The following is a 144,179-nucleotide window of genomic DNA, read 5'->3' as shown; positions in this document are numbered from 1 at the left end:
GCACTAACTGCTCTTACTGAGGATCCTAGTTCAGTTCCCAGCGTCCACATGGTGGCTCACAACTGTCTAACTCCAGTTCCAGAGGATCCAGTGCACTTCTGGCTTCAGTGGGCACCGCATGGTGTGCACATACATGCATTCAGGCAGAAACCACTCATATACATAAAATACATGTATTCCCTTCTCTTCTTCAGATGCAGACTTGTAAGCCATGAGGTAGAGTAAAGCAAGCACACGCCTTTGTGTCTAATGCAGTTCCTGCCCTGGAGCTTCTCCAACATCCATTCCTTCCCATTATTCCTCTCTGCTCTACCAGACAGCTCAGGAAGACCAGAGACCCATCATGGAATAACAGTAGAAAAGCACAAGGTGTGACCCCTGCATGTTTCCTGGCTTCTGACGAACAGCAATGCCCACAGTTATGTCTTCAGGGATGGACCCCTGACTCTGAGGCTCCCCTGCTCTTATTGGCTACCTTCCAGAACAGAGTAATAACTCTACAGGTGAGTCCTACCCAGAGTGCTGGGCCCCCAAAACGAGGGACAGATTTGTCACCGTGAGGAAGAAGTGCCTTCAGATAGGCTCAGAGACCGATAACCTCAGGCAGTGAGCCTTCAGTGGGTCACATATGTCTGTGCCAGACCAGAGACTGTGGTTACTGATACCAGGCCATGTGCCTGCCTCTTTCCATGACCCCGTGAGAACGTTGGAAGAGCCATGGAGTGTCCCCGCCTGTCCCTCTAACATCTACAGCGATGGCTGAAGAGAAAATTCCCTACATTCAAAGGAACGATGTTCATAGCCCTTGCCAGTTGCCCATGGCACGTAGCCCCTCCATTCCCACCTTGGGCCTTGACCACCACACTTGTCTTTTCCTGGGGAGGCTCCTCAGGCTAAATGTGAGCAAACAGTCTAATTTCCAGCTCACTTGCCCTGCGTTGCTGTAAGATCCACAAGCCTTGCTGTGAGTCGATCATCTAACTTTGGGGAGTTCTTTTTAACCATGGTAAAAGTCCACTAACAAAAGTTACCACGTGGCCTGTTTGTAGATGCCTCATTCAGGACTGCTGTTGCCCGAGGGGACCTTGGACGTTGCCCTACCTCAAAGCCTGGTATCCATATCAGGCTTTAATTTTTTAAAATATCAGTTACACATGTGACAAGAGAACAAAGAAAGACAAGACCACAACTCAGGAATCAGTGATCTAATGAAGGACAGGCCCCTGTGTGCCCCACATAAAGGGGCACACACATCCGTTAGGGACACTCAGGACCACGCGGTGAGGTCAGTAGCAACTACAGAGGCCATTGTCGGTGGCTTGTTTGTCTCCCTTCAATTTGAGAGCTCCAAATACTGCAATGGCAGGTGGATACCACCATGCCCAACTTCAGAATCCATCCTTGGAGAGATTTATTCTTCCTTGACCATCACTGCTGACCTATTCAAAGGGAGAAAAAACACTTATGAAATTATGTTTCTATTTCATTCTGTTGCTGTCTCTCAGGTAGTGTCAAATGTCCCAGGATTGCTAGCTTCTGCACAGCATAGGCCAGAGTCAGAAGCTCACATGAGCAGAGAAGTCCCAGGTTCTCGTCTCTACACTGATTCATCCGAGAGACTTGTAGCTTTGGAGCCGTGCAGCAGTTCTGGATTCTTTCCCTAAGCCAAGCCCCAAACAGCTATGCTCATTCTCACGGTGAGCAATTGGTGCTTTGCATGGAGAAATCCACAAAGTCAGAGCTGGAGAGACAGCAAAGTTGGAAGTCCTTACCCTGAAAGAGTGAGAGCCTGGCCTCAGTGCCCAGAACCCATGAGAGAACTCCAGGTGTGGTGTTGCCTGGTTGTAATGCCAGTGCTGCAGAGACAGAGACAGGAGGATGGAAGCCTGGGGCTTTCTGGGCAACCATCATAGCCTACTTACTGAATTCTAGACCAATGAGATTCCTTGACTCAAAAATAAAACATAGAAAGGATTGTTCCTGAGGATGAACATCTCCATAAGTGCGTGTGTGTCTACACACACCTTCATACACACACACACACATAAACACACACACACACACAGAGACACACATGAGCATGTGCTTGCACACACGCACACAGATACACACAGGCAGATACACACATGAGCATTATGTGCTTGCAAACATGCACATACAGATACACACCTGAGTGTGTGCTTGCACACAAGAAGATGCGCACACACACACACACACACACACACACACATGCAGATACACATAATGGTCAAACCAGGCAGCAATATCACTTACGAGGGAGAATGAGATGGGCTAGCCTGCCTCATTCTAGTCAGGCAGCCTAGCCCTCAGTTCTGACTATGAAGCCCCAGCAGAGGCTTGACTGGCAGCACCAAACCTTCAAAGTAGGGTCGCAAACCTTAAAATTCACAATCCCACTGCCCAAGGCTCTTCTCACGGCCTGGTTCTGTAGAATACTTGGGGTCTCTATGCCACCGCTCTACCCAGACAGTGGGAGGTTGGACAATCCAGGCATTCAGACTGTGCCAGCAGTTGTCCTCTTGGATGACTCTTGGTCACATTCACCAGATCCCAGAGAAGACCCCAGCAACAGTGTCCTTTCTTCCCCATCGCAACCACAGTAAGACAGAAACCCCTATCCCTGTACATTTCTGCAGGGTTACATGGTGTGTCCCGTGGCTACATTAACTGACCCCTCCTTCTGGGGAGGCTGGGACACGGCACCCTCCCCTGGCTGTGCAATCCCTCCATCTTTCATCAAAGGCTACAGAGAAGCCACCCTCCACCCTGAGCTGGGGAGCTGGAGGCAATTACCTGTGATTGATAGCAGTAAATATGAAACCACATGTACCTCATCCGGGAGGCATGGGATCAGAGGCGCATTGTTAGTGGAGGAGATGAACGGAACTCAAGATAACCTTGGCAAATTAGACATATGTTAGCATGGATCCTTGTCAGCAAGCAGGTTACAAATTACAGGCATAATGTAGGTCCATAAACTCTTCTAATGAACTGAATGGCAGAGGTAATCCAGTGCGGAGCATACCGCTTGACCTTCCTCAGAAGTGAGCCCTGGGGCCCCTAGCAGGCCGGCAGCTGATGCGTTGTGAAGTGGTCGCTAATACTTCCTCGGAGAGCTTGTGCCACAAGAGGCAAACGGCCCGCTTCTTGGTCCTTTCTGCATTTTTAGGAAACCAAAGGGCCCATGTGGAATTCTGTTATTTCATAGTTTTCGAGGGCCTGCCCCAGGACATGATCATCATTAACGTTCTTCTCTCTCTGTCACCCTGCTGACCCTGCCAGTGCATGGCTGCCCGAGCTCCTGGGGGCTGTGCATTTCAAGGTGGTTACTGGGCAGCATGGAGGGTGTGTGTGTGTGTGTGTGTGTGTGTGTGTGTGTGTGTCTGTGTGTGTGTGTCTGTGTGTGTTGGGGGGCTATAGCCAAAGGCTCTGTAGCCTAAACCAGGAATGGAGCTGTTATTGCACACATGAGCACTACCCATGGTAGCACACCATGACAGTGAAGTGAGTCTACAAGCAAATGTAAGGTGCAAGAAATAACTCCAATGCTTCCCGGCCCTTTCTGACAGAGGAAGGGCACAGTGGCCATCGGAACGATCCCCCCGACTTCACTACACACCCTAGTGTACTTGTGTGCAGGAACTGGCAACTCTTCGTTACCCAAAAGCCAACTTTAAATTCAAATGGGGACACTGAAGGTAGCATGCCCTTCTGTGAACTACGTTGACATTCTTTGGTTCTTATTCAAATGCAGGCAAAGCGAGCAGAGTATGTGCCAGAGCCAACGAGTATATAATTGTCACATGACACAGGCATAGCTGCCGGTACCAGGGTTAGAACTCGAGACGTTTGCAAATCTACTGCCTTTGTGTGTTTCGGGTCTGCTAAGTCCGGGTGTAAATGGTAGCGTGGTGCACCTGTTTGCAGGCTGCTGCAGCCCTCTCTGCCTGCTGAAGATCTGCAGCTCACGATTCCTGACAGACATTTGGCAGCTGCAGGTTTTACAAGGCAGATCCGAAAGACAATGTTCTCCGGTTACAGATGAAGGCGTTTAGAAAAATCACTGTTGAAACGAACCCCGGTGCTTCCTAGTCTAGTCTTAGGCCTTCCTAAGCCCTAAAGGAGACATCTTCTCAGTACCTTATGCTTAGGGAACGTGGAGAAAGAGGAGGAGGGAAGAATGCAAGACCTGGAGGAAGGACACTACAGCCCCTAGAATTCTTAGAAGCATAGGGGAGGGAAGTTGAGAGGTCAGGCCAGGGACCAAGACCATGGCTCAAAGGATAAAGTGTTTGCTGTAAGCAAGAAGACCAACGTTTGATCCCCCAAACCCATGTAAAAGTCCTGTGCACGTAGGTAACTTCAACGCCGGAGGGTCTGGAAGAGGCAGATCTCTGGAGCTCAGTTGGCCAGACAGCCTAGCAAATCAGTGAGCTCCTGGTTTAGAAGGAGACCTCGAGGAAGACATTCAACTTTAACTTCTGCCCCCATGTGCACACACGTGTGCATATACAGAAACACAGTGCAACCCCTCTACTCACTAAGCACAGCCCAAACTTATATTGGACCTTGACCTGTAATGTGGTTCACAGGCCACAGCCCCAAGACTCAAGTCCAGGGGACGTCAGGGTCCGTGCTCTCCTCTGAGCCAGCATTCCAGCATGCCAGGCAAGGGATGTCCATCAGGTGTCTCAAGGATCCTCTGCATTGGTCTTGCTAGCACAACTCAGGTGCTTCTCAGTGATAGACAAGGGGATTCATTTCTGATCATGGTTCCCCTGGCCTGAGGCAGGACCACAGGATCCAGACATCCACTTCCCAACAGACAACCTGTCTGTCTAACATCACTGAGCTCAAGACCACATTGAGTCATTGATTACTCCACAGGTGCCCAGAAGATGAAACTGGGCCCTCCTACAGGCCATCCTAGGCTATCCATGTCCTGACCACCCCACTGTGGCCACAGGAATACTTCCTTTGTCTCCTCCTACCTGCTGGCCCCTGGGGCATGGTCAAGCCAAAGCAGCTAGGATAGGAAGACCTTTTGGCACTCCAACTACATCTTGTCTCCTTAGCTCTTAGTGTTCCCCATATGTGACACCATCTATTGAGAGTGTCTCATGGGGCTCCTAACAGTAAGCCCTCGTGTCTAGGTGTGATGGTTTGAATATGCTAGTCCCAGGAAGTGGCACTATTAGAAGGTGTGGCCTTGTTGGAGGAAGTGTGTCACTGTGGGGTGGGCTTGGAGACCCTCCTCCTGGCTGCCTGAGGATGCTCAGTCTGTTCCTGGCTTCCTTCTGGTGAAGACGTAGAACTCTGAGCTCAAAGGGTCTTCCTATCCTAGCTGCTTTGGCTTGACCATGCCTCAGGGGTCAGCAGGTAGAAGGAGACAGAGGAAGTATTCCTGTGGCCACAGTGGAGTGGTCAGGACATGGATAGCCTAGGATGGCCTGTAGGAGGGCCCAGTTTCATCGTCCTGTACCATGCCTGCCTGGACGCTGCCATGCTCCTGCCTTGATGATAATGGCCTGAACCTCTTAACCTGTGAGCCAGCCCTAATTAAATGTTGTCCTTATAAGACTTGCCTTGGTCATGGTGTCTGTTCACAGCAGTAAGACCCTAACTAAGACACCAGGCCAAGCTGTCACCTTGAGCTTTCGTCTGCCATTGTGGTAGCACGTCACAGCCAGCTCTGCCATACTCTGTAGCTTGGATCCCTAACATGGCCGTATTACCAATACAACAGGCCCACGTGCCCTGTGCTTGTCTAGACCCAGGGAAGAGGAGCAACGGGACCCAAGGCTCTTTCACCCTCCTTACACAGGCGTATCAGGGGCAGCAGATTTCGTGGCTCAAAATAGCGACACGCTTCTGCCTCTCACAGCCCTGGACTCAGCTCCTGGTTCCAACCGGAGGTGGTGAGGGAGTCTTCGTTGCCAGGCTGAGCTGGGATGTGCAGCAGAGTACTTGCCATCCGTCAATCCTCACCACCACCCTCTGTCTGTCTAAAGGACAGAAGCGTTTGCTCCTTGCTGTGGTTCAGTCCATGTTTGTTTGCACCCTCGGTCTCTGCGGCCCTGTGTGCTGTGGACAGCAAGAACGTGGGCTGCTGCTTGGGCGAACAAAGTAGGAACGTTCTCTAGAGGTCTAGGGGATCTGGTCTCTGCCTGCCACTAGTACCGTGGGGACAAAGGCTGTAGCTGTTAACTAAGCATGCCCAGTGCTTCTCCGCTCTCAGATTCTCTCACTCAACCCCAGGAGGCTGTCTGCTGTGGCTTCTGGGGTGAGCCTGCAAGCTGGGGGAATCTGGAAGGTTCCAGGTGTTGACGACAAGTTTAAGGATGTGTCCACTGGCTTCTCAGAGAGCAACAGGGCAAGGGGATGGGAGTGGGATGGACAATGGGGGGCAGCTCAAGTGCTTGGAAAGGGGACCTTCCTCAGACCCTGCAGCACCTGCCACCTCCACAGGACACTTAGAACTCTTCAAGGTGGTGGGGTGACTCACACAGAGGAGGCTGAGAAACGCTCTGGACAAGTGGATTCATGCTGCTGGTAATCTGACTGCAGCCAGAATCTCACAGTACCAAGCGGCCTCCTCACACCCAGGATGGCACCAGGGATACCGGCAAGGCGTCTCAGGTAGTGCCTGGAGCCGCTAGTCCTCCCTCAGAATGAGACTCTAGGCAACATTCAGCTCACATCTGCCAAAGGTGAGGTTTCCTTGTCTGTTACCTTAGAGTTTGACGAGCGGTTTGAACAGCTCCTGAATTTCTAGCCATGTAGCGACTCCCCGTAAAGGACGACAAGTTGGTCCTTTCTTTCTTCCAAAGACTGCAGAAACAGTTAACCGCTCAGGGAAACCACAGCCCAGTCATGGAAGGCCACCTATGGCAGTAGATCTGAAGTATGAATAGCTCTGACGCTGTGTGTGTAGACATCACATGTCTCCATGCATGGCTTCCCGGGGGATCCCTCCCTCCCTCTGCGTGCAGAGATAGTCTGTGAGTCACTCCTCCAGCACGGAGAGCGAGGAGTGCCAGTGACACTCAGCAAGCATGGCCTATGCTTGCTTCGACTACCATCTTCTGTGTGCCCACCGCCATGCTGGATACTCGAAACACCAAAGTGTGCACTACTTGGAAACCAAGTTTGCCGTTGTATATCGGGGTTAAATTCCCACCTTAACTTTGAGGTGTTTTCAGGTATGTTGACTAGTGAACCAGGGAAAGGGAAAGGACCTGGGTGAAGGACAGTAGTGACTCCACTGGGGACATGGCTGGTGCGGTAGTGACTTTTCTGCTACTGTGATAAAACACCATAGCCGGAGCAACTCCTAAAATGAAGGGTTTGTTTAGACTTATGGTGCCAGGGGGATAAGAGGTCATCATCGCAGTAGGAAGTGTGGTAGCAGGCACACATGATTGGCTGAAACAGCTGGGAGCGCACAGCTTGAGCCAAAAGTAGGCTTACACACACACACACACACACACACACACACACACACACACTGGAGAGAGAGAGAGAAACACACACACACACACACACTGGAGAGAGAGAGAGAGTGAGAGAGAAAGAGAGAGAGAGAACCGTACACACACACACACACACACACACACACACACACACACACACTGGAGAGAGAGAGAACCATACACACACACACACACACACACACACAGGAGAGAGAGAACCATACACACACACACACACACACACACACTGGAGAGAGAGAGAGAACCATACACACACACACACACACACACACACACACACACACACTGGAGAGAGAGAAAGAGAGAGAGAGAGAGAGAGAGAGAGAGAGAGAGAGAACCATACACACACACACACACACACACACACACACACACACACACACACTGGAGAGAGAGAGAGAGAGAGAGAGAGAGAGAGAGAGAAAGAGAAAGAACCATACACACACACACACACACACACACACACACACACACACTGGAGAGAGAGAGAGAGAGAGAGAGAGAGAGAGAGAGAGAGAGACTTTTGAAGCTTCAAAGTCTGCTCCCCGCAAAGCCACGCTCCTAAGCCTCACAGGCAGCACCATGCCCTGGAGACCAAGTGTTCAAATGCCCGCAACATCTCATTCAAACCATCGCATCCAAAATCCGCATCTTTGGAGGGCAAGGGCTTGCCCCATGCCACATCGAGTTATAAATCAGCAGATGAATCGAGGGGTGCTCCAGATCTGTCCAGAAAATCCAGACTTCTGGGGACGTGCACAAGCAGCCCCAAAGCTGAAGCAACGACTCATTCACAACCTCCTCATGCACCAGCTTCCCAGAGCTGTCGAGCCCCTGTGTTCTGATGCCATTGTGCAAACATCCAGGGGTTTGGCTTTTAGCATAAGAGTCTCAAGGAAGAACCCACCAAGAGCATATGTATACCCATGAAGCCACAGAGCATCTATCTGTTAGATGCTTCCCCCATGGCCTGAGGATGGCTGTCTCTATGAAAGGGCACCAAGATGGACGCTTCATCAAAATACTCATTTTCCCCAGGGAATTAAAAACTTATTTCAGAAATCCATATCAGGAAGACCTCCGAAATGCACATTGCCCTGCCACTTCTGCTGATGTCCCTGTCACACAGGAGCAGGAGGACCCTGACTGTCCACCACAGCCCAGTGTGCAAGGCTTTCAGAAGAGTGAGATCTTCAAATGCTTTCAGATGGTTCACATCTGTGGGCAAGAGGACAGAGGCTCCCAAGAATACAAATAGACCAGACCTCTTTGTGGGTTTCATCAGCCATGACCGTGCACCCTGAGGCCTTCCTGGATGGGGCAGCAGGACCTCTAATGCATTCTGCATTCTTACATCAGCTAAAGAAGCAGCCAGCCTTAGCAGAAACCAGGGGCTGGGCTTCCAGAAGTAATAGCATTCAAAAGCCCAGCCAGGTAGGGTCAGGTCTGGTATAGTCCCATCTCTGCTGGTATCCAGCCTGGAGCTGCGGAGGAAAATGTTCCCAGGTTCTCAAGATCAGGGCTAGCCACTTGCAGTAGTCACCAAAGCCTAGTCAAAGAACAAGCCCCCCAGGCCTGAGATCTGTGTCAGGGACGTAGGATGAATGGCTAGGAGGACAGCAAAGCTCCACCTGGTGACCCCAGGACAAATGGGGAACAGCCCTGCATGGTCAGAACAGTAGCCTCAAGTAGTGATGACCAGGGGTCCACCGTCTGTGGCTCTGTCACAGGTCCCTAATGCCAAGGTCTCCCAGTGACAACAGGAGGAAAATATTCTTCCTTTGAGTCTGGTCTCTGTAGAAACTTACTCGGAGCCCAACATCATCCCCATTCCACCTCCAGCCCAGCTGGCCTTCCCTGGGTCACTTGGCAGGACATGAAGAAGCAAGTGACACTACACTCAAGAACCTTTTCTTGGGGCTGGGGATTTAGCTCAGTGGTAGAGCACTTACCTAGGAAGCGCAAGGCCCTGGGTTCGGTCCCCAGCTCCGAAAAAAAGAACCTTTTCTTACCTCACATCCCTTGAGGGTCTTGTTTCTGAACACCACCTGGGGGTGGTGTCTCACCAGACAAGAGGAACCATGAGAAGAAGTCTACATGAAAGTGTAGACCATGAGTTTTCAACCTGTGGGTCATGCCCCTCCCCCCACCCCATCCCCGGGAGTCACATATCAGATATTTATATCTACGGCTTATAACAGTAGCAAAATGACAGTTATGAGGTAGTGGCAAAAATAATGTTATGTTTGGGGGTCACCACAGCATGAGGAGCTGTATTGAAGAGGCACAGCACTAGGAAGGTTGGGGACCGCAGTAGAGAGTATGAAGAGGGACAGAGAGTGACCACCTCGTAGCCCTCGCTGTCAAGGCGCTGCTGAGGTATTCCTACAGGGTGGTCTCAGGACTGAGTACGGAGCCTGGCAACGGCCTACGCTCCCAGAGACTTTGGATGCCGTTCTCGGGCTCGAATCTGTGGCCTGAACGGGGTGCCCTCTGCCGTTCACAGGTAGATGTGGGGTGGGGAGCTGAATGCTTGTTGACATCTGTCCACAGGTCAGCAGTAGGTGAGGCGTCCTCAGAGGCACCACACTCTTCAGGCCAGCCCTGTACTGGGAGGTGGGGGAAGTGTCCCTGAACAGGTTTGAGAAGAAAGGAAAGGATAGGCAGCCAACACCCAGGCCTGTGAGGTTCCTGGTTGGGGGCAGCGCCAAGCCCTTTCCCTGCTAACTTGGCCCATGCTCACTGCTCTCCCCTCAGTGTTTGCCTCAGTGTTTGGGTCACTCTGACAAGACACCAGACTGGGACTACGTGAAGGAGCTACTGCTTGACATTCTGAAGACTGTAAAGTCAAGATCAAGGTCTTAGCAGATCCCATGTGCGTGGAGACGTAGTAGAAGGGCACAGGGGTCTCCCAAGTCACTTTACAGGGGCACTAACCTCTTACATGGGGCCCTATACCCAAATGCTCATCTGAAACAGATCGCTTTCTGGAGGCCCCGCAATGCCACTCCCCTGCTGTTGTGAGGATATGAACGGCTCCTCTTCCAGGGCTTCTGCTATTTCCTTTCTCTGCCAGGTAGGACTCCTACTGGTCCCTTCTTCCTCCATCTCTGGCTGGCTAGCTGGGGACAGTATGCATCTCTGGGGACCAGAGGAGCAATCCCCAGACCAGGGTCATAGCGTCCAGTTTCTTCAAAGCTAGCACAGCATCAGACAACTGCTAGACAGCACTAAGTCCCACCCCTGGAGCAGTGTTTCTCAACCTGTGCGTCGTGACCCCTTTGGGGGGTCAAATAACCCTTTCATGGGGCTCCCATATCAGATATACTGCATATCAGATATTTCCATCATAATTCATAAGAGCAGCAAAATTACAAATTACATTATGATGCATAGCAGTAACAGAGTTACAGTTAGGAAGTCGCAATGAATTAATTTTCTGGTTGCAGGGTCACTGTAACATGAGGAACAGTATTAAAGGGTCACCACACTGGGAAGGCTGGGAATCACTGGTCTAGATACTGGACCCCGAGAATAGTACATCATCATCCTGTGGGATTTGCACGGCAGAGGAAAACATCTAAAAAGAGCCTCAGGCAAAACTATGGTGGGATTTAATTCCTTTCACAGAAAAAAAAAAGATTTGAAAACTAAAAAAACAAAGCTTTAATCCAGTTTGCATTTCAGTGAGTTTATAGCCTTATATAATTTCTTTCTCTACGGATGGTATGGCAGAACCACACTGGCCATCTGCAAAGGACTCACACTTCACTTCAGAGCACTTGCCCAAGAAGAGTCAGACCCGTGTTCCACCCGATTCTAACACGAAGAATGACGGCACTTTGAAGACCCAAGTTAATTTTTCAATTGCATGCTATCACTCCAGATAAAGGTAGGTGAGGACATACAAGCAAAACTGCCTGGGCCTTTCCACTGTTAGATGAGGACCGCACACAGGGCCCCATGGCCTTGGGTTTCCTACAGCCTCAGCTTCTCAGGTCCTGCCCAGCTGTGCCCAGGAGCTAAGAGCTGGGCATGCACCCCAGGCTCTATGCCCAGCACCCAAGAGCTGGGCATGCACCCCAGGCTCTATGCCCAGCACCCAAGAGCTGGGCATGCACCCCAGGCTCTATGCCCAGCACCCAAGAGCTAGGCATGCACCCCTGACTCTATGCCCAGAAGCTAAGACCAGGGCATGCACCCCAGGCTCTATGCCCAGCACCCAAGTGTAGGGCATGCACCCCTGACTCTATGCCTGGCATCCAAGAGCTGGGCATGCACCCCGGGCTCTATGCTGAGGAGCTAAGAGCAGGGCATGGAAAACATTGACACTTGCCCTTGGTCTGTACCCTGATAAGCTTGGGCACCAGTGAGATCGCGAAATGAAATTAGCCTGGTGTTCTTCATCCCAGGGAGAGCCTTACAGCTCTACTGCTCTTGTCCTAATGGCTTCCTCACCGCAAAGCCATCTCCAAGACGTGGAATTAAATCTACTAGTGTAAATCGATGGAAAGGAAATCAAAACCAAAAGGCTGGGTTGTTTTTACCGCCCCGTACGAGAGAAGTTTGTATGGAGCCCCCTTGCTTACCTGGAGACATTCAGCATGGTCAGGCACACTCATGGTTAAAGGAGCCTTTGAGAGCAGAGGCTAAGATTGACTACAATGGAATTCCAGTTTAGTCTGCTCCCCTCCCAGAGGGACTAGATAGCAGAATGAGGACACAGTCTCACCGAGTGCTCAACCTCAAATGGAGATGCCGGAGTAGCGCCTGTCCCCAGCCACATACCTTTGTGTCTAGAAGCTTTAAATACCCAGAGCCCCAGAAAGACAGTCAAAAGGAATATGGAGGCTTAGAGTGGAGTGCTGCAATGTTAGGAGCCAGCCCATATCTGTGCACCATGTTCAGTAAGCCTGTGGGGGTCCCAGGGTCTTGGGTTACTCTCTGCTTTCCCATCACTTCAGACCTGCCCATCCTCCACAGCCCCGCCTCCAATGAAAGCCATTTCCTAAGTTAATTCATTCTGAACTAACCCATTATGAATTGCTAATCTTCCCCCGAAGCATGTAATTTCTCCCGTGTGTGTGTGTGTGTGTGTGTGTGTGTGTGTGTGTGTGTCTGTGTGTGTGTGTGTGTGTTTAAATGTGTGTGGGTACAAGCGTTCAGGTGCATGTGAATATCGAGACCCAGAGTTGATATCGAGTATCTTCTTCAGTTGCTCTGCACTTTATTGAGGTAAGATGTCTCACTGAGCCCAGAGTCCACTGACTCCATCTGGTCTACCTCTGCTTATCTAGTGTCCCACCTGGCCAGGATTTACACGGGTTACAGGGATCAGAACTGTAGTCCTCAAACTGACAAGACTGCTTTATCCACTGAGCCATATCCCCAGAAAGCACGTGATTCTTACGTGACCCCACACAACCATTTCAAGCAAACGGAGCAGTTTTAATGGTGAAACTTCAACCACTGGAGCCTATGAAAAAAGCCCGCTCTGAGTCTCTGTACTCCAAGGAGCTGTGTACTGTGTCGACATCTATGGTTGGTTCTGTGAACTGCAGAATCACCACTGAGCTTGCACTCTCAGGTCAGCAGGAACCAGGGCAGGCGGCCGCAAACCTTCCTGGTTACCTCCAGTGAGTCCTCCAGTCCCAAGGCTGCAGACTCCTGTCTGTCTGTCCTGTTGTGGGAATAGGAGTTCCCTGGATGCAGCAAGAACTGACGGGGGTTCTGGGTGTTGTTTCGGGAGGAAGAGAGCACAGGGCCCTTGTGCCATCCTGTGAGGTTAGCCAGCAGGTCCTACAAGGTTAGCCTCTGTTCACCATGAGGCATGATCAGCAGGCAGAACAAACTTTCCCAAGCTTCTCCATGGGACATTTGAGGAACTGGAAACAATCTTTGACCGATGGGAGAAAAGATTCTACCCTTTTCCTGTAACCTTGGAGTTGGGTAAAGTCACCCGAGGAGCAGAAAGGAGCTGGAGAAGGGATATGAAAGAAACCAATATGCCAGACAAGAAAGAAAGGATATGAAATATACATCTGTGTGTATGTGTGTGTGCACCTGTGACATGAATGAGTACATATGTGAGTGTGTACATATGTGCGCAACCATGTGTGCACACATGTGTATATATTACGAATGCATGCACATATATGCATATGCATTATGAATGTATGTGCCCATGCATGTGTGAATGCATATGCATATATGTACATGTATGTTCATGTGTGTACAGGTATGTTCAAGCATGTGCATGTACATATTATATGTATTGTGAACATCTGAGCCTGTGTATGTATGAATGCATGTGTCTGTCTGAATCTCTCTGTGTATGTGACAAATAGCTGTCCCTCTGTGTTTTGAAATGTAAGATGTTTTGAAAACTGTTCTTCCTCTGGGGGTTGGGATCTCTGTGCCTTGAGAACTTCAGCAACCTTGGCATCTCTCTCACAATGACTTCAGGAAGAAAGACACATCATGTGTAAGGTGGAGTGTGGTCTAAGTGTAACATCAAACTTTAGTCGAAGTTCCGGTCCGTCTGCTGGGCGAGGCTCGGCCTGCAGGGGACACATCTCGGCATTCCCTGCGTCCCCTTAGCCCCACACACTTGCAGCACCTTTGTTCTGAGTTTTAAAGAACCCTGACTAATTCACTTTAGCAGCAAGCTAATCCTACACTGTAAAGCTAAGTATAAAACAAGTGACGCTCTCAAAGGGGTGACAAAAATGAGCAGGGAGGGATCATTAAGTGCTCGTTAGCTGCATGTCGTCACGTTAACTACGGGGTGTAACACCAATTTTCTCTTCTTTGTCATTTGCCAACACTATCCCCCTTCATAGAGCAGTCTGGCAACGAGAGGCCCTCAGCAGCTGCTCGCCCTCCTCTGCCCTGTGGAGGCCCCTGAGCTTTGCCTCCATGGCCAGGAGCCCCAGGCAGGGAAGCCACGCCGGACCAGTCACTGTCAGATCTGCTTGTCCAGGGAAATTGTCACAGGTCGGGAGAAAGAAAACCCTCTAGGGCTTCTAAGCCACACTGTGGATCTGAATTCTTTTAAATATTCTTTGGGGGATAGAGAGGTGGCTCAGCAGCTAAGAACTGTTTGCTGTAAGCATCTGCGCTGGGCAGCCCACAGCCCTAGAGTTATCTGGAACTCCAGTTCCAAGACATCCGACCTGCTTCTGGCCTTTTTGGGGTCTTGATGTTTATGAACTCTTCCAGGCTCACATACATATACATAATGTCAAAAAAATTAAAATGTGCCACAGTAAGTGTGCATGTGTGTGTGTGTTCCTATGCCTGCAAGTGCACATATGTGTATGCATGCATATGTGCATGTGTGTGTATGTACGTGTGTGTGTGTGTGTGTGTGTGTGTGTGTGTGTGTAGGCCAAAGTTCAATATTGGATGTAAGGCCTTAGGCAACTTTTACTTTTGTTGTTTTGAGAAAGGGTCTTCAACTAGGGGCAAGGGTCGCCAACTAGAGCAGGCTGGCTGGCCAGCAAGTCCCAGGGAGCTGCCCTCTCTAATCTTACAATCCTCGAGATTGATTACAAGCTCCCACCGCCGCGCCCAGCTTCTTAAATGTGGTTCTGGTGGACAGAATTCAGGTCCCTTTGCTTGCAAAGCACTTTATCAGCTGAGCTATCTCCACAGCCTTCCACTCTTAATCCTTCATCACTATTAGTCCCAATAACTGGAGGCCTGGCATTCTGAGTCAATGTTGTAACCCGCAGAGGACATCTGAGGGGCTAGCGTGCTATGTCCTGTTTCCCACAGCTGTTGGGCTGGGGAGAGGGCTGAAGCTCTGTCAGCCAAAGCTCTGAGTGAGCACTTTACCATCAGCTGCTTGAACTCTGTCTGTCCTTCTCGTTAACGACGTTCCAAACACACACACACACACACACACACACACACACACACACACACACACACACACACACACAGCAAAACAAATCACAAAACTGACTGGGAAGATGGCTCAGTCAGCTAAGCCCTTGCAGCAAAAGCAGACAGACTGGAGTTCAGGTCCCCCAGTAGTAAAAGGCAGGGTCTATGGTCTCCACACAGAGAAGCTGGGATAAGAGGTTCTGGAGGTCTCTGGTCTGCCTGGCCAAAGCAGTGAGGTTCAGGTTTAGCAAGAGACCCTGTCTCATTAAAAGAAAGAGAGTAACTGAGAACACTTGGTGTCAGTTTCTGGCTTTCACATGTGTGTGTGAGCACGTGTGTGCATGCACATATATAAATACATACAAGAAAACTGAATTTAAGCTCTGCTAACTGAGCCTTTCTCTACAGTAATGCTCTACCACCAATCAGTTGTCTGAATAAAGATCTGTGTGTGTGCATATGTTCCTTTTGTGTTTGTGTACATGTGTGCGTGCACGTGTATGCTAAGCCAGAGCACAACCTCAGGTGGTTGTGTCATTCCTCAAGCCCTGTCCGCTTTTTTTCTTTGTTTCGAGTCAGCGCCTCTCACCAGAGAGGCCAGGATGGCTGGCCGGCGCACCCCAGCGGTCCCCCTGTCTCTGCCTCCTTCCTGGTGCTGAGATTGCAAGCGAGCCTGCACAGGCAGGGTTTGGTTTGCTGCTTTTAAGATGGGTTCTAAGAATGGAACTTGGATCTTCTTCGTGCAAAGCAAGCAGTTTACCAAAGAAGCCAAGTCCCCAGCCCCAGAGTGAGTGCCTCTGACAGGTTTTTATCTACTCTCATCTCCCTCCCTCCCAACTTTCCAGTGGTCACTAAATTTTCTCAACAGTGTCTTCCCTTTCAGCAGAAACACTCCATTGTGCGCTGCACACCCATGAGCTGTGCCCTGTGTTTTAGTGAAGGAAAGGCTGTGGTGACAGGCTTTGCGGCCTTGCGACCCACAGCTTAAATAAGGACACTCTGATGGCCACAGGGAACTATCACCACTCACCCTGGGATGTGTCCGGGTAGTGACTGCACTTAGTTTTGCTAAAATGTCTTTCTGACAGCATTATCGAATTCCTTATTTGAATTTTTAAAAAAAGCCAGTACTGGCTAGCACAGGTCTGACCACCGTGAACACGCCTGCTGGCTGCTGGGCTCCGTCTGAAGCAGTTCCCACCCTGGTGGCCCTGGGTGTCTGCCACAAGTCATGTTGGGTGGTGTTGAACTGGGGGAGAAACTGACCACCAATCCGATGTCCAGTGAGGTCAGCGAGAGCTCTGAGCCTGCCGGAAGCATACCCCATGAATGAGTGAGCAAATGCATGGAGTCAGAAAGGCTTTCCCTGCTCAGCAAACCATTCCCTGTTGCTTCCCCCTCGATGTTTCCATCACCAAGTACAGGAGTCCTTGGAACAGAGAGTATCATGGTTGACTGAGGTCACCACAACCTTATTACAGAGACCACGGGTTACTTAGCAATTCTGTGTGGACTCCCTTGTGAACCTTCCTGGAGGGAATAGGTTACTGGTTACAACCCCACAGTGACCCAGCGAGATAGAGCTGGTCCCTTCTTCCTGCTGCAACATCTCTGTGATGGCCCCACATCTCTAGGATCCTTCTGCAAGGCTCCAGAACTCTCACTCTGACACCATGCATCATCCAGGGAGCTCTATTTAAAGCTCTCTAAAGACAAAAGTGAAGACGACAATTATACAGGCTGCCGGGACCAGGGGAAGGAGCTCCAGAGAGAGAAACTCAGAGCCAGTAACAATGTAACACAAACAGCTCCGCAAATAACAGAGCAATTTCCAGCTAATAGGACAGAACACCTGAATCCATTCACATGCCTGATTAGACACCAACAACGCATACCCATAGAGGAAGATTATAAGTTGTAATATGTCTTCCCAGAAGCAGCGTCTTAACCACTGTTTGTATACTTCTCCAATTACATTCCTTTAATTCTTTCATTTAGAAAACAGTTTACATTATAATAGCCGGCGTCACTTCTGTTTTTAAAACAATTGGTTGCATGTATATTGCCAAATTATGGGTCTGTGGGATATTTTCATAAGTGAAAACAACACAAAAGAGCTTGGAGAAGGAACTTTGGTTGGGAGTCTGTGGCCTGAGGGCCTGCAACGTGAAGGGAACACCCATGCTTGGCAGCCCAGCACTCACAAAGGGGCACGGTGGAAGCAAAGAGACCCTGGGCTTTGGGCCTGCCTTGCCATAATCCTCTTCTGGCCAAGACCATGAGAATATACCAGAACCAACCTTGAGAAACAGGCCATCCGTGTCACCCAAGGTGAGAGGTGATGGCCAGAGTGCATGAGAATAGTTAAGTGAGCTTGGTTCAGATGCCCCACTGAGGCCCACTGAGGCAGAGCCTATAAGTTGAAGAGATGCCCGATGCTCTCAACGCAGTGAGCCTCTACACCACAGTGTTAAGGGGAAACAGTGGCTCGCCCAGAGAAACCGTGGAGTTTGGTTAAAGAAGACACTGAGACTCAGACTTAGCACCATGTCCAGACCATTCATTGGGATTCCTGAGCCCTGAAGTAAAGCAGGCAATCAACTACTCAGGAGCCTTGACCACAGTGAACATGGTCTGACTGGAGAGCCCCTACACTTGAGACGTCTCCCCCAGGAACACCCTTAAGCAGGAAGGAACTTCTGTTGGAGGGAAACTAAGGCAGAGGTCACTTGGCTTTTCTCCCATGGGTACCATGCAAAAAATGAACTTACGTAAGCTTTAGAATGCAGAGGGAAGCAGGAGGCAGGCTGGGATCCCCAGGAGCCATCGGTCTGCAAGGATGCTGGCCCCATGCCCACAGACCATGACCCGTAGTGGGAACCTGGATGTTTTCTAAACTGGCATCCTTCTGTATGCCTATTGCCTGAATCCCCCATAGTAAATACATATTAAATTCTTTATTAAAACAACATAATGCCCCCAAAGTACTGTCAGTGCTAAATGTCCGAAATAAAAATGACTATTTTCTTCCTTCTTTCAACTATTCTGAAGTCATATATTTCCAAAATGTTGTAGCAATATAGAAAACCTGTTTATTAAAAACAAAATAAGGACCATGGAGTAAGAGAAATGGCCAATGGTTAAGAGCACTGGGTGTTTGTACAGAGTATATGGGTTCAGTTCCCAGCACACACACAGTGGCTAATAACCATCTGTAACTCCAGTTCCAGGGGCTCTGGCACCTTATTCTATGGTGCGCGATCCCAGCATTTGGGAGACAGAAGCAGGAGGATCAGGAGTTCAAAGCCATTCTTGGCTACATACTGAGTTCAAGGTCAACTTCGCATACATGAGGACCTACCTCTAAGTTTTTAATTTTAATTATAAGGTTGTTTTTTAAAAAGAAATACCGGTATTTGCCCCTTTCTCCTGGAACCATCTCAGAAAATGCAGGGACCAGATGCCAGGGACTTGTGGCAGTCTCTGCACTGCACGGAGGGTGCAGCAGAGGCCGGCATCTACGTGTCCCAAGCCAGACATCTGTTAAAGTCTGCGTCCCATGAAACGGGTATCAAAGGATTAATTTTCTGACTTTCCTCCGATCTCGACACCTCTTAAAAACATCCACACAAAGGGTAGGACGTGTGGAGTTCTTGCTAAAGGGCAGCAAGGATCAGAGGAAAATTTGGAGGACCAGTCCTGAGATTTGAATCCCCCAAAAAGCAACCGCTGACCCTGACTGCCTTCTCCCCATGAACTTGGTGCCTCTGTAAGCAGACTGGCTCTGTGGCCCGAGCAGCTCACACACCCTCTCTGTGCAGCTCCCTCGAGTCTGGCTGAGCCTATGACTTGTCTGTCCGATGGATGTGCACGTGTGAGACAGGAAGGACTTGTCTTCTCAGCAGTGACCAAGCTCAGTGTACCGCCACAGGGCACGAGCCCGGCCGCAGCAGGTCAGCTGCAGGAAGCCACACTACACTGTTCATCCCTGCAGAGCTAACCCACAGTTCCAGTTACACATCAGTTGCTTTAGGGGACCAGGTTTTGGGTGACTTCTGGAGTGAACTGGGCCAGGTTTCCGGAGCTTCTTGAGCCATCCCTGAGCCTAACTCCTCATGGTCAACGTAGAGGGATCCACTCCCATACCAGGATCTGGCATCGGAGTCCCTAGTTATACAGGTAGCAAGTCACGACTGCACCGCTGACCAGGTTTGCCCTCTGGTCATGCCTGCCCTTGTCTCTAGTCATTTAACTGTCACAGCGAGGAGAGATGTGGCCATAGACCTAGACCCTATTCAGACCCTTCCTTAACTCATCGGGCTTAAGTCATGACATGTGTAAAGTCCCCAGGGCTCTGTGTCTCCCTGGATGTCTGAAGAGCTAGAATACACTTCTCCCTCTCTGAGGCTGATAACATACATCTACCAAGAAAGCCTCACACGCCATCAACTGCCTACGGCATCACACAGGGAAACAAAGCCCACACAGGGCAGGACCCCGGCTTGCTTCTTAACCATGTTCTCACAGGTCCACAACATAACACATCCACTCTAATGGTGAAGGAACCCAGGTTATGCCCCGTGATGATGTCACAGGACCCCCACATTCCACGTATCCAGGAGTCCAAGGCTAGGGAAACTGAAGCCCTTCCAGGGAGGGGCTCCTCCTGTAACTGGAGGACCATGGCAGCGAATAGGGGAGCAAGGACCTTCTTATCCGTTTTCCTGCTGTGCTGCTGGCAAGTCACTGAGCTACATCCAGTCAAGACAACTTCAGGTAGGTTCCGTGGGCAGAAACCTCCGGCCTGGAAGCCTCAGAGGGAGCGTTCTTCTTGTGCTCCCTTCCTTCGTTGGAACTCGGGGAGATGGAGAGAGGGGAAGGGCTCTCCACCTTTGAACACCTCTCATGCAGGAATGCCAGGGAGCAGCCACTTTCTGTTAGCCTAATGGAAATGTTCTAACTCTTCCCAAGGTAGAGGAAGAGAGCCACCAACCTCCATATGTCCCTCCTCCGTGTTTACAACTGCACGCTTTCGAACTTGTCGTCATACCTACATACATGTGTGTGCATCACAAACATGTAACATGTACACACACATAGACATGTACACATACACACATTGATACATGTACACACCAAGTGCTCAAGCATGTGCACGCACGCATGTGCGCACACGCACATACACACACACGTCCTTTTGTGTAATACTTAGCACGGTCCTGATGTCTCACTACTCTCTGTGAAGCAAATAAAGTATATTTTATGCCTGTTCTTGTCACCCTAACAACATCAACACTAATCCTTTAGTTCATTTAGTACCAGAGGAAGATACAGTATTCTTGGTGCTTGTTAATGATGGCCAGGTAGTCAGATGTGCTTGTGTGCCCCTTTAATCCCAGTACTGGGAGGCAGAGGGAGAGACGCAGAAGGCCAGAGAGGCAGAGGGGCAGAGAGAGAGGTAGAGAGGCAAAGAGGCAGAGGCAGATCTCTGGGTTGGACGCCAGCTAGGGCTAAATTAATCAGGGTAGATGCCACCATGGTGGTTCATATAGGGAGTGCGGTTCATGTCCCAGGAAGGACAAGAAAGCTCCACAGCCTAGGACCAGCCAGAGTGACAGAAGTTACTAGGAGGTCAAGCAATTCTTTGCTTGATGACTTAAGGGTGTTCTGTAGGCAGACTGGTGGTCAGTGGGGGAGGGGCCGTGTGGAATTGCAGGAGACCTGTCACTGCGGAGGGCTTCCTGGGGCATGACTCTGTGGAAGGCTAAAACAGAGTCTAGGTCAGGCAGGCTTAGTTAGAAAGACCTGGCCAGAAGCAGGCTGTGGAGCCCCTCCTCACCCTGTGCCTTTTGAACAGCGTGGTAGCTCTGTGATTCCCCCTAACGGGATTTGCGGTTGCACAGCCAGGGATGTAGCTAGGACAATTTCTAGGAAAGGAAAAGAGAAACAAAACAATATCTACTCCTTCTCCTCTTCTCCTTCTCCCTTTTCTCCCTTTCTTCGTTTCTCCCCCTTCTCTCCCTTTCCCTTTCTCTCCTCTCCTCCTTCTCTTCCTCCTCCTTGTCATTGTCCATGAAACTTGGGCTTCTCTGGTGTCCCCTTGAGAAACAAAAGAGAAAAAAAAGATGAACAAAACAATACCTACATGCACAGATGTTCAAATGCTTGAAATGAACCAGAACTAGAGCCTGGTGGTCCACACCTCTGATCTCAGCATTCGGGAGGCAGAGGCAGGAGGATCAGGAGATGCAGAGCCCTGTAGAAAGGATTCCTAGTGACCGGGCCAAAAGCTGCTCAGGCCAACAGTGAGGGTGGAAGTGGCCCCAGCAATAGTGTGAACATCCACCTTGGTCATGGCTGTGCCCGAGAAGTGCACACAAGTGACTCCGGGGTCCTGAGTTTCTCCTCCAGATGGCCCTTAGCGGTCATCAGACTTCAGTTGTCAGCAGTGCCAGGTCAGGAGAGAGAGAGAGAGAGAGAGAGAGAGAGAGAGAGAGAGAGAGAGAGAGAGAGAGAGAGAGAGAGAAAACAAAGGCAGCTGGGAGAGGAAGACTGCTCATGGGGGAACACCAGAGAAGTCCAAGTTTCATGGACAATGACAAGGAGGAGGAAGAGAAGGAGGAGAGGAGAGAAAGGGAAAGGGAGAGAAGGGGGAGAAAGGGAGAAAGGAGGAAAGGGGAAGGAGGAGGAGAAGAGGATAAGGAAGAGGAAGAGGAAGAGGAAGAAGTTTACCTCCAGGTCAGGAATGGAAATAGAGGGAGTTGGGGGGGATTAGAAATGGGAGAGGAACCTCAGCCAAATGCTAAAGTTTCCCATCAAGTCCTTATTTACAACCAAAGATCAGCAAAGTGATGCCACTCCTGACTATAAATTCCATCTCCCTGGCTTCTTCCTGCTCGTTTGCAGAAGGGCAGTGTGAGTTCAGACTTGACCCTGTGATCTGGGTGGGCTCTTCTGGTACTTGACATAGGGAATCCCAGATTTGGCTTCCCCAGACTTCTGGGAGGCTAAGTGCCACCAGCACTGGGCTCAGTACAAATCCTGGCGATGGGGATGAATTCCCCTCTTCTGTGAGGTTCCCAGACTACTGAGAAGTGTGACCTTTCCACTTGTCCACAAGATTGGGACCCACGGGAGCCAGGTGCCAGGTGGGATGGCCCAGGCCACAGTCTCATCACCAAATGTCTTCTTCAATTACTATCTGCTTTATTTTGTAAGAAAGGTTATTCTTACTGAACCTAGATCCCATTAAATTGACCAGACTACTTAGCAAGCCCACGGATCCTATTTCAAGTTCCTCCCAAGCTCTGGGGTTACAGACATGCGCCACCATATCCCATGTTTATGTGGGTCCTGGGGATTTGAACTCATGTTTCTTCAACAAGAACTTTGCCAACTGAGCTAGCTACCTGGCCCAAGAAGAATAGCAACGTGGGGCTGGACAGATGGCTCAGGAGTTAACATTGGCTGCTCTTCCAGAGTTCAATTCCCAGCACCCACACGAGACAGCTCACAACTGTCTGTAATCCGAGTCTCAGGGGATCTGGGACCCTCTTCACAGCCTTCCCTGGCACCAGATGTGTAAGGGGTTCATAGGCGTACGTGCAGAGAACACACACACACACACACACACACACACACACACACACACAAGGTACTTTAAAAATAAAAAGAATAACTTCTTATTGGACTTAGGTTAATAATACACGGCTGTAAAATAAATGTTGACAGAGATTCTAGTGGACCAGATGAAGAGAATATAATATAAACGCTTCTGGTTTTATTTGTAGAAGTGCAATTATAAAGGGCAGGAGAGATGGCTCAGCAGTCCATGTTTGCTGTTCCTTCACAGGAGCAGAAATTGGTTCCAAGCACCCATGTTGGGTGGCTCACAACCACCCAGAACTCTAGCAAACACCCTTTTCTGATTGTCACACACACACACACACACACACACACACACACACACAGAAGCTGGGCGTGGTGGCACAGATGTCATAGAATTCAGGAAGCAGAGGCAGATAGATCTCTGTGAGTTCAGAGCCAGCCTGGTCTACCTCATGAGCTTCAGAATAGCCACAGCTCTGGAGTGTGATCCTATCTCCAAAACCAAACAAAAAGGATGATTTCAAAGCTTCTCTGAGTTAGTGGACAACTGTCTTTGAACATGCAAAACAAGTACTAAAGCACTTCTAATGCTTCGGACAGACTCTCTGAAACCACCCTTGACCCGAGAGTATGGGGAGGTACTCGCCATGGTCTGTTCACTTCAGGGACCCATCTGTTTCTTCCTCTATCTGGAAAGGCACCCATTAAGCAATCTTGGTGCCATCAACAGTCTTATCCTAGTCTCTTGGTTAGAGTCCTGAGGGTCCTTGAAGAGAACCTTGGACTGTCGGTGACTGCCCCTGCTTTCAGGAAAGCATCGGAGCAAAGCAGGAATCGTCTGCAAAGAACCCAGGCTCCGTGGTGCCCTGCCACAAGCCCACCTTCCGCGGTCAGCAGGGCGAAGTGTCGTTCTCACGACCTACAATGTTTAATGTCAGTGAGTGCAATTGACGGTTGACCACACCGTGCAGGGACGGATCGTGGAGAGTAAAGACAGTGCAAATCCCCGGAAATCTCACACATCTCATGACACCTGACGTATCTTCACAGAGGGGTAATACAAAGGGTTCGGCACTGCTTACTCCACAGAGCCTCCCCTTGTGAGTTCACATAGCAAGTAAGCTAATTAGCTTAAGATCTGTCTTTCACGCGATGACAGAACGAATCCCTAGAGATTTTCCAAGGGGCCTCTGGGAAATTTCAAAGTTAGCTTGTGGTCAGGAAGGCTGCCTTTAGACTTTAATTTGAAGGTGTCAAAAAAAATGTCAGGAGCTTTGAAGACTTGACTGAGATCACAGGTTACTGCGAAACAGTGCTGTTACCCATCAAACCAATGACGAGATTTTCAAGGAAAATAGAGGAAATAAGATAGTTGTTAACGGCAAAAAATAACCAACCTTCGCTCTCAATACCGAGAGGGCTCTGCTTTCTTAAGTAATAAAAAGTTTGAAAAGACAACACGAAGCACAGGAAATTATTTTGGTAAGAACAGAGCCTTTGTCTACAGGGGAGGTTACTCAACAGGTAAAGAAAACACTTATAATCTCTTATTAAGAGGAGGCCAATAGTCCAAGGGGCTCTGTCCTTTGAGCGGAGAGAAGCAGGGGCCGTTCCACATGGCCGCACACCTGATACCGGAGCTCATTTCAAAACCTCACAATGGCCATCCATTTACACGGCCTGGCCATAGGAGATTAGATTTCTCTCTCTTTTTCCTCATAGACCCTTTACACCTTACCCTACCCATTTGGGCTTTTTGTTCCTTATTTTTTTCTCCTCTTTATTAAATAACTTTTAAACTATTTATGACAAAATGACTTTCTTCTTTTCCTAACAATGGCTGGTCCTTCCCGTCTCTCGGCTTCCCTTATCAAAAACTGACAACTTTCACTGAAGCCTGCTTGCAAAGTAAGTCTCTCCCTCCTAGGAGTCAGAGGAGGTTTAATCACATACATAAGTAGTGATTTCAATGGAGAACACTTAGAAGCTATGAATTATTGGTCCCATGTTGGCCCTTGGTGGCAGGCGTCCTGGATCTGGATCTCCATCTTACAGAAGCTTAGGACCCATTACTGTAGCATTTTACTGGGTGTGGGTGCCTCTGTGTGTGTGTGTGTGTGTGTGTGTGTGTGTGTGTGTGTGTGTGTGTGTGTGTGTGTATGCGCGCGCGTGCATGCACATGTATTCACAGGCGTGTGGAGCTCAGAGGACAGCCTCAGGGCTGTTGCCTTCCGTCTCATGTGGCCTGGAGCTTTATCATACAGGCCAAGCTGGCTCACGGACTGTTCAGAGTCTGCCTGTGTCTGCCTTTCCTCTCTCCATTGCTGGGGTTATAACCTCATGCTGCCATGCCTGGGTTTTTCCGTGGGCTCTAAGGGGACTTGAACTCAAGTCCTCATACCTGCAAGGGAAGCACTTTCCCAACTAATCCATCTCCCCGTGATTCTTAATGTGGCAGAAGCAGCGTGCTTATTAACAGACCCAAATATATTTAGTCTCTCTGTATGTAAGAGATAAGAGAGCCCGAGTGTAAATGTGAGCTTGTGCCTAACAGCGAGAGTCTCAATAGTTTGGATTATTTAGGAGTTCTACAAAAACCGTACTAATTGTGGTAGCATCAGGCTGGTTAGAAATCGTCTTTATGTAGCATCTTTCTTTTTCTAACACCCAGAGCCCAGACTGGGAAGTCTCAGATGTTCGCAGAGCGTCATCACAAGCCATAGAACTCAAAGAGTGTTGAGAGAGAGAGAGAGAGAGAGAGAGAGAGAGAGAGAGAGAGAGAGAGAGAGAGAGAGAGGCAGGCTTCACGAGTAGGAGGGAGCGCCAGTTTCTCAAGGCAGCATTGAGTTTCAGTGTCCTAACCATCGCTCTCTCTGTGACCGTGACAGCCTTTAGGGTTTCACTGTCCAAAGGCTGTCCTCCACCTTTGCTCGCTTGCTTTTCTCTACAGGATTTTTGTTAATATCCAAGATCGTGGGGTTGGGGATTTAGCTCAGTGGTAGAGCGCTTGCCTAGGAAGCGCAAGGCCCTGGGTTCGGTCCCCAGCTCCGAAAAAAAGAACCAAAAAAAAAAAAAATACCCAAGATCGTGACAGCCCCAAATGTTAACAGCCACAGTCAGCACTGGCCTGGACAGGATAGTCTAGCCTGCTTCAATATTTGTACAAGGGCAAGTGGTCTCCACAGTCCAACAATGGCGTGAATTATGTCAACATTTCTACTTTCCTGTTAGCTTCTGAAGAGCCAGGGCAGGGAGGGTTTAAGGTTGGCACAGGAGACCTGTCCTCGATGATGTGTCTGCTATCACCATGTGCCCATGCCTATGTGCAGCTGCCCAGGCTGAGAACACTCAGCAGGTATCCACTGAGGAGCTTGCAGCTGCTGCTGTTACTGCTGCCGCCGCCGCCGCCCCCACCTCCGTGGAGGGTCACTATCATTTCTTAAGTCTTATGACATCGACATCTTCTTCAGCTTGAGACCAGGCTGAGACCTGAGGTTTTTATAAGCCTGAGACCTGAGTGAAATCTGGGCGACTCTCAAGGTCCTCCCAGCTTGAGACCTGGTCATAGCCCAGTGTGACACTCAAGGTCCTCCCAGCTTGAGACCTGGTCATATCCCAGTGTGACACTCAAGGTCCTCGCAGCCTGAGACCTGGTCATAGCCCAGTGTGACACTCAAGGTCCTCCCAGCCTGAGACCTGGTCATATCCCAGTGTGACACTCAAGGTCCTCCCAGCCTGAGACCTGGTCATAGCCCAGTGTGACACTCAAGGTCCTCCCAGCCTGAGACCTGGTCATAGCCCAGTGTGACACTCAAGGTCCTCCCAGCCTGAGACCTGGTCATATCCCAGTGTGACACTCAAGGTCCTCCCAGCCTGAGACCTGGTCATATCCCAGTGTGACACTCAAGGTCCTTCCAGCTTGAGACCTGGTCATATCCCAGTGTGACACTCAAGGTCCTCCCAGCCTGAGACCTGGTCATAGCCCAGTGTGACACTCAAGGTCCTTCCAGCTTGAGACCTGGCCATAGCCCAGTGTGACACTCAAGGTCCTTCCAGCTTGAGACCTGGCCATAGCCTAGTATGATCCTCGGGGTCTTCTTGAGTTGAGGGGCCAATGAAAACAGTTTCCAGATTTCCCTGAGGATAACCCAGGTGACCTTATCTCATCCTAGAGGTGCTCCCGCTGCCTGTCAGGAGAGGAGCTGTGCCTGCCACAGTGTGGGTTGCTCACATGGAAGTCTTGGCCACTGAGAGGGACAGCAGTTCAAATGACCCTCACAGGGGAGACGAGTATCTACTCAATTAACCGAAGCGAACTTGGAATCCAAAAGTGAACTCCATGAAGCCAGAGTGTGCTGATGTGGTAACCGAGAGGACATCCGAGCGTCCTGACCCTCGTGGGCGCATGACTCTCCCAGGGAGGTGGCAACAGGAAAAGTACGGTAGAGCAGCTACACTTGACAATGCAAATGAACAGGCACAGACGACAGGAGCGTACACACCACGCATGTGCACACGGCTGACTCGCACAATGCTCCCATTGTGATTACGGGACAGACACGAGATGAAAAGAGTATTTTTAACAAAGTGCTGGCGCTGCGCAGCTGTACCCATTCGTAATGAACCATTAATGCCTCGCGCAAAGAGGAACTGTACTGTTTGTTTGGTTTACCAAGGTCAGCACACTGAGAAGCAATTGTCATCACCGCCGCAGACCTCCTTACATATTTCCCATTGTTCTGAGCTGTGCAGATGAACACATTGGGATGCAGATTGTCCATCATTAAAGCCTTTGAGAACAGCTTTGTCACTGGTTTAGCCGCAACTTTAGTTCTCCCAGACAGAGCTCTGTGCCTCAGAATGGAAAGGTACGGTCGCCCTGCCTGCCATCTTTGGGGGTCCCAGGACCTGGGACTGGGAGAAGAGGCCAACCTTGACCTCATACTAAGAGATGTACCAGACCAAGGGACATCACAGTCCCTCATAAAGAGAGGTCATGTCAGAAGGAGGGAGTAGTAGCGGATGCTACAGAGAAGAGGCCGGTCCTCAGAATTCCCATGGTGGCCAGATATAGACAAACCCCATCTGTCCAGCACACATCACCAATAAGAGCCCTGGCCCTGGAGACAACAGCCATCCAGAACCCTGGAGCCCACTCATCACAGACTCCACTCCTCACCTGCAGACACACCAGCCTGGAGGGCTCTGCTCATGCTGGAGGGATGAGGCAACCAGTCTCTGGTCTGCCCCATGGAACCCCGGGTAGCACAAGAATGTGCAGGGCCGCCCAGGGCTCTCAGAGAAAAACGTGCATGAGGTGTCTTCACACAGGACAAAACAAGTATTTGGGTGGCGACACGGGAAGCCTAAACCAGGGGCTGGGCAAGTGCTTCTCTTCACTGGTGCTGAGCTGGGCTTGGGCTGCTCCGGTGGTGGGGGTCTGAGGCTGGAGCTTCCTGGCCCCATCCAGACAGTGCCACCAGCCATGCAGGAGGCAAATCAAAGCTCCCCACAAAACAAACTGTGTGGCCCTCTTCCTTCTTTTGTCCCTGTGATTGAGCTGAGTTGTCCCTGATCATGGACACTGTCTTACGATCCTAGAGGTGATTCCAGTGACCAGGAAGGCAGGTTCTACTCAGAGTGCCAGGGGGAGTCCTGGTTTCCTCAAACACTGCTGCTCCATGGGTAACGCCTTTCCATCTTCCATTTGAGAAGCTCAGGTCCCAGAGGGTTTCCTCAGACACCATGGGAAGGAGCAGCACTCCTCGCTGGGTCCTCTCTGTAGACTAGTAGACTCTGTAGAGTACACACAAATCCGTTCACAGAGAGGTGGGTGAAAATGGAAGTCTTAAATTATAGATTGTTATCCTTTCTCCTCCTCCCCCAGGTCCAATCACTGAAGGCGTTTTCAACTCAACAACTGAAAACATACCTGAAACCTTAGGTAAGACTCCCCACATTGAACCTGGTGTGCGGAGAGAGAGTGAGTGGGTGCTTCTGCCCCCAGTAACCTGTCACCAATTGCAGACACTGGGGAGACGGGCTCGCTCTGAGGCGCCAGGGTTACATTCTCCTACTCTGGAGCTTAACTGCCAACACCAGGGTCAAAACTTCCCTACAGTGTGAGTACCACTGAGCTGACCAATGCTGTCCCTCTGAGATGGGGAACGAGTGTGTACAGGCAGCACCACCTTTTCTGGTATCCATATTGCAAAGAACATGAAAGGGGCACTAACTCAGCTACAGCCTATCTGAACCAGGCTCTAGACTGGGAAGGTTGCCCATGGACTCCAGGTAGCCAGCTCTCCAATGCTGCTCCTGGTCCAAAAGAAGCATTGTGATGCAGAGAGAGAGAGACTATTTCTAGATGCTGCTTGCTTAGCTCCTGCCGGGGTCCTGTACCATACAGGGTACGTTATAAAAGCCACAGGATAAACCTGCCCCAAAGACCATTACAGAAAGACCATTGGCAGTCAGAGATGTAAAGAAAGTCTTTGGAGATTATGTCTGACTGAGAAGAGAGTCGGATTAAGAGTGTGAGTTTGTTTTACAGCCAGGGGACACTTGTGTTAGAGGCGTAAGAGGAGAGGTCGAAAGAGCACAGTGAACAAAGTACAGCCACACCTAGGGAAAAGTAAGGGAAGGTGCCCACTCGTATTTGGGGACAGAGACGGGATAGAATGACAGCAAGGTAGGAAGGATAACCATAAACTATGTCTGGAGCCAAACTTTTCTGCGTGTTGTTTCGGACGGCGTATTTGTCAGCGCTCTGTCCCCATGAGGTAATAAACCCATGAAAAGGTTCCCCCGCCTCACACTCAGTTTATGGAGCTTCCATGCAATGACTTGTTAGCCTTGAGGCTTTGGGTCCTGTAAGGAAAGCACAGATGTCATAGGTGGACTGAGGCAAAACACCCAGGGGACACTAGGGGACACCAGGGCACACGCAGTGACCTACAAGCCCCTTAGCACAGCTTACCCAAAGATTCCATCACTTTGCAGTGGGGGTCACCCTGGGAACCAACCTTTTAACACAGGAGCTGTGATGGCCGCTCTTGATCGCCTGCTTAATTAGATTGAAGAGGCCTCTTGGATCTGAGTTTAGCACATCTCTAAACCCGTGAGGGAACTCCAAAACCAAGTGGATCCCAACTGCCGTGATCACTGAATGATTTAATCTACAGATGGATTCTAAACTTGAATGGGCTAGTAGGAAGGGCTAGAATTCTGAAAGGCAGGACTGGTTGAAGGAAATATGTCACTCTCATGTGACTTTGGGCACAGTATCTTGCCTTGTCCCCCTCTTGCTGATGCTACCTGATCTGCTTCCTTCTTGACCTGACACAAGTAACTCCCGTCAGGTGCTCCTAACCACCCTAAAATTTCGCATCACCAAAGGCTCAGAATCCAAGGTGTCAAGAGCTATAGATTGAAACTGCCCTCTTGAGTCAAGGTAGCATGTCCCAGGAAGAAAACCTAACATAGAAAGTTGTTATCAATGGCACGGGGTCATTGCTGCCTTGGTGCTATGATGCTTTAGGCTCTGGAACTGGTTTGTGTGGGGGAGGGACTGGAAAATCTTGAAGAGTTGAACTAGAGAAAGCTCAGGATGTAAGCTATATACCGGGCGAAATGAGCGATTCTGTCAGGAGCTCAGAATTCCAGGACAGAATAGGAATGTGGACAGTGGGGGCCAGGTGTGCTGGGTGGGTTTAAGCCAAATTGACACAAGCTAAAGGTATCTGAGAGAAGGGAACTCGATTAAAAAAAATGCCTCAGGGGGCTGGGGATTTAGCTCAGTGGTAGAGCGCTTACCTAGGAAGCGCAAGGCCCTGGGTTCGGTCCCCAGCTCCAAAAAAAAAAAAAAAAAAATGCCTCAGTAAGATCAGGCTGAAGGCAAGTCTCTAGGGAATTGTCTTAATTACTGATTGATGGGGAAGGGCCCAGCCCATTGTGGGTGGTGTCATCCGTAGCTAGTGGTCCTGAGTTCTATAAGAGAGCAGGCTGAGCAAGCCAGGAGAGCAAGCCAGCAAGCAGCACCCCTCCACGGCCTCTGAATCAGCTCCTGCCTCCAGGTTCCTGCCCTGTATGAGTTCCTATCTTGGGTTCCTTCAGTGATGGACTAAAATGTGGGAGTGTGAGCCAAGTGAACTCTCTTCCTCCTTGGGTTGCTTTTGGACACAGAGTTTCACCCCAGCAATAGTCACCCTAACCCAGATGCCAGGCTTGTGAAGTTTCATCTGGAAATGAAGACCCCATTACGAATTGTACTGAAGTCTGTTATCCTCACCAAAATCTTGCCTGTCTTTTGCTCACATCTTGCAGCTTTGTGGGAAACTGAATTACTGAGCTAATTAACCCAGCAGAGGAAATTGTAAGTCAGCCCCACTTTCAGGCTATGGCACAGAACTACTGCATGCTTTTGGACAGGTTTACAGTGAGAAACACGAGAAAGGGCAGGGCCAAAAGGCTTGAAAACTTCGCAGGTTGATGAGAAAACCTTGTGTGACGCTGTGGACAGGGAAAGCATCATTCTGAAGAGTCTGGCTATCAAAAAAGGGGCCAAGGAACTCCGATGTGCCGAGGACTGTGTAGGAGGTGGCCAGATCCATCCAACACTCAAGGCTTGAAAGGGTAAATGAGTTTGAGAAAACAATGTCCCTAGGTCATACAGCTCACTATGGGACTGCCCCTAGGGCACAGAGATCACTATCGGACTGTCTCTGGGGCACAGGACTCACTGTGGGGCTGGCTGAGAAACTGCTTTCCGGTATTCACTTCACAGTGCTCAGTCACCTAACCCTAACGTGCGAATGCTGTGAGGATCCAAGTGAACCCTATTGTTGTTCAAATTGGTAACGTAGCATGGCTTCATCTCCATGATGCTGGCTTTGTGGGTACACAGAATGCAAGAATTACAGTTTTGAGGGAGCTCCCAACCAGATTTCCAAAGAAAAGCCTGAGAAGGTGGGGCAGTGAGTCTCAGGGTCACATTTCATGAAAGAGGGCAAATCTGTGATTATAAACTTAAGTTGCAGTAGAGACCCGGGAACATGGGACATCTGCCAATAAGAGACAGAGGGAATGAGTACAGGTGACCCAAGAGAGAAGCCATGTGGGCTGCCAACAGCCAGGCCATAGGGACACAGCCATCCAAGCTCTTTTGATCTCAGGGAGCACTACTTGCCCCAGATGCCAGGGTGGATCTACAGAACTTAGAGTTCCGCTGTGGCCTTGTTTAGGGCATGTTGTCGTCTCTGCTGTTTGGCTGTGCTCCTGTTTCGCCTTTGGGAAGGGAAATGCTCATTCTGGGCCACTGCAAATGAAAGCAACTTACACATTTTTATGGAAACTCGGAGCTAAGAGCCGCCTTCAGCCTCCAAAGTCTTCCTGCTTGGACTTTAGAGCAACGCCGAGACTGTAAAGATTGCAGGGACTCACGAGGACAGACGGACGTATTTTATACTAGGAGACCGACAAGAACTTCTTACAGGTCAATGGTGGAATGCCGTGATTTAAGTAAATGTGTTTGGATGTGAAGTTGGCACGGGATTTGTTTGTCATGGGTAATCTTAACCGTCAGATTGACGGGTCGAGGCTGTTGAGAGAATTCCTTCCTTAGGCAGACAATGCCTTACCCTTCCTCATAAGGTTCCAACACAAACCGAAGCTGGACTCTACCAAAGTTCACCCAGAGGAGGAAAGGAGCTGAGTTGGCTTTTTATGGAACATGGGTGAGGGGTTCCTAGCAGAAGTCTCCAGTGGCCACAGAGCAGCACTGAGAAGTCTTCACCTGGGGTAGATGGTGGCTTCTACTACTCAGGTAGAACTAGCGTCAATGTACCTTATCATGGATATATATACATATATATATATATATAGATAGATATATATATGTATATATATATGATAGATAGGAAAGATAGATACATAGATAGATAGATAGGATATATATATATGATAGATAGGAAAGATAGATACATACATAGATAGATAGATAGATAGATAGATAGGAAAGATAGATGGATAGATATGATAGATAGATAGATAGATAGATAGATAGATAGATAGATAGATAGATAGGATAGATAGATAGGATAGATAGATAGGATAGATAGATAGGATAGATAGATAGGATAGATAGATAGGATAGATAGATAGATAGATAGATAGATAGATAGATAGATAGATAGATAGATAGTATATACTCTAGCATCTCCCCAGGTCTCCAGTGGCCATGTGCAATTACTGCAGAATTGCATGCAAGTGGCGAGAGGCGTGACTGGATACTGAGCTAAGACAGCAGTGGCTCTTGCCACCCCTCTTCCCATGAGGGAACATCAATAGTCAAGGCGCCCAACCAAGAGCCATTGCGAAGATGGTGGCTTGGTCAGATGTTTTGCTTGGAGGGTTGTATCCTACAAGGGACTAGGAGATTGGTGAGGCGCACCCCTGTGTGTTGTGAGGTGCATTCCCAGAGATGGTTAGACCATGAAGGACGTGTTACCAGGACTCCTTTCGTCTGCCAGTGGACTCCAAATTTGAATCGATTGTTGGGATGTGGTAGAACTGTGCTGCGTGCGGAAGGCGAGGCATGAAGTGGAGGGAGTAGGCTAAGGGATCTCCTTCCCAACTTCCTTCCTGGTGCTCTTCACTCTGCTTCCCAGAGCCATGATGTGAACAGCTCTGTGCATGCCTCGATGGACCAAAACCTCTGAAGTTGGGAACAAACTCTCTCCTTCCTCCCTTGAGTTGCTCCTAGGGTATTGGGTCACAGAGACAACAAATCTCACTAAACCATGAGTGTGGAGCCATTCAACATCCAGGTTACATCAGGGGCAAGACTTGGGAAATATCTAGACGGTGTCCACTTCCTGGAATGATTTAGGGAGGCAATGCTCAGCCCATCCAAGATGAGGTTCTCCGGAGAAGTCACTAATTCCTTGGGTTTCTGTTTTCTACCTACAGTGTTCATAGGCTGCGTGAAGTATAAACTGTGCCTAGGGACATGTGTCAATCCCCACCAGCTCTAACATGTCCTTATATGCTTTCTCAAGATGAAATTCTAGCCCAAGATATTTTGGAGCCAAGAACTTCAGCAATGTCTGCAACAACACCACGAACAAGATCGCCAACACAGACAACAGTACAAACCAAGGAACCAAGCAAGTATACCCCCTTTTACTGCTATAATGGCGTGGACTCCTAGACATCCAAGGTGTTGACTATATGACTGTATTTGAGCATTACTTGAACCAGCTATGGATAAATGAGACAAGCTGTGGTCTGAAGCCAAAGAAGGGGTCACCTCCAAAACACAGGTGGCTTGCTTCTCTCTAGGGTGATCTCTTGAGTTATATCCATGTTCATTTTGGGGTTCAGCTTGTGTAGAAACGCAGGCTTACAACAGGAACTAGATCATTAGTCCACACCATCTCACTGCATTTCCCTACAGCTCCTGAGGGGGCACAGCCCCTCTCCTACACCATAGACATGGTAAAACTAAGGTCCAGTATATGATGTACCCAAGACCAAGAAGAGCAGTGGATGTAGACAAAGTAGACACTTTGCAAAGCACAGCTCCACACACAAGATTATACAAACAGATGGTGTAATGGACAGTGGCCAGGAGAGATTTGGGTTAAGAAGTCCTCAGGCTCCATGGGAAATGCGTTCAAAGGCAGGAGGTCTCGCCACTTCTGGGATTGTTTTTTACATTCAGATGTGACTAGATTTTTAAGGGTTTGCTCCCTCCACATCTGCCTAGATATAAACCACTGGGCTGAAAGTGGCTGGATAATGTCTGGCTATTTAAATATTAATTTCCCAATGTACAATCTTCAAGTAGGACTTGAACACTCTGCCCAACTCTTCCAGCCCAACATTGTAAATTAGGGTTTAGCTCCCTGCCCCAAATGCTCACAAGTACGAAACAAGGAGATGCTTCATGGTTTTTTTCCCATCTTCTTCATCCAAGATGCTGGTATTGAAGAAAACTACCAAGAGGAAGCCTTTGAGAACTACCACGAGTTCCTGGAGAATTTAGAACACTCATCTAGGAAGAAGGCGAAAAGTGACAATAATGGTAAATGTGATCTAGTGTCTCCTCTGCTGAGATTAGAGTCACCAGCACCAGATACACTTACAGCCACCAGCATCAGATACACTTAGAAGTTACCAGCATCAGTCACACTTAAAGCTACCAGCATCAGATACACTTACAGCCACCAGCACCAGATACACTTACAGCCACCAGCACCAGATACACTTACAGCCACCAGCACCAGATACACTTAAAGCCACCAGCACCAGATACACTTACAGCCACCAGCACTAGATACACTTACAGCCGCCAGCATCAGATACACTTAGAAACTACCAGCACCAGTCACACTTAAAGCTACCAGCATCAGATACAGTTAGAGTCACCAGCATCAGATACACTTAGAGCTACCAGCATCAGATACATGTGACAGCAGCTTTACCTGAGTTAAGTAGCCCTGCCCTGAGGCTGAGCATCCCCCTCCCTGCCCCGTCTCTGCCCTCTACTCTGCCCTCCTCAACCAGCAGAAAAGTCTTCTCCCAGGTGTGTGAAAGCTAGGAGTCAAAGAGAGACCTTGCTACAGACTTCCAGCCAAGTCCCCTCTCCTCTTTGGAAAAAAGAGAGAGCAAGACTAAGGCTCTGGGAGACAAGAAAAGCCTCCTTCTAACAGAGGCAGTGCACACATGGCTCTGAGAAGCTTGGTGTCCAGGGACTGATAGAGCTCTTTTGCCCTAAATCTTAGTTTAGCTTATTTTAGATTAGATTAGATTAGATTAGGTTAGATTAGATTAGATTAGGGTTAAGATTAGAAAATGAACATGTGTAGAGTGTAGAACTTAAATGGGATAATCTGAAACGTGACTCACATACAGAACCAGACCAAGGCTCCAGAGCATCGTGGCCTCTGGCATGGGGCAGAGGAGGTCATCAATACATACCCCTGTGCCCACTCTACAGATCTGTCTGGGCCCTGGGTCCTGCATTTACCACCTGCTTCTCACATAGCTTCTCTAAGTCCTAGCCTCTGGTGTTCAGATGGATCTAAGTAATAGTTTCACAGTGTAAACACGAGCGTGATTGTATTTTAAAATGAGTGTTTAATTTCCTTGAGCTTGTTCACTTAGAGGTTTAAATAAATTGCCTGAAGGTTAGGTGTAGTGTTTGCCCAACAGCAATTCTTCTTTTACTTAATATCATTTAGCAATTAGGATTCGGATCAAGACAGAGGGCACTCCTTTCTTACTCAGGATCCTCACACAGTTACTCATGTTGGGCAGTAACGCCAACCACGCCTGATGATTACTCTCGCACAGAGTTATTTCTTCCTGTGTTGACCTCATCATCCTAGACTTGGCTTCAGGAGCCATTCCTGTTCCTCGTCCACTCCAAGACTCTTGAGGCTTCTCTGATGCCTCCTTGCCCCTGCCTAGCTTTTTGATAAGCTCCTTTTGCTAAGTCAGTACCCCTAGAAGACCAAGAGTGCTTACACTCCTTAGCAAGCCAAGCCAGGAGGCGCGCTGAGAGACTTGGCAAGCAGATGCAGCTACAGTGAATGGCCTGGAACTCAGGGATTTCCATACATTGGAAAGGTAGTCAGGGACAGCTGAGTCAAAAGATGAAGGCAGGGGGCCCGTGCAGTCTTCACACAGTAACTTCTTAACGCAGTTTCAGATAAAGCTCAGAAGGAGTGGAAGCATTTCAACCAACATCTTAAAACAAAAGCCCCTCAGTGTTTACCGGTAGGTGTAGCATTCTGAAAACATTCCCCGTTTTTTCCCGTGTTCTTCATTAAAGACAAAAGTGCAGTTGAGAATCTTCATGGCCACAGTTCTCAGAATAAGCTTGAGTCCATAGGAACTGTCCTTCCTGCCTGTCACTCAGGAGCGACATGGGAGGACAGCATGATGTGAGGCAACCAGCTCCTCACAGCCTCTCCTGTGGCAGGGGGGTGCGCCCTCCCACTCTCACAGGGAAGGGCCTCAGTTGCAATCCTGTCCTTAAGAAGGACTTTTTGTTTCCTATTTAAAGACCACTCTCCTATTGTTTTTGGAAATCTGCTCCTATTATTTGTCTTATACTGGTTAGTTTCTTGAGTTTTGCTTTTGTTTCTTTTGTTGTTTTTTTTTTTTGTCTTTAATTTCGAAGTGCGTTTTTAGTGGGTTTTATTTGACCCACCAAACCAACCAAGTCTGATTTGTTCACCTGCTGTGGATTTTTTTAACTTGTCAGTTGACTTTGTTTTTAAGATTTATTTTAGCTACATGTATGTGTGTTTTGCCTTCATGAGTTCATGTGTGGGAGCCCACAGGATCCAGAAGGCGGCAATAAATGCCCGGGACTGGAGCTCTAGGTGCTTGTGAGCTATGATGTGGGTGCTGGGAGCTAAATCTAGGTCTTCTGCAAGATCAGCAATAACTCTTAACTGCCGGGCCGTCTCTTCAGCCCCGATACGTTTACTTTTGATGATGTTCATGAATGTTTTTTAAGCAACCCCCCCAAAACAACAACAACAACAAAAACAATCCACCATTTTTGTGTGGTCATCATGGATAATATTTTGTTGTTTTTAATATAGCAGCAGACTGTATTTATATATTATAGACTATATTGTAGTACATCTACTTACAGATATAAATTAAGCTATATTTAGTCAAGAGAAGTTGCTGTTTTTCTGCTATATTCTTGTCACTTCCTTGGCCCATATGCTCTTTGTTTAGGAATTTATCTCTGAGTAGTGTGCTCTTAACTTCATCTCTTTCACCTATGGCCACATACGCATTGTAGCATGACTTACGCAAGCCCGTCCCGTCGCAGTTTGCAGACCCACACTTACAATATGTCGCATCCCCAGATGTGTGCATGCCCAGATGTGTGCCTGTTTTTTCTACCGTGCGCATGTCAATCGTTGAAGCCAGAGTTTCATTCAGGTCTTCAGTCCCTTGTTCTTCTGGGGTACATCCCTTGTTCTTCTGGGGTACACCCCTTGTTCTGGGGTATATCCCTACTTTTGGGGTACATCCCTTCTTTTGGAGTACATCACTTCTTCTGGAGCACATCCCTTCTTCTAGGGTACAGCCTTTCTTCTTCCCCCTTTTTTTTTTTTACTGATTGTTCTTGCATTTTTGGAGGGGTCTAATTTCCTGTTTTAAAAAAGCCTGTAAGATTACTGTAACTGCATTACTTTCTAGAGAATAATTGAGGAAAAAAATAGAACCTTTATGATATTGAATTGTTCTTTCCAAAAATACGTGTAGTCTCCCTATTTCTCAAGTTTGCCTTTGTATATTACAGGCGCACTTTTAGTTTTTTCTTTGTGTAGGGTTTTCAGGGTAAGTTTATTGATAAGTATGCAGTCTCCTTCATCTGTATATAAGGGAGAGGTCTTCTCTACTGTTTACTGTAGCTGACTTTCATCTGTAAAGGATTTTTTTTCTAATATCAAATCATCCTTGCATTCCTGGAATGAGCTGCACCCGATCACGTTCAACATTATCTTACAACAGATTGAATTTATCTTGCCAGTGATTTATTAGTATTTCTGAATCTAAAGGAACAAGTGACATTAGTCTGTGGGTTCTTAAATTCTGTATCTGGACAATATTGTTAATCGTCTTGGGATTTTTCCTTCTTCTTTCTTTCTTTTTTCCCTTTCCTTTTTTCTTTTTCTTTTTCCTTTTCTTTTTTTATGACTCTCTGGGAGCATTGAAAACATCTAGCTCCATCGGTCGGTGGTAGCACACACTTTTAGTCCCAGCACTTGGGAGGCAGAGGCAAGTGGATCTCTGGGAGTTTGAGGACAGCCTAGTCTAAAGAGTGGATTCCAGGACAACCAGGACTGTTACACAGAGAAACCCTGTCTTGAAACAAACATAAACCAAATAAAATAAATAAATAAGAAAATATCTGGTTCCGAGATTTATTAGAAAGGACTTAATCTGGCACCGTCTCCCGAGGTAGTTCTGGGATGACTTTATTTCCTTTAGAGAAATATTTCTTAGCCCAAGTGCAATTCCTAGTGGCCTGTACTTCCTTGGGAATTACCCACCATTCCTAGCTTTTCACCTGTGTCTTTGAAAAGTCTTTAGAGTGTCTCAAGACCTATGCCATCTCATTTGTCTTATTGTTTTTCTATTTTTACATCTTTGCATCTTTTGTTTTTCGTGCCCGACCTTTCTCCCCCTCCTTTGGTTATGACACAGTAGTTCGTCTCACTGGCTACTTCCCCAGCGGTCAGGGATTTGACACACTGACCCCGCTGTATCCTGATCTCACCGCTCTAGCATCCCTGATGCTTTCTTTGCTTATGGCTGCTCAGTCTTTGCTCTCCTGTTCTTTTTCAGGTTTCTAGGCTTGAGTGACTCTTTGATTAGCAGTAATTGTCTAACACCGTTCACTGTTTGATGAGCCCCACAGACCCTTCTTCATGCTTGCCCATCGCTTCTCAAACATTCTATCATGTTAGTTTGTGGCTCCCTTCCAACAGAAACTGGTTTCCCAGTAAAAATATCTAACTGCTTTAAAGCACCATGCGTAGCTCCATTATATCATGTTTGGGATGCATCGTTTGCAGCAGTGCTGCCATATGAAGTCCCTCGTAGCCGCCGAGCACATGATCCCACAGTTAAAAAGAAAACCTGTACCCTAATGTCACCACATACCCTAATGACACCACGTACCTAATGTCACCATGCACCCTAATGTCATCGTGTACCTAATGCCACCATGTTCCTAATGACACTGTGTGCCTAATGCCACCATGTTCCTAATGCCACCATGCACCCTAATGTCACCATGCACCCTAATGTCACCATGTACCCTAATGTCACCATGTACCCTAATGACAACATGCACCCTAATGCCACCATGTACCTAATGTCACCATGCACCCTAATGTCACCATGTACCCTAATGTCACCATGTACTCTAATGTCATCGTGCATGTTGCAGCTCCTACTTTATTGCTCAAATGTTTTGGTCCCTGCTCTCATATTTATCCACTGAATCTTCTCTGGGGAGTGATGATGGTTATCACGTCAGAAACGCCTTCTGCCTACACCTCCCTGCACTTCTGTAGATTTTACTTCCTAAGGGCACGATCTATTGTCCTACACATACACTCTCATGGGCGTTTTGTGATCGCTATGATTCCAGCTCTTAGTCCCGAAAAACAACTGTCTCAGTGCTTACGACTTTAGGGACTGCATTTTGCTTTCTCTGACATGAGATTTGCTCCCTCTACTCTCTGGTTGTCTTGGTTTGTCTGATACATTCTTGTTTGTTCTTCAACATTGTAATTAATTTGCTTTTTCCTTTGTTAAAATGCATATATGATGAAATTTGTCACTATAATCATTTTAACTGTACAGCTCAGTGGTATTACATACGTTCACAATGCACAAAATCACCATTGCCATCCCCACAGTTCTAGTTGTAGCCATTAAATAATACCCCCCTGTTCCCCTCCCCTATACCCCCTGGAATTACCAATCCGTGTTCCTATGAAGGTGTTTGGATAAGGGACTTGCATAGCTTTTGTCTGTTTTTGCAGTCTGCTTATTCCCCCATACAATGTTCTTACAGTGATCTGTGTTATACTAGACCACAGTCTTCTTCCTTTTCAGTGCCGAATGACTTGCAGGTCATATTTTCTATAAAATGTGTGATTTTTAGAATATTCAAAGAACTAAAACTTAACTTAAACAGTCCAATGCAAGATTAATGAAGGACTAGAATATACAGTTTTCCAAAGAAAATATACCAATAGATAGCAGCTATAAGCAAAGACACCACCACCATTAGTTACCAGGACATGGCAATCAGACGTGCAGTAACCTGGGGTGACATGAGAATGAGGCTCCATGTGCCATCACTGCCTCAGGATATGGAAGCTGCCCCGAGATGGACAAGGAGCTGGATATGGAAAAACAAACAAGCAAACAAAAAACATGGTGCTGTAGACAGCTGAATGGATGAGCAAAGCTGATGTGTCCACATCTGCCTTTCAACCACTGAGCATCTCTCTGAGTGTCTCTTTAGTGTACAGCATGTGCTTAGTTCTTACCCTCCAAGGAAACTGTTCTGAGGATTAAGGAACACGTCATTTCCATCAGGGCCGTGACTGATAACTGACTATGTTGAGTCTAAAAGAAGGCTGGCCAGTAAGAGACGAGAACCTGTGAACTGGGAAGGCATAAGGAGAGAAAGAGCCACACGTGCGTGATCCGGTTCTAAGACACCTTTGTCATGAAGACAATAAAACCAATCAATTAAATCACGAGCTTTTACTCACTTCAAGAGAAGTGGAGATGGAAAGACACACGGCTCCTGCTACACAGGCACTTTAATGTATCATTCAAACACCAAAGCAGGGAGGGGTAGGAAAAGAGAAGGAAAGGGGAGGGAAGGAAGTGGGAGGGAGAGCAGGAAGGAAGGAAGGAAGGAAGGAGAAGGACAGAGGGAGGAAGGGAGAATGGAGAAGGAAGGAGGAGGGAAGGAGGGAGGGAGGAAGGAAGGAGAGAGGGACAGAGAGAGACAGGAAAGAAGAGGGGAGGGAGAGAGGGAGAAAGGAGGGAAATGTGTAAAAGCAACAAACGTATGTCCCCGCAGCGCAGGGGAACAGCAGCAAACTGTCTTAAGAGGACATATGGGGCGACGTCACGGTGTGAAGGCGGGTAGTCATGAGTTACTGCTGTGTAGCAAGGGTATGGCCAACACTAAGGGTTCAAGGTGAGTCAGCAGAGATTAAATGGAATTTAAAAAATACTAATGCAGGGGAAAAGGAAGAGGAGAAGAGAATGACTAAGAACAAGAGGAGGAAGGAGAGAAAGGAAGAGGAAAGGAAGAAGAGAAAGGAGAGAAAGGAGAGGCAGGAGGAGAGGAAAAAGGAGAGGAAGGAGAGGAGAGAGGAAGAAGAGGAAGGGGAAGAAGGAGAAGGAGAGGAAAAAGAAGGAGAGGAAGAGGAATAATCATCACATCTGGACTGTTCTCTGACTTAAGAATCTCATTCTCACAGCAGCCGCGTGTGAGACAGTCGCCAGCACATGTATTGTTTCAGCCACAAAACCAGCAGCAAACAATTTAGAATAATTAAACACACACCCCAAACACTCTCTGGACACAACAGAAATAAATGAGAATCAACGGCGTGAAGAGACGTGGGGAAATTGCCTAAATATTTGCTGATTTACGCAGCGTGCTGCTCAGTGACCCGCTGAGCGATGAAGTCAAAAGGGGAATCTGGAAATATTTTTAATTGAATAAAAATAGGAAGGCTTGCTGAAACGTTGAGTGGAAATGTATTGCATCAAACGTTTGGACGGAGATGTTTAAAATCATTCATGCATGAGAGAAGGAGTGGAAACAGAAAATATGGAGGTCCCGCAATGCAGAAGACGGAGGAAACAGCGGCAGCCAGCTGAAATGTGGTCTCTCGTCGTGGTCCAAATGAGGCGTGGTCTCTCAGCACAGCCCAGATGAAGTGTGGTCTCTCAGCGTGACCCAGCTGAGGCGAGGGATCTCAGTGTGGTCTGAGGACAGTCTCTGTTGTGAGCCAGGCCTCGTCAGTGCTGGAGGAAGAGTAGGACTATGAGATGCAGAAGCCGGCTTGAGCACAGACACGGTAGGTGCGAGGACATACCCTAACAAGTATTCCCCAACCAAAGCAATAACACAAAGTTACCTCATGATGGCCCAGTGTAGCGGAGCAAGATCTCCCCGTTGATTCTATGCCACTGTTTCATTAATGACGTTCTCCTCATCCTTGGGCCTCAGAGGATTCAACCAACTGGGGACCAAAAATAAGCACCCAAAAGAATGTCGTCTGAACTGAACACACGTAGGCCCGCCCCTTCTCTGTCACAGCTGCCTCATCAGCACAGAAAAGTATTTGCACAGCATAATGTATCGGTGGTCATAAACCATCAGGGTGTGCTTCCAAGTATCGAGAGAATCGTCAGCGTACACACAATGCCACACGAGTATCTTTGAACCCGGGTACCAATGGGCATTCAGGAACCACTCTCCTGTAGAAACTGGGAGCAAATGTTCCACTGTCTTTCCCTCTGATCTAAGGCAAGACTTTACACCTCTTAAGCCATGACATTCCTTCCCTTTAGTCCAGAGAGACTGTGTGCTACATCTAGGGTGACGGGGTGCCCGAACCCTAGGGTCCTCTAGACTGCTTAGGGGAATGGCTGTGTTTCAAGTACAAGTGAAATGACAGAACCCACAGGGCTGATACATCCCCAGTGATCTGCAGGGCAGGAGGAAGTGTTAAAATGGGATGGAAACTGACCTTGTGTTCTACACCATCCTTCAAGAGGAAGGGTCGAAGAGGACTACAACTCCACCCGGAGTCTTCCTCGCTCCAGCGTTGGCTGTCACCGGCTTGTCTGCCTCCCACAGACAGATCGTGTCACACCTTGTAATTTTTAGAAAAAAAGCTAAACAGGAGTGAGGCAGCTCCCATGTTAGCTTGCTCCTTAAAAATTAAAAGAGCTGTCAGGTGGAACTCGGGGCCACGAAGATAGGAAAGATTCTGTTCAAACTTCCTATCAGTGCCTGCTACTCTGGGGTGTGAGTATCCTGTGAAAATGGCCTCCTAAGGGAGCTGGGAGCTCTTCCCTGCCTCCGGAGACCCTGACACAGCACGGGCTTGCTGACAGGCTAAGTGAATGAATAGCATTCACCCTGAGGGGCAGTTAGGGCTCCAGGGACTATGGGGTTAAAGGCCAGGCAGAGACACACACCTGTACGAATGTGACAAGGAAAGAAAGGTCCCTAGACTCACTGCCACCAAGGAGAGACAGCTCCACTCTGTGTCATGAGACCCCTGTGTCACCCCTGTGTCATCAGGAGCGCACAACCTTGTCTGAACAACCAGGAAGTGGCACACTGGGAGGAGGCAAGGCCCCAGTACCAACACAGACCCGGGAAGGCCTTCTTCCCTGTTCACTGAAGGTAAACACAGCAGGAACTGGAACAGACCGGCTCAGACAAGGAAACCCAACCGGTGGCAAGTGGTCTTGTCTTGAGATGCAAGGCAGGTGGTTTCCCCTAGCTCCACCCTCCAGCCTCCAAACTACCCAGGACGGCTCATAAAACCTACTTAGCTGGCTCCAACATGTACAAAGAAAGGCAAACACTGGTGGAATGTTTGTTTCAGTGGCAGGAGAGTGGATTTGGGCAAAGCATGGCTTTCTTACCCTGAATTGAACCCAAAGAGAGTGGGTTTGAGCCACTGAGATCCCGGGTATCCACCAGGTCTGGGAAGCTCTTGCAGAGTCACCTACAAAAGGTGACAACCACTGTCCTGGCACTGAAGTCAGGGCAGCCACCAACTTAGAGGGTCCACACTGTCCTCGTCTACACTGGAGGCCACTGGATTCCTGGGAGATTGTTCTGTGCTCTGCATTTAATCAAACATTAGATTTAACATGGCCTGCTTATCAGTCATGCCTGTGTTCCGGGGTAGTCCTAATAAATTTCCACATATCGCGTAGTTTAATTCATAGAAATACATTCTCTGTTATTCCCAGAGAATGAAGTCTGAAATGCCAGAATGGGTGGAAAGGTTGTCCTGTGGCCGTCCTTGATGTTCTGTGGCTTTGCGCACATCCCCTGATCTGTTTCCTTCCTCCTCCCCCAGCATTCTCCATGTGTGTCTGTGGCCAGATTTCCCATTTTCGTAAGGGTACAGTCACAATGGAGTAGGGCCAAACTTCTCCTCCAAGCCAGTGATTCTCAGCCTGTGGGTCACAACATCCTTGGGTTTGCACGTCAGAATATTATGATTCATAAAACAGTAGCAAAATTGCAGTTATAAACTAGAAACAAAACTTTACGGTTGACAGTCGGCACAACAGGAGGGACTGTGTTAAAGGGGAGGTTGAGAAGCAGTGGCCTAAGCCTTCATCCTAATCAATGTATCTTCAAAGAGATCCTGCATTTCCAAGAGGGCGCGTCATAGATTCCGGGTCAGCACCCACACTCTGCTACAACTGTGATTTTCCTCATTTTTCTCACAACGTTTTGGAGGTTGGTTTTTTTGTTTTGTTTTGTTTTGTTTTAACTGCTGATTTTGTTGCCATAGAATAAACTCAGGACTTCATTAATGCCGGTTCTGCCCTTGAACTGAAGTCTCAGCCTGGGTTTACAGTTTCTAAAGTTAAACAGAAAAAGCACCATGTTGTGCTTCTCCCTCAAGTATGATTACAGTGTGTGTGTGTGTGTGTGTGTGTGTGTGTGTGTGTGTGTGTGTGTGTGTTACATATATTTCTTTTTATTCCCACAGAAAAGAAGAGTTCAAAGGATGATGTGTATGAGAAACTGTCTGTTCTGGACAGAATGATTGAAAACCCAGGACAATCTGAAGGCAGCCTGGAGCTAACAGGCAAGTGGCCCCTCATCAGCCAGTCCCCTGCCTGGCTGAGCTGCAGTAAGAATGTCAGCTGCAACTGAGGCTCTCATATAAACTGGAGTATTATGGGGCTGTCTGAAGTCCAAGGGGTTCTAAGCCAAGTCATTGAGGGGCTCCCTCCATTCTCAGCCAAATCAAATGTGTGGTTCCCTCCTTTCCAAAAAACAGGAAGGCATGGTCCCAATCACTGTGCTTGATGACCTGTCCCTTCGTGACCAGGACATCTGTTGGGCCTGCTTCTCACTTGGGACGGACACCTCCCCTGGGAACTGAGTTCTGCTCCTCACCCTCACGTGGCGAGCCTTGCCCCATCCCACCCCTGTGGCTCTCTTTCCCATTTCCGGTGTGAACTGAGAGGAATGGACTTGGCAGTGGGACCGAGGTCTCAGCAAGAGCAGAAACCCTCACATAGGTTCAGCCTGGGTTTGAATCCCAGCTTGGCCATGATGAGGACCTCACACAGATCCTGGCATGTCCTGAGCTGTAGTTCTGGACACTCAATATGGTGCAACTTCGGCTCCCTCCTAGGGGTCAGGATGGAGTTGAGTGAGGTTGCAAGGTGTGAGCCTGGCTCCAGGGGAGTTCTCAGGACCCATCCTGCTGCTCCTGGGGGAGGGTCCCAGCTGCTAACAGCCAGAGAGAGGTGACGAGAGGTGACACACTTTACCAACACCATAGACCAACAGGCTCTCTTGGACTTGAGGTCATTTCCCAATGGACCTGAAGGGCTCTGTCCCTTGTGTCAATGTTTTCAGAGCTCATTGCGACAGCATGACTGTCATAGATCAGTGAGTGATGGCTAACTCTTTTCCTGGGAGGCCTGGGGGTTTTGATTCTGCTTTACTTTAATGAGCTGTTGACCCTGTGCAGGGTCTCAACGGTGACCCTCAGGGCCTTTGGAGGAACCTGATATCACCTCTAGCCCTTTCCCTATCATAACCGTCAGAGCTCCCCACAGGCCTTCCTCCATCCCCAAGCATCATCCCTGAAGAAGGATCCACAGGGCCCCAAACTCACAGGCTTCTGTCTGGAAGGTCCTTTCTTCCAGTGTGACTCAGGGGGCCACTCAAACTGGTTACTCTTGACCAAGGATAGGTGAGTGGCAGGCTGGGATCATGGCCACCTGGTCACTGTATGTCCCTGAGATTCTCATGGTGACCCCTAGAGAGTCTAAAGCCTCTGATGCTTTAAATGGAGACCCTTCCTGCCCAGAAATTCTTGCCCACTTGGGCCACACAGGAAAAGCTGGGCTGCTTGTTCTCAGCTTTGCTCAGGAGCCGAGGGGTGTGGGGCACAGAAATGACAAGAAAATCTCCTCTTTCCAAACAGAAAGCATCTTTTAGAAGAGGACCAAGCCCAGGAGGACAGCGTGGCACGGGCGTTCCTGAGCTTAAAAAGACAAGGAGCCACGGGAGAGCTCCACACCACCCACCCTTAGGGAATGAATGCACTCACTGATACCCATTCTTAAAAGAAAATTGCTTTTTCCACATAACCCTAAATTGAGTCCTTTAGGTGTTGAAGGGTATGGGTTCTGCAGGGTTCTGTCTCCTTTGTAAATCACCACAGATGGGATTAGTCCTACCACATCCTGGATTACATCTGTCTTCAAAAGGAGAAAGCCCTTTGGCTTCATCCATTTCCCCACAATGACACCAAAACCAGCGAAAAATGTGGCCTCGAGGTGTCATTAGGACTCAGCTGTGCTCAAGCGTCCACTGAGAGCTCCTCTGTGGGGCAACTGCATAGTGTTAAAAATTAAATTCACATGCAAAAGTGACGTGCACGAGCTGAGCTGGCTGCAGTCAGTCAGCACGGAGTGTGCCTCTGGGGTGAAAGCCTTCAGAGAATTTGGACCTGACCATACAGCACTCACGGGAGAAAGCGTCACAGTTATGGTGGCACTTATGGGCTCAGCTACCCTAGAGAAGAACTGCAGCTGGAGTGGCCCCTTGCAGCGCACCGCAGTCGGGGTGAGATGTTGAGAGAGATGATTGAAAATCATCATTGAAATTTACCACCTGGCCGAATAGGGCAGATTTTTTTTTTCACTCAGAGCATGGAAGGTGAGCTCGAGGTTGGATACGCAGCCAGCCGAGTCCATTACACAGGTTAGGGTTCAACACAGTTCAAATGCTAGCTGCTTGCTTGACACCAATAGAGGTGTGTCGAAGTTCACAGAGACACTCACCCCTCAGTTCTGCCAGTTTATCAAGGTTCCTAACCACCAATGAGTTTTTCTCTCCCTGGTGGATTTAAACCTTTATTGTTACACAATGTCCTCTTTATTGTTACACAGTGTCCTTTATCTGTGGAGCTCCATCTTGCCCTGCATCTAGGAATGTAACCCAGCCACAGTCCCTATCTATGTATCTATCTATGTATCTATGTACCTATGTATGTATCTATGTACCTATGTATCTATGTACCTATGTATCTATGTATCTATCTATCTATCTATCTATCTATCTATCTATCTATCTATCTATCAACCTGTATCTGTGTATCTATCCATCTATGTATCTATGTACCTATCTATGCATCTATCTTTCTATTTATCTGTATCTATGCATCTATCTCTGTATCTATGTATCTATGTATCTATGTATCTATCTATCTCTGTATCTATCTCTGTATCTATGTATCTATGTTTCTATTTATCTGTATCTATGCATCTATCTATCTATCTATCTATGCTAACGTTTTCTGGTTTTCTGTCTGTCACCCTCTCCTCTGTAGCCTATTCAAGGCGTAGCTTTTTAGGTGCTATGTAGAACCCCTTTGGCTTGGAACAGGACTATCCAACCCACTTCTGTTTAACAGGATCACATGCCGGATGTGCTTGTTTCGACAGCTTGTCATTTGTATCACACACTGGAATTTTCCTTTCATTCATCTCATTTTGATTAGGCAAACATTTCCTTCCCTTTCCCCCACATTACGTCGTTAATTACATATTTTGTCGGTATTTCGAAGGTTGTGTTAGAGAATATAATACGCATCCCTGAGTCACTGTGATCTAACAAACCTTCAAAATAACGATGAATACATAATTAACAATGCAAAGAAGGATATGCGCCAAGTGGAATAACTCCGTTTAATAACCTTCGTCGGTTTCTCATATTTTAGTAATGCATATACTTTAAATGCCAAAAATAGCAGTTTGTGTACTTGCTAGTCATGTAGCTCTTCCCACAGGCCTTCATTCCCCTTCGAGTCTACTACACACATTCAGTACATGTGAGTAGCATGTGAGTAGCATTCAGTGTGGTCCACCAGGAAAATTCTCAGCTTTAAATGTCTGGGAATGTTTGCTTTATCTTGTTTTATCACTTTCTGAATAATGACTCCACTGGGTGGAATCTAGTCGAGGATCCACAGTGGTTCCATCACTCCTGAAGCCCAGGGTTGCCCTCACACGCTGTGCTGTCACAGTGTGTCACAGACAAGTTAGAACACTGTGGCAGTTGGGGTCCTCTGCATTTTCACCCCATCCCATCAACATGATGAGCCTGCTGTGCCTACTGCCCTCCTCCTGCATGGGTGCGAACCAGATTTGGGCCTTGGTCTCTGGACTACTCACCTCCACTCAGGATGACCACTAGGGACTGAGTAAATACCCTAAGAGGACAGACAGGTCATGTGGCAGGAGTCACTTCACACACACACACACACTTTCTTTGGGGATCTTGGCACCTGGAATCCTGAGTGTGAACAAGCTTGAATCACATTGCTGCTCCTGCCGCTGCCCTGAGCCCCTGGGAAACTAGCAAGCCTCGGGAGGTAGGTCCAGTGTCAAGTGGGCATCAGTACGTTCCCCTCCTGAGGCTCGACCCTTCATGGCTTGTCTTTGTAAGACAGACAGACAGATAAATATTAGATTGATAGATGATAGCTGATAGCTGGTAGATGGATGATATACATTTATTACACAGTTTTCTGCTTTCAGCAGAATGACTAGACCAGTACAAACCCGTTCCCCATTCCAGAAATGGGATTCTATATTGGCCCTAGTAGCTCAGATAGTATTGACAAATAATGAAAGAAAAAAAATTCAAAGGAAAACTCCTGAGACCTGGCTATTTCCATTCCTAAGAAAGGGGCTGATGTAGGGAGGGGCTGGTGTAGGAGAGGGGCTTGTATAGGAGAGGGGCTTGTGTAGGGGAGGGGCTGATGTAGAGGAGGGGTTAACCTGGGGGGGGCTTGTGTAGGGGAGGGTCTGATGTAGGGGAGGAGCTTGTGTAGGGGAGGGTCTGATGTAGGGGAGGGGTTAACCTAGGGGTGGGGCTGATGTTGGGAGGGGCTGAGGAAGAGACTCCTTATAAGTGATATTCTTTTTAACCTGGCTCCCCTGAAGGGGAGCACTGAATTACTTCCTAAAGGGGAATAGATTTCCTTGGGTTCACTCACTGACTCCCCACCTTGGACTACAAGAACCAAGAGTTTCCTTGTCTAGCAGGCATTATTCTTCAAGCATCCTGAGACTGTGATGGCTGAAAGCTAGGCGAGATGTGCTGTAGTGCTTGCTCAGTGTTCCCGGGGGGGGGGGGCGGGGCGGGGGGTTGGGGGCAGAAGGAAAGGATGCATTACCAGAGCTGCTGCAGGCCAAGCTCACAACTGTGTTGGGGGGGACGCTGGCAATTCAGAGCAGGGAGGATCCTGTTTGACTTGGTTTGTTGTGAATTTGTCATTGACTACCTACATCCAAGAAAAGTGGAAGGCACCATGATAAGCAGAGGAAGAGTTTCTCCCTGCTCCGATGCAAAACAAGTGATTCCCAGGTACAGGAGATCAAAGGGCATGGTGCGATGTGTCGATGTGTCTGGATTTAGGTTTCTCCTTTAACTGTGTAAATGGATTTTAACTGGCTCAAAGCAACTGGTTGAGAACTCTGGATTACAAAGCAAAGCACAGATACTGTTTGATTTATTTACAATGTGTTCCATCCCCCAAACCACCCTTAATCGGGGAATAAGCTCCTTCCACACAGCACAGCTGACCAGCACAGGGCACAGCACTCAAAAGGTATACATCAGAGTCCCATGGTCCCTGTGCCCCTAGAGGGTTGTACTGTGTATTGCCAGCTAAGGAAAAATTCAAAACTCAGTATATAGTTCTTGCTGAACGTGTACCATAAACTCAAAATGTCATAAGTCCAAAGCCATCAATATGCAGGCATTTACTAATCAAAGTATCTTCCTGATGGTATGCAGACATGATTGCGATGGTGGGCCTGGGCTCCACTCCTGCCAGCACAGCCTTACTCAGGGCTTTGATGCACACACTCATTTGCCACAAGTGCACACAGAAATTTCTTGGCAACCCAAGTGTCCAAGGTGTATGGGCACCCACTTTGCCAGGTCTGTTTAGCATCATCGATGATTACAGGTCCGGGTGGGTTTGCAAGTCTTCATGGCTATGATGGTTAATCTCCATAACGTCTCGGGATCTAGAGTCACCATGGACACAGATCTCCGGGAATGTCTGTAGGGCGCTCCCAGAAAAGGCTCAACAGAAGAAGTAAGATTCACGTTAAACATGGCCAGCTCCAGCCCGTGGCACAGAGGAAGTGAACTCAATATCAGCACTCATCTCTCTCTCTGAATGTGATGTGGATGGTGTCTCACCACAACAGCAGGTTACACCAATGATTCCAGGAAGGGTGAGCATGCAGGTATCCATTGCGGGGCCTGGAAGGGGCAGCCTCTTTAACGAAGGCTGCTGCTTAGGATGGGTGAGTGCTGTGTCCCCATTCCCTCATCTGTTTGGGCTTCCCTATTGACCTGCACTGGAAACAGCTCCCCACAGAGTCAAATCCATCTGTGGGGCAGGGCGGGGATGGGAGGCGCCCTGCCCCTGGCTCTCACTGAAGTGCTCATGGCTTCTTTCTGGAAGGACTTTTCTCACTGTGTTCTCAGTGAAAAAAGTGAAAGCCTTCCCTCTTTCAGGGATAAAGGACATGGCCCAGGGGGCACCTTAGCCTGCCTGGCCACTGTCCCATTGAGGGCTTCTTTCATCTGGCTAAGCACACACCCTACACACACACACGGTGCAGGCACATACTCATGTGCACACTCCCTGCCCACACACTCTGAGCTTCGTGCATAAACAAACCCCTCAGTGCTCCCTTCTGTGATACATCCTGGACCTGCCCTCTCAGACTTCTCAGGAGGCCAGCGCTCACAAATCCTGTGTGATCTACATAAGGCCAGCTTTGGTGTGGCGCTGTCTCCTGCCCTCAGAGACATGCCCTGTTCAGGGCAAGGCTCAGGATAAGCTTTCTGAGCCAGAGATCATGTAAGGCTCTGCAGCTCAGCTCTGGGACAGGACATGAAGGTGAACGGGCCTGTGTCTGACGGGCTTTATTTCAGCCGACCGAGTTGAGGAGAAGCTGCAAGCGTAGCCAGCTCTACCAGAGTCCGGGAGCTTGCTCAGATAAAGGAAACGCCTAGATTTGCATGGGAACTTTAAGTTCCGTGACTTTCCTGAACACTTCAAATGTGTGGGTCCCCAGAACAAGTGTTTAAGTAATATGCAATTTTAATTTAAATCTAAGTGGCCAATTGGCCGCTTGCTCTCCAGCTGCTATGAACGGACAGTTGGGAGGCAGCTTTACCTAAGCCCACTAACCATGCTCCTAGGTTAATTGGCTGGCTGTGGAGAACTGAGATGTTCCAGGTTGGAGCCAAATTACCTTTCGTCTCCTGAAAAGTCCATTTCTGTGTCTGATTTAATATCCACGTGACTATTAGGCAAATCCTTTTGAAACATACTGACCTCTAACTTCTGCCAATTCAACAGATAATTGTGTCATCAGACAGCATCTGAGGCCTGTCACAGAAGCTTCCCCACCTTCACGTAACCCACGGTCTTGGTTAGGGTAAACTATCACTACAATAGAACATCATGACCAAAAGCAAGTTGGGGGCTGGGGGAAAGGGTTTATTTGGCTTACATTTCCATATCGATGTTCATCACTGAAGAAGTCAAGATAGGAACTCAAACAGGGCAGGAACCTGGAGGCAGGGGCTGATGCAGAGACCATGAGTGGTCTGCTGTCTACTGGATTGCCCCTCCTGGATTGCTCAGCCTGCTTTCTTATAGAACCACCAGCCTAGGGGGTGCCACCACCCACAATGGCCAGGGCCCTCACCCATGTAACATTAAGAAAATGCCCCCACAGGTTTGCCTACAACCCGATCTCATGGAGGCATTTTCTGAATTGAGGTTCCCTTCTCTCAGATGAATTTAGTTTTGAGTCAAGTGGATATAATACTAGCCAGCATGACTGGCCTCTTGTCAGCCTGGCACACAAACACATCAGTGGTAAACCACATTTCCTTTCTTGTTCATCCCCAAGATCACACACTCATAAAGAGTATCTGTAAAAACATTTTACAGATTTTTAAAGTCCCACTGCCTTACAAATTCAAACGCCTTAACGATGGTTAGCTCTTTTCAAATATCTAGACTCTTCTAAAAACAAAAGTCTCTGTGAAACTCCCAAATCTCTTTTAAAAGTTTGAGTCTCTCAACTGGGGGGCTCCTGTAAAATAAAAAAATAAATTACTTTAGGAGAGAACTAGGGGGCAGTCACAATCTGAACAAAGCAAAACCAAACTTCAACAGTGTAAATAATTCAATGTCCACTGTCTGGGATTCACTCATGATCTTCTGGGCTCCTCCAAAGGGCTTGGGTCACTTGTCTGACTCTGCCCTCTGTAACACACACAGATTGTCTTGTGGGCTCCAGCTGGCTCCACTCCACCACAGCTGCTCTTCTCGGCAGTCATCCCATGGTACTGGCATCTCCAAAATGCTGGGGTCTTCGGCTGCTAGTGGGCTACTCTTTCACCAGTAGCTTCTCCTGTGCTCTCTTCATAGCTCAAAGCCTCAACTTTTCTCAATGACCCCTAGAAATCCTGAGGCTTCAACTGACACTCCAGCTGCCCTTTTCACTAATGGCCTCTCCTAGCCTCTCACGGTGCCAAGCCTCAGCTGCTCTCCACAATCCCTTCATGCCTTCAAAACCAGTACCACAGTTGGCTGCCAGCATGAGGTACAACCTCGGCCACCTCCAGACCACAGCTTCTGCGTGCTGGCCCTGAGCAAACACTTGCCAGAAGATTTCACCTCAGCCACGCTGGTCTCTCCTTAATCACTGCCAGTTTCTCAGCTCCAACTGACCAGCACCTGTGTCCCAGTAAAGCACATGTTTTACTTGAGTGGTTCTGGACTCTTGTTAATCACAGCTGAGTCTTCAGGTCCAGCTGACCAGAACCACAGACTCCTCACAGAACAAACCTGGTAGAATCTTTACTTTCCCCAAAGCTTCCTAAACCAGTCCTCTGTAGTCTACAGTGCCCTCAACATTCCTGTCTTCCAAGCTCCTACAGAACAGCCACTGGCTTTTCTACCCCCAAGTTCCTTCTGCAATCCTCCCCCAAACTACGTGGTCAGGCCTGTCACAGCAGTATTTCACTGGTGCCAATTTCTGTCCTAGTTAGAGGTGTCTTGGGGAGGAACGGGTTTATATAGCATGTCCAGAGCCATGATCCATTGAGGGAAGCCAAGACAGGATCTCAATCAGGGCAGGACCCTGGAGGCAGGAACTGATGCAGAGACCAGGGAAGGGTGCTTCTCACTGGCTTGCTCCTCATGGCTTGTTCAGCCTCCTTTCTTATAGAACCCAGGACCACCAACTCAGGGGTGGTGCCACCCACAATGGCCTGGGTCTTCCCCATGGACCATGAAGAAAATGCCCCACAGGCTTGCCTCCAGCCCCATCTTAAATGGGGGCATTTTTCAGTCAAGGTTCCCTCCTCTCAGTCATCTTTAGCTTGTGCCAACTTGACATCAAATTCGCCAGCACACTTATTCTCAATACTTAAAATATTTTTAATTATCTGTATGCATTCATCTGTGGGTTTGTACATATGAGTTCAGTACACACAGAATCCCTGAGTGTTTGAGTGCAGTACATACGGTATTAAATTCTCTGGAGCTGAGGTTACAGAAATGTGAGTGTCACCCGATTGGGGTGCTGAGAACTGAACCCCAGTCCTCTGCCAGAGAGGCACACACCTTAACTACAGAACCAACTCCGCAATCCTCTTTGTTCTGCTGCTGCAAACATTTCATGAAACACTTACCATGTTGAAGCATGGGTACTGGGGTCTCCTGGCCCAGGGTCAGAATAAGCTCCCTCTCTGCCCTTTGTTAAAGTGGGGGCTTCACTTCCCATGTCCATGCTCCCCAGCACCTCTAAGCAGTTACTGTGCCCCACAGGGCCCCACGGCTCTCCTAGGACAAGTGTCATGGGTCCTATCCACTGCACCAGATGTTTTCCAGTGTGTCTCCTGTCCTTAGAATTCCTTGGACAGCAGAAGCAGCCACACTGCTTCCTGTGGAAGACAATTTTCATCTGGATCTCAAAGGCTAAAAGCGTCGGGCTGGCGAGATGGTTTAAAAATCCATCCGGCTGTTCAAAGTGGCTGACTACTTGTAAGAAGAGCTTTCTAGTTGAAGTTCCTCAGCTCCGTTACAGTCGTGGGGATGGAGTGTTACAGAGGGCGGTTCTCCTGTAACAACACCCCATAAGCAAACATGGGCCTCAGGGTGTGTCTGGGAGGGGACCTCGAGGCAGCCCCAGCTCCCTCACAGAGTGACCTACATGCCTAGCTGTCACGGTAACCTCCGAGCAGAGTTTGTCTTTCCTCAAGACTAGAGGTGACAGATGTGACTGTGGGAACCAATATAGAATGAAAAACAGAAGTGACACATTTAAAATATATTTGTAATAACTAATAGGAAAACTGGCGGGTGTCTTGTCAACTGCTGAGGCCGGCAGGTTCGACGTGGGGGACATGAACAGCCAGGCTCTGAGCTACAGTCACAGAAAGGAGACATCCCCTTCCTGAGGGTGACAGTCTTTCCCTCTGCTTGTCTAGTAATATTGTTAATTTGGGGACATCCAACTGGGATCCGAAAAAAAGAAAATACGTGGCTGCTTTGAGCTAGCCGTGCGGACACAGGAACCTTCACGTGGCCAGCTGCCCACAGCCCAGGTCACGGACTGGCACCTGAGACAAGCCAGCACTCTGCTTCTGATCCAGGCGCTGCCCTTGTCCAGGACCTCAACCACTGTCCTGCACTGCCTCCCCATGGATCCTCCAAAAACAGCAGCCACGTTGCCAGTCAGGGAGGTCGGATCTGGCAGGAGGCCACTAGAGGGCCACAGCTCACCTGGTCCTCTGGGTCCCACACTCCCACCTGAAGGCTTTTCATACCTGACAGGAGGCACAGGGTCTCCAGCACTCCTGCCCCTCAGCAGCTGTCAGGAGGACCTGTTGCTTCACATCCTGGCTCCCCAATCCTATCTCAGTGTGTCTGCACCAAAGTTCACAAGGGACACAGAACAGGCCGCAGCTGACCCTGAGAGACCTTTAAGGATTTAGGGCTTGTCTGGTTTGCAGATGGACCTGGTTTGAGACCTTCCCCATCCCATCCACAGAGACATGCTTTCATGGCGGGAGGGACGAGAATAACAGGGCTGCCCTGTGGTCGTCAGGTGCATCTAAGGGGTCAAGCCTGGGAGGAGTCACCAAGGATGTTCCCCTGACACCATCCGTCCAGCTCTGTACACACCACCAGATGGAACCATGAAAAGTGATGCCAACATGGCCTTCAAGAAGGAAAATGGTTGAAGAGCTGGGAGCAGAACAGGGAAGCTGGAAGGTAAGAGCTAGGTGTCACTGGATGACCTATAATGACATTTTCCCTGTCTGGGACAATGCCCCCCTTCATTACAGCATAAAATCTAACAGGGACTGTAGGACAGCCCCATGGTGGACACCAAGGCTTTAGTGACATCCTCAGTGTGTCTACTCACTGCTGGGGATGGGAGAGGGGGTGGGGGGACACTCTCCAGAACTCAGGGGTGCTGGACACCTGGACAGGGTCCTGGTGATCGGGTCCTCCCAGGGTAACCCTGACCCTGTGGACTGTCTCACAGGGAAATAGGCAATTCTGGTCTCATCCTGCCTGTCTGTGACCTTGGTGTTCTCTCTGCGAGGGTACCCAGAGCTGAGACAGCTCTGAGGTTTTGCTCTCTGGAAACATAGTGAACTAGCTGCCAGAGTTTCAGGGGTGCGGGCAGAGGAGGCTAGACTCCTCGTCACTCGGACAGAGGCACCCTGATAGTTTCAGGGTTGCAAGCAGAGGAGGTCAGACTCCTCACTCAAGCAGGAGGCAAAGGCACCCCGACCTCCTGATGCAGAGGACACCAGTTCTCTCTCTGAGTCAGCCTTAAGAATTAGAAGTCACCATCTCACTTTCTGAGCAACAGATGTGGCTGGACGGGGTGGGGGACATGCTCATAGGTCTGCTGGGCTGATCTGGGCACAAAGCCGAGGGGAGCCAGGTGCTCCATGTGCAATGTGGCATGAGCTGCAAGTGACCTCCATGATGAGATTGTGGCAGTGCCTGCAAGGACAACCTTGGGTCCTTCTACACTAAACATGTCTTCCTGGGCTGGGTACCTGCACATGCCCCTCACCCACTGCACTCCCAACACTTCCAGTTGTCCCTGCAGCCTGGGTCTGGGTGCCAGTTGAAAGCGGTAGCTGTCCCTGCACTGTTTAGTGGCAGACGGAGCAGCCGTGCAGAGGGCTCCTGGTCCGCACGGTATTTCTCACTGTCTGCGGCACACAGCAGGTGTATGAGGACGGCAACCTCTCGTTCTGATGACTCGTGAAGGCTTCCAGCCTCTGAAACCCCACATTGCAAGCCTTCCCCCATTCTGCCCCTGCCCAGCATCTCCTTGCATTTCTTGTCAAAGACACCCTGGTGTCTCTTCCCATTGCACTCCCTGGGGACTCAGGCCCCATTCCATCAACTTTCCCCACCTGTCACTGAGCACACGAGGACCTCCACGCAATTTCCACAGCTTCCATCAGAAGAGTTGGGTAGGGCACACTCTCACCTCCCCTAAGAAGGTCTGGGTAGTTTCTATCACATTTGAGTCTATGGCTGAAAGTCTGTAACTTCAAGGATCTTAACACGCAAAGTGAAAAAAAAAAATCGGCAAGTCACAGTAGATCCCCGCTGATGTGTTATCTATCACAAAAGCTGTTTCCCCCAGATTTGTCAACTTAGATACTTGTCAATGTGTTGCACAAACACAGCTCTGGCTGGTGTTGCAGTAAGGGGATGCCTGAGAGGACCATGCAGATTTTCTGCTGCCTCCAGATCCCACAGGCCACCGTGTGCTGTAGGGACTCTACCCTAACCCCGTGTGCACAGACCTCCAAAGACCCGGCACTGGCAGCAGAGTTCCATAGAAACTCTCTTTGCTCCGTTCTTTCTCCTCAGGGTCTGTTAATTTGAGCACCATCTTTCTCAGGAGGGTTTGCTCTGGGCCTATGACTCTGCGTCGCCCACCAGCTTGGCCCCCAAGCTCATCAGAGAGAGCAATTCCACGCCTCGTCAGACAGGAAAAAGACACGTGGCCAAGGTTTCAGCTTGGAGTTAAAGAAATGGGCAACTGTTTAAAACATGCTCCCCTCAACGGAGACATACAGCAAACATGCTCTCCTCACCGGAGACATACTGCTCACTGCTGTCTGCCATACAGAAGGTATCTGTGGGTGTGAGACCCCAGGAGCCGTGGAGGGAGCATCCCTGTCCATGGAGCCTGCACCTCCCCTCACCACCATTCAATACCCGATGGGGGCATTGACACAGCTCTTTGAGCCCTTGTTCTATTTTTAAACTCTCGATCTGTGCCTTCTCGGTTGGGTCTCATTCAGCTAAAACCCGCACTGTGTGCTCAGCTGAGCAAGGGTAAACATCCCCCAGGCTGTGGCAATGTGTTTGCACAGACCTCAATTACAAAATTAACAGGGCAGATTGTACTGTCTGTTGAGCCGAAGAGATGACAATAAAAACCTCTAATGAAGGGAGACATGAGAAATAAGACCTAAGGACAAATACTCAAAAGAATGGCCTGTTTATTTATCAAATCCGATTTACTAGCCAGCTGTGTGACTCCAGTTTAGAAACACCCCCCCCCCCAGAGAGAAAGGTCTCACTCCACTGCAGCAGAGCCCCAGCCTCAGTCAAAACAGGAGGGAGAGGAGAGGGAGGGCAAGGCAGAGACTGGACGAGGGCTGGGTCATACTGGCCCAGTGCAGAGCGTCACGTGAGGCCTGACAGCACTAGACAGGCCTGCCTGATGTATTCGTGGGGTCACAGGATTGGAGGGAACAGGACTGAGGCTCATCCTCTCTGGTGCACTGAAGTCAGGAAGCCTGGCTAAGAGAGCCATAGATTCCGCAGTCCCACTCCGCAGCCCTGTCCAGAACGCCTCTCAGACTCAAGTCACAGAGGAATGCACGTCAGGCAGGATTGGAAGGTACCCAGGAGCCTGACTCCCCACAACGGGGAGGACTGCAGGTCCAGCCCCAATGCAGAACCAGTGGCATGACGGGAGCACACGCCTGTGTCCCGGGTCCCTAGCTTCAGGCTGCTCCATGCTGGCATCTCAGGAGGACCCAACTGAACTAAGTGGATGTTCTAGAGCCATCCCAGAAGTTGGTCTCCTGAGTCCCTTCAGACTAGGCATCCACGCGGTCCTCTGAATCGCCTGATCACAGGGCGGCAGAGATCCTGATTCTCCAACTCTCCAGGACTCAGCCTCTGAGGGGGAGGCTGAGCACGGTGTCTGTAGACAAAGAACACGGTCTCTGAGCCTCAAGACCACAGCCTGTGGAGCCACAGAGCAGCAGGGAAGGCATAGGCTTGGCAAGGGGTTCTCGGAGGTGCCAGGCCGCTCTCTGCTTAGCAGGAAATTAATAAATGTGTGTAAACTACACCAAGAGCCCCTCTGAGCCCGCTGCAGTGAGGGTTTGAGATGAACTGTGGGGGAGCTGCCAGGTACTGACTGCTAAGGTGTCAGGGACAGGGGGCTGGCTCAGCAGGGACGTCCCCAGATGGACATCCCGTGAAGCCAGACAAACTGGTCTCCATCCCAAGTGTGGAGGCTCCATGGCAAATTTGGACACGAGACTGCTACTTAAACTGTACTATGTGCCTGTGTTCTCTATCCCATCCCGCGAATCCACGCGTCTATTCCTGTCTAGCATCATGGTATCTTGTCATGACTCCCCCCTTGGGGACAGACAGACCACTGTTGGAAGTTATGCCTGCAGGCTGCCAAGACTCACATTTGTAACAGTGTGGACAGCAGTCTTCACTGGACGGCTGACTCTCAGAACGCCTCAGCGTGGTAGCTCTTCTTCGTTCTCTACTCCAAGCCCAGACCCCAGTCTGGGAACCGACTCATCCTGGGGTCACCTGCTGCACTGCCACGCACTCCTGACCCCTCCCATTTGCTGTATAGACAACACTTCCAAATGCTCCCCCAAATGCCAGGTCAACATTTCCCAATTTCATCTCCAGGAAGAAACCCCAGCATGGCCTGGGTAGCCCAGTGGGTAGATCACCTTCGTGTTCTCCATGTTCTATGTCCACCACATAAAACCCAAAGGACATCCCTGCCCACTTCATCCTGCCTCAGGGACACCACCTGCAACCTCTGAGCCCTGCTGTGCTGCTTGGGGCGTATCCAGTCCTTTCCCAACCTGGAGTCCGGTCTGACTCCACAAACACAAAAACACAGGGTGGGCCCAAAAAGGTTCTCCTGTGCACGGAGGAAAAGACATGAATACCGGGTCCACCACCTCCTGTGGCTGTTCAGCCCTGCTCGGACGGAATGAATACACGCACATGTATGGGGCTGGGGACACGGGGCAAAATGAGCGACATCATACCAGGAGTCTTCGGAAAACAGGGGGATTGGAGAGGTGGCAATCTTGTGTGTATCTGGTGACAAGGAATGCAGCCATGGGTGACTTCAAGGTCTGCCCATCTATCGAGACCGCATTGAGCAAATCAGCACCGGTGCACAGGAGGGAGGTGTGTGCACATGCATATTCCTGCAGGGTCTAAATGACCCATTAGGCCCCAAATACATTCAGAGTCCTGCTGACCAAGGAGGTGGGGACTGGGACAGGTCTTTCCCAGTGTCCGGCCTGAGATTTCTCCCATCCCCTCAACTTCACCAAGAAAAAGGTCAGAACAAACATCGAAAGGGGAAGTATGCTGCTCTCAGAATGGCCCTTGTCTGTCCATCCACTCTGCCTATGGCAAACAAGCCACAGGGCAGACCCACGGTGGCACGAGCCACAAAAGCCTGCTGCCTGTTGCCTGCAGTCATGCAGCGGCCATCGTCTAAAACATAAGGAGAGACAGAAGGTAGGAGACTGTACTATTTAACGTATCTGAAACATTACCAATTCAATATAAAGGGGAGGAGTAATACCTTCCCCGGGGAAGACTCCCCACACTCCTGGCCCAACAGTTGTTGCCACAAGCTCCTGCAGTCCACCCCTCGAAGATGTCAGGGTTGGGACTCAGGCCAGTAGGCGACAGACCTTCATACCAATTTCATGGGCATCATGACTGCAGGCTTTGATGCGCTTTCCCCGAGAGACACATAGCGGGCACCGCCCCCCAAGCCTCCCTCATCGCCCTGGTAATCTGTCCGTCCCTCAAGGGGCTTCTGGGGAGATGTCAAGGAAGGGCTCCCTGCTCAGGTTACACAGCACAGGGAGGGGACCACGTGCTTCTGGATAGCCCCGGCTGAGACGTCTGCCCCTGTGGGACACAGAACCCCATCCTCCCAAGATCCCAAACTGACTGCTTTGAAAAATGTGAAGGCAGGGCTGGCACCCGGCTGCGGTCCTAGCTCCAGGGAGGCCCAGGCAGAAAGAAGGGCAGCGAGTTTGAGGTTGAGTACAGGAAAGCGTTTGTCGAGAGAACTGTTAGAACACTGCGCGCGCACACACACACACACACACACACACACACACACACACACACACACACACGCTATTGAACTAAAACAAACCCCCAGAGGACAAAGACGAAATTTTAAATCTTGTTAGCCGCCATCATTTCTTCCTTACAGGAAAACAAGAAGAGCGGGTTTAGTGGGAGCTATGAAGAGGCTTTCCTGTCAGACGCACTTGGATTAACACTGCAGCAGCGCATGGTGTGGACTGACTGATACATCAGGCCAGTGGGTTTTACTCCTTGGTTCTCATGACTGTGATGCCTCGGGGATGGGGGTGGGGTAACGGTTCCCCAGAAGGACAGAAGGCAGGCCAGAGGAGCCATGCCTCAGCGGCTATGCTCCAAACTCACCAGGTGTCCACCCACACCGCCAACTCTGCTGGGCCTGTGTTGAATTGGACCAGTAAATATATCTATGCTCTGGGGTAATGTGCTAAGCTATAAATTTTGACAAGTAGTGGCAGCTACCAAAACTCACTGCCTTGAGCGTTCTGAATGAGTTTTAAAATTGCATTTCTGTATTTCAGAAAAGGCAGAGACACACATCATCTTTATCAAAAAAAAAAAATCATAAAATTTTGTTTCCGGAAATCCATTTTCAGAATGTTTCTCATAGATGCGTGTCTGTCTTTTGAGAGGTGTTTTCTTCCCCGTTCACTGTCAAACCATCACTTGTAGCATCTACCCAGGGGAGGGGGATATGGTGTTTCCATGTTTTTCAAAATCTGCCCAGGGGCTTACTCACGGTGCCATCTGCTACACACATAAGACTGGTGGTTTCTTTTCTTCCACACTTAGATTCTGTGAGATGAAATGCCTGTTGCACAGCTGTCTCCTTGCCATGCCACCATGAGGTCGATGGCAGACCTGTTGCGTGCCCAGGAGAATGTCGAACACTCTCTCTGAGCCCGCACCTCCCTCTCTGTATGGTGAAGGTGTGTGTTCTTGTAGATCTTAGAGAGCAGCAGTCATTGGTAAACCCAGGTAGTGCATAGTCCGGCTGGGCCAGCCAGCCTCTCCCGACTCCTTGCCCCAAGGTTGCCTCTCAAGAGCAGGGCGTGGGGCTGTTATCGAGGACTGACCCCAGAGCAGCTGCGGCCAAGACAAAAGCAGTACTCATCACAGTCGAATGACACTGGAAATTCCTTATGGAAATAAACCACACACCAGAATTTCTGGAAGGTCTTGCAGTAGGGAAACTTGCTTCTAAGTTCTGATTTTATGATTTTTTTTTCTCTTGAGGTCTCATGTATCCCAAAGGTTTTCAAACTCCCTGTGTGGGAAAGGGTGACCATGAACTCCTGGTCTTCCAGCTGCTACCTACCACCTGCTGAGGTCACAGGCATGGGCCTCCACACCCAGCTTTGCATTTGTAAGGTTTTAAGGTAAAATTAAATTAAAGCTATGTACTAAAAACTCCTGGTCTTCATCATGTATTCACTACTGGAATACCAAGACTTCCCAGTGCCCTGGAACTTTAAACAGAGCTAGACGTGCAGTCAGCTGGTAGAAGGGACCAGTGTGCAGTAACGACTGCTTGTGCTCCATTGACATTCCAAGTGATATACACATTTCACAAGTTATAAACCACTCCCCACTGTAGTACAGTCGATCAAATTCCATCACTTTCCACCCACAAACCCAGCAAGTAGACAGTTTTTCCAGACTACTCATAAACCACGTGAAACACCTGAAAGATAATGGTTTTTAATTCTCTAAGTTATCACTTATGCAACATAAAAAAGGCATAATTATATGACTGGATAAGACATTTTTACAAAAAAAAAAGTTCCCTCCATCATCTGGTCAGTAGTATATAAATATTTACAATGAAAAAATAGGCAAGGAGAAGGGAAACCTTCAATATCCAAGCTGACTTCTTCCTAACACTTATCAGAACTTTGAAAATAAAACAGTCGGCCTGCTTGGTTCACATCCGCTCAGCTGGTGGTCTGTGGCTGGGCGAGCCGAGGAAACCTCCCTCCACATGGCTCCCGCTCTTTGAAATGTGATTTGAAGGGTAAAGTAAATATAAAAGTGTAAACTCTGGGAGGAAGTGACAACAGTGGGGGGCGACGCTTGGGGTGGATGTCCTCACGCAGGCTCGTGTTCTAAACACTGAAGCCAGGTAAACAGCCTGTGTATTTCTCAGAGACATGTTTCATTTAGTGTCATGATAACAAAAACTGTCTCTACAGAATGAGAAAGAATAGCGGTGACATTACCTTAGTTTATGAACACACCACTGACCTAGTTTTTTGTGGTAAGAAACAGTTTGTTGTTGTTGTTGTTTTTAACTGACAAATATAAATTACGTGGTGGAAGTAAGATGTTCCGACATATCACAGCGTCTTTCGACTACGAAGACTACATGGTAGGTAAGTGGCCTGTTGAACTCGGTGGTGTTACAGACACGCAAGTCCAGTGGATAACAAGACTTCTTCAGCGGACATGGTGCTGAACACTGTGGCCTGTGTGCAGACAGGAGGCTCCTGCAGCTCACACCAGCCTGAAGGTCCCGGCTTGAGTAAGCATCTACTAGCCCGTGCCAGCCTCACGTGTGGGAACTGCGCCGCCCCCTACTGCCCAGAGAAACCCGCAGCCTGGGTTCTCTGGCTTTGTAATGTTCATTGAAGTCCAATCTGAAGCTGAGAAACTGGAGACTTTCATCAGAGCTGGTTGTGAGCAACACCAGAAACTGCTGTACCACACCCTGGGATGAAAGCACAGGGAAGTCAGTCAGAACACTGCCCGCCCACACATAGCCCCTCAAGACACACTGGTACCAACAGGCCTCCAGCAGGAATGAGCATGGAGTCCAGGGTTCACAGGCCTGTGTTGCTCTCCTCAGATGCCGTCTGCACAGAGAGGTAAGCGGTGCACACATTCTGTGTCAAAGTAACTGACCACCTGACTTCCTCTGCACTCACACTGACCACCTGACTTCCTCTGCACTCACGCCGACCACCTGACTTCCTCTGCACTCGCACCGACCACCTGACTTCCTCTGCACTCAAGCCGACCACCTGACTTCCTCTGCACTCACACTGACCACCTGACCACCTGACTTCCTCTGCACTCACACCGACCACCTGACTTCCTCTGCACTCGCACCGACCACCTGACTTCCTCTGCACTCCCACGCTACAGGATTAAGCAGTCACGGATGCTAAGCACCCTTCTCTGTGGTGAACAGAAATCTCAGGGCTCCCCTGCTAATCTCGTTCATCTCACTGGCTGACTAATGTGTGCTCAGTCATCATCTAGTGGGGGAACAGACTCCAGACCACTGTGAAAAGCAGCCTTCCTGTAAGACATAAGTTCTGACAGATCGTGATTTAGTAAAGTACTCATGGCTCCGATCTCTCACTGCCCACACACTGCCTGCACCATCCAGGCAACGGTGCTCTGATGAGCATACGTCACAGGTCCCCAGTGCCTATCTCCCATCGAGGCTCTCTCATCCCAGGTGCACGGCTGCCCCGAGGAGAGCCCAGCACTAGGGCACCGCCCCCCAGGAACTCCATCCCTAGTGCTGCACATCCCCAAACCTCTGGACGAAAGCACTGGTCCCAGGAGACGACACCACGCCTCACACTTACTCACCTGGTAGAAGTGCGTCAGTATTCGCAACTGGGAACACATTTTTGGTATGGAGTCCTGGAATTCTCGGATCCTCTTGTTCTCTTCCTCTTCCTCTGCCGCAGTCACTCCCCACTGGCCCTGGTTGATTAGAAACAGCAAGTTTAACTGTTGGATGCCTCCTTGCTTCAGCACAATGTCACTGTGAGATCTTGTCTTTGTGGCTTCATGCATTGTGGTACAGTGGGCCCCGTGTCCCCCCACATGCCCTTACTCAATGGGCACAGAGGGACTTGTCAGTTCTGAGTGCTGACAGCCTGACTATCATAGTAACACCAGACAATCTTACTGGACCTCGCTTGTTGTTTCTGAGACATACATCTACTCTCGTTCTAAAAGGCCATTTTCAGTCAGACATGCATGTAGCCCACACCCACAATCCCATCTGAGGCATGAGAATGGTTAAGATGAGGCCAGACTGGGCTATCTACAGTGAGACCATATCTTAACGCCCTTTGCCCCTCCCCTCAAAAAGAATGTTCAGTGAGTGGTTCAGCCAGCCTGTATGGGAGTTACCAAGTTCTCTTTTCATCTGTGAACACAGCAAATCCCATTTACTAGATTTTCAGATCTGAGCCTTGGCATTCCTGGCATACACTCTGGTCTTGGGAACATGTTCCTTTTGCTAGGGCCTCTTACTTGCACGTTATATGAGTTGCCCATTGGTATTCAGAACTCAGACTTGTTCTTTCTGAGTCTCACTGGCCTCCTCAGGTGCTTCACAGTCTGGCGTGGCCCTGTTGGAGCTGTGGCCTCACGGGAGGGTCCCCAGCAGGGCCAACTGTACTTTCTGCAGTTCGCATCCCCACAGCACAGCTTCCTGCAGCCCACTCTGGGCACCCGCAGACCATCCGTGTCCCTCACAGACAGCACTGTACTTACATGCACTTAAGGAACTGACATGCTAGTCCTTCCCACTTTCTTACACGTGCACTTTCACCTCTTACTAGGCCTTAGACTAGTTCACAGCTTGTTTACCCACTCCCTCCGCAACCCAGGCCTGGCTGCTGAGGCCTCCAAGAACAAGGACCGTGTGGACATGGGCCAGGGACAATCCTATGATATTTCCGTAAGGATCTGGCTTCATTTTGCCACCACCACCTTGAGATCTTGACTGAAGCCGAATTGAAGATAATGAACTATTTGTTAGAAAAGTGTGTGGACAAGCTTCAAGTCTTTGACAAGGAAGTGCAGACAACAGAGCAGCTACAGGGATCAACACCATGAGAAACCTGGACATCTGCACTGGGACGTCAGGAAAATGTCTCCTCACGGTCAGCACACACAAGCTCAGAGAGCTGTGGTGCATGGTGGCGAGGCTGCACCTCTAAATGGTGGCTCTGTCTGTGTGCTGTTGGTCTTGAAAGTGTGAAAGACACAAGAAGGAAGGAGTGGTGGAGAGCAGCTGAGGTCAGGCACCGTGTGCAGTGTCGAGGTCCCCAGAGAGAAGCTTAAGCTGTGGTAGAGACCTAAAAGTGTTGGGGATGCCAGGATCACAGGACATGTGCTGGAGAAGCTTAGGGCTGAAGGAGTGGGGCTGTCTGAACCCTCTGGAGCCCAGGCAGTTTCACCATGAGCCCAATGCTGGACAGGACGGCAGGGTTTGGTTTGGCCACACTGGATGGGGATTTGGGTGATTATCCTCGCTGTGCCCTTGACTGTTTCACTTTAGAGCTGGATGTTTAACCTGTGCATTGTATGCCAGAAGTGTGCAAGTTCATTTAACCTGTTTAATCTGTGCATTGTATGCTAGAAGTGTGCAAGTTCATTTAATCTGTTTAATCTGTGCATTATATGCTAGAAGTGTGCAAGTTCATTTAATCTGTTTAATCTGTGCATTATATGCTAGAAGTGTGCAAGTTCATTTTGATCCTATAGGAGTTCACAGTTCAGTCTCTGGACCTCTAAAACATTGGAAAACTATAGAAACTTAAAATTGAACTGTATTTTACGTTATGAGAATAACATAAGACTTTGGGGAGAAGGGTAAATGGTGTGCTGGTTAATTTTATGTCAAACTGGCACAAGCGCTTGTGATCTGAGAGAAGGGAACCTCAACTGAGAAGGTGCCTCCAGAAGACAGTGCTGTAGTCAAGCCCGTGGTGCATTTTCTCAGTTAGCAATTGACAGGAGAGGGCCCAGCCCATTGCGGATGGTTCCATCCCTGGGCTGGTGGTGCTGAGTTCTACAAGAAAGCAGGCTGAGCAAGCCATGAGAAGTTCTCCTGTAAGCAGCGCCCTCCATGACCTCTGCGTCAGCTCCTGCCTCCTGGCTCTTGCCCTGAGTTCCTTTTGGTGACACAGTGATGTGGTAATGTAAGCCAAATAAGCCTCCAAGTTGCTTTTGGTCACACCAACTATGACAGAAAGGTGTGGCTTAAAGTAATGTGTCCATGTGTCGGGTGGACAAAGCAGGGAGTTGTAATGAGTCGTTCTAGTTATCAAATTGACAAACTGTGTGATCGCCTGGGTGTCAATGAAGACCGCCTAGACTCGGCTGGTCTACAGGCAAATCTGTGAGGGGTTTTCCTTCAGTGAGGTGGAAGGGCTCACCCTGGCTGTCAACAGCACCCTCTATTTGCTAGGTCCTGGCTGATGCACAGGAAACCATGCACTGAGCCCTGGGACACTCACGTTCTTCGCTCCCTCAAGCTTCTACCACTGTGACTTCACCACTGAGAAAGGAAGCTGGCCCTGTGAGCTGAAGCTAACCCCTTCCCCTGAGTTACTTTCATCAAAGTATTTTGATCCACAATTGGAAAGGAAACTGAAGAGCACCAGGACCACAGCGGGATGGGCCCAGGAGCCCTGCTGGAAGCAGCCATCTACGTTTCTTATCGGATGTGCAGGCTACATTGGTTTTTAGTGGCATTTCTTTTAAACTTTCATCCCAACTGCTACTGATACAAAGAAAACAGACTGTTGCATATTTGATTTACAGATACCCAAACAAACTCACTTTTACATTCCAATAATTCACCTCAAGGTTATTTTAAATTTTAACCCACAACCAACTTTTGCAAAAAAATCTGTTTTCTCTGTCCCGCTTCCCCCATGCTCACACTGGCGGGACCAGCAGTTCCCCCTCTCGCTCTCATCCTGCTCTCAGCTCTTCAGTGACAAGCAGACCTGCCATACAGCTCTTTAATTTGGAATTGATTAACTTTTCTTCTTTATTTTGCAAATGTGGGTTATGACAATTTTATTAGACCAATCAAAGAGTTCTGTATTCTTGGATAACTTTGAACATTCTGTAACCTGTTTCCATTTGGTACTTCAAGTAGTAAAAGTCTTGGAGTTTCACATTCATGTTCTGCTACACAGAGAGCAGCAGAAATGTAGCCAGTTAATCTGAGACGACAGGATAACGCTGCAGAATCACCACTACACAGGACAGGGTTATGTGGATTCGGAGCACACTTACTTGGCAGAGTAGATTCTCAGCAAAGTAGTACTAGTCACTGGATTTCACTTACGCAGCTGGTACTGCTTCCTGAGTCTTACTGAACAGGGGCGTGTACAGAAGTGTGGGCGTGAAAGGCAGCAGGAACTAAGTATGCTAATGCTAAAACCCGGAGTGTCAATGTATAAAATGTATTTCTTAAACTAAAAGAAGTAAAAGCCCTTCAATCCTAAATTTGAATTGGAAATATCATAATAACTGAAGGTTTTTGAGAAGAAACGTGGGAAGAGAGTGAAGAAGAGCCATGAATTGCAGAAGGAAGGCCTCTGGGACTGCCCCGCCAACAGCGGCATGACAGAGTGCGGAAGCCAGCCCTCGTGCGAGGCACTCAGGATGCTGAAGCCCTGCCGGGAGCCGGCTCCGCCTCTCACAGGTTCAGTGGACCCACACCTGAATGACTGCTGCACACTATTTCACCTTTTGAATTTAAGTTTTGCAGGTGGTTTCAGCTTTATAGCTCTCCCAGGCAACCACGCGTCTCCGAATGAAACACAGTGGATGACCTGCACTTGGTGTGTGGCTGTGTCCCTTCTGTGCTGACCGCTGACATCAGGTGAGACCGCCACTGTGCACACAACTAGCCACCATGCTAGTATCACAATGGCAAATCGTGTTTGTTTGTTTGTTTGGCTGGTTGGTTGGTTCTTTTAGGACAGGGTCTCACTATATACCTCTGGCTGACCTGGAACTCACTGTGTGGACCAGGCTGCCCTCAGACTGGGAGATCTACCTGCCTCTGCTTCCTGAGTGCTGGGGTTAAAGGTGTGCACCACCACTGTCTGCCTAGAACAACAGACTCTAGAGGCTGGTTTCAGTAGGTTATAATATACAGTAAGAACTTTCTAGAAGGGTGACAGTGAGGTCACACTGAGTATCATGATTACAAGTCACACCACAGATAACAACTGTCACCATAGAGACATAAATGATAGCTAGGGCAGAATCCTGGGCTTGTCAGTCACACACAGGCTGGGCATGGATCAGGAGCTCATGTGTGTGGAACCCCATGGCTCCTTAGGGTTACTCACAAACCTCTGCAGTCAAGAGCTATACCAGCAGCACCAAAAGGAGACACACTTCTGCTTCCAAACATCACGTTTTGGCGCCTGTGATGTGGCTGCTAGACACGGCTGCTCACATGGGCACTGTTACTGCGACAGGCTCAAAAGTAAAACCAACCTGACTGTGCCAACCACACAACTTGCCTTCCACTACCCCAAGAGCAGGTGCCCAGAGAGAGAGAGCAGAGACCCAGAGAGAGCAGAGGCCCAGAGAGAGCAGAGGCCCAGAGAGAGCAGAGGCCCAGAGAGAACAGAGGCCCAGAGAGAGCAGAGGCCCAGAGAGAGCAGAGGCCCAGAGAGAACAGAGGCCCAGAGAGAGCAGAGGCCCAGAGAGAGCAGAGGCCCAGAGAGAACAGAGGCCCAGAGAGAGCAGAGGCCCAGAGAGAACAGAGGCCCAGAGAGAGCAGAGGCCCAGAGAGAGAGAGAGCAGAGGCCCAGAGAGAGCAGAGGCCCAGAGAGAGCAGAGGCCCAGAGAGAGCAGAGGCCCAGAGAGAACAGAGGCCCAGAGAGAGCAGAGGCCCAGAGAGAACAGAGGCCCAGAGAGAGCAGAGGCCCAGAGAGAGCAGAGGCCCAGAGAGAACAGAGGCCCAGAGAGAGCAGAGGCCCAGAGAGAACAGAGGCCCAGAGAGAGCAGAGGCCCAGAGAGAGAGAGAGCAGAGGCCCAGAGAGAGAGAGAGCAGAGGCCCAGAGAGAGCAGAGGCCCAGAGAGAGCAGAGACCCAGAGAGAGCAGAGGCCCAGAGAGAGCAGAGGCCCAGAGAGAGAGAGAGCAGAGGCCCAGAGAGAGAGAGAGAGCAGAGGCCCAGAGAGAACAGAGGCCCAGAGAGAGAGAGCAGAGGCCCAGAGAGAGCAGAGGCCCAGAGAGAACAGAGGCCCAGAGAGAGCAGAGGCCCAGAGAGAGCAGAGGCCCAGAGAGAGCAGAGACCCAGAGAGAGCAGAGGCCCAGAGAGAGAGCAGAGGCCCAGAGAGAGAGAGAGAGAGAGCAGAGGCCCAGAGAGAACAGAGGCCCAGAGAGAGAGAGCAGAGGCCCAGAGAGAACAGAGGCCCAGAGAGAGCAGAGGCCCAGAGAGAGCAGAGACCCAGAGAGAGCAGAGGCCCAGAGAGAGCAGAGACCCAGAGAGAGCAGAGGCCCAGAGAGAGAGAGCAGAGGCCCAGAGAGAGAGAGAGAGAGCAGAGGCCCAGAGAGAACAGAGGCCCAGAGAGAGAGAGCAGAGACCCAGAGAGAGCAGAGGCCCAGAGAGAGCAGAGACCCAGAGAGAGCAGAGGCCCAGAGAGAACAGAGGCCCAGAGAGAGCAGAGACCCAGAGAGAGCAGAGACCCAGAGAAAGCAGAGGCCCAGAGAGAGAGAGCAGAGGCCCAGAGAGAACAGAGGCCCAGAGAGAGCAGAGGCCCAGAGAGAACAGAGGCCCAGAGAGAGCAGAGGCCCAGAGAGAGCAGAGACCCAAAGAGAGCAGAGGCCAAGAGAGAACAGAGGCCCAGAGAGAGCAGAGGCCCAGAGAGAACAGAGGCCCAGAGAGAGCAGAGGCCCAGAGAGAGAGAGAGAGAGAGCAGAGGCCCAGAGAGAACAGAGGCCCAGAGAGAGCAGAGGCCCAGAGAGAACAGAGGCCCAGAGAGAGCAGAGACCCAGAGAGAGCAGAGGCCCAGAGAGAGCAGAGGCCCAGAGAGAGCAGAGGCCCAGAGAGAGAGAGCAGAGGCCCAGAGAGAGAGAGAGAGCAGAGGCCCAGAGAGAACAGAGGCCCAGAGAGAGAGAGCAGAGGCCCAGAGAGAGCAGAGGCCCAGAGAGAGAGAGCAGAGGCCCAGAGAGAGCAGAGGCCCAGAGAGAACAGAGGCCCAGAGAGCAGAGACCCAGAGAGAGCAGAGGCCCAGAGAGAGCAGAGACCCAGAGAGAGCAGAGGCCCAGAGAGAGAGAGCAGAGGCCCAGAGAGAGAGAGAGCAGAGGCCCAGAGAGAACAGAGGCCCAGAGAGAGAGAGCAGAGGCCCAGAGAGAGAGCAGAGGCCCAGAGAGAGAGAGCAGAGGCCCAGAGAGAGCAGAGGCCCAGAGAGAGAGAGAGCAGAGGCCCAGAGAGAGCAGAGACCCAGAGAGAGCAGAGGCCCAGAGAGAGAGAGCAGAGGCCCAGAGAGAGCAGAGGCCCAGAGAGAGAGAGCAGAGGCCCAGAGAGAGCAGAGGCCCAGAGAGAACAGAGGCCCAGAGAGAGCAGAGGCCCAGAGAGAACAGAGGCCCAGAGAGAGAGAGCAGAGGCCCAGAGAGAGCAGAGGCCCAGAGAGAGCAGAGGCCCAGAGAGAGCAGAGGCCCAGAGAGAACAGAGGCCCAGAGAGAGCAGAGGCCCAGAGAGAGCAGAGGCCCAGAGAGAGCAGAGACCCAGAGAGAGCAGAGGCCCAGAGAGAGCAGAGGCCCAGAGAGAGAGAGCAGAGGCCCAGAGAGAGCAGAGGCCCAGAGAGAGAGAGCAGAGGCCCAGAGAGAGCAGAGGCCCAGAGAGAGCAGAGGCCCAGAGAGAGCAGGCGCCCAGAGAGAGCAGAGGCCCAGGCTAGCAAGAACAAGAACCCCCATCAATTCCAGGTCACTGGGAACACACAGAAACGTTCTACGGAAACGTAGCTCATGTGTGAGCTAGTAAACAAGTCAGGGTCCCTCAGCTTCAGGTAAGTGACAGAGCAGCAGGCTGACTGGAGGCTGCAGTAGACACTGGGGCACCACCTTTGTGGGCATTCTGAAGCTTGACGATAGCAGTGAGAGGAGCACTCACTGACAGCACGCAGAACTTCAGTAGACTCACAGTGGACCGCATGCTGCCTCAGCAGAAAAGCTACTGCCACCGCTCGTGGTGACTGGCCAGCCATGAGAAAGCAGGAGTTAAAAACCTACCTCAGTTTCACGCTGTTTCTTCTTCTCTTCAAATTGCAGCCGCCTCTGCAGCTCCTCCAGAGCAGCTCTGTACATTGTGTCTTGGGCGTTCTGAAGTTCAATGATTTGATCAAACACGGCTCTCAGTTGGTTTAAAAGCACCTGAAAAACCAGCATTTTAAGTGAGCCTCAGATGCTAGCAAGGAGTGTCTGCTTAAATACACATGTGCTTTGGGGCTGCCTCCTCTAACACTCGGGGAGACACGTCCCCAGTATAGCCATACTGGAAGAGTGGTGGGAGAGTGGAAGCACTGGGCCATGAGGCCTCCACCCTAACAAGGCAGCTGATGCCGTTCACAGGTGGCTCTCGACGACGCTCACAAAACTGAATTCTGACTCTCGAGAGTGGACCGCTCTAAAGTAACATCTACTGCACAGAGTGTGAACTGAGGACATAGACATATTAATACCACATGTGTGCCTAGACTTGTGTACACATCTCCAGAGCCTCACAGCAACACAAAAATGGACAAGTTCCTCCTAGTCCTTGCTTTGTGTCTGACTGTTCTGTTGCTGTGTGGAGACACCATGATCAGGACAGCTCATGAGGAGTTTAATTGGGGTTTGTTTACAGTTTCAGAGGGTTAGTCTGTGACTAACATGGTGGGAAGCAGGCAGGCATGGCACTAGAGCAGTACCTGAGAGCTTTACATCCTGATGCCCAAGCAGCAAGCGGAGTGGGGGACACTGGGCCTGGCATGAGCTTTTTGAAACATTGAAAGGCACTCCCAGTGACATACCTCCTTCAACAAGGCCACACCGCCTAATCTTTCCCAAACAGTTCTACTAACTGGGGACCACGTCTTTGAGCACAGAAGCCATCCTCATTCAAAGCACCACACTTCTCTCTAGCCAGCCTAGTCCTAGAGAGAAGGATATCCCACACTCCAGTTAATGAGCTATTCCTAGCACCCACCTCTGGGCCACAAGAGTGCCCTGTCCTGTTGAGATGTCAGGCAACACCAATGACGGCTGAGCTACCTGTGTACCCAAGTGAGACTGCAGCAACTCTGAGAGCATGAGAACCTAAGAACACAGGTACTGCAGAGGGACCAGTGCACAGTTCTCATTTACTGCAATGCATTGTGTGAAACAGGGCCTTCAGCCTGCACAGTACTGCAGGAGACAGAGGGCCTGATCAGGTGATGTCACTGCATGACACAAGCCATGTGGATCCTGCTGAATGCAGGCTCAAGCAAGTGTCCTGTTCTCTGTCTAGAACACTGCGTCTCCTCAAGGTCACTAACTGATACTTCACTTAAGTGGAGTATACGCTGTGGGCTTCTGCGTCTGCTCCAAGGGCCTGAAGTGCACACTCTGAGCTGCCCTTTACACTGCGCTGCACAGGTTTTCTCCTCAATGTTGCACAATCAAAGGGGTATCTGCAACTGGATCATGACAACTGATTTTTCTCACAACGTGAAAATATGAAAATACCATATTTAAAGTTAATACGTCCAAAACAGATTGCCTTGTTTTCTATACTAGACTTCTTTCCTAGGAACAAATAATGACAAATCACTCCAGAGCCAGTTACGTGGCCCATACCTATAATCTCGACCCAATGGAGGCCAAGGCAGGAAGATCACAGGGCCCAGGCCACTCTGAGACCCTGTTTCTAAAGCAAGCAAACGACACCCAGTTGGGTTACTACACAGCCATAAGGCACAACCTCAAGGCTAATGGAGTCTAGGGCAGAGCTCCTTCAGTGCAGCTGGCTGGGACCAACCCCAAACACAGAGCACATGGACTTTGCTCACACCCACAGCTACTCTACAAACTCAACAACTAGGATGACCAACTTGGCTCACACAGACACTGCCCAATCGTGTATGAGCTCAGCCCGCAGGTTAGCAGAGCCGTAGGGTACAGTGGGCCAGTGTGGGTGCAGGTCTTAGAATTCCAACATTTTCTGAAAAGCAATACACCTGGTGACTTTCACACCTGCTTCCTATGCAAAATGACATAAAATGTGACTTGTGCAGCTTGAAAAGAGAAGCTGCTACATTTATGAGTTGGTTACCATGGTATCATATAATTTAATTCCCACAAGTTTACACTGTGCCTCTGAAGACAGGAGAATCTGGAGTCACAGTAAGAGGCTGGCATCTGCCTGAGCGCTGACTTTGACCCATGTAAGGGTGCTTCATGTCTTTGGCACGTCAGAGAATGGTCAGGACCTGTGGGACCATTATGTGCTCACCACCATACTGATGCCATCACAGACACCTTCATAACAAACATAGGTGCCAGGTAACAGACGTGAAACCCACCGTACTATCAACCTCACAGAGAACGGACTTAGTAAGAATGGACAGCAGGGCCCCAGGCGACTTCAGGTGCCCATTTCATGAGTTACTAATTCTGTTCAAAGGATATTAGCGCTCTATGCCACCTTTTCAGCATCTAGAAAGCAAATTCCGTACCTTCAATCACTAGACACTGATATATAAACTCTTTAATAATTAAGTTTAATCCAAACACTTCTCCCCAGCATAGGCTAATGCAGACGAACAGAAGACAAACAGAAGTCTTGGTAAAGTAGGCAGAAGCTAGACAGAGACCTGGAATGTGTCTCAGGCCGCTCACACAGTGAGAAATGCTCTCGGGGAGTCAACCTGAGGCAGTTTACCTGCCTGATGCTCAGAATGTGTTCTCTCTCAACCCAGACCTTTAAAGGAAATCAGAACTCCAGAAAGCCTCGCTACTCAAAAACAGGCACCTTTCTAGAAGAGGCTCTCTACAAGAAAAGAAACCAAGCCAAAAGCCCTGAGCTATCAGGTCCTCACAGCCCTGTGCACACAGTCTGTTTAAATTCAGGCAGCCACATGCCATTACGTAAAATACCACTATCCCTAGACTAAGAAAAGGAAAGCAGGAGTAGGGTGTGGTCACTGTGAGAACGCCTGTCTAGGCTACACACGGCCTAGGGCTGAGCCCAGCATGAAGGAGGAGGAAGATGCCCGAGCTCTAGATGCCTCCCTTTACACAGGCCACCACCTGTTCCAGTGTTTGGATGCCCTTCAGCGTCCATCCTGTCGCAGCTCCACAGGGTGGCATTCCCCATGACTCTCCTACTCCGCACGCCATCAACAGTGTACTGTTGCTTCCCATGATGTCACCGCCATGTCAGATGTCAGAGCACACTCACTCACCACCTTTATTCCAGTTCTGCTAGGAAGTGATTCTCAAACCCCAGTTTAACAGACCTTTCTCAATCACTGACGCGGCAGCCCCGGACAAATGGCAGTTTCGGTCCCGGCAGGCAGGACTGAGCCTTACCCTGGAGTTGCTGTCCAGGAGACAGCGGGATGTGATGGTGTCCAGGAACGCCTCGTGTGCCGCGATAATGTGGTCCAAGTCCTGGGCTTGCTGCACTCTGTTCCAGAGCTCATCCCAGGAGCACTCGAGAACCTGGAAGGACAAGCTGAGACTGTGGGAAGGGCCTGCTGAGCTCATACCACTGCACCACACTGCAGGGCAGCAAGCTGACTCACCTCAAAGGTGATGTAGTACTGCATCTGATGGATGAAGTGCACCATCTCCGAGGCCAGGATGTGGCACTGGTGAAGCACCCCGGAGAACTCTGCAAAAGATGAGTGTCATCAGGGAAGGGGGTGCTGGTGTTTGTACAGACCCCTATGCACGCAAGCCTCCCGCTAACAAGGCCGTAAGTAAGCCTTACTCCAGATGCCAGAGACCAGAAGCTCTCCGCCCACTCTTGTGCCTTAGCGAAAGGGCTGGACTAAGAGTACTTGCTTTGAAGGCATGTGGACTCGACTTCACACCCCAGTACCCATGTAACGGCCTGAGCATGGTCGTGCCCATAACTCCAGCATTGGAGGGTCAGGGAAGATCTCAGGGGCTGGCTGGGTGACAGCCTAGGGAATAAGGTGCAGAGTGACAGAGAACAGCACATGTCCTCTTCCTCTTCTGGGGCTCGCTCACTGGCACATGCAAATGTATGCACATACACACACACACACATATCACACACACACACATACACACACACACACACACACACACACACACACACACACACACACACACACGGCTAAGTAGGAAAGTTTGATTTATAGAAATGAGCACCATGTCTAACTAGAAGCCTTATTTTATGTTATCTGCAACTAGCCCATCTACCACGCAAGGAATGGCTATTTCTCCCTATTTATTCAAAGACAAGAGGGTCTCGGGTGGGCCCTAACTCAGTAGGAAGAAAAGGGAGGGATCCCAGGGAGCGGCCCTGCATGTGCAGCCCGAGGGAGCAGAACAGTACTGGCTTCAGCTGCACTGTGGATCTCTGGCCTATAGAATGTTAAACAGGATTAACATCTGATGGTTTAAGTGACCCAGCTTGTAGTGCTGGGCCCTGATAAATAACGTCAGTCTTCACAAGTGACTATTAGGTGACAGGTGAGGGGCTCTGAGGGACTGCGGCCCCCAGAGAGAGGATGACATCAAAAAAGACGCACCTCTGGGGACAGAGACCAAGAGGCACTGCTGTCCTAGGGCAGTGAGCACATTTGCTCAACAGAGGAAAGATCAAAACACAACCCCAAGTTTAAAACAAAACAAAAACAAACAAAAACCTTAAATTCTTCGATGACTGTACCCAGAGCGTAACACAAACCAGCGTGTGCACACAGACTGCACATGAGTGCACACAGTCACAGGAACAGGCAGCAGCAAGTCTGACCCTAATGAATCTGAGGAGGGGTCAGGGAAGCAAGCCTTTAGAAAGTGAGAGGGAAACACAGAAGGCGGAGACTGCTCTCCTGGGCTTCCTGATGAGGGTGCCAGACACTGCAAAACTACCCTCTGGCCATGAATGGCCGGTGCCATTTTCAATCAGAGCAGCTGTCATCAGCCAGACTCTCACAAGGTGAAGCCACCAACAGCTCCTAGGGAACAACGGTCTACAACCTGCACTGAGTGTTCCCAGCCCTTCTCCAGGAACACAAGCGGTTACCAATCACTGGAGGGACAGGAACTCTTCTTGTTTAGCCACATGGAATGCGCCCTTACTCCTGGGTGTAACCCAGTAAGTCCAGTGATTCACCCACCTGGACTTCAGGGTGAAGAGACTGCCCAGGAAGGGTGAGGCAGCAGATGGGCACAAGGTTTGTACAGAGGCAGGCAGTCCAAGGACTCCCCACTGACAGGCCCCAGGGTCCCCATGCTTCCCTGGTCAGAAGTCACAGCTTAGTTGTTAGAAATGTATCTACACCTTCCTTAGCAAACACCAGAGTCCTCAGACCGCTCAAGAGAGCTGTGTGCCCACACCATAGGTGTCATTCCCCCGTGGCTATTAGTCGCCTTTGACCAGAAGTGTGGCCATCCAGCACAGGACCCTCAGAAGAGCAGCACACTCCACAGGTCTCCCCCACAATATCTATCAATGAATACAGCTGATCTGCAGCAATTTTCTTTGAATAGAAACAGTCCCAGCAGACAGAGGAGGGACGTGAGACAGTTAGCAAATAAACTTTCACCGTCCAGAGAGGCTGGGAGGTCCATCTTTATAGGAGCAGTAAACAACTGGCTGGGAGGAGGCCTGCCAACCTGTTGAGCGGCCTGCATGTCTACAGGGTGCAGGCTCCAGGAACAAGCTCTGGTTAGTGGTACCCAAGCCAGGATGGGTCTTCAGTGATGCAGCTGCATTTGAGTCACATGTGCTCCTTCAAGTAGCCTCTCGCCAGTACCAACCCCAATAAACTCACTGCTTTGCTACGCTGGACTCAAGGTAACTGTTACTTTGGTCTGTCTTGGTTCCCTGTCTGGAGTGAGCAGACATCCGTTCCCATCTCCCTAGGAAAATGTCACACAATGATGATCTGACAAGGGGGGTACGCTTCCCAGTTCTCTTGAAGGTCTAGAACAGTGTGGTTTTCCCCATTGAAACTAGGCTATCTAACCCAATTCTCTAGTCATACAATTGACTTCTGTTTCCCACACAGAGGACATAGCCACTCTATAGGCATATACGTTTTACAGCCTACTTTAACAAGGGCTCAACCTGCCCTCTTGCCCACCACCCACTAGAAGTTATTAGGATTCGGGGGAAGTGGACCTGTTTAGAAATAGTTCTTTGGGGGCAACTGCAATCTTTGTTGTCAGGATATCAGCAGTCCGGTCCTCTAGCAAACACCAACACAAGTCGGCAGCAGCAGAGCCTACTCAGCAAGCACCACCCAGGGATCAGCAGGGCAGTTCAACCACAAGAAACCATGAGGCTCACCAACCCACCAGAGACCACTGAGGAAGCGGTAAGAAGCCACAGAACCTCACGAGAAGCTCTTTGGTCAGTTTCTCTCTACAACATTACCACAAGCAGAGCTCAGCAGCACAGTGTAAGGTGAACCAATATACGTGTGTAGGTTAGAGAAGAACAGCGAAGCAGAGCAGAGCAAACCAATGCTTGAGCCCCGTCCCCCACTGTCTGTCAGTCATATTTATGTTCCTTCTAAATATCACGTGTCCTTTCATGTGTCTGCTATAGCAAAACATCCTTTCACCTGCGTACCCCAGCAAAACATCATTCGACATAACTGACTTCCAAAGAAACCGGAAGTTTCCACTTTACCACCCTCTGTCAAGAGGCACTCAGTCACGCACGGCAGTGCTCAGTCACGCACAGCAGTGCTCAGTTATGCACAGCAGTGCTCAGTTATGCACAGCAGTGCTCAGTCACGCACAGCAGTGCTCAGTCATGCACAGCAGTGCTCAGTCACGCACAGCAGTGCTCAGTTACGCACAGCAGTGCTCAGTTATGCACGGCAGTGCTCAGTTATGCACGGCAGTGCTCAGTTATGCACGGCAGTGCTCAGTCACGCACAGCAGTGCTCAGTTATGCACAGCAGTGCTCAGTTATGCACAGCAGTGCTCAGTTATGCACGGCAGTGCTCAGTCACGCACGGCAGTGCTCAGTCACGCACGGCAGTGCTCAGTCACGCACGGCAGTGCTCAGTCACGCACGGCAGTGCTCAGTTATGCATGGCAGTGCTCAGTCACGCACAGCAGTGCTCAGTTATGCATGGCCATGCTCAGTTATGCACGGCAGTGCTCAGTCACGCACAGCAGTGCTCAGTCACACACAGCAGTGCTCAGTTATGCACAGCAGTGCTCAGTCACGCACAGCAGTGCTCAGTTATGCACGGCAGTGCTCAGTCACGCACGGCAGTGCTCAGTTATGCATGGCAGTGCTCAGTCACGCACAGCAGTGCTCAGTTATGCATGGCCGTGCTCAGTTATGCACGGCAGTGCTCAGTCACGCACGGCAGTGCTCAGTCACGCACAGCAGTGCTCAGTCACACACAGCAGTGCTCGGTTATGCATGGCCGTGCCCCCAGAAGAAAATACTCTGCAGATCTACTGTGAGTTTTCACCAAGAGCCAGATGGAAAGGAGACTGCCTCTCCCAATTTGATGGAACTGTTCCAGGGGATCCTGAGCACGGCAGTGTACCCTAAAACTTCCTTGTGTACTGGAGTATGTCACCTCACGTTTGTGCACTGTGAGGTTCTACAGCAGCCTCCAGGCTGGGCGATCCCTAGGAGAAACTATGCATGCACATTCACCCCAGTCCTCAAACCCCGCCCACAGACCTGCGTGACAGAGCTAACACTCGTGCTCGTCCTTCAGTCTCCACTACGTGATGGACATGGTTTTCTTCCTAGGAAAAGCTGTCCCTCAGCCCGTGAAGGAAACTGCATTGAGAACATGGCCCCCAGGCATGACTGCAGTCTGTTACCCTCGTAGCTGTCCTTGTGGCAGCTCTGTAGGCTCTGAGGACCATGGACTTGATTCAAAGTCCTTTAGCCCTCGAGATATAACCTGTTATCCCTTAACTCTCTACCCAGCGTCCTGAAAATGCGTACCAAATGCATGCTTAAAGAATGTTTCATGACTGGCCCAGAAGAACGGTCTTGGTCAACACCACACTGAGGTACAATGAACACACAAGTGTGCCCTACTGGCTTTACACACAAACTTAGGAATGTCTATGGGGGGCTGGAGACATGGCTCACACTTGTTGTTCACCAGGTTCAACACCCACATGACAGCTCACAACTGTCAGTGATGCCGACTTCAGGGGAGCCGACTCCCTCATCTAGTTCTGAAGACATCAAGCACACACGCGGTGCACATACACGCATGCCAGCAAATACATTAAAATGAAAACAAGGACCTTCCTTCCCTTCCACTTATGTATCTAGAGATGGATTCATTCCTGGTTGTCTACCGCCCTCTAAAGGCCACTGAAAGACCTTCAGTGTGAGCTGAACCAGCGGCTCCGTGGCCCAGGCATGTTCAGCAGGACATACCTGCAGCAGGAGACACGTTACCACCCAAGGTCCAAGATTTCAGTTTAAAGAAATACCTTAAATCCCCTCTGCAACCTGCACTTCCCATGGTGCTGCTCCGTTTAAGGTGATGAAATAAAGTCCTGTCCATTTTCTTTTCCAAAGCTTTGGATTTAAAAGATGCTTTAGGAGCCAGCACTTTTCCGCATGGCTGCAGTTCAGCCCCCCTCGCCCTCGTGCCCGTCCTAACGGCATTCGGCGTGTGAGAATTACAGGCAAGTGCCACTCACAAAGACAACAGCTCACTGTTGGGCTCAGGCTGGGTCTGAGGACCTCTTTGCAAGTTTAATCCCAGAGACCCAAGGCAATGACACTGTCAGAGCCAAGGCAGGCACAGAGAGCTGATTCAACATGTCCTTAGACGACACCACCTTTGTACGATATGTAAGACTAAATACATCGCCACAAAGGAAACAGCTGCCCAGAGGGCTGGTCCGTGCTACACCCAGTCTGCAGCTCAGCCACTGCTCAGCGCCCGCCCTCTCCATGCCGCCACCAGTAATGCACACTGCCCTTCCTACACCGCGGCCTAGAGCCACTGTGCCACCTTTCCAAAGGCAACGGCCAAGGCTGCAGCTCAGCAGCAGCAGACACACCCCGAGAAGTAAAGGCAGAGCAACCATGCTTACTTCAGAAGTGATAACTGCGGTTAAAGGAAAACCGACAGATGAATGTGGAGAGCTAACCCTTGGCTGCTATGGCTTCCGGTTTGGCCTTCCATTAGGCTTGAGAGTCGACCCTACATACAGATATTCAGCAACAGGATCCTGCCAATGCCTTCCCTAGCTCAACCTTGGACTATTGTCCACTGGAAGGAAAGAAATGTAACAGTGAGGTCTCTACAACGCCTCCTGGGAGATGTGACTGACGGACAGCGCACCTGAAGCGGTGCCTCCAGGGCAGACCCAACTCTCGGCAGACAGCCAGCAAGGGCGAGCGTTATAGTGCAGTAAGAAAGGTCAGAGAGAGAGGACCATGTGGTACTTCATACACATTATTGCAAACAAATTATTAATTTCTTTAGATTTATCTTTACTATTTAATGATTTACTATTAATTTATCATTAAAAGTAATTTATTAATTTTATTATTATTATTTTATTATTATTGCACAGCTGTTCTTCCTACATGTATACACATAGGCGTCGTCGGGTACCAGAGGCTGTCAGAGAGAGTGTGGAATCCTCTGGGGCTGGACGCTGGGAACTGAACCTAGGTCCTCAGGAAGAACAAGAGCTCTAAACCACAGCCGACTCTGCAGTCACTTCCACCTCTGAAGCTCACCGAGTTCTGCAGTCTGACTGCACTGCACTCACAGACTGCACCCACCACCCAGTGGACATCGTCACCAGCCACCCCAGAGGATTAGCAGTCTCCTGCACTTCTCTAAAGGCCTATGTCTAGACACTTTTCATCTCAACAAGTGGGCAGTTTAAACAGAAGGAAATACAGCTGCAGGGTCAGACTTGGGGGGCGGGGAAGACCCAGGACACCTCACTGCACAAGTCTTGCCTCACCTCCACAAGAGGACCTTGTGCTCTTTGACCTTGAGGACCTAGAAGACCATTTTCTCTGTGGAGAGAAGTCTCTGAAGAAGACCAGTTTGCCCACCACGCTGTCAGTCACCATTTCAAACAGGCAGAAAGCTACATTTCCTTACTTCCTTCTCGGCCACCGACAAGGAACCAGCTGTCAGTGAGTACACAGAGTGGTAAGACCCAGGTAAAGGCCAGTCTGCTGTGGCCATGCTGGCCTGGGTGGCCGCCACTGCCTGCAGTCTGCTGTAGCCATCACTGTCCAGACCTTTGGTATTTTAGAGTTAGCCTATGACCCGCCCAAACAGTAGCGACGAGGGAACCTCTTCCTTCAGACACCGGTTCCACGTTATCCGTAACAACTGTTTTATTGATCGAAGGGCAGGTTCACCTTAGTTGTTCCTTAGAGAGGTTTATGAAATGCTCTAGTAATCAACTTCCACATAACGAACTCAAATCACTCATAATCGAAGTCATTCAATATTGTAACATTAACAAAATCTTGACTGTCTAAACTATAATTCTAAACTATAAAATGTAAAGCACGTCCACATACTGGAGTATGCTGAAAAGAAAAATTCACAGAGAGCACAATTAAAGCACTAAGTGAACTTGGAGTAACCAGGGACCTAGTGAAAGGCATTCCTTCTTTGAAAATTGGTGATTAAAAAATTGAACTTGGGGCTGGAGAGATGGCTCAGCAGCTAAGAGCACTAGCTGCTCTTCCAGAGGTCCTGAGTTCAATTCCCAGCAACCACATGGTGTCTCACAGCCATCTGTAATGGGGTCTGATGCCCTCTGTTGGTGTGTCTGAAAACGGCGACAGTGTACTTATATATGTAAAATAAATAAAAAAACTTTAAGGAAAAAAATTATACTAAGGACTAGAGAGACGGCTCAGTTTAGATTTCTAACACCCACATGGCAGCTCACAACTATCTGTAAGGCCAATTCCAGGGCATGCAATTCCTGCTCTGCCTCCATGTGTACCAAGTGCATACACAGATTCAGGCACTTATACATGTATTCATCATCATCTTCATCTTCTTCATCATCATCAAACTACACCCATTGTCATCGTCATCATCATCATTAAACTATACACATGATCATCATCATCATCATCTTTGTCAAACTACACCCATGAACCAAATGCAATTTTAAAAGAAACTTCATGTTGTGAATCCAGTGTGACTTAATTTCCTCTTTGTAATGAAGTCCAGGCAAGGATACAAAGAAGGCCCTCATAAACCAGACTCACAGTGCAACAGTGAGTCCGTTCACTCATGAGTCCGTTCACTTGTGAGTCCGTTCACTTGTGAGCCCGTTCACTTGTTACTTTAAGGCTTTAATGTCTGATGCAGACTCAGTTGGCCTCTGAATTTACCTGGCATGTTCCTCAGGAGTTTCGCATTGCACATGTGTCCTTTCCGGATGTCAGTGAGGATGTACTCCATGCGCTTGGCCCTCCACAGGAAATTAAACACTCTCAGGTAGTGGCTCATGCACTCTCGTGTGAACACCTAGAAAGACAAAAGATGGGTGTGGCTCTTGTGCAAAGAAGCTCCTAGCCCAGGCCCTAGCCTTCCGATAATCAGCAAACACAATTCCAGCCTGGTCCACACACACAGAAGGAAGGAGAGTTGACAACAGCCACCTCGTGTCTTAGGTGCACAGCAGAAGCTGCCAGGTATGTCTGCTCAGGGTGGACACAGGGCTGAAGGTGGTGAGACAGCACAGCTCAGTGGGACTTCTTCCCCTCCAGTTCTCTGTCCTGGAATTCATATGCAGACCAGGCTGGGCTCCAACTCAGAGACCTGCCTGCCTCTGCCTACCAAGTGCTAAGATTAAAGCATGCAGCACCATGCCCAGCTTTCTTTTTGTAAACTGTTTTATGCTTTGTATTTGCCGATATGTGTGCCAATGTGCCACATGCATGCCTGGTCCCCTTGGAGGCCAGAAGAGGACAGTGGATCCCCTGGGACTGTAGTCACAGACGGTTGTGAGCCATTGTATGAGTGAGTACTAGGAGTAGAACATAGGTCCTCTGGAAGTGCAGTGATCTTCCTAACCCCTGAGCCAACTCTACAGCCATAACTCTCCAGAGCTTTAGACCCAGTCCACATCAGTGTAAACTTAAACCCTTGACTGCAACCCCCAACCTGTAAGAGACACAGGCAGAGGACTCGCTTGCTTTAATGATAACATTTCCAAGGGCAGAGGCAGGCACAGCAGCACTCCACCCTGACAAGTCTCAGGTCCCTGTCACAGGCCTATGGACTCAGTACCACAGACATGGCTTTTCAAGCAGGTGATGGGTCCTGGTATAGAGACTGTCTTCAGCCCTCCTGTCTGCCCTCCTGTGCTGGCCAAGTTTTCAATTGCTATCCAATTATACTTCAACATCAGGAAACCCATGAGTAGTTCAAGTAAGTGCCCTTCACACTAGACAGTGAAGGAACACACACACACACACACACACACACACACACACAGACACACACACACAGAGCTACAGACAGTTACAGCTGCCTGCACTGACTCTGCCATGGGACAAGGGCTCATTTCATTCTGAAGGAGCTCTGATCTCCAAGAAATCTTGCTGCATTCATGTCTGTCCTCAGACCTTTCCACAAGACCCTGAAGTGCTCACCCTACCTTTTCACTTCACCTCCTCCCAGTGAGCATAGGACTCACACCAGTGAGCACAGAGCATTAATCATCCTTGCTCCTTACACTTTAGCTTATCTTGTTCTTCTGTGTACCTCATGCATCTGTGTAACACGGACTGCCTATGCATCCTCCCCTCTGACACCCAGTGGTAAATCTGGGAAGGTGCATGATGAAGACGATGACAGACAGATGGACAGACAGGTAGACTGACAGACAGACAGACAAGCAAACAATGAAACTGCTCTGAAGTAATTCCAAAATCAAATCTAAGGGGATTATCCCAGGGGATTATCTGTGTACTGCTTGCTTCCTACACTGTTATCACTCTTGTGATAACAGAATTACGGATGGCTGATTCAGATGTTACCATCAGTCATGGGATTCTTCTCTATAGCCATGATACATCGTAGAGTAGCCTTTGAAGTTCCATAGTCCTATTGCTTTCAAACGTTCAGTGAAGCCGTGGTCCTTTAAGCACTAACTACGTAAGAGGAAGACGTCTACTGCTCTGACCTGGAACCACAGCAGTTTTACCAGGTGGCTACGCAGTTCACTTAAGGGAGACTACAGTCCGGAGATACAGTAAGCTTCAGACTCCTCATCTGCAGAGACCTCAACAGCAAGAAAGTCTCCAGCTTGTTCAGTGTGGGAGAGCAGCCCTGATGAGGCCCTGTTCTCAGCCTCCTCACCAACCTCAGGCAATGCACACAGCAAAGCCCTCCAAATCAGTCTTCTGTAGCTGGAATCGAGACTCAGTGACCTCGCCACTCTTAAATCTGGATGGACTTTACCACAAATAACTTGAGACTCATGAAAAGCAGGGTCAACCAGAAATACTGCACATAGTTAACGAGCTGCATTTAGCTAATGCGTTCTTCTGCAACCTGGGTTGTGAATTTCACAATGTCCCAAATTAGACTAACCCAAAAATCTCACTGACATTTTACATCTTAGAATTAGTAGAAGCTAATGCTGCTATTATACGAGATATAATTATATGATTGCTATAGGATATATTCCTACTATAATTAAATTCTGTTCAAAAAATGACAACCTCAATTAATGAGAATAGAACGGAAACAGGTAACACACAAATTAACCAAGGGAAAAGCAGAAAAAGGCTGTATTTATACACTAGGCTTCCCTTATCTTTTGTGTACTTTTTCCTTCTTGCATGTGTGTACATGCCTGGACATAGCTGCATATGCATGCAGATGCCTTCATCTTCTACTGTTGAGACAGAGTCTCTCTGTCCTTGAACCCAGAGCTCGCTAATTCTGCTCAGCCACACAGCCTGCCCATTCTGGGGATCTCACTTCTGCTTCCTGTGCACTGGGACTGCAGGGGACTCCAGAACCACTCAGCATCTCCATGAGAGCTGGGGACCTGGACTGCAGCCATCAATCCTGTACAGTAAACTCACTTAGCTGGCTTCCTACACCTTCTTTCCAGCCTCAGTAACATCTACAATTAAACCTGACAGACAACCGCTAATGCTGATTTGAACACATGCGCTTTTGCAATAATAAGCCCATGAGGATAGCAATGGTAAAATAATTCACCACCCACAAACAGAAACACCACAAGTCATGCAGGAGAACACGCCCGGCACTCTGGTCCTGACTAAGCTATCACACCACCCCTTCTTTTTTCTCCATCAAGCAGACCAGGCTGCTGACACAACCAACTCAGCTGGTGTCTGAATGGATACCTGTGGGCCAGACTGGGCTGTCACAGATATGTCATAAAATGTTGTTCTTCAGTCCTGCTAAAGATGGATTCAAAACCTGAGTTTTAGCTATCCACAGTACACGGTGTGCAACTGTGGCATGCCAGTGAGGTGTGTGACACCATCAATAAGTAATGGCCTGGAGATGGAGCGTAGGAGCCACTCAGACACACTAGGGGAGTGCTCCAGTACTGAGCTGTACCCTGAGCCTTACTGTGTCCTTTATGCATACAAATAAATACTACAGCCACAATCTAAGAAAGCACATATCAGTCCTAACTTGCTGATGTAGCACACACTTGGGCACAGTCCACCACACAGAACAGCAACTCACAGCACAAGCCCAGGGCCACACTGAATATGGTAGTGGGTAAACTTAAGAGCAATTGTGGAGTTAAACTAGCAGCTCTGACCTGATCAAAGTCAAACATGGAATCCACAAGTCAAAGAAACCTCCTGAAGCTCTCAGGCCCCGTGGACTTACGACACAGCTCTGGGTGGCACTCTGTGAATGTGGCCTACACAGAATCATGCCAAGGGACTCGACTTATCACGCAGAAGGGACAGTCATGAAGCCACCTGCGACACCCACTAGAGAAGGGATTTTAGAGCCCAGTCATGCTTAGCAAATGTCCCCAATAATAAAGGAAATGTAATCTATTTCCCTAGCATTTCAGACGCAGAAATGACTAAGTCTCAGTTAACCCTACAGGGCGGGAACACGAGCTGGAGGCGTGTGGAGGCAGCTCCTCCAGCCGACGCTCCGTGCCGCAGACCAAACCGCCCTCCTCAGTGAGTGAGCGAAGGAGCTCACTACGGGACAGCTCTCAGCTCATCAGCCTAGATGAATGCTAGATATCAAACTCACCTAAGGAGAAAAAATACGATTCTCCTAAAATATACTTTATGCTTCCTTTCAAATTATCCTACATTACTTGCTACAGTCTAAGAATAATGGCATAAAATGAACAATGCGTTTAATAAGCACCTGCTGCAACCTGTGACAGAACAATGATATTTCTAAGAATTCTTAAAATCACCGAGCGTTTCCGCTCTCATTAATAACTCTCTGAACACAGCCTTGGCTTATGCAACCCACTCAGTGGGTAGACCCTGACATCACAATTCCTTTGAACCTTAGCTTTTAGAAAAGAAAGCCAATTTGAAACAATAAAAAGCCCAGCAATCCAAACACTGCGCATACTTCACACAAGCACACAAGCACACAAAATGACCTTACAGTGGCAATTGGTCCGTCGACGTGGTAATCCAGGCTGAAGACATCCCACCCAGTGTCACCAGGAGAGACCTAAGAGTAATAAAATAAAACAACAAATACTGGAGAGGCTTTGTACTCACTGCTAAGGAACCTGCCAACTGCTCTAAGGAAGGGGAGTACAGGAGGTGCAGGCTTTAAGACCAGGAAGCGCTCTGCTGTGCGAGCAGGGATCTGCCCCGTTGGCACCAGCTCAGAGCGAGCGAGGGGAGAGTAGCGGAGCACATCCCAGGCGCTCTGTGATCATGTGGGAATGAGCAGCACTGTTCTGAATGAGCAGTACAGACACACGCTCGAAGTTCAACCTTTTCATGATGAACCCACACTGTCTCCTATCAAGCTCAGAAACTTAAAAACAAAAAGCCAGTGGGTTTAGTGATGAGGCAGATCAGGCAGTGAAGACTCATGCTCATGCTAAGCACAGCCCTCCTACCAGACCAGCTCCAGACTCCCGTGGTCTGAGGAGCAGACACAGTCCCTGCCTGCTGACCACATGCATGCATCACCTCCAATGTACCATTAAATGTGGTTCACGCCACTAAGCACCGTGATGCTCCCATGACCTATGGGGACCTATCCCCTCAGAAAGATGTGCACCCTCACACGCCCCCAGCACGCTCATGCACCCCAGCACGCTCATACGCCCCCAGCACCCTCACACGCCCCCAGCACCCTCACACACCCCCAGCACCCTCACAGGCCCCCAGCAGCCTCACTTACTTCCAGCAGCCTCACATCTAGTCTCTTAAGGATCTCCGGGCTGTCAAACTGGGCATTGGTGGCTCTTACAGCAGTTTCAAGAATCCCCGTCAAGTTATGCTGATACAAAGTTGTTGCGGGCCGAACAAGTTCTGGTCTTTTAAAAAGGTGTTCAAAATTAAAGATACTATTACTTAAAGTTTAAAAAAAATAATTAAAGAAGTAAAAGCTCAGAAATGGAAAAGGAGAACAGTTAGACATAGTTATGAAAGCACCATGGTCCCAAGCAATTGCTCTGTGGTCTCATTCAGGTTTCTGAGAAGGCTCTAAGAGCATTGCTCCAGACCTTGTATATGACCACTGCAAAGACAACAGAGAGACCCTCTGAGGCGCCCACACCACACTTTGGAGTGTTTTACTGTCTTCCTGCATGCTTCTTTCTCTTACCCGTGTTCACAATTTAATAAAATGCTTTTAAAAACCTCACTTCTGCTTCATTAAGAAAAGCTCGGGTTGGGGATTTAGCTCAGTGGTAGAGCGCTTGCCTAGCAAACGCAAGGCCCTGGGTTCGGTCCCCAGCTCCGAAAAATAGAAAAAAGAAAAAGAAGAAAAAAAAAAAAAGAAAAGAAAAGCTCATGACATTTACTGCCAACAAGGTTGTAGAAAGCACATTTCTTCAAAATATTAAAAACATTAATTTTCATTCAGCTTAGGCTGAGAGTACTTATGTGTGCTGTAGCATTGTGATAGTTTTCAAATTATGGCTGGCCTACTACAGGATCATTACAAATTCCTACAAAGACCCTAAGTCTAGGCAACTAAGTATGACATCATAGCTCCAGGGGGCCCAGCACCAGCACGCCGTCATCCCAGCACCCAGGCACACATCCTCAAATAGACCTGCAGCCACCAGGAGACAGGCGGATGGCTCTGAGGAGAGAGCACTGCACCACAGATGACACACCAGGAGGGGAGACAGTAGCCGGGGAGCGATGCCCAGTGCTGAGCAGACCTGCGCTCTGCTCTGCCTGGCTAGGCTGCCTGCACTTGTCCACTCTGCACACCCAGGCCTGTGACTGCCACTGTGGGTCGGCACCACGAGAGCATCTCTCTAACAGCTCGCGTCCTCTTTAACTCTCCAAGGACCCCTCCTTTACAGTGTGGAAATGCTCTACACTCGTGGGCTTGCTCCAGGGCACTACCACCCAGACTCCCCACTGGATGAGACAGGACAGCTGGGGACACCCTGGGAAGTCAGACGAACCTCAAGGTCACAGGCCCAAAACATCAGCAAGGTGTAAAGGTTTCTGTCATTTATTTGTTCTGAGGGGAACAACTTAGTAAGTTATTAAATTATTATTAAAGTGAATCCTGAGACACAGCAAGGATGATGCCCTTCAAAGGCTTCAGTGAAAGCACTGGACCTACTGTGACCACATGAGGCCACTCGCCATCAGCCCTGTGCAGAGCCCTGGGCTACCCCAGGTCTTTATTCTCCACAAGAGGAGGAAGGCCAAAGGCAGTGAAGCGGGCAATGCTGTCAAGCGGCATAAAGCATGGACTAAGACACCAATTCAAAATACTTATCTATCAAATTAATTTCAAACATTAGCCAAGCTAACTGTTACGAGCTCCTGACTCCACCCACGCAGGGAGCCACTGCACACATCGTGATATTCACAGGGACGTGAGGCCTCCCGTGAACTTGGCCTGGTACACATCTGATGGTCTGCTGGCTGCCAGACACAACTGTAAGGAATTAATCCATGAAACTCTTATCTATGTAAAGCTTGCTTTAAACACAGATTTGTAAAATCAACTCATTTCCTCCTGATGCTACTTGTTCCTTTAAAGAAAACCCGTTAGGTCCTTATCATGTTAAAGACGGAGCTTCTCACTTTAGCAGATCCATTAGGTGCCGTATGAAGTCTCCTTGGCCAAGCAGCAGGTACCGGCGCATGGCCTGCATGTGCTCCAGCAGACTGTACTTTCTGTTGAGGACATCCAACAGGTATTTGCTGGTCTCAAAATAAGCAGCATCAATTTTCCCTTGAAATGCATTTTCTAAGTCTGTGAATAAGTCCGCAGCTGTAAAAACAAGAGGGACAGGCACACGTCCATATGCAGCACGTATCATAACAGAGGAACAGTAAAGGCATTATGGAACCCAAGCTAGCCCATCAATGTAGACCCAACCCAGGCACGGTCAATGAAGGCATAGCAGTCATGAGCCCAAGAGGCCAGCGCACCTTGGACCAAGAGCAGATGCTGGCACTTGCTGTCCAGGAGGAGCGGCCCCAGCACTGCGCGTAAGCGCAAGGCTCACCCTGCAGGCAGTAGCTAAAGTTGTCTCACTTATCTTGTCTCACAACCACAGAGCATCAGAGTCCCAGCAGGACTGAGAATCTGGGGGCCACCTGCACCTCGTGCATGATCTAAGCATGGTGGAAAGGTCATAACTCCAATACTACAGTCTTCCAACTTCTTAACTGTCTCTATCTCTTAAACACAGGGATCTTCCCCAGACTCAAGATAGCAAGAACACTAGTAACCTGGAGATAAGCTGCTGGGAAAACAGAGGCTGAGGCAGGAAGCAAGAGAGAAGAGGGAGAGGGACAGGTGGCAGATTTCCACTAGCTGCCAAGGGAACCTGTAAACTGCGGCAGGCAGATCCTGGAGTCACGCCTCCCACCTGCCTTACCTATCAACCGTCTTTTCATCGTCACGGGAATAAAGCCATGCAAATCACTAAGGAGGTAACAGCTTGCTTGATTCAATGCCACTAACTCCATGTTAAAAAATTTGAGTAACCACACAGTAATAGGTATTTCACACGTGTTCACATACACTCTGTATGAACGTATTTTAGTGGTCCAGGTATACAGATGCTACGCAGGAAAGAGCTTTAAGCAACATTATCATGGTCACCACTAGGGTTCCTACCACTGTCCATATCACCCTCTCACACCATCATAACCACATGACCACCCCCACCCCATCCCTACCACCCCCACCCCATCCCTACCACCACCACCACAATCACCACTACCGTCACCACCACCGTCATCACCACTACAGCTGCCATACCGTCACGAGGTGACTCTGCCGACTTGGTCACAGCTATCATTTTTGTAGTAGGTGTCTGATCATGACAAACTTGGTGCAAGAAATTTATTGACTTTCCTATCAAAAGGACCTAAAAAGAAAAATAAGCTATGATTCATCTTTACACAAGTTAGTGATCCAAACACATCGAATATTCCCACATTGCACATTAGCTACGGATTTTAAAACACAGGACATAAGCACTGGATCTCCACCAGGTAAGTTCTAGGAGCTCAAACAGCACACCAACAAACACACATCACCATGGGCCACCAGCAGAACACAACCAAACTTCCTTAAGTGACGCTCAGCTGCCACCCACCTAGTCCAAGCACTGAGCAATGGCGGTCAACATTGAATGGGGGTGTCCTGCCCCACCTACCTTCCTAGACTGGTCCATCGTAATAAAGGAAGGGATCATTGATTTCCTCAGGGTGTACTTGTCATGCCACAGACGGTCGGTTTTAACTGTTGGATCTGACGCCACAAAAAACTAAGAGTAAAAGAACACTGGGCGTTAGAAATAGCTCTGAAAAGACGTGGTGGTGCACACCTTTAATCCCAGCACTTGGGAGGCAGAGGCAGGTGGACTCTTGAGTTCAAGACCAGCCTGGTCTACATGATAGTTCCAGGTCAGCCAGGGCCAAACAGAGAAACTCTGTTTCAAAAAACCAAAAATTAGAATGAAGAAATACTTGTGAAAATACTATAGTAACAAGGACATTAATATAGTTACTCTATAAGTAAGTTCTTCAGACACAAAGAGTCCACTCGCTTACACAATAAACTTATTTAACAAAGCACTCTGGATGGAAAGCTAGGCTGTGTTCCAGATAATTTAAACCAAACCACAACAAAAGCAAGTTGCACTTCTCCGTGAGGACTCAGGAGTTAGATCCAGAGTGAGGGCAGTGAAGCCTCTCCCTGGCAGCCTCCAGGACCCGTGTCCCGAGGGTTCTGCTGCCGTGGCATCCGCACGAAGCTCCAGCACTTTCTCAGCACTCAAGACCAGTGGCCCTCATTTGTGCGCTCATGACCACCTCCACCTCAGAGTGCAGTGCCACAGGCTGGAGCAGCAGCTGACACAGTGTCCACAAACGACAACACAAGACAAGAGTCCACAACACAAGAGCTCCCATGCCAAGGCCACCAGCAACCAAGCAGCCAAAGGGCGCTAAAGAGACTTTCTTATGAGCCTCTCCCGGCACTACCTATGAGAAACACACCTTCTCCCTCATCCAAGTCACAGGAAGAAGATCCCGCGGCCACTGCCCCCCTTATCTACAGTACAAAGAGACCACTTTCAGGTGAGCTACGAGGCTTAGTACCACTGCCCTGATCCCTACCAACCCACTCTCCAGAAGCAGAACTGACGAGTGAGTTATGTCCAATTTCTATGTATCTGACAGCACACACTTGTGTGCTAGCACGCCCACCAGCAGGGCCCCTGTATTCTATACCCTTAGCTAAATGAGACAGCAGACGGCCACAGTGCCAATGCCCTTTGGTGGTTCCCCCGGGCCCTGACCTGGTCTGGTTGCTGCTGTTAGAAGTGTAAGCTTCCTATTCTCATCCCACTTTCCAGATTACAGAAACAGCATTCAGTGTACTCTTACCACTCTATTTTGTCCTGTATTATATCTATCGCTATTTACCTTCAAAAAATATTACCCTTTCATTAGGAAAGCTTTTTGATTGAAATACATTACACTCTAACATGCTACTAAATGTCAAAAGCAATCCGGGGTAGTACATGCTTTAATCCCAGCAATTGGGTGGCAGACATATCTTTGCAAGTTCTAGGCCAGCCAGGACTACATAGCAAGATTTTTGTCTCAAAAATAAGTAAGTAAATAAATAAACAACCTGTAAGTGAGAAACTACTAGATTAATTAACTCCAACAGTGGTTTATCTTGGGTTTTGTACTTAAACAACAACACAGTTGATAATAAAGCCAGAGTTGCTGGGGAAATGCCAAGAACAAGCGAGCATGCCAATGACCCGTAACGACCATGTGAGCACTAACACAGCCTCTGACTTTGTCACAGCCTTCCAAGGACTCAAAGAAGAGTACTAATCCTTCCAGGAAAAACAAGATGCAAATTTACATTTATAAATACAGGGCATACTAACAGCTAGTCAGGATTTCAAAGGAACTTTATAAGAACTGGATGAAGAATAGCTGAGTGTCAGAAAGTGACACTCATCATTTACTTCCAAGAAAAAATGAGGTAGGACATGGTGCACAGTCCATGTGAAACTGAGAAAACACAGCACACTCCCAGGCTAACTTCTGCTAGAAGTGCTTACACCAGCAAGACATTTAAGTTGCACAACTGTGTAAACCAGAAAAGCTTAATAACTGACACCACATAAACATTTTGCTGTTTTTGTTGTTTTAGATGGCAACATTCTCTCAGAGCAGTTAACGAGTTTTCTTCTGCAGAAATCCACTCTGAGATGATAACTGTCATTTAAGATGAGGTCTCACCCATGGGTTTGCAGGCTAAGCTTTTGAATGCTGACACTCTTGTGACCAGATTATTTGTTTCTAAGGGATTATTTGTTTATAAGTAACTAATCTAACTTACACTCTTGCTTAAAATACATTACGGAGGCAGCTTGGAGAAATAAACGCTCCATTAGGATGAGGTTATCATGTAGCACATACTGAACTAGGAAATGCTCTAAACCCACCGTAACATCTCCCTGGCGACCTTCACCATGCCACCACTGCCCTTTGGCTTCCCATTCAACAGATTAGATTAATTGCATATAAATTATATTCCTGTGATTCACTTAACCACAAGAGCTAGTTTTTATAGACAGCACACCAATTCATCCTGATAGTTTGAGTGCAGCTGGGTTTCCATCAGTCTGAACAATAAGAAATTTTAATTTAAACTATTAAAAACCTCCCAGGCAATTCAGTCATCTTTGGAAGTCATGAACACATTGCTTCATCTAGGGCACAGGAGCGTGCAATCACTCTACGAGCAGCCAGTGGCGAGCACAAAGGGTGTGCTCATCTTTAGAATATAATGAGCTCTGTGAGACATATATGGTGGCAGAGGAAGGACCAAGGTCGGGATATAATTGCATAAGTCTGCACTGTAGTGATGCACTGCCCCTCAAGGTCCTTTAATTTCTACCATTGTGTCAATCACAGAAAGAATCCAGGAAAAAATAAAACGTCATTGTACCCTGATTTCTCATTAACTGCTAGACAAAGGCACACTCCCACCCCAAAACAGGAGCAGAGGGGTGATCCTCAGCGTGCAGCTTCGTTTCTAGGAACCAGACACATCGGCAGATGACAGAGGCTCCCACAGCAACCTCCCTCTCCCAGCACCCACTCAGGGCTCCAGCTTAGTTCTTAAGAGAGCTCACGTCCCCTTCCGAGGTTGAAATCCAGCAGCTTCCTGATCACAAAGGTCATGGACAAGGCAAATGCTCACAGAACAGTACTCAAAGGGCTTGGTGGGCTAAACTCAATCCAAAGCATCTCATGTGTGGGATGTGGGTGGAGCTGTTTTCTTTATGTCGTGTTGGCAGCATTTACTGACATAGAGAAACAAGGGGTTTTGTCACTGTCTGATGGTCCGTGAGTCTGACCACCTCCCTCCCGATGTACTTCCACACACACACGATGTACTTCGCCTAGGGTTTCCTCATGATAAGACCACGTGACCTAAGACGGGCTAAGCCAATTTCTTCCTATCTTTTCTCCCGGACTGGATCCCTCTCCACTCCTGTCTTGCCAGAGTGAACACAGTGCTGAGTAGGAGTGATGGCAGCATACACACTGTCACGTTCTTCAACCAGAGACAAGTGGGACAGCCTCTTACCAGTCAGACTGTAACTGACTGTCCCAAAGCCAGACCTTTTCTGGTGAAGGTTTTACCACCCAATTGTGCTAAACGTCAATAGACAATTCTCTAACATCAACAGAGTAGACTGGGCCCCTAAATTCTTATCATGCCTGTCACGATGGTAGACTAAGGTCCACACCTATGTAATGAATTACTGGGATAAATCTCCGTTTGATAACAATGTTTTCAATATGTGGAATTCTAAATTCTGCTTTTAGAGGCTTCTACACCTAAGAGAATATCACACATTTGTCTTGTGTGGTGCTACGCTGGCCTCATAAAATGAACTTAAACCTTCCTTCCTGTTGTACTTTCTTAAGTTTGATATGCAAACAAAGGGACTGGCAGACAAAGGACTAGGGACCTTGGTCTTGCCCGTGCCCTGTGCGAACTCGGGTTAGACATTGGTCTCTGACTGTAGAATCTTTAGTGTGGGGAGGTGTGGGTAAACTGATGGATCAACAGAGGAAGATGCTAGCTCTTAGCTAATCCAGGAAAGGGTCCAGGAGATATTTGCAGAACTCATAGAACTTTCTTAAACTAACTCAAAAGAAAAGCTTGAAAACAATATAATCTTGCCGAGGGATGAGAACTGATTTTATGCTTGCTGAGTGCAGAGATGGACTAACTCTGGCACTCAGCAGACAAACACGCTCACTGAGTAACACATAAAGCCCAGGGCTGGAGCCCTGGCTCAGTGAGGAGGGGCAGCTCCGAGCTTAAGAGCAGGTGTCACAGTTGCAGAGGATGGAGTTGATCCCCACCACCCACAGTGGATGGCTCACAACTTCCTAGAGTTCCAGCTCCAGGGAGCCAGAGCCCCCTTCCATGGACACCGCGCTCACCCACACACAATTTACAAATATGAAACAAGGCTCTTTTTTCTTGGTCTCACAGTCGTTTGCATAAATGTTACGGTTTCCAATGCTGTTGTGAGACTTCTGTCTGTGCCTCTGCATCTTTATGTTTCCGTGTCCTTCCTTTGGCTCCTTTTCTTCTGTTTGTTCACTTATTTCTCCTATTCCAGCATATTCGTTTTTATTTTACCATATTTTATTATTTTCTAGATGCCAATTTGTATTCTAATGAGAGGAAAGGGCGGGAGAGGAGGTAGGGAGGACCTGAGAGGAGCTGGGGAGGGGAAACCATAATCAGAATATATTATATGGAAAAAATAGAAAAAATAATAATATCATTAAAAAACAGAAGCAAACACCCTGGATATAGTGACACATATCTGCAACCCACATACAAAGACACGCATGCACCCATGCATGCTCACAATAAATCAAACGTTAAGTCTTACTCGTATTTCAAGCAACCAGGTATCTTCAGAAAAATACCCCACATGTATACCTACAGCGAGCGCATCAGTCTGAGAAACGTAATCAACAACTGTGTACGCACATTTCAGAAATCCAGACAGAAGCTTGGTGATACAGGTCAGTGGAGCGTTTGTCTGGCAAACATGGCCTGGATTCAACCCACCGCCCACCTAAAAAATATCTTCTCCTACACCCACTTCTGCAGCAAACAGCAGGGTTTCTGCTGTGAGTGCTGTACATTGTGTCTGTGAACGCCTCAGCCTCTTAGCATACGTGGACTTACGATACAGCTCTGATCGTGTTTCCGTCTTTCCTTTCTTACTGCTGCGGACAACACTTTTGAGTGTGTTGTCCCTGTTCCCCAACAGCCAAAGTCCTCTGGTTTACCACACAGTCTGTGCCAGGTATCTTAGGAACTCACATGTTGCCTCACACGTAACTACTGTTTTCAAAAGGAAAACAGACACGAATGCAGTAGCTTGCTTTACTCAATCAGCAGCACCTAGGGACCAGGTTTATAAAACAGCCATGTAAGAAGACCGCTGCCCTGGGCTGAGTCGCCAGGCCCCAGAAGAGCCGCCCTCCCTGTGCCATCAGTCCGCTGACTCCCAGCACTGACACTGGAGTGCGGGCACAGTGCGGTTCAGAGCGGAGATAATGGCTGAGAAAGGCACACTGCAGAGGTGGTAGCCATGCCCCGTAGCCCCAAGCCCCCATACTCACTTCATGGTAAGTGTCCTCCAACTCCCCGTCGTATATCCATCGGTAGAGGAAGCTCAGGACAGGGTGAGACACTAAGCTCAGAATGTGCTGCACCAGGGACTTCATGTAGGGGTCCCCTGTCTTTGTGTAGGCGTGAACAGCAGAGGCCAGCTCACCCCCCTTCCGTCCTAGGGGAAATGGGGGAAAATACACAGAAATAGCCACATTTGAATTCATGGCACAAACCAATCAATAAACACTAACCAAAGACAGCCAAGTAGCAGAGATAAAATGCACCTGCTTTCTTCAGTTAGCGAGGACTTCCTATATTCAACACAGCAGCAGCGGGCCATGCACACGGCCTGGGCACTAAGATTCAGAATCTGGCTTTATACAGAAATACTCAAGGAAGAGTCAGCCAAGAAGTTTGTCAGGTGTAAAACCAGCTGCCCAGCCTAGACACTTGAGTTCACACTTCATGTTGCACTTTAGTTCACATCTAAGTACCCATGAGACGCAGACGGTGTAAGGATCAGGAGTGACAAGACTTGGGCTGTGGCACACAAGGCCCAACTCCCTGCAGTGCAGTGCAGTGCAATGGTTAGTGTGACACTGTTCAGCAGGACCCCTGAGGAAGGTGCAGAAGCCACAGAACCGGGTCCCGGCAACACAAGCACAGCAGTCATCAGTTTGTGTCAGAAGCTGAGGGCTTTACATGGCCCCTAGTTTTATACAGACTGCTCCGATGTGCAAGTAAAGGAGTATGAACAGACACCCAGGATTCCAGGAGCAGGTCTTACAGCAGTGTCTGCGAAGACCAAACAGGACAGACAAGACTGCTGCAAGACACAGAGCAGCCTCACACAGAACACCTCCTTCCCAGCGTCATCTCAGGCTAATGGCAGGCTGCCCTGGTCCCAGGTTACTTTCCCTGTGAGCCTGTAGCTATGATCTGCAGTACCCTCAGCCAGAGCAGAATCACAGGCCCTACCTACAGACAAGTTTTCACTCAAGCATGTCTAGAAGCACAGAAAAGAGGAACTCAGGAGACCTTGGCAGTGATCTACCAGCGCAGCAAGGGTCTTTAATCTTATTTTGGGATCATATGTCCAAACCAGGAGGCGCCGCAGTGTGAGGCTACTCTCCAGTCCCACATTCACACCCTGATCATCTTCTAGCTGGAGCTAAAAAACAACAGGAAAGGTTAAGCAGAAGTGAGTGAGTACAGCCCATCACCCCTAAACCCACACACGGTGAGAACAAGGCCTCAGCTACCCTAACAATAACGTCACAGTCGTTTGTAAAACTACAGCACTCCCAGGCTACATATGGTAGACGGGCCCGGAAATGGACAATTAATTGGCTCTAGGCTGCAATGAACAGATCTGATACTATGGAAGCCATTACTCTTGTATACGTACGAAGTAACAAATCCTCTCTACATTATTGATTTTCTAACTCTTGAAACTTGAAGGACTCACAGGGGAAGTCCTTACCTGGGAGTGCAGAACAGAGAGGAGCCTGTAGTATTCTTTGAGCTCTTGGTGCAACGCAGCACAAAAACTCTGTGAGGGAAGACAGGCAAGGTTAAAAAACACGCACACACACCTCGCTCTTCGAGAGGAGACAACGCCTTCCCACAGAGCTCAGTGCAGCTGAGATCCTGAACCTGTAGCATCTATTTTGATAACAAGAAGCTTGAACCTTACAGAAGAGAAATGGAGATGTGTCGGATTTTCATGAAGCTACATGTGTGGGTCACTTCAGAGAACGGCCCTTTAACATGGCGTCCTTTCTAAGTTTTAGCAGTTACAATAACTTTCTTGAATGCTTTTCCAAGCATTAGGAACTTCTGCCAGCCTCAGTGTTGACACGATTTACTTTCCCATGCAGAGCACTGAACACTGCCTGCTCTCTGCATCTCTGACCTGAACTAAAGACACTGTCAGAAGTGGGAAAGAAGGACCCGCTGGCCTGCAGTCCAGTGAAAGTGTCCTCTGGCATGAACCCAAGGCTATAAACAGAGCACACAGTCCAAAGTCTGTCTGCAAGACACGCTACCATCAACAACCATAAGGCCTGAAGCCTTACCCCATTAAATAAATATGTGGGCTCCATGGCTCCCCACCTTAGGGCTATGCACCAGCTCATAAATCATGGGCCTGTTTTGCCACTCAGAAGAATGAAATGCCCTTTTAGTTTTAAAAATGAAACTAAAATACAAAATACCCTTCTGGTTAAAAAATGAACACAAAAGGAACATTTTAATCTCCTGTAGTTATAAAAATAAGCTTTGCAAAACACACCAGCCTTGCAGACACACAACAACACTTCAAAGGTCAGACTTGCAAGATGAACTGCCCCAACCTAGGGAACCACAAAGTCCTCAGTGAAGTGCTGGGCTCCCAAGGAAGGCTAACACTTCCAAAGCTCCCACTCCCACAACCACACACATACACACGTGGATAGGTTTTATATACAGAAATAACTAGCATGGGACATAGAAATCCTCACTGACTAGCAGTTTCACTAATGTTCACAGAGGCAGCAATGCGGAATTTGTTCAGGTACAACATCTCATTTTACAAAACCACCACCCCAGAGTCCAAAAGGACAGAACCACAAACATATTTATATAAAATATAAACAATTTATCAAATGATCAAGAGTTCACGTTGTAGTCTGATGTGGAAAATGCAAACATGCAGACTACACAGCTGAAATTACTAGTTGGTCCACATCAAAATGCCACACAGCAGGGTTCTCTCAGCACATTCCTCTCCCACAGCCAGAGGGAGCCAGTTGGGCCGCCTGGGCTTGCCAGAGGAGGAGCAGAGCTGAAAACTGTCTGTCCTAGGAGCCAGTGTCCCTCTGCACAACCCGTCCCATGTTGAGTCTGAGAAGGGCTCTGCTGAGGCCTCAGGGAGAATGTGCATAGAAATGACCAAGACAGGCACAAAGAAGACAGTCCAGCAGGAAGATGGATCCCCAACAAGAGCAGTCAAGCAGGCTAACACGGACGGCCATAACTCCTTGACAGCAGCAGCAGCAGAACAACAGACAGAAAAGGCTTCATTCAGTACAGGAGTCACATCACCCTACCTGTGCTGTGAGACGCTTATGATGCTACTACAGTGGTAAAGTATCTAAGATACACATCTGACAACTTGTCAATACCCAGGCTGTATAAAAGGGTGGAGAGAGCCACACTGTCTGAGTTTCAAAAGAATAGAACTGGACATTTCTCAAAAGGCAAAGCCAATAAGCATATGAAAAAAATGTCCAAATCACTAATCATCTGGGAAATGCAAATCAAAATGTGAAAGACTCCAGTAAGAGCCGGAATCATCAGGCGGACAGGGAGGAAGGGGAGCCAGCACACTGCTTGTTGGGGTGAGCCCTGGGTCAGCTACTAAGAGGCTCCGCAGGTAAGTACCCAGCACAACTTCAAGTGGCAACACGCCATGGGCCCTGCAGACAGTCAGTGTGCTGAGGGGACAGCGGCACTGTCCATCCTGGCTGCACTATTCACAACAGCCAAACGTGGACGTGGGTGTCACAGGCAAGACACACCACATCTTCCACACGACCAGAAAGGAGTGAGACTGTCATACAATGTCATACATTCTCCTAGACAGGACTACGAGTGAAGCAAAGAATGGACTCTGCCTCTGTGCTACAGGCGCTGGCCCCAGGCAGGCCTGCTTCTAATATCAGCCCTCAGAGGAGGAGAGGAGCAATGGCCAGCAGGCCAATTTCCTAGGCAGAACCAAGAGGAAACTGCTAGGCTCAAGGCCAGGGGCTAACTACGCAGTCTCTCCTCACCTTCAGTTATAGAAAGAAACTATGGTGAATGAACAGAATCTGTGTAGGGTGACAAATCTGTGCTGTCAAACTTGAAACTTCAAAGTCCTATTCCTGACCACAAGCCATGCAGCCCTCCCATGCTCCTGACCACCAGCCCCACTGCAGCATCTCTCTGTGCTGTCTCTGAGAGCCTCTCAGTAAATTTCTGTCAGTAACACCAGCAGCAATTCCTACCTAAGAATCCAACTGAGACCAAAGGCATGGACCACTAAACCTGTCCAAGAGGCTGGGGCTCTGGAAGTACTCCACACTCACATTTTATTCTGCTGCTCCCTCAAGATCCAGCAGTCAAGAGACAAAGGTGCCTGCTTCAAGTGACACTGCAGTAGGTCCCTCAGTGCCCACCGTGGACACCCTGGCAGTGACACCTGTAAGTCCCCACTTCCCACATCCGTGGCATTAGAAATGGCAGTGATTTCTACAGGGCAGGCCCAAGCTCTTCCACTTCAAAGTCCCTCCCCCTCTCAAGCTCTTCCCTCTGGCCTTGAGGGACCTCCCTCTGCCATCCCCTCACAGTTCCTGCACACTCCCGGTGGCTCAGGACTGACACTTTCCTCAAGAAGAGCCCTGACGGTGTCTCATACTTGGACCTTACTTAGATGAAGCACCTACCTAACGAGGATGAACATACCTGCCCTACAAGTCCAAACGAGCGGTCCAGACTCCTCTGGTCAGCATACTTCCTGATTTTATTATGTAGCCACCCCAATTCAGCAAGCCGGACCGCCGTGTCCCGCAAGGACTTACTTAGATTTGCCTGAAAAGTAAGCACAGATAAAGTCAAAACTCAAAGATAGCGGTAGACTCATCGTCAGCCCTGCCACTTGTCCTAATATCCTCACGTTAAACACGAGCACAAAAGGTGGTTAAGTCACCAGCACACCACAAGCTGAAGAGAGCACAGGAACAGGGAGGCCGAGGAGAGGCTCCAGGCTCCCGCTGTGTGGCTCCTGCAGGACCACTCTGGGATGCCCATCAGGAACCCTGATAGTCCTCAGAGACTGGGGGACGTGATGACCTCTGTCCTGCTGAGAAGAGCTGAGAGCGGGCAGACTCTCGTGAGCAGGGATGTGGGAAGACTGCATCAGGGAAGCACTGCCACAGAGGGACTGTGACCTCAGCCACAAACGGTCACAAAAGAAGTCAAACCGGGCTGCGAAACTTGTTTACTGCCAAATCTGCCCAGCCCCAGGCACAGCACTGGGAAGACTGTGTGGACGCTATCTCTGGACGCTACAGCGGGGCCTGTCGCTTACCTTCGCTTCCACTTTGTAACAGTTTTCAGTGCTGCTCATTTTGATGTTTTTGCCGTCAATGCCCTGGAATACGTAGAGAATGTCTCTCACAAGAGCTGCTTCAGTTACTTCCGATGTGCCTGCAGAATGATTGCAAAGAAAGTAAGGAGCACTCCTGGCGAGCGGCACGACTGATTAGCACCTCTTACACATCTGCTCCCAGATCACATAGACCAACTCGGGAAGTGGGCTCAAGAAACAAAAGAAAGGTCACATTTCGGAAAGGTGAGGGCTTTCTGAGGGGCGGTGCTCCTACAGGGACCCCAGAAGGCCTCTTCCTGTGACCATCAGACAGGTAACAACATAAATGAACCAGAAGGAGTGTAAGATAGGGAGCTTGTAATACCAGCTTACTACATGGTGACAGCAGGACAGGATCCTCCTAACGCCACTACAAATGGAGTTCAGAGTTCAGAGAAGACATCGGCCTCCCCACTTCTTCTGAACAAATATCACAATAAACTTAGAGTGTTAGCCAAAAATGAGGGCAAAGAGGCACAGCACCCAGAACCTGAGGGAGCCCGAGATGGTCATGAGGAGTCAGCACTCAGAGCCATGGCAGAGAGAACAGCTGGGACACATCCTCACGCTGTGGAGAGGGCTGTTAACCCTCCATCGGGTTAACGGCGCCCTTCCCATCTCACATGGCATCCCTGTCCATCCCCACTGGGGCTCAGCTACTGAGAAGCAGCTCACATGGACTCCTCTGCTTTCTTTCCCCTACTAAAGCTCCTTCAAGAGGAGACCGTCCCTGTTCTAAAGGCCCACCTACACCTCGATGCTTCAAGTCTCTTCTACAGAGGCTCTGCCCCTCTGTGGGTAGTTTCACAAGCATATACCATCCACCCATTTACTTTTAACCTGTTTGCAACTCTCTACTCAAAATATATCTCTTGTACGCAGCAGGTACAACTCTGGAATTATTTTTTAAAACTGTCATTGAAGAGAAGTATTTGTGCCTTTAACAAGTACACCTAGGTTAAAGCAGCCAAATTGCTGTTGTTCCTACTCACCCCACCTCCCGCCCGCCTGCCCATTTCATGTAGTCCACTCTGGCTATATGGGAAGCACAGGTCTGAGGGCTAAGGACAGGCCACTGGTTTATTCCACACACCTGAGTGCACACCCTTACACACTGCAGGATAATGTGGCTGAGAAGGTTCTGCATGAGGACAGCTGCACGGGCAAAGGCTTTCATATACCTTGAGCTACAAAGGGCACTGGCCCCTTGGTTACTCTTAAGGAGAGGAAGCAGCAACCCCAGCCTCAGGATCAGCAGACCACGAACCAAAGCAAAGCCCGTTTCACAGTACTAGTGACTCAGAACTAGTGACCTGCCAAACACTGCTACATTTGGCACTCATGAAAGACACAACTCCCTGACAGCCTAACGCAATGGTAAAACCCTTACAGAGGTCTTCATCTCACACCTCAGAAACACCTATGAGCTCCCTTCACAGTACAGGCACTGTGATAATCCCCGCCCCACAAACGAGGTGGATACCACCCCCCTCAGACACAAGCAACCTTCCTGACTTCCTGTGTGGCTTCCCAGGAGGGATGACAGATAGATAGAGATGGGAAGGGGACTGGGTCAAGGAGGCATCAAGGACAAGAGAGGGAATAGACCAAGCAGACACCAGTGACCAACAAAAAGTGACCTCACAAGGCATCTGCCCACAGGGACCCCGGGTTTCAGTCCATGAACACTAAGGAATCACTACAGATGGGGTGCTGAATTCTAAATAACAAAACATCTTACCACCTGGATCCCCTTCTCTCCTTGACCTTGTCAGGTTTCGAGAAAGAGCATTTGGGAAAGCCTTGGAGGTAGGGGTCTGTGAAGGCTGATTTCCAGTCAGAGTCCATGCTAGACGAGGCCCCAGCTGCTGCCGAAGGCCGTCACCCACTCCTGGAGCTTGATGAGACTGTCTAGAGAGTAAGAAAGAGACATTTGTGGCTTCAGCTAAGCAGACTACCCACGAGAGATAGAAACGTTCCAGGGATTCGCCTATGTTATTATACTATGTTACTTTATAGATCTGATACAGGGCTCTCCAGAACCACATGTCCCCATAACAGTTGGTTCCAGTCCCCTGCACTGACCCGGTTTTCAGACCTACTCCTAACTGGGCATCTCGTCCGACATCCATACTTCTCCACTCGAATTCTCTACAAACACACAGCACACACCACGCCTACACAGAGAAAGTTTGAAACCCTAGTTTAACTACAAGATCATGGCCTTTCATTCATTCGACATTTCCCGAGCTGAGAGGTCTTAACACCTGGGCCCTGTCCCATCTGTGGTCACTAGCCCCCACCCCACCCTGTGTGTATACTATGAAAAGTGACCCTGCAGTTTAACCCATTTGAAAAAATATACAAATACATAAAATGAAAGGCAAAAGGAACCCAGAAAATACAGTCGCTCTGTGAAAATCTAGGAGCATGATGTTTATGTTTAGTGACAACTGTAACAAAACTCCTGCTTTTCAGGACTGAAACAATCACAGGCATTCAGGGCACCTGCTCTCCTAGGGGCCTGCACACAGGGGGCCCGTGTACTGGGGACCCTCCCTATGACAACTACCAGGCCTGTCCTACACTACACTCGGTGGGCACAGGCTTGGCAGCAGCATTCAGTAATACTGTGCATCTGAAAAAAAGTATAAATGAAAATGAAAGCCTAATTCTGCTCAGAATTGTCTTTACAACTTTTCACAACATCAAAAGGCATTCTAAAGTCCAAGGTCACAGATGAGACGCTCTCAGCCAAACATGGTCCTTGGGTCAGCTGTAACTGCTGTTGATCAAGGTGACAGGCTTGTCACAGAGCAATCTGTGTGTGGTACACACAGTCTACCCTCAATACCATCGTGCAAGTTTAGGACTCAAAGTAACATGTGATTCCACTGTGCTCACGTGGAGAGCACCAAGCCTTTGACGCTGATTCTCTGGTCAACGCTCCTCTGGAAATCACCAGCTCAGTCCTGTCACACTGTGATCACCAGGAGTGCCAATGGCATGAAGCTCACCCTGCCCCGCTTAGCTGCACATCGATGGCTGCATCCTTTTTGCTCACAGCACCAACTGAGAGTCTGAGAACCTCAGCCTACAGAGGACTCACCTGCTACTTAAGACTTGAGTTCAACAAGAACAGCTTGCTAAAAGCCTGGGAACAGACCTAAAACACTGAGAGCCACACCCACACCCTGGCTGGTTTGTGTGTGCGTGTGTGCATGCATTCGTGTGTGTGTGTGTGTGTGTGTGCGTGCGTGTGTGTGTGTGTGTGTGTGTGTGTGTGTGTGTGTGTGTGTATTTCTGTCTGTGTATACGTGCGCCCGAATGCTCGAGTTACCCGGGGAGGAAAGGCTGCACAGGTGTGGGGCCGCTAAGGCCACACATGCCGATACTGCTGATGCCGCTGCTGCCCAAGCTGCCAGAGCTCTGTGTGCTGCGGTCCTGGTAGTTCAAGGGGAGGGTCTGAGGCCTGGCACAGTAGTAAGGCGTCGAGTGAGCGTCTCTCGGTAAGGCTTGTGCAAATAAGGAGGCATAGCTAGTTACCTGGAATGAAGCGCACTGTAAGCACATAGGTCAGAGACTGCAGGTGCGCTCGCCCAACCCACAGGACTTCACATGCCTGTCCCATGCTATCTCTGCAACTGGATTTGAATTTCACACTTATTCAAACAAGTCAATGAAAATGCTCCTGAAATTCGTAAGTGAAAATATCAGACATTCTCTAAACATCACCATAAAGCACAAACAAGTTTATAAGTACACCCCAGCTACACAATGAGGAGGTTGGAGCGAATCCTCCATCCGTACTCCTCAGGATCTTGCCAGTCAAACATCTGCTGTGCTGGACCCCACAGCCGGGAGGAGCCCGAGGCTCAGGTAAATCTGGCAGGGCATTCACAGCAGGAAGCCTGCTGGTAAGACAGGGACAGGCTCTCCCAGCTCAAGAGCTGCAGACCTTCCAGGCTGATGGTCCTAACGTAAGTGTCAATTCTCTGACCACTCGGGCTGCTCAACGACACTGCTGCATCAAAAAAACAATTTTGAAACACATCTTCTGGAAGCTGCCACTGGAAAAGAAGAAATGACGTGGCTTCTAGGGTTGGTGGGCCTCTTACTTTGCTCCCGCTATTTTCCTTCCTATAGACTCCCAGAGCTCCCAGGGACTAAACCACAAATCAAAGAGTACACACGGGAAACCCATGGCTCCAGCCGCAGATGTAGCAGAGGATGGCGCTGTCTGGCATCCCTGGGAGGGGAGGCTCTTGGTTGATGCCGCAGTGTAGAGGATGCTAGGGCAGTAAGATGGGAGTGGGTGACTGGGGGACACCCTCATGGGGAGAGGGGGATGCAATAGGGGGTTGCAGAGGGGAAACCAGGAAGGGGGATAACACTTGAAATGTAAATAAATAGAATAATCGATAATAAAGAAGAAAAGAAAACATGGTATGGCATGCCACAGGACTCCGCCCTCCCGCACCCACCTTGCTGGCTTGCTTCCGAGGATCCTCACTGAGGTTCAGCAAGAGGTAGAGGATTGACCATTTATTCTTCAAAACTCCCTGTTTAGGTAAAAATATTACAAGAGCAATTGTATCAACTTTGCTTTATTCTCGCTTGTACTTATCTCTGAAATAGAAAACCATTCTAAAGTCCGCCCATCGACAGTCACTCCATGGGTCCCGCATGGGACCAGCCCCCCAGCAGACTGGATGCTTCAGTCTTTTCTGGGGCCAGCACCTGGTCCTTCACTCCACAGGAACAAGCCCCAAGGTTGCCTGGCTTTGGATTAGCAAAGCCCCCCAGACTAACTCATGGCGAAAGGAGTATCAGCAAATAGCCGTGGGTGAGCTGGGCATCCTGGTGCACACTTTTAATCTCAACACTTGGGAGGCAGAGATAAGCAGATCTCTGTGAGTTTGAGGCCAGCCAGGACTACTGTCACCTGTCTCAAGGGGGAAAAGTGGACTGGTTTTCTTGGTTTACACCCCATTTGGAGCAAGGAGTGTCAAGGGAAGAAAAGACAAGAATGGAAAGAACTCCGCCCTGGTGAGCACCCGATGCTTCCAACAGAAACAGACATGCAGCAAATCACAGAGCTGGAGAGGGTCCTGGAGAATCTCTAGAAACTCGGCCATAAGGAGCAGGAACCAGACAACTGGGGCCCACACAGAAATCCAACGACAGGATCTGCATGGCACTCAGGGAAGGGCTGGAGCCTTTGCTGTGCTCCTCAGGATGTAGGGCTTCATCCAGCATGGGAGTGGGTGGAGGGCTACAGCAGCCTGAAAGGTGACAGGCCTCACAGGGTCAGTGACTTGCCAGGACCTGTCTGCCCACGCAGTCCTCTCTCCCTCTCTCCCTCTCTCCCTCTCCACCTCTCTCCCTCTAAGCTGATCTTCCCTCTCTGCCTCCCCAGTTCTGGGATACGGGAGTGCGCAGTGTGCCACCACACTGGCTTAAGAGCAGCTCCTTTTAACACAGGGACAGGTGTGGTCAGCCAGGTGAAGAGGCACAGAGAACAGGAAAGGGGAGCTACCATTCCAAGGAGCCAAGATGGCTTCGCCAGGGCCATCATCAAGCCATGGTTCACCCTCGCCTCCATCCTCCCCACCCAGCTACCTCCCCGGGACTACAGCCACTCCCTGCTGAAGCTCAGAGGGTAGCGAGCAATCCGCCTGAGGGAGCAGAGAGTGAGGACAGACACTGAGCTCCCACAGCCAGCCCTCAGACCAGACACCTCAGACTCCTATAGAAGTGCCTTGGTACAGACACGGCTCCCTGCAGTGTGTCCACTTGATTCTTTGTGTAGACAGAAGCATCACCCTAATGTGAAGGGATATGAAAGCAAAGGTTTACCCAGCAGCACCTGCCCACTGCCGCCTTAACTCACCACACCGTCATCCCCAGCTACACACAGGGCTCACTCCCCAGACAAGCCAGCGCCCACGACTTCGCTGCAGGCCACACCGGATCCTCCCTGCCCCAGCTCTGAAAACAACTGCACCCTGACCCTTCCTCCCACGGCATACACAGCGAACGAGAAGCCCTCACTGAACAGAAAACAGGACAAAACAGTATCAGGGAGCCTTGTACTTTGAAGAGCTGTATGGTTTTGTTTTGTTTTTTTTTTTTTTTTTTTCTTTTCTTTTTTTCGGAGCTGGGAACCAAACCCAGGGCCTTGCACTTGCTAGGCAAGCGCTCTACCACTGAACTAAACCCCCAACCCCCCCCCCTTTTTTTTTTAATCAAAAAGATAGACTATTTATCTGGGCATATTTCCTGTTTTAGTATTACACCATTGTCTCCCAGTTCTTAAATAATGGTCCATCTCCAGACCGAAAAATTCAACTAGGCTTGTTTTGTGGGCTAGCTGTGGGAAGCTGGCCACCGTACACAACAACGCATAGGAGCCAGCTGAGGTGGCTTCTACCTGTAATCCCAAAACTCAGAGACTGGAGCAGGAAGACTTCCATGATTTCAAGGCCAACCTGGGCCACACAGAGAGCTTCACACGGCCTGGGTTAAACAGACATCTAAGGAGGGCAGGGGGAGCCAGGCAAGCAAGCAAAGGAATAAACAGAGCTTCAAACGAACTTAGAAAACAACCTTCTTAATTCAATTTCCCAAGTGCACCTCCATCCTGTGGCCACAGTGACAGGCAGGACAGGCTTTGCTTCATAAAACTATCTCCCTGATCCCATGGGGCCAAGCAGCAGCCCCACCTACAGCACACTCAGCTCCTGCGTCACCACTCGCTCGGGTGCAGAAGTCATTCACAGCTGCAGAGGTGGAGACAAGCAAAAGCCATGCTACAGGGCTGCACAGAAAGCTCGTGCTGCTTACTTCCTAAGCTCTGCCAAGATGGAGAGGTATTCCTCTCCAGTGAGGAAGTAAATGAAGCTGCACTGAGAATCAAAGCTCTCCGCAAGCACAGAGCCCTTTCCAGGGTGTGAAGAAGCAAGGACTGGGAGAACCCTGGCTCAGTCTCCACAGCCCGGGCTGACAGCACTTGCCGAGCAAACATTAATCCTCTGGGCCCTTATTCTCTCTGCAGAGGTGGGGAGAACGCTGGGTGTAGCAGTTCCTTATGGTGAGAAGCCACAACATCTACCTTATGGTACAAGTACCTCTTTGACTGAAGCTGAGAAATCTTTATCAAAACATTAGATTGAGAAAATCTCCCCTTTGGTTACCATGACAGCAATAAAATGAGCTCAGAGACGGCTGCATCAGTCGTGGGAGCTTCTGCGTGAAGGGCCAGGTCTGGACATCCACCAGCCTACTCCTAGCAATGCCATCAAGGAATTGCAATGCAAATAGGAGAGTCCAATACCTACCCAACAGGACACACATCGGAAGTTTGACAGGAAGCCCAGCTAACACTTACTTCTAATACTGAACCTCCCAAATGGAAGCACTCTCTACAACTAAAAGGCTTAGTGATCCCAGGGAGTTTTAAAGGATAGCACCCAAGGGCATCCAAGCACTCTCCACTCACAGACTCCCAGAACACCTCACTGTACCTGCGAATGAAGCTTTCGGTGGAGCTCTGAAAACAGTGCGGCGTCCGCTTCTCTCCTTTGTCGAATAACTGAAAGTTTAGAAAAGGAATTAAGTAAGCCTGTTAGTTGCACACCCCACGACTCAGTATTAGGAAAGTCACTGCATCTGCGCTAACGGACTGGGACTTGCCAAAAAGAATCCTGAGCCCAAGAATCCAAAGACCGGGCAAGGAGACCTTTAGCAATGTTGATTTGGTCAGCTCACCTTGCCTCTCTGACATATGTAAAACATGGAGACTCTCAGGCTGGGAAAAAGACAGGTCTGTCTACACATATGGATCCACAGTGAGGCAAACTACCCTCAACCCTCCTAACTGGTAACAGGTACCTGGAGGGAGGGATGGAGAGTGAAGTATAATTCACAGGCTCAGCAAACTTGACTTCGTCTGACTCAAAAAGCCACATCGTGGGCAGGTGTGGTGCTGCATGCTTTAACCACAGCACTCCGAAGGCGGAGGCAGGCGGACCTTGTAAGGTCAAGGCCAGTTCTACTGACCAGCACGGCTACACAGGGATGAGACCTTGTCCACTCACCCCAACGAAAGTCACATTCTAACATTTTTTGCCCAGATGTGCAGGAGTATTCTATCTTGCTTCAAGATAAAATAGTCACTGTTTCAAACTAAATGTCAATTCATTAATGTCATTATTAACTTTATTTTCAATATTATTTTTATCCATTTATCATTCTTGATTATTATGTGACTTCCTTGGTACTCTACAGTAATGACTTCGTTATGACACACACTGGCAATAATCTTACCAGGAGGTCATGAAATCAGATTCACAAAGGAAATTATGATTATATGACACCTAACAGTCAGGGTTCTTGGTAGTAAGCTAGAGCGTAAGCAGTTTGGAGTTCACGAAAAGAATTCACATTTTCATGAGAAACTCGACAGGCAGAAAGGGAAAGTAAGCTTCAATATTGAGTAGCAGGCCAGATACCCACTGTTATTTCTACTTATTTAACCAGTGAGATAGGGTCTGAGAGCCAGGCCTGGGGGTGCCTGTAACCTCCGCCTATGCCAAACCCCAGTCTTTCAGTTGCAGGGAGCACTCTGGTTTGCTTTAGCATAACTGATTTACAGGGGTCAGTATCCTTATGCGTTGGGGCCTCTAAGAAAAACAAGGCAGCCCACATGGGTACCTCCCTAGCTTCTGGGGAGGCAGCCTGGCTATGAGAAGCACGGAGCACTGACAGCAGCCCTGGCTCTGGTGACTGAGAAGGTAGCAACAAGACTCATGGGAAAAGGTGGCAGCGCACAGAGCATGGGCATGCTGAGCAGAGATGGCCCCTAGGCCAGCAGGCAGCACACAGAGCATGGGCATGCACAGAGCATGGGCATGCTGAGCAGAGATGGCCCTAGGCCGGCAGGCAGCACACAGAGCATGGGCATGCACAGGGCATGGGCATGCTGAGCAGAGATGGCCCTAGGCCGGCAGGCAGCACACAGAGCATGGGCATGCACAGGGCATGGGCATGCTGAGCAGAGATGGCCCCTGGCCGGCAGGAAGCAGTGGGGTGGGTGGTATGAGATGTCGACACACACATCCTCAGGATGATAGGCCAGTTACAGTCTGTGCATCATCTGTTTCCGGGGTGTATTTTCTCACCACTACTTTCCAACCATAGTGGAGTATGGGTAACTTAAAACCACACAGTACAACAGCTGACAAAGCAAATGACACTGTAGGCTGCCATGCCAGCTGCTGGGTCCTTAGAGTGACCCTGCTCAAGTCCTCAACAGGCAAAGGCACTGGATCAGTCATCGTGGGGCCACAGCCTCCACTCTGTCACCAGCCAGCACTCCCTGGCTCTGGTAAGCTCTGAAAGGTAACACCCACACAGATCTCTGGTCCTCACAATTCCTAATGCAACAGCTCAGGGCAGGATACTATGCCATGCAGAACGACTTCCTATGAGTGCTGTGGCCAAACTGGCAAACATTTAGAACCGAATTCAAAGTCCACTTCATTTGGGAAGTTTAGCAATAGGAAGAAGCTGCAAATATCCAAGGCCTGTTTTAAGTCCCACTAAAAGGCCCCAACTGCACATGCTCACACACCCACAAAATACGCTCTCCAAACCAGGACCACGACGGCTCTCCTACAGACTGCTGAGGACTGCCTGCCACTCAGAGCCTAGACTCCACGAAGCACTCCAGAAGCAGAGAGGGGTGACAGAGCCAACCCAATCCAAGTGCTGAGTGGAGGGGAGCCTGCTTCTCCAGGGGCTACTGCTTGAGAGAGCCTGAAGTGCCATCTCGGAAGTGAGATACTCGCACTGCTCTAAGTGCTGCAAGTCTGACGGTGACAAGACGCAGTGATGCCTCCGAGAGCAGTTAACTGTTCTGTTAGATATCGCAGATCGGAGAGGCAAGAAGTGACAGTGAGTCCTTTCATCTTTTGTATTCAAAAACTAAATTACAGAGTTATGACAGTTAAAATAAACCTCCACCGTGTTTTAATAATTATAATGCCAAGGAAAAATTAAACTGCCCTTATTTTTAATAGTATCTATAATTAAAACATACTTGAGAATAGCATACACTATTCATAGCACATGCATATATGGGCATGCATGCAAACACATGTAGTCAGATATGTACATGCATAAATATGTGGATTCACACATAAATCCAGATAGACACATAGACATACATATGTATATATACGTATAATACACGCATATATGTGACCACACATACATAGACACACATGTGCACATGTATACATGCATAAATACAGAGACACACATACACATGTCACATAGGAATTCTTAAGTTTTTACAAGTTACATAATAGTTAAGAAAAATACATACGTTCTTTCTTGATTTTTTCAGCTACTAGAAATTCATCTCTTTCAACAGTTGGAGCAAAGTTGCTTCCGATGACTCTCACAGCAAACTGGAACTGCTGAGCAACATCGGCTGGAGGGGAGCGAAAGGGGCAAATTATAACCCGACAGTTGTCATCACCAGGCACACGGGTCAAGAGCAAACCACTCTCCCCAGCCTTAACAAGTGAGGAAGCCATATGAAATCAATGACCTGAGCAAAAGAGTTCTATAAAATTTGTAAGAAGAGAGCAGAGATATGGAAAACTCTAGAGGAAAATCAAACTGGACCCATAGCCATTTCAAAGGAGTGATTGAAGTCACAGGTCAGACAAGGCTTAGAAAGGAAGCCTGGTAAAGAGCCTTTGAGCAGCACTCAGCTCCAGGAAGAAAGGCAGAACTTGTGTACGTGCTTCTAGTTTATGAGCTATGACACAGGTTTGTCTCTGCCTTCTTTTAAAACACACATGCACACACACACACACACAGAATAAAGCAGCTTAAATAAGGTCATACACTTACCAAGGCAGAAGCAAAGCCAGAGAGAAAAACTAGAGAACAGATGGACATGTGGCACGGACTCAAGAAAACCCAGTGTCTACAAGGTCAGGAATGGGGAGGGGAGTGGGACTGTCTTTCTTTTTGGTGTCCTCAAATACTGTAGCAAAAGTAACTCAAGGGAGAATATGTTTATCTGACTCAAAATTCTAAGTTACAGTTCATCACTGAAAGGAAGTCAAGGGCTAGGGACTTCAACTGGTCACATTACATCCACTCAAGAAAGCAATGAATTTAAAATTGTATGCCCAGCTCCCTTTCTCTGCTCTTAATAAACCCATGATCCTCTGTTCAGGGAATGGTGACACCCACAATAGGCAGGACTTCCCACAAATCAAGATAATTCCCTACTGACATTCCAACAGACCAACCTAGACAATCTCTCATTGAGACTGGCTTTTCAGATTATTCTAGACTGAGTCAAGATGATAAATAAAACTAATCATCACAATTTCATCTCTTGCCAAGTTGACCACGAACATATCATTTTAACCTATACCCTTCTTCTCTTTGTCCCCAAAGTCTAACATTACCCTCCATGATAGTCTGAATAGAAATGGCCCCCAGAGGCTTATATACTTGAATGCTTGGTCATTAGAGAGTAGTGCTAATTGAGAGGAGGAATTAGGAGGCATGGTCTTGTTGGTTTCAGAAGCCCAAGCAGGAAATGGCCCTTGCTCTTCCTGATGCCTACAGATCCATAAGTAGAACTCTCAGCTCCTTCTCACATACCATGTCTGACTATCTGTAACCACAATTCCCTCCATGATAATAATGAATTAAACCTTTAAAACTATAAGCAAGCCCCAGTTAAATGCTTTCCTTATAAAAGTTGCCATGGTCATGGTGTCTTGTTTTACAACAATAGAATACCAACTAAGACAGAAGAAATTGGTACCAGAAGTGGGGTATTGCTAGGACAGGCCTGACCATGTTGCTTATTAGCAGAATGTGGACTTTGGGATTTTGGACCAGGAAAATAGTTGAATGCTTTATGTGGCTAGATGGGCAATATTAGTAGAAATGTGATAGACAGTAGTGCTGATCACAATGGAGATTTTGACAGCCCACCCAACTCAAGAAGTTTCAAGAAGAAGAATATTAGTAAGTGTCCTAGAGACCACTTAATGATATTTTGGCCAAAAACATGGCTGCTTTTTGCCCTTGTCAGAAAAATCTTCCTGGTGGTAAATTAAAAAGTTTCAGATTAATGGCACTGGCAGGGGAGATTTCAAGACAGTCTTGCATTGACTGTTGCATGGTTATTAGTAGCTGCTCTTATACAGATCTATAATGAAAAGGAGCATGCTGAGCAAGGAAAACTACAAACTGTACAGTTTGAGGAGAATAGGAGCACCAGAAAGTATAATGGAGCTAAGTCCCATGCTCAAGGAGATGAAAAACTTAAAGAAAAGCATGGAATAAAGGGAGTGGTGATCTCAGGATAAAACTGGACACAGTTAAGCTTCCAACTTGTGAAAAGGAACTAAAGAAAAGCTGAAGCAGTGAAGAAAACCATAGAAAACAGGAATCTGCTGAAAATACATTTGAATAAAGGGGCCAAGTTCCAGCCCTGGCAGCTTCGGCTATGTGGTTCTAGCTTTAGAGTCAAGGACAGAAAGGGATGTTATGGAATCTCCCTCCACAGCCAAGGAAAGCTGCAGAGGCCAGGCTCATGTCAAAGGTATGCCTGCATGGAGACCCAGAGAGACCACTGTATAAAGCTATTAGAGTAAAATCTGGATTGCCCCAATTGGAGACCCTAAGATGTTGGAGACAGCAAAGCCATGGGGTGCCTGCAGAGGAAAGCTGCTATGAGGGAGTAGAACTAGCCCCAGAAAGAGAGAGAGAGAGAGAGAGAGAGAGAGAGAGAGAGAGAGAGAGAGAGAGAGAGAGAGAGAGCGCTGAAAGAAGTTGGAGATCTGAAGTGCCTTTTAACATCAGACTTGGAGATGCAGAGTTTGGAGTTTGCCATGCTTGTTCTTGGTCTTGCTTTGGTCCACTCCTCCCTTTGGAATAATAATGTTTATCCTGTGCCATTGAATGTTGGAAGTACATGATCTGTGTTTTCATTTTGATTTTATAGGTGATGACAGTTAAGAGATTGGCATGAGTCTCAGAAGAGACTTTGGACTTTTGAAGTTGAACTGAATGCATTTTGCACTATGATATGACTACAAGCCTATGGGGGCCAGGGATTAAAATGTGCTGATTTGAATAGGAATATCCCCTCCATAAACTCATACAGTTGAATGAGGCCATTAGGTCATTAGGGCCTAGTGCTGCTTGAGAGGGATTAGGGAGGTGTGGCCTTGTTGGAGGAAGTGTGTCACTGGGGATGGACTCTGAAGTTTCAGAAGCCCAAGCCAGACCCAGTGGCTCTGCTCTTCCTGCTACCTGCAGATTCTTCCCCTCCACCACGGCTGCCTACCTGCCACTATGCTTCCCCCCATGATGATAATTAGGGCTTAAACCTCTGAAACTGTAAGCAAGCCCAAATCAATTTTTTTTCTTTATAAGAAGTGCTATGGTCATGGTATTTATTTACAGCAATAAACACTGACATCTTCATACTGTAAATGTAACACGCAGTCCAATTTTAAGTCTCCAAAATCTTGAAATTTTTCAATATTTTAGAAATTTAAAACATTGAATATGGCCAAAACCAAATCCTGTAGTCCCATGTCCAGCATTTGGGCTCATGAAAGTGGCTGGGCTCCAAACGGTTCAGACAGCCCCATTGCTTCAGCTTCTCTTTCAAACTTAGTCCAGCTCCACTTCATGCCTATAGCTCTTCCTGGCACATGTCCCATGATCCTGGCATCTCCAACACTCCTAGGTCTCTACCACAGCTTAAGCTTCAACTTCAAGCTTCTCACAGTGCCCTCTGAGGCCTTGCTTCTCTCTGGGGACCTCAACCCTGCACACAGTGCCTGACCCCACCACTCCTTCCTTCTTGTGTCTTTCACACTTTCAAGACCAACAGCACACAGACAGAGCCACCATTTAGAGGTGCAGCCTTGCCACCGTGGGCCACAGACAGAGCCACCATTTAGAAGTGCAGCCTCGCCACCACGGACCACAGCTCTCTGAGCTTGTGTGTGCTGACCGTGAGGAGACATTTTCCTGAAGTCCCAGTGCAGATGTCCAGGTTTCTCTCTCACGGTGTTGATCCCTGTAGCTGCTCTGTTGTCTGCACTTCCTTGTTAAAGACTTGAAGCTTGTCCACACACTTTTCTAACAAATAGTTCATTATCTTCAAATTCAGCTTCAGTCAAGATCTCACAGTGATGACAAAATGAAGCCAGATTCTTACTGAAATATCATATTGTCTCTGGCTCATTTCCTGACACAATCCTTGTTCTTGGAGGCCTCAAGAGGCAGGCCTCCACTGTCCTCATTTCGTTCAGCATTGTTTTCCAAGCTTTCAAGAGAAAGCCCACTAAACTCCACTCACAGCATTCAATGGCTTTTCTAGCCCCAAATTCCAAACTCCTCCACATCCTTCCCACAAACAGTTCCAAAGACCCAAAAGCCACATACTCAGGTTTTCCACAACAATATCTCCCATCCTTGGTACCAATTTCTTAGCTTCTTTTCCCTTTGCCATGATAAAATACTTTTACAAGTGCAATTTAAGGGAGAATGGGTTTATTTTAGCTCAAAGTCCAAGGAACAGTCCACCACAGAAGGAAAGTCCAGGCAGCAGAGGAATGGGACATTCCATTTACATTGTACCACACTCACAGTCAGGAGATGGACATGCTAGTGTTCAGCTCACATTCTCCACTCTTAGACACTCCAGGATTCCATGTGTAGAAGATGGTGCCACCCACAGTGAGCAGGTCTTCCCATTTCAATTAATATAACTAAGACAGTTCCCTACAGTCATGCCCATCCGGTACTGACACTCCCTCCCCAAGTGATTCTATATTGGGTCAGGATGACAATTAAAACTAACCACCCACAGGGACAAATGTCAAGAAGAGTCGTTATACATTCTGCAGAAGCCCAGGTGGCTCAGCAAGGAAGGGAGTGCCACGTCTCTCAGGAGATATGTACCAAGGGAAGGAGCTGTCTGTGTGCAAGAACAGCCAGTGCCTGCCCAAGCCCAGGACTCCTGACACCACTGATCCCATTCAGGTAAACCTCAAAGGATACAACACACAGCAAGTCAGCAAAGAACTATCAGTCAGAGGCTGACCTCAGAGACTAAGGAAGCCAGGAGAAAAGGCAGTGGCAGGTGAGGCTCCAGCACTAGCTGGGCTCCCAACAATTCCACTACAAAGTATGACAGCCAGAAAAGGCTGCCCTGACCACCCCCATGCTTAAATACATTTGAGGACAGCATACAGAACAAAACAACGCTTTGTACAGAGAGGAGAGGGAAGGGAGGGAAGGAAGGAAAGAGGAAGCTCCTGGGCCAGCTAGCCTGGTGAGCACAGAAGCAAAGAGGTCATGTTTCAAAAAAAGAGGGAGGCAAGGACTGGAACCACAGGTTATCTTCTGATCTCCACATATGCATGTGTTCTCATTCTCACACATGAATGAACATGCATATCAATATGTGTGTGACTGTACACACGGGTGCATACAGAGTTTTAAAAAGTAATTGCATTAGCAATCATATATTCTCCAACACTAACAAGGTTACACTGGATATCAGAATCAAATCTGAAAACAAACCACCAAGTATATCAGTTAGGGTTATGATTGCTGTGCCATGACCAAAAGCAGCTTGGATAAGGCTTACAGTTCCACACCGCTGTCCCTCAATTAAGGAAGTCAGGGATGGAACCCAGACAGTGCAGGAACCTGAAGGCAGGAGCTGATACAGAGGCCATGGATGGATGCTGCTTACTGGCCTGCTTCCCAGGGCCTGCTCCTCATGGCTTGTTCCACTTGCTCTCTTATAGAACCCAGGACCACCAGCCCGGGATGGTACCACCCACAATGGGATAAGTCCTCCCACACCAATCAGTAACTAAGAAAATGCCCTACAGGGTTGCCTACAGCTCCATCTTAAGGAGGCATTTTCTCGATCAAGGTTCCCTCTTTCAGGACTACAGACTGTGTTAAGTTGATACAGAACTAGCCAGTACACCAAGTATTTGGAGGTCAATCAATTCATACTATACATGCCCCCCCCAAAAATCATAAAATTCCGAAAATAAACTTAATGAAAATGAAAGTCTGATATACTAGACAGTCTTAAAGTCAATAATCTTGGTTTAATTAATAATAATAATTTGTTTATACAACAAAATCTACAAACCACACCTAAACTGAAAGTGTGCATTAGGAAATAAAACTATGAGGGTATAGTGGCACTGATCCCACAGAAACCTGAAAAAAGGCCTAATGTTAATATTCTTGTGGAAACACCCACACCAGGCAGAAAAGCCAAATGCTTGGTCAATGAGAGTAAAGACGCCCGCCAGAGTGAAGCTGTCAGGGCCAGCATTAACAGTAACAGTGACAGATCATGCTATGCTTGCCACCGTGTGGTGAAAATGGCACTCAAGGCCCATAATTTCCATCCCCAAGACAGAATCCCACTCAATCACTGGGAAAATATCCGACAAGTCTACAATCTCTAATCTTCAGAATTGCCAAGCTCACCAAACAAAAATGAAACAAAACAAAACAAAACCAAGAAAGATCCAAGTCCAGAGGAGCCCAGGGAGACCTGAGTAAGAATAACAAAAAATAAGAGCACGTGGTCTCACACCAGAGAGAGCCCTGAGTACTAAGCAACACCTGAAGGACACTACACAGCACGCTACAAGACTACAAGGCTGACTAATTAGACCTCCTGTGATCTCAGAAAGCTGGACAGAACGTTGCAGGTCTCAAGCTAATATGCTGTCTTGGCCATCTATCCTTAGCCTTATTAAAGGCCATTCACTGTCCACCTGTGTCGGAACTACTATCCACCCTTGAGGCTAATTAGGTAAGTGTTTGGAATGTAGAGAACCCAGCCTCCACCAACCCTGACATGAGACTGTCATCAAATAGTACCTGAGACCGATAACAGAGATGCCCACTTTGCTTTAACCCACCTACATTATGTTCACGCCAATATATTTGAAAAGTACCTTGATTTATGACTTTATGTGATTCTGTTACTAAACTTCATACAACTGTTAACCATGTTGGGATAAGGCATTAGGTGTAACCTGATGAACTAGAACTGTGTTCCTAGTCCACAGTCACTTACAGTTCCAAAATAAATCGCCTCTGACTTCCTTTGAAGTGACAACTGTGTTTCTGCATCAACAATATCAATGTATTACTACTGACTGTGGCACTGCAGCTCAGTAAGTGAGACACCGAGACCAGGAGAGGTGGTGCTGGGCAAAGGAGAACCATGTGTGTATAGTTTTCTTGTAAATCTAAACCATTCTAAAACTTTATGTGCTTTTAAAACATGCGCTGGCACCAGGCCCTCTGCTTCACAGACACTGGCTCTTACTGGTCTGGAATGGACCATGCTATCAGCATTCTTTAAGGTTCCACTTCAACACTTTGTTTTCAAGACAAGAGTAAGACAAGCATAGTTGAGGGGAGGTGGGTCCTTGGGTAAGCTCAAAAAGAACCTCAGCTTGTACCATACAACAAAAAACTAACTCACACTGCACAAGACAATAGAATATAGCCTCCTCATATCGCACATGACAATAGACTATAACCTCCTCATATCGCACATGACAATAGACTATAACCTCCTCATATCGCACATGACAAGAGAATATAGCTTCCTCATATCGCACATGACAATAGACTATAACCTCCTCATATCGCACATGACAATAGAATATAACCTCCTCATATCACACATGACAAGAGAATATAGCCTCCTCATATCACACATGACAAGAGAATATAGCCTCCTCATATCACACATGACAATAAAATATAACCTCCTCATATCACACATGACAATAGACTATAGCCTCCTCATATCGCACAAGACAATAGACTATAACCTCCTCATATCGCACATGACAATAGACTATAACCTCCTCATATCGCACAACACAATAGAATATAGCCTCCTCATATCGCACAAGACAATAGACTATAACCTCCTCATATCGCACATGACAATAGAATATAGCCTCCTCATATCACACATGACAATAAAATATAACCTCCTCATATCACACATGACAAGAGAATATAGCCTCCTCATATCACACATGACAATAGAATATAGCCTCCTCATATCACACATGACAATAGAATATAGCCTCCTCATATCACACATGACAAGAGAATATAGCCTCCTCATATCGCACATGACAATAGACTATAACCTCCTCATATCACACAAGACAATAGAATATAGCCTCCTCATATCACACATGACAAGAGAATATAGCCTCCTCATATCACACATGACAAGAGAATATAGCCTCTCCTAGGGAAAAAGATGAAAAGAGAGAAATCTTCATGACTTTGTGGAGTTCTTCATGCAACACCCAAATCATAATCATTTTAAGTGTTTTTTTTCCTCTTCCGGGGAAGGAGTTGGGGGGCAGAGTAAAACTCAAAGGATTGCTTTTGGGGATCTATTCTTGCCTCCCTCCTTGTGGAGAAAGCGGCCTCTCCTGCTGTTTTTATCATTGGAGCAGCAACTCCAGGCTAGCTGGTTCTTAATGCTCTCCTGTCCATCTCCCACACTTCCTTAGGATGCTGTTATTACAAATGCACTCGACCATGCAAAGCTCTTCCATGGGTTCTATAGCCTGGAGAGCAAGTGCTCTTACCTGCTGAGCCATCGCCCTGCCCCCTCCCCTTTCAATGTGGATAAACTGGGATTCATCACGATTTTAGGGCTAGAGAGAGGGCTCCACAGTTAAGAACACTATTGCTCTTCCAAAAGAGTAGCATCCAATTCCCAGCACGGGGCAGCTCACAATCATCTGCAACTGGGTTCCAGGAGATCCTGCACCCTCTTCTGACCTCTGCAGACAAGGTGTACAGACAGATGTACAAGTAAAATACCCTTTTCAAAAATCTCTACATGAAAAAAAGCCTTTTAAAAAGTTTACTCTGCAAAGAAAAAAAAACTGTTAAGAGTTAAAATACTGGAAGGGAAAAAAAGTTTTCAAAACAGAAAACAAAGGACTTGGACCCATATAAACAAAGAACATTAAAAATTTTAAGGGTAGGCAATCTAGCAACAACATAAGTTATGAAAAAAAGAGACAAAATACAACCGTAGGGAGAACTGAACGGCCAAACAAGAAGTCATGAAAAGACGCTGGGCAGCATCAGGGAAGAGATGAAAACAAGCTATTGCTACACACCTGTCAGAACAAAATGGCAACAAAGTGTGTGAGGACTGAGAATCCGGAGGACTCTGTGTCTCTCAACCCCATCAACAGCCAAGGCAGCATCATCCTTAATGAGTTTTATGGAATATTTTATCCTGGATCTCTCTGAAAGACCAGTGATTCACAAGACATGATCACAAATGGGAGTGGGAGAACGGGAGGATGCCAAATTTCAAAGTGGCATTTCAATCACGTGTAGGCTGTGACGCTTCTATCAAAAGGGATCTTAATGTAAAATTCAAATTTAGAAATTCATACTGAATAACTTCAAAATCCAGTTATAACCGCAAGGTTCTTTCTGGAAGGTAAAAATTCTGGACCCAGTGCAATAAAGGAAAAATGACAGTATGGTGTGTTAACTCATACCTTAGCTATCTGATTTCGCCTAAGACTGGGTCACTTCCATCAGAAAAGTAAACTGTCCTCTCCACTCACACTCTCCCCAGATGCTGGAACGACCCTCACTCACTCTTACCAGTCGCTGGAATAGGGGCTTAAATTCCCCATCTTACTTACTTTCCCCCAAAAGACTTCCTTTCCCTCTAAGCTCCTCCTATCCACCCACCCCCAGCGCTTTATCTCTTACACTGTGTTCACCAACGCACTAGTCACATTCCCTCCATTAGATAGGAGCATTTCTTATGGCATAATAGGAGCGAGGGAGACTCAAAGATTTCTTACAGGAATAAACTGCACAGTGAAACACTACAAAGTATAAAGCAAGAACTGTGCTAAGTCAACGGTTTAGTGGTGACAGAGTAATTCATCCTCTACCCCGACAAGTTGTTGCAAATTACGAAAGATCAAAAGGCTCCCTGAGTTTTTAAAATGCAATTCTGTTTAAAGTCTTCCTTGAAAACCGGAGCAATTTGTCTCTAACGTGTAAGGAACTTGTAACCCAGTCACGTCAATTACTAAAGCCTTTTCTCATTACGCGTCCCCATTCAACTCCAAAATGAGCTTCAAGAAACCAGATCCTTGACATTTTTTCCCCCAACTACCGCGGCAACAATACGGATAAAGTAAGCAGAACTGACTTGGGGTCTGGCTTCTTAGAAGCACTATTCGCTACTTGAACTCTGCAGGAATAAGCTAGCACCATCCAACCTGGACATCACCAGAGGCAAAGGTGACAGCAGAATGGGAAGCACGCAGAAGCAGAGCTGCAAGCCACGCTGTTCTCTGGACCCGGGAGCAAAAACCAAACCCTGGTGCTAGAGCAGCTCCCGCCCTGCCCCTCAGGGCAGGGACAGTCCGCGAGCCGCACCCCTTTCCTTCCAGGGGGCCCGGGGGAACAGCACCCGGCCGGCGGGGGTCATGGCGCTCAGCCTCCACAGTCCTCGGCCCGGCTGCACGTACCTTCGCTCCGGCCTAGGATCCGGCAGCACAGGTTCTGCAGCAGAACATTGGGCGACTTCTGATCCGGTGTCGCCATTACCGCTCCCGGACTGCGCACTGCAGCCTCCCCGTACCCCAGGATCTCGCGCCCTGACTACGGCGCCGCCATATTCGCGGAAGCGGCAAAAGCGCGCGCCTCCCATAATGCACCGCTTCCCGCGCGAGGCGCGCATGCGTCTCCTCTGCGACTGCGCTCGCAGCTTCTCCGCGCCGGAAGGGTCACCGCAACGCCGGAGCGGTTGCTGGGCGACGCTCGCGGTAACTAGTTCCCGGGACTGCAGTGCGCTTCCGCAGCTTGCGGTCTGGGCGCCTCTTGTGAACAGCACTGGTTGGAGTTACATCTGGATGCCGAGTCCGAGCGCGCTTGAGCCCCAGGACAGTGACAAGAGCTAAGCTGCTACGCAAGGCTCTCACAAGTGAGTTATCTGGGGTCTGGAACCTCAGCACCTTGACGTCACCAGCAGGTAGTCCTGGAAATGGGGAGTTCTGAGATGGAGATGCTTGATGGAGATGCTCGCGGAGCTGTGCTGCAATGGAAAAATCGGACGCAGACAGGAGAAGATCCATGGTGTCTGGAACGCAGAAAGAAGAGAGTCCTCTTCGCTTGGGAACCTAGCTCCGCCGCCCCTGCCGGGGTGCTCAGTGGTCGGCAAATGAAAGCTCCTTTCTTGGCCACTGACTCAGGACTATGATGGCAGCGGAACTCACCGGGAGTTTAATGGAGAGCATGCCCTTATCCTTCTTTTGTTCGCAGACCGCTTAGCCACCCTTCCCTGTCCGCTCTATGATATACAGAATGCTAACGCACTCCTTGGACAAATGGTACCTAGTGGGGGCTCAGCCTGTTGAAGCCAACGATGGAAAACTGCAAGAGGGGACTTCCGGCTTCAGCCTGGAATCTGACTATGACTCTTAACAAGCTGAGATTCAACGCCTCTGCTCTCAGCCCATTCTTCCTCGCTGCAACCTACTTTGTATCACCCACACAGGTGATGCCCCAATCAGAAGGTCTAGAATAAGGCCATATGACTAACGTCAGGCTTTCCTGGTGTTTCCTCCACCCCGGGAGCAAGAGCAAACCTTCAGGTGTTCCACTTTTGTTTCCATCAGCCACATAACCAGATCTCCATCCGACGTCTCTGTAGACTCTGTTTTGTTGACTGGGTCCTAGCACACCTCCTTTGGTAATAGGAGTGATCCCAGCAAGAAGTCTTAGCATGGCTTTCTGAACTGAACACCCCCACATCTAACTGCAGATGTATTGACAATCTTTTGATTGAGTCAGGAAAAGCTAGAGTGGTTTGCTAGTCAGTGTGGCTATTTGAGGTGAAATGTCAGCTGGTAGATGAAAACACTTAGAAAGTTAAATAGCTGCTCCAGACAGGCGTTTGGATAGGAACATGGTCTTGACGGCAGTTGGCGGCTGTTGTCACCAAGCCTGATGACTTGAGTTCCTCAGGAACCGTACTGTAGGAGAAAAGCAGCTACCTCAGTTGGTCCCCTGACCTCCACATGTTTGCTCACACACACAAAATGAACTTTAAATTTTTTTTAAAGTAATAACCACATGACCTAGCAGGAAAATAGAAATGTTCATGGGCCTAGTCATGGCTTCAAAGAGCATGAAGCAAGAGAGGCTTTCTAGACACAGTGGATTAAAACATCACCAGACCCTCCACGCACAGTCCAAGTCAGGCAAGTCAGGACACTAAGTCAACTAAGACAGTGACAAAAACACTAAAAGACTTGGTGGCACATGCCTTTAATCCCAGCACTTGGAAGAGGTGGGTGATCTCCAAGGTCAAGGAAAGTCTGATCTACATGTTGAGTTCCTAGACAGCCAGAGCTACAACACAGAGAAACCCTGACTCAAAAGTAAACACATGCATGCACACATAATGGGTTGGGGAGATGGGTTAGGGCTTAAGAGCACTAATCACTCTTCCAGAGGACCAGGGTTCAGGTCCCTGTACCCACATGGTGGCTCACAACCATCTTGTAATTCTAGTTTTATCTGTTGCCCTCTTCCTCAGGCCTACACCAGGCATGCAGGCAGGCAAAACACATACATAAAATAAATGATTGGATCTTTATATATGTGAATATATAAAGCACTAGCAGCCCTCTTGGCTGGCTGCTCCAGCCCATCTCAAGACACAGTCAGTTGAGGACCATACTGTTTCCCAGTGGTCAGACTTGACCCACAGTAAGCAGACTGAATAAGGGACACGTGGTTCAAAGCCGTCCTGGAGAAGAAAGGCCTGCTGGGAGACTATGATGCTCCAGTCCATAGTCAGAAGGACTTGCCCAGAACACACAGTCCTGTCGGGGTCCTCTTGTTGGTTCCAATGGCTGGGTTCAGCGTCAACATGGGAGCTTCTCTGGATGTTGCAAACCTTTGAATCAGCGTTCCACTGCTCTGATAAAACACATGAGAGAAACAATTTTAAAAGAGGAAAGATAGGTTTTGGCTCATGGTTTCATCCCAAGTTGCTTAGCTCTGTTGTTTTGAAGTCTGGAAAGCAGTACATTATAGCAGAAGAGGGCTGTTCACTTCATGATGTCCAAAAGGCAAAGCAGGAGAGAAGAAGGGGAGGGGCACACCAGCAGTGACTGACTTCCTCTGCTAGGCTCCTTCCCCCCAATAGCCCATTAAGCTATTGAACTCCACTGATGGGTATCATATTTCCTTCATCTCTATGATAAAATTTCCTGACTATAGCAACTTATGGGAGAAAGGGGTTATTATTTATTTATTTATTTATTTATTTATTTATTTATTTAGAGTCCATTCAATGGTACAGTCCATCGTGACCATAGGTCCTTGTGGCAGGAACTTGAAGCAGCTGGTCACATTACGTCAACAGAAAGCAAAGGTGTGAATGTCCGTGCTCAGATAGCTTCCTCCTTGATCGCAGTGTAGGACCCAAGCAGAAAGAATGGTACCACCCACTTTGGGGGTGACTCTTCCCACTTCACCCAACCCAATAAAATACATAATCTATCACAGGCATGCCCAGGGGCTTGTCTCCCAGGTGACTGTCGATCCTGTCAGGTTGACAATGAATATTAACTTCACATCCATTTACCGAGTCCTAGCCTTTGCAACCGCTTTTAACCACCGATTTCATCGGACGCCAAGCCTTCAACAAGTGCGCTCTGGGAGGACATGTAAGATGCAATCCATGGCGAAGGTCTTTGAATAACATAGATCCCATCTCCCAGAAGAGTCATGCTTCATTCATCCCCTTAATAAAAAGAGCAAAAAGGGCTGACCTAAGCAAGATGGCTTCTACAGAGACCATCTATGCTGCAGATTCAGTCCAGTTAGCCCCACATGGCAGAGACTACCTTAAAATAGTCTCATACGCTTTCATACAAGAATGTCTGAGATGAGCACCCCATAAAGTGCTGACTGGGACGTCAGCCGGACAACAGACTTAAGGGAGACATAAGGCTCATTTGACCATGTTCTAACCCACTCACGGAGCTGTCAGTGCAGAATGAAGTCACTCCAGGCTCTGCCTGAGTCAAGACATAAGTGCACAGAAGCTGTGCAGACACAGGAAAGACCCGAGAAGCCAGGTATAAAATCAGATGAGAGTCTAAAATGAATGCAAAGAGCAGTCACCCAACACAAGGCACCAGTTATACAGTCTGAGTCCATGAAAAATGGTGTAAACTTACAGACACATGGAGTAATAATAGCCGGGGCAGCGTGGGTGTGGGGCTCAGCCGTAAAAACCTGAAAAGTTAAGGCACAACCGTAACCAGGCAGATGCCCACTGTGAAATTAGGTTTCACAGACTCCACGTGTATATATACACACATAATTGTATTACTCAGAACATTCTAACGTTCATGTCTAAGATATTTTATATTCCCATGTCATCAAATAAGGTAAGGCCTGACGGTTAATGATCCACAACATTTCACTGAATAGGTAAACTGTGATGTATAGGGCTGGTTGCTTTGCATTCTCAGGCACTTCCTGGGCTTCAGCATTATACACACACATAGACACACACAGAGACACACACACACACACACACACACACACACCATAGTCACAGACACATACACATAGACACACACAGAGACACACATACACACACACACCATAGTCACAGACACACACACACACCATAGTCACACACAGACACACACACCATAGTCACATAGACACACATACACACACCATAGTCACACACACACAGACACACATATACACACACACCCTAGTCACACACAGACACACACACAAACACATATACACACACCATAGTCATATACATACACACCATAGTCACATAGACACACATACACACACACCATAGTCACACAGACACACACACACAGACCCACATATACACACACACCCTAGTCACACACAGACACACACATACACATATACATACACCATAGTCATATACATACACACCATAGTCACACAGACACACATATATAAACATATACACACACCATAGTCATACACATACACACACACCCTAGTCACACACAGACACACACACACATATACACACACCATAGTCATATACATATGCACACACACCATAGTCACACACCATAGTCACACAGACACACACATACACATGCACGCACATCCACATCCACCTGTGGAGTCTCGAGGCTGTAGCTTCTCTCTCTTTCAGGTTTCTAGGTCTGAATCACAATTGTTTCTCTGAAGATGAATCCACCAGCCAGTGCAGAAGCCAGGACAAGAGGGAGCAGCCATGCCTTATGTGAGCCTTTGGTCACTGAGTCCCGTTCTCCTGTCAGCAGCACTGGGAAATGGAGAGACAGTATTCAGGGAGGCACACTTATTCCTGCTCCACCATCACCCTTCTATGTGGCTATCACAGAGCCAGGTAAGTACCCTGAAACATAGCTAACAGAGCTGTAGTGTGACTGCCACCAGCACTGTGACAGTTAATCCAAGACCTACTAAACAGCTGTGGAAACTGCGTCCTAACAGCCAGAACCTCCACTTTTGAATGCATCGCCCCCTGAGGAAGACCTGCAGGTGAGACTGTTTCTCTCAGCAAACACGGAAACACAGGCCTCATCCTGTTGGACTTGCCTATGGGGAGCGAGGGCTTTGTAGAAGCTCCTGTCCTGGCAGAGCTCAGCTTCCTCGATTGGCCAGATTAGCATGACCACCACAGCAAGCACAGCACACCCAAGGGGGACCGTGCCACAAAATAAAACACCAACAAGAGTTTAATTCTAAAGCCCGCATGGAAGACGCGATTGGCTATGAGATACAGCGCTTCTCATTGTAACACATTAATAATAAATTAGAAGCTGAAAGGGAAAAAAAAAAAAAAAAAAAAAAAACCTCACCAGCTGACCTCACCGTGACCCAGAGCTATGGGTGCTGCTCAGAGTTCTATAAAAAGTAACATGCGATCTTCCCAAAGCCCTCTGTTTGCTGCAAGGAAATTTCAGTTCCTTGCAACTCTTTTCCTAGCTCCCACGTGTAGCCTTGCCATGATCAGAACTATTTTGGAAAGATGTCCTTTAACACAGTTCATGCAGGGAAACCCCACACTCCAGCTACAACAGGGTGAGGCAGAGAAGACCTGCTTGTGGTCCAGAATCTTCTTTTGTCCCATCTCCAGGGTACACCAGAAGAGAGGGAGACTTACCATCTTCTTTTAGAACCTGAGCTGTTGCAGCTGGGCACACCCACCCTGAGCAGGTTCAGTGGCTGCACCACTCTGTCCTGCTTCACACAGGTGGCTGAGGCTGGAGGCAGAGGCTCAGCGACTGATCCACCCATCAGCTGTCCTGTGCTGCCCTCTGCCGGCCGGTGGGGGACAATCCACCCATCAGCTGTCCTGTGCTGCCCTCTGCCGGCCGGTGGGAGATGAACAGCCACCTAAGACAAGAGACCCGGAATAGGAGCCAGCTGACTGCTTTTACAAACAAACTGGTAAGAACCGGTTTTCGAAGGAGTTCTCTAACACGTGAGTCTTGGTCTCACAGAGAAAGGGTAAGGCTGGGAAAGCGACTTCTTTTCAGAAAGTCTGTGAGGCCCTTCCACTCTGTCGCCGAAAGGGAGATCAGGAAGCAGCAGTGTTCTGAGAAGCCCTTTAACTATTGATTTCCAATCTCCCCACCAGTGGTAAAACTCCCAGAAGGCCGCAGCTTCGAGATTCAGGTTTTCCACCTTTAAAACAGAGGAGATTGTGAAATTGTGGAATTCTAAGAGGGTGAGAATTTCTGAAAAGTGCCAGTGAGGTGTGCAAGCCCCCTTCCCTTTGTGAGTGTAGCTGCCGGCGCTCATCAAAGAAGCCTCTCTTTACAGCTAAGGGAGACCATCCCAGAAGACTGCGCGATACAATGAAAGATCAGCAGATCCTAACAAATACATCTACACCACAGCTCCTGCATCTACGGCTGAGGAAACTTGGAGGAAGTAGTCGTGGGAGGATGTAAAAGCCCAGCACCCCTGTCAGACTCACAGCTGCCAGTAACTGCAGACCCAACACCCTCTCTGGCCTCTGAAGGCACTTGCATTCAATATGCTCATACCCCACACGGACATGTAATTTAAAATAAAGCAGATTTTTAAAAGAAAGAAACATATCAACACAGGGGTGGGTGTTATACCATTTCATGTATTAAAAACAGACCAAAGATAACTTAAAATGCAGCCAAGAACCTGCACCGGTGACCTGCACCTGGTGGGGCCAGCCAGCCCTGACTGGGTGACAACTCACAGACTCTGCCAATGGCCCTAGTCTTGTGCACATGTCCTGGAGCCTTCAAAAGTCACAAATGACCGTCACATCACATTGTCTTGGGATTTCTACTGCAGTGACGCCATAACCAGAGCAACTTGAAGAGGAAAGGGTTTATTTGGCTTACACTTCCACATCACAGTCGATCATTGAAGGAAGTCAGGACAGGAGCTCAAACAGGGTGGGAATCTGGGGTTGATGCAGAGGCCATAGATGGGTGCTATTTACTGGCTTGCTCCCCATGACTTGCTCAACGTGCTATCTTATAGAACCCAGAACAACCAGCCCAGAGATGGCACCACCCACAGTGAGCCAGGCCCTCCCTCACCAATCACTAATTAATAAAATACACTGCAGGCTTGCCCACAGTCCAAGCTATGGAGGAGGCATCTTCCCAACCGAGCTCCCTCCTCCAATGACTCCAGCTTGTGTGTAGCCGATATAACATTAGCCAGCACAGCTGTTATCCCGTGCACCTAGACCTCGGGTCTCCCACGAGCATATCATGCGTGAGGCCCACATTCACACTGAATTTTAACTTTTGCGATTGTCAGAGGTGCTGGGGCTTGCACCTAGGGCCTCATGTACGGCAGGCAAGTGCTTTTAACTTTTGCAGACACAGCCTCACTAACTTGTCTAGTCTGGCCTTGAACTCTCTCTGTAGTCCAGGCAGATTTGCAGTCTGCCTAACTCAGTCTCCAGAGTAACCTCAACTCTGCTGAAATATGACGTACAACCGCCAGGGCCTGGAACCTAAATTTGTCATTTTAGTTAAGGTTCCCCCAAAAGGAGTGCTGGATAGTTTCATGTCAAGTTGACACAGCTAGAGTCATCTGAAAGAAGAACACCTCCACTGAGAAAATGCTTCTGTAAGATCCAGCTGTAGGAACTTTTCTTAATTAGTGATTGATGGGGGGAGAGGGGCTCAGTCCACAATGGGTGGTGCCATCCCTGGGCTGGTAGTCCTGCGTTCTATAAGAAAACAGGCTGAGCAAGCCAGGAGGAGCAAGCCAGTAATCGGCACCCTCCATGGCTTCTGCATCAGCTCCTGCTTTCAGGTTCCTGCCCTGCTTGGTTCCTGTCCTGACTTCCTTCAGTGATGGACTAAAATGTGGAAGTGTAAGCCAGATAAACCTTTCTTCCCCAACTTGCTTTTGGCCACAGCGTTTCGTCGCAGCAACAGAAACCCTAACCAGGGCAGAAACAGATACCAGGATCATGGGATTTTGCTGCGTCAGATGAGACCATGTTGTTTGGGGGAGGACTGTGGAAGGACTGTGTAACTTTGGGTAAGAAAAAACATTGAGTGTTCAAAGCTTGGTGAGCCGGTCTGTGGGAGTGTCAGAAGAAATCCAGACAATGAGAGCCTGGCTTGTGAAGTTCCAGAAGAAAGTTAGAGAGCTAAAGAGTTTCAGGCTACTGTGTATTTGCTACGTAATTCTGGTCAGCTCAGGCCGAATCAGCCATGATTAACAAGAGACCAGCACCACTGAGGTGAAATCTTCTGGGAAGTGTTTCCTCAGTCAGCACACAGTTGTGCCCCAGAGGCAGTCAAGGTTGTACTTTGCACTAGCAGCCAGAATTAATAGTGTAAAAGTCACTCGGGTGGCACTGATTTTGAAGGTGTGAAGGGGGCACGGAGAGCAGCCGAGGCTGGGCACTGTGTGGCAGGGCTGGGTCCCTGAAGAGAGGCCAGAGGGTGCTATTCTCTCACAGCCCAGTTGCGGCAAGAGCCCACGGCGTTTGGGAGATGACAGGGTTGTGGAATGGCCACCAAGGGCAGCAGAGGTGGCATGGAGCCTGACTGAGCCTGGAAGACCAGCTGTGTGTCTGCAGAAGGAAGGGCTGGAGAAGTGACCGAAGTCCCCAGGAGGAGCCCATACGATCCTGAGGGAGTCCCAGACACGGGACATCGAGGTTTTACACTGTTGGGGTTTTGTTTCGCTCAATGGTGAGCGACAGGGCCCTGGCGCTTCCCTCTTGAGGTAAAGCTTTTAACTTATTCTTTATCTTACAAGAAGCCCCTATGTGAGAGACTTTGAGCGTCTCATGAGATTCGGGAATTTTACATAGAACAGTTAATCAAATAACATACCACAGAACAAACCTTTTTGGTAGAATTATCTGACCATGTGTTTAAAGGAACCATTTTTTTTTTTTACTTTTTTTTAATTTATTAACTTGAGTATTTCTTATTTACATTTCGATTGTTATTCCCTTTCCCGGTTTCCGGGCCAACATCCCCCTAACCCTTCCTCCTCCCCTTCTATATGGGTGTTCCCCTCCCCAATCTCCCCACATTACCAACCTCCCCCCAAGAATTACGTTCACTGGGGGCTCAGTCTTAGCAGGACCCAGGGCTTCCCCTTCCACTGGTGCTCTTACTAGGATATTCATTGCTACCTATGAGGTCAGAGTCCAGGGTCAGTCCATGTATAGTCTTTAGGTAGTGGCTTAGTCCCTGGAAGCTCTGGTTGCTTGACATTGTTGTTCATAAGGGGTCTCGAGCCCCTTCAAGCTCTTCCAGTCCTTTCTCTGATTCCTTCAACGGGGGTCCCATTCTCAGTTCAGTGGTTTGCTGCTGGCATTCGCCTCTGTATTTGCTGTATTCTGGCTGTGTCTCTCAGGAACGATCTACATCCGGTTCCTGTCAGCCTGCACTTCTTTGCTTCATCCATCTTGTCTAATTGGGTGGCTGTATATGTATGGGCCACATGTGGGGCAGGCTCTGAATGGGTGTTCCTTCTGTGTCTGTTTTAATCTTTGCCTCTCTATTCCCTGCCAAGGGTATTCTTGTTCCCCTTTTAAAGAAGGAGTGAAGCATTCACATTTTGATCATCCTTCTTGAGTTTCATTTGTTCTGTGCACCTAGGGTAATTCAAGCATTTGGGCTAATAGCCACTTATCAATGAGTGCATACCATGTGTGTTTTTCTGTGATTGGGTTACCTCACTCAGGATGATATTTTCCAGAAAGGAACCATTTTTTAAAAACGTTTCAACAAGTTGGATACTATAATCTAGTCTTCCAGAGCCTGAGATAGGAAAGTCAACCTGGGTCACACAGAGAAACCCTATTTCAGAACAACAACAGTGCTCCAGTGGCTGGCCTCTGTCCAGGGACCCCAGCCCCAAATTCTGTTGAAAGAAAAGAAAAATTGGAAAAGCTTAGTAAAAAAAAGTAAGTTTTTAGAAAGGACCAAAGTATAAAACTAAGCCTGCGGATACAAATTGGTGGTACAGAGCTTGTCTGGTGTGCACAAGGCTGGTTTCATCTCCAGTATCCCCAGAAAACAAAGTACAAGACTGAACAGCAGAGTAAACAGGGAAGACATGCGGGCGAGCCATGATGAGTTAAAGACCTCAGCTGTCAGAGCCAGTGGGCCTGGCCACACTCTACAGGATTCACTCAACCCAAGCAGAAGCCAGAGGACAGGTGGACACCCAGGACCCTGCTCCAGGAATTTGCAACACAGTAAGAGGAAATAAAACTCTATATCCTTGGAGTCTGATAAAGTGAGGAGAAAGGAAACTGCCCCTGAAATCTTCCAAGTTTGGCAAAAGACGAGAGCAAACAGACACAAGAACCTGTGTGAGGAAGCGCAGAGGAGAGAGCCAGTATAACTCACACCCAGGCACCATGGAACAGAGCATCTCTGATGCTGTAGACAGAAAAACAAGCCCAGAAACAGCCAGAGAGAGCTGCTGCAGTGAAACCCACCCAGACCAGACTAGAGCCGGTAAGGACCAGCGTCTGGGAGGAACAACATCCACATGCCAAGTGAAAAGCAGAGCTCAGCAAAGTAGACTTAAAACAAAATGGAAGCAGCCCAGTTACTCGCTGTTAGAAACTTGTTCAGAGTATTCACAGCGATTGGTGAGGGAGACCGGGAGACTGGACTGGAAAGGACAAAAGACCTCTAAAGAGCTGGTGTGTCTTCAGAGCAAGGAAGTCGCCACAGAGAAGAGGGATACACACCGAAAGAGGCCTGGCCACCAAGAAGGCACTCTGTTCCTAAACGTGTGGACACTGGAGAGAGGAACTACGAAATAGCAATACACAAACACGGAGGTCTAAAAATAGCCAAACCCAAAATTACTTCTCAGGGAACTCAATGTCTCACATGCAAACGCTGACAAGAAGCCAGACAAGAATCAGCAAGGTTTAGAAGTACTGCCCTCAAGCAACAAGGTGTAGCTGACGCTCCTGAAAGCCAGCTGTAACCATCACAGGATGCACTCTGTCTGTAAGCACCATTCCACTCTCTCAAGATTAACCAGACTAAAGCTGAATCCAATCAATTGATCCGAGAAGTGGCAGCGCTCCTCACTGCCACCCCAGTGTTCTGGGTTCTCGAACGAAAGACACATATATGCACACGTTATATCTTGATACATCTAAAACAGCTCAGTGGCTGGACCACTTTCTGATCTCTATGTGGCTAACCTACCTTCTGATACCCCCAACTCATCTTTCACTAAAACCTGTATCCATCTTGGCTGCCCTGACCCAGACCCGCAGCCCTCCTGGGCCGTATTCCCTGACACCTACGTGTTTGCTATGTTCTCTGTCTTCTGCACCCCTCAGGTGGGTTGTCTCTCCTCCTTCCCCAACATAGCGGCTCTTTCTTTCCTTCCTCCTTCCTCAGTCCCTTGTCCAGGAATCCTAAGTCTCACCTCTGTCTCCCTGCCCAGCCACTGGCCACAAGCAACTATATTTCCCAACCAACTGGAGGCAGGGTCCCTCGGTGTCTTGTGTACAGATGTGCAGATTCTCGTGTAGTTTTGGGAGGGGGGCCCAAATTGACATAATAAAAGCAGCATTAGGCCAAACCCACTAGAAGCCTAGGTCACAAACCTGACCCCAGTGAAGTCCATGGAACCACTGTAACGACAATAGAATTGAATCAGAACTCGGCAGGGACAGGAAAAACTCCAACACGCAGAAAGTAAACAACAGAACAATGGAAGGGTCAGAGGAACTTTCAAAGGGAAATCTGAGTCAGGCTTGGTGGACGTGCCTGTCCTCCTATCACTAGGAGGCAGAGACAGGATGGGCACCCAAGGCTCTTCAGAAATCCTCCAAAGAAAACAGAGAGGAAGGAAGAGAAGGAAAGATAGGAGAAAAGGAGGGGGAGAGAAAGAGAGGAAAGGAGGGGGGAGGAAATCTTGAAAATACATAAAACCATATAAGGACAAAAATGCAGCCGTTCAAACTCGTGAATGAAGCTGAAGCCGATGGGCTCAGACAGCTGTCAATGTTGATGTGGTAGGACTGAGAGAAGGCTGAGAGGAGGCCAAGCCTCACAAACATGAAGGTTCCCCAGCACCTATGTTAAAAGCCAGGCACAGGAGTCCATGGCTACAACACCAATGCATGATGGGTAGAGACCAGTTGCTCCTTGGAGTCAGTCTGGCTGAATCAGTGAGACCAGAGTTCAATGACAGACCCCCTCCTCCAAAAAAAAAAGTAAGGTGGAGAACAACTAGAAGACACCCAGTGTCCATCTCTGGCCTCTACTTGTGTACACTGTGCATTCGTGTGCATACGAGTACACACACACACACACACACACACACACAAACACAAAATGTTTATATTGTAAAAGAAAAGAAATTGCAATAATATAAGTTTCCAAGTCAAGAAATCTGGAAAAAGAAGGCAAAAATAAATCCACAGCCGGATGGAAGGAAGAAAATAACAAGAAATCAATAGGATTTTTAAAAGGAAAAAGGAGAAAACTGATAAATTATAAAGACAATTCTTTTTATAGAAAAAAATCAATGGGCCTCTGGAAAGGCAGGAAAGGCAGCCTCAGCTCACCAGCGCCAGGTGCCCGACAGCGAGCACAGCTTCAGCTCCTGCAGCCACACTGCACGCATTCTTGCAACACAGAGCCAAAGCAGACTTCGGGCCCCACTTTGCACTTGCTAGAATGGTCGCAACCCTAAAGACCGATAACCTCTAATGTTGCCTCAAACACAAGGCAGCAGAACTCTGGCTGTGTTAGGACCATCACACGGACGCAACTACTGATACATGTGTCATAGTTTCGCACTAGACAGAGCATAAATAAAACAGTCACGGAGACAGGGGTGCTCAGAGCAGCTCCATTTGCAGCACCCCCAAAGTGAAAATGATATAGCACCATCCCCAGGAGAACAGGTCAGCAGAGTGCCATAGATCACACGGGACCCTGCTTGGTGATTTTTTTTTTTTGGTTCTTTTTTTTTTCCGGAGCTGGGGACCGAACCCAGGGCCTTGCCCTTCCTAGGTAAGCGCTCTGCCACTGAGCTAAATCCCCAGCCCCCCTGCTTGGTGATTTAAAGAGAGAGCACAACAAATAAGCCACACACAAAGGTGCGCACTCAAGTGGCCTTTGCTTGACCTTGACAATGACCCGAATTTCATCAAGGGTGGCAGGACTCAGAACTGGTGCTCATGGTAGTGCAAAAAAACTCTGAGGAGAAGTCGGGGTCCATCTGGATTTCGTGGATCCTGTGAGACACGCCTTGGCCAACCCAGCACTGGGTGTTGATGTCTGGACCAAGTTCCAGTTCCTGAGGGGCCTCAGGTTGCAAGGAGCAACATTAGGAGAAGACTATGTTTATTACCCGAGCTGTGTGGAGCCCCAGGCTGCTAACTCTTCCCCAGGCTTGCCTGCTGCAACCCTCTTGAGGACTAATGTTTTTTGCCCGTGCCACATGCAAATTTAAGCAGATGCACTCAGCTTTAGAGGCGACATTTGCCTGTGTCATTAAATATATACTCCCAGGGGTTGCCTATTCAGAGCATCACCGAGGGGTTTCTTTTGATATCAGAGAGTAGAATAAAGATGTCCCCTGAAGTTGCTACTGTATTGCGTGAGTCTGGAGCTCCCAGGAAGCCCCAGGAAAGAAAGCAAGCCAGGAGGGAAGTGGAGAGGAGGACATTACTTACTAGTCTGTGGTCGGTGTGTTTAACTAGAGAAGCCTCGCCTGTGCTAGCCCTGATGGGACACAATGACTCAGCTCCCCAGCCAAAGGAGCAATGGACCCTGTGAATCAAGGGGATGACAAGGGTCCCTCAGAGACACTGCCATCTCTCACCAGGCAGCTTCCTGCTGTGGTGTTTGTCTGTCTGTCTGTCTGTCTGTCTGTCCTTGTGTGGTTATAAAAACGCAGTAAGGTGTGTGAAGGAGGGAAGCATTGGGTAGGTGAGAGAGAGCCTGCTCAGGACGTGTCCTTGCCCTCCACCCCCAGTTCCTTTTAGCATCTGGTTAGGATGAAGAGAAAATGGCCCTCTGATATTAAATCAATATCCGAGCAGGCTGGAAAGTGGTTTGTGTCAGGCCTCCACAACGCCAATGTCGAGTATGCGATAACTCCAGGATGACACTACCAACAATAGACTCAAAAGTGCCATTTTGGCAAAATAAATAAAATGATTTTTTTTAAATGGCTCTGTTTTTGACAATGATCTCATAGGACACAACGCTGGGAATCAAGGACAGATTTCCTGAAGGGCTTGTAGAACTGGGGAAGGTGATTAAAGCAAGAGCCGTTGTAATGACTTTGAATAACAATACGGAGAAGGAGCAGAGCCCCCCTCCCCCTCCCCCGAAGACTTATGTGGTGCCAGATGTGGTACCCCAGGTAGTGCTAGGGACTGAGTTGGCCCGGACATGGACCCACCGTTCCCATTCTAGCATGACCAGTCCAGAACACGAGGCTACCCCTCAGATCCTGGACTCACGATCAGTTCTGAAAGCTCCCCAGGGGATTTTAAAGTGCATCCAATGTTTGACTCTCAGTCCACAGAAAGTCCACCCCACCCTCAGCCTCTGTTCCCACCTCAGGGTCAGGTTTCAGGCTCTCCCCTCCATCCTTCCTGGCACTGCTCTGCACACCTCTGTCTCCACTCTGACGTCTGGCTCGACTTCCCTTGAAGAAAAGCCTAAGTTGTGTCTATGACTGTGTCTGCAAAGGTCCCTGGAGCCCTGTAACGTTGTCCTCTGCCTGGCCCCAGCCTTCCTTTTCCATCTGAGCATACACACTCACACTCACACACACTTACACATGTGCACACAGACTCACATTCACACACACGCACGCACGCACGCACACCCCGACCCCCAAGCAAATCTGACTGTGACACTCTTTCATCTGTAATGGGCAGCAGTGCCTGTCTGTTGACCAGGAAAGCGCGTGCTCCTAAGATGAGAGCCAGTGGTCTTTCATTTGGAAGGCACTGTCCCTGTTCTGCAGTGACACACCTCTGAGAAACCAGGATGGCAAGAATATCCCTGTCTCCTGACATACGCATGGCAGGACAAGTGCAGAATCCTGTGTGAACGGAGGATGCCGAAGGCCCATGGCAGACCTTGCAGAGGCGTGCAGCCAGGCTGTACACGGAAGGTACTGCCTGCCCAGCCCCCACACGCTGCCTGCCCAGCCCCTTCCTTTTCCTCTTCCTGACTAAGGCCACCTTGCCTCATCCCAGGACACCATGAGCTCCCACTAGCCTAGCTCAGAAGTCATCATCCAGCTCGAGCACCCCTCAGCCTCGGACCGTGTGCATTCAGTCAGCACCTCCCGGTCTTGCTTGTGGACCACCTTCCGGGACCTTCTGTCAATCACCCCGGAGCTCAGGCTTCCCAGGCTTCCACCCTAGAGCTTTGTGGCTGTTACTGGAAAGACAAACTCTCATGTAACTCTCACTGCGTAGCTGAAGAAGACTTTGAACTTCTCAGACATCCAGGTCTGTGATGCTCCTGGGGTAATTAGCGCCAAGTCTGCAGGCTGCTTTCAACGAGCACCCCCAGGAAGGAGCCCACGGCCCGCCGCAGCAGCACCCACCCGCCTCCCTCCGTGGCAAGGCAGGGCCTGAGAGAGCACTGTGAACTGGTGTCATTTTCATAGCTGACCATGATCTCCCTGAGGGCAGAGGTCACACCTTATTAATACCTCAGTATCGATACATTGCCATTCAATCAGCATTTGCTATGAATAAGTAAATGAAGGCACTTAAGGGAGAGACTTTTGGAGAATTATAAATATTTAGAGGAAGGGCCAAAGAGGTACATACTCAAAGCACTTTATAAGGCTAGGATATTTTAACTCCCCGATTTTGGCCTTGTGATAGAGGGGAAGAGAAGCATGAGATGCATTTGTTTGGCACAAAACTACTCACTTGCAAATAGCTATTTCCTCCGATTGAAAAGGATTTCGGTTTGCCTGAATACATGCTGTTTCCATGGAGACAGGAGCATCGTCCACGGGTCCACAGGTTATGTCGGCAGTGACCCACGATCCAGCCAGCCTAAGGCCCGGCTCATTAAGATAGGGACACGATGCTCAGTACACTGACACACAGCACACCCAGTGGCACCGTTGCTCTCTTGGCTGACGTGAGAACGTTAAAAAGCCGTTTTTTCCTCCACAGTGCTTGTCCGCTGATCACATACTTGTGAATGTTACTCCTTTAATGGTTTTCGTTAGCCATCACAGGGTGTCTCTATGGGGTTGTTGTGCACATTGTGGTCCTTCTTGGGAAGCTGGTGAACTTGCCCGTCTAGTGGAAGTTCTGGGATCCCCAGTGGAACGGGAAGTCCTGGAGTGAGAAGTCTGTTCACACTGCCTGGACCTCAGATTCCCAGAGCTCAGCCTGCCTGAAGGCTACTCACGCAGCCTGGATTGCCGGGCTCTCTGTTTCCCTCCTGCTGAGTGAGGCCATGCATCTGCCTGCAGTACCTGTTTGGTTTTAGTTTGGACGAACAGCATACAAAGCAACACGTTTCCTTAAGGATTCTCAAGCCTAAGTTATTTTTGCTGATTCTCCTCCACCTTCCTTCCCTTGTATTCTCTCATCCCCAGGAACCACCTCTCTGCTTTCATGTGCTGTGTGCCCTCACTGCCTCCCTTCCTGTGAAGCCCCTTCTGTGGTCCCATTTCTAGTTTCACAGCCTATCCCCACCATCACCAAACATACACATATTTAAACATTAAAAGCTAGGACCCCCCCCTCCCCATATGAGAGAGAAGATGTGACTTTTGTCTTTCTGGGTCTAGGTCACACTGCTGAATGTAGTGTTTTCTAGATTCGTCCATTGTTCTATAAACGGAAATGGTCCTGAAAATTAATTTTTCTTTACAGCTGGTTAAACGCCCATAATGTGCATGTACTGTATTTTTGTTATCCATTCATCCACTGATGGCCATCTAGACTGGTGCATTCCCTTGCTAAAATGGAAACGGCAACACTAAGTATGGGCGGGCAAGTGTCTCTGTGGTAGGACGTAGAGTCTCCAAGTATATGCATAGGAGTGGGATAGCTAAGCCATACAGTAATCCTATTTCAGTTGTGTGAGGAATCTCCACCCTGCTTTGCACAGTGTCTGCACAAGTTCACACTCTCACCAGCCAGGAACCAGGCTTGTTCTTCCCTTGCACCCCCCAGGGCACCTGCTGTCACCCATTTTCTTAATGGTGGCCGTTCTGCCCATGGAGAGATGGACTCTCAGTTGTAATTCCTGCAATGCCTTTCTGAACCACTCTGCAGTCCTCACAAACTGATGTCTACGAGAGACAAAACCCAGATTATTTCTGTGCTCTGAACTGCCGACATGCACACAGGGCACGCAGGAGACCTGGGCAGAGCCCAGACATGTTTTTGGTTTTCCAAAATGTATTATGAGTGAAACGTTCAAGGATAGAGGAACCAGAACCCGCAGGGCGAGGAGAGACCTTGGCCCTCCCTTCGACGCATCTTATTCCTTCCAGCTGGACCTATTTAACTGACCACAGACAAGTAGAAATTAATGCTATCCTTAAAGACCTTCAGGGAAGGTGAGTCCACATTCTTCCTCAGCAATCAATTCTTATGGGAATGTCTCCTTTGTGTGACCCGAATCCATCAAGCCTGTCTGGAAGCAACATCTCTCCCAATTTGCCCAGTAACAGGGTTATATTTTTCTCTTACCGTTTGCTGAGTCAAGGTGGTAACTACACTCTTTCCTACCCTTTGTGAGCCGACTTCATCCAGTCCAGGGCCTGGGAGTCTACATCCTCTGGAGGGTTCTCCAACGTGCCCCCTCTTCACTTCTCTGGAAAGGACCAGTGATAGACGGGGCTGTGCGTGCATCAGACCTGATCCCCATGCAGACTCCTCTCTCTGGCCTTCAAAAGTAGAGAAGAGACACTGGGACCTTGAGACCTTCTCAAAGGCCCTCAGGAAGCTGAAGCAGATGGGGTGGACAATAAGGAGCAGAAGTGGCCTGTCACAGCTCCCCTGAGGTGATCCAGATGCAAGAACTGTCCAGTTGGTCAGTAACCGATTCCCACTAGGCAGTGTCTTCTTCAGCCTTATGAGGTAACCCAGCAAGGTCAGAGCCCTGGTAGAATTTCCCTAAGTCTCAGAATTCACCCCAGCCCCTTCATGTGACCCCACTCAAGCAAGCCACTCCAAGCCACCTTCTTGAGTGGAGTCTCCACTGGAGACTGGAATTAGCCTTCATAGCATGGAGGGACAGGAGGCAGAATGTGAGTCCTGTGGACCAGGTCCTTGATCAGTTCCTCAGCTATCCATCTGCAGGTAAGTGTGATATAGAAAAAGCAGGGGTATGGTGGGCAGACATCTGTCAGGTGACAGCCACATCCTCTCGGCTGTCCAACCCCAGCTGAATTAGGTAATCTTTAGGTATTGACTCTTTGAAGCTGCGGGGTTCTAAGAATTTAGAGGTTTCCAACGTTATGCACAGACACCTTTCAACGTTGGTTAGTATACATTGTCGAGGTCAGTTCTGGCTGAGTGCAGGTCCGTGATTGGCAGGGTGAGTTCTGGCTGACCATGGCTCTATGTTTATCTCCATCGGGTCCTGAAATGTTCAGGGTTTATGACTAGAGCTGGCTGTCTGACTGTTGCTTAAGACGCCCAGAGCTGACACAAAAAAAACACAATAAAATAGATGCGACATTCTGACACGCCCGTGTGTTAGGGGAAGGTCACTTTAAGGGACAATTTCCATTATTGCATCTATATCCCTTAGTGAAAGTAAAGAGCCCCTCATCTGGGAGAAGACCTAGGTAGCCACAGCTACTGCATCATGTCACCAAATCCTAATGGATTACATGTTTGCTTGATCATCCAGAAAGCCTTTGAGAGACTCTTATTTCTTTTGTTCAAGGATGATCAATGGAGGCTCTAAGAAGTTAAATGAGTTTCTGAGTCGAGACAGACAAGGTGAGGAAGGCTGGGGCAGATGGCCTCAGACAGTACAGCACTTTCTACTCAGTCTCCCCAGGGTGCTACAACACTACACCAAGCTTCTGTTAGTCTGAAGGACTCTCTGCCTCAGCTCTTCCTCACCACTACCTTAGCAGTGGTGCTACCTCAGGCCTGTCAGGGCTCAGGACTCCTTCTATAAGGCATGCTGACACAAGGAACACTAAGAAAGACACTGTGCCCTCCCCCCAGGAGTATGCTGGTCCTCCCTGACTAGGCTTGGCCCTGTCCAAGCTCAGATGGGGGTGGGGTAGAGGTGAATGTAGGGATGCCATCGGCAAGTGTAGAATTCAGGCTTCCTTTGACTGATGAAAAGCATTTTCCCAGAGTAGGACTCCATTGTCTTCATCGATTCGGCAGTTTTGATCTGACACCATGGACAATGTTGTTTAATAGAATAATGTGCCCCTAAATATTAGAGGCGGCAAAACAAAGCAGGAAAACATCACATACAATGAAACAGACTCCAGGACAGGACGAAGACTTCAAAGCTCAGGATGCCAAAATGGCTTCCGGGAATCGTATTGGGCATGCATGGCGTCATTCTGCGGTAGGACCCAGAGTGGATCTGAAGCCATGTCTCCATCTCTGTGACAGATTGACCCTGCAAGTAAGTCTTCTGCGTGATTTCTTTTCTTGTTAGTGCTGACATTCCTGGAGACAGTTGTTTTCATTTTTCAAAAATTACCTTTGTGGCGCATCATTAAATTGATCAGCTCATTAAACAGTGAATCAGTAGCTAAGACGGATTTGTTGAAAACAGAAGAAACACGCTCTGAAGACTGCAGTACTGGCGCTTTGTGTCCTCAATCGAAAGAAGGAATTGGCTCGGGGAAGCACAGAGCCAGCAAGGTTGTCAATGTTTTGCAGGGGCCACAATGAACCCATTATGATGATATTGCCTGCTAGAGTTTTATTGACTCAAGAGTCTCTCTTACTTGACTTGTTTTAAGTGTAAGGACTTCACAGTTGGTCATTAAGACATTTTTTAAGGAACAGCATATTAAAAAAACGTATGGTGGAACTGCAGAACTTTTTATTTGTCTTGTGTTTTGAGACAGGTGTGAAAAGCAATAGACCTCACTTCATAATAGGAGCACTGGAGACTCAGTGTAGAGAGAACAGTGTAGAGAGAACATGGGTTTGCAAAGCAGGGTGTCAGGTGCACTGACTGAACACAGAACAGTTGTTAAGCATTAACACTAGCAAAGCTGCTTCCTCCTCCCCAAGTTTGCCCAGTGACGGGGGTGGGAGGGAGAGGGGACAATCTTACACACACATTATCGACATATTATCCCCTCCACTGCTTCCCTTTGTGTTTCTCAACAAAGACGGTGTGTGGCCTCTGGACTTCACACCCCTAAAGCTCATCAGACATGTGACTTTCTGGGCCAGTGCACCCATTTGTAACGTTCCGTTTAGGGGGCTAGCTTAGCAGAGTTTGAGCATGAGGGAATAGCTAGCAGACATTAGTAGAGGTCTTAGGAGTTCTGCTTATTTGTAGCTGGACCTAACCTGGCTCTAGGCATCGT

General features: G+C 48.7%; 2 protein-coding genes and 2 long non-coding RNA genes across 8 annotated transcripts; 2 read left to right on the top strand and 2 right to left on the bottom strand.

Moving 5' to 3' along the window:
* Nucleotides 1-20,024: 20,024 nt before the first annotated feature.
* Spaca7 (sperm acrosome associated 7) lies at nt 20,025-46,967 on the top strand. The gene is made up of 6 exons (NM_001399279.1): nt 20,025-20,180; nt 28,900-28,956; nt 34,070-34,177; nt 34,990-35,097; nt 45,347-45,445; nt 46,802-46,967. The coding sequence occupies exons 1-6, from the start codon at nt 20,087-20,089 to the stop codon at nt 46,813-46,815; spliced, it is 480 nt and encodes a 159-aa protein (NP_001386208.1). The 5' UTR covers nt 20,025-20,086; the 3' UTR covers nt 46,816-46,967.
* On the bottom strand, nt 41,319-44,117 carry LOC148000647 (uncharacterized). The gene is made up of 3 exons (XR_015640513.1): nt 43,349-44,117; nt 42,734-42,838; nt 41,319-42,620 (listed from the first exon to the last, which is right to left on the bottom strand). It is a non-coding gene; the product is annotated as an uncharacterized LOC148000647 (long non-coding RNA).
* Nucleotides 46,968-63,074: 16,107 nt separating the features above from the next.
* Tubgcp3 (tubulin gamma complex component 3) lies at nt 63,075-123,749 on the bottom strand. 4 transcript variants are annotated; one of them, XM_087588476.1, is made up of 23 exons: nt 123,581-123,749; nt 113,308-113,415; nt 110,444-110,511; nt 107,402-107,479; nt 107,111-107,209; nt 106,258-106,463; nt 104,659-104,828; nt 102,858-102,976; nt 102,233-102,358; nt 99,231-99,299; nt 98,786-98,918; nt 97,756-97,922; nt 92,217-92,327; nt 91,817-91,925; nt 90,628-90,817; nt 88,751-88,886; nt 87,995-88,063; nt 83,740-83,875; nt 75,950-76,038; nt 75,735-75,866; nt 72,414-72,554; nt 64,994-65,110; nt 63,079-64,100 (listed from the first exon to the last, which is right to left on the bottom strand). In XM_087588476.1, exons 1-23 carry the CDS (start codon nt 123,654-123,656, stop codon nt 63,942-63,944), a joined length of 2,808 nt encoding a protein of 935 aa, XP_087444602.1. In that variant the 5' UTR covers nt 123,657-123,749; the 3' UTR covers nt 63,079-63,941. The 4 variants fall into 4 exon arrangements, with proteins under 4 accessions (NP_001100793.2, XP_087444602.1, XP_087444603.1 ...); NM_001107323.2 differs by lacking the exon at nt 107,111-107,209 and having other exon boundaries at nt 63,075-64,100; nt 123,581-123,727; XM_087588477.1 differs by lacking the exon at nt 113,308-113,415.
* A 107-nt stretch (nt 123,750-123,856) lies between these two features.
* On the top strand, nt 123,857-130,279 carry LOC134482533 (uncharacterized). 2 transcript variants are annotated; one of them, XR_015640469.1, is made up of 4 exons: nt 123,857-124,608; nt 128,293-128,508; nt 129,262-129,575; nt 129,951-130,279. It is a non-coding gene; the product is annotated as an uncharacterized LOC134482533 (long non-coding RNA). The 2 variants fall into 2 exon arrangements; XR_015640470.1 differs by having other exon boundaries at nt 130,028-130,227.
* The last annotated feature ends 13,900 nt before the right edge of the window (nt 130,280-144,179 follow it).

This window comes from Rattus norvegicus, chromosome 16 (genome assembly GCF_021556685.1).
Source record: "Rattus norvegicus strain SHRSP/BbbUtx chromosome 16, alternate assembly SHRSP_T2T, whole genome shotgun sequence".
Lineage (NCBI taxonomy): Eukaryota > Metazoa > Chordata > Mammalia > Rodentia > Muridae > Rattus > Rattus norvegicus.
This window is presented reverse-complemented; position numbering and strand designations above follow the sequence as displayed.

Coding starts and splice junctions, on each gene's coding strand:
- Spaca7 (NM_001399279.1), top strand. CDS start 20,087: ATGGCAGCGAATAGGGGAGCAAGGACCTTCTTATCCGTTTTCCTGCTG. Junction 28,957..34,069: donor AAACATACCTGAAACCTTAG/GTAAGACTCCCC, acceptor TGCTTTCTCAAG/ATGAAATTCTAGCCCAAGAT. Junction 34,178..34,989: donor AGTACAAACCAAGGAACCAA/GCAAGTATACCC, acceptor TCTTCATCCAAG/ATGCTGGTATTGAAGAAAAC.
- Tubgcp3 (XM_087588476.1), bottom strand. CDS start 123,656: ATGGCGACACCGGATCAGAAGTCGCCCAATGTTCTGCTGCAGAACCTG. Junction 106,464..107,110: donor GCTGGAGCCATGGGTTTCCC/GTGTGTACTCTT, acceptor GCTTCATTCCAG/GTAACTAGCTATGCCTCCTT. Junction 97,923..98,785: donor GCTGGTAGATCACTGCCAAG/GTCTCCTGAGTT, acceptor CATTTCCCCTAG/GACGGAAGGGGGGTGAGCTG.